This window comes from Leptodactylus fuscus, chromosome 7 (genome assembly GCF_031893055.1).
Source record: "Leptodactylus fuscus isolate aLepFus1 chromosome 7, aLepFus1.hap2, whole genome shotgun sequence".
NCBI lineage: Eukaryota > Metazoa > Chordata > Amphibia > Anura > Leptodactylidae > Leptodactylus > Leptodactylus fuscus.
The window spans coordinates 151,466,992-151,592,102 of NC_134271.1; the positions used below are offsets into that span (position 1 = coordinate 151,466,992).

General features: G+C 42.3%; 1 protein-coding gene across 1 annotated transcript; it reads right to left on the minus strand.

Annotated features, from left to right (window-relative positions):
• Positions 1-15,522: 15,522 nt before the first annotated feature.
• On the minus strand, positions 15,523-71,037 carry LOC142214639 (NACHT, LRR and PYD domains-containing protein 6-like). Its single transcript, XM_075283577.1, has 9 exons — positions 70,935-71,037; positions 70,619-70,782; positions 70,101-70,272; positions 57,178-57,243; positions 51,521-53,216; positions 36,052-36,222; positions 30,565-30,735; positions 20,106-20,276; positions 15,523-15,610 (listed from the first exon to the last, which is right to left on the minus strand). Exons 1-9 carry the CDS (start codon positions 71,035-71,037, stop codon positions 15,523-15,525), a joined length of 2,802 nt encoding a protein of 933 aa, XP_075139678.1.
• Between the last annotated feature and the right edge of the window lie 54,074 nt (positions 71,038-125,111).

The following is a 125,111-nucleotide window of genomic DNA, read 5'->3' on the forward strand; positions in this document are numbered from 1 at the left end:
TATTCACCATCTTGTTTATGGATAGTTTTGCATATGTCCTTACACTTACTATTTTACCTATATTTGCAATTATGTATACTTAATTGGTTACGTGTGCATTACTGTCTAGATACTCTGTTACCATTATTTTACTATATCTGTGGGTGCTTAATACATTTACTATTGGGGGTTCTCTAGTCACCTTCCAGTGGGAGGGTTTGCGGTATTTGTCCACCACTTAGCGGTGGACCCTCCTCTGTTTGTCTTCCTATGTCTTATATGTTATATGTCATTATATGTTACTTTTGTATATTATTTGCCTTAAATGATACATTTAATGCCCCATCCATCTGCCCCCAGTTGTCCTTCTTCCTCTGCCCCCAAATTTAATGTCCTCCTCTATCTGAACCCACAGTTTAATGTTCTCCTCATATGCCTCCTCAGTATATTGTCCCCCCATTCATCTGCCCCCACAGTTTAATGTCCCTCTTCATCTACCACAGTGTAACATAAAAAAAAATCACTGATACTCACCTCTCCTCGCTCCCCTGCTGCTCTGTCTCAGGTCTCTGTTCCAGGAGTCAGAGAATGCAGATAAGGTGAATCCTGGACATACCTCTTGCCAACCAGGACAGGACCCGGAATCTGGGCTAGTTGGGAGGTATGATTTTAATACTTTCTATAAATAAGTGACCCTTTATACATATATAGAATGATGAATTTCTTACCTATAAGTCATTCACAGGGTGTAGAAATACAAAATACATTGAGGCGGAGTCTAAGATCGGTCCACAGCAGTCTCCATTGTGGTCCGATCTCAGATGCAGCAGATCTGGCCGTGCACTGAACCCTGCTACATCTGAGATACAGCAGAGCTGACTGTGTGCTGAACCCTGCTGTATCTCAGATGTAGCAGAGCTGACTGTGTGCTGAACCCTGCTATATCTGAGATGCAGCAGAGCTGACTGTGCGCTGAACCCTGCTACGCTGGTCAATGCATTCCTATGAGAAAAAGTCAGCTCCAGCATAATGCAAGCTGATAGAGATAGAGCCCCAAAGAGCTGTTTGAGTAACATTCTGTTAGGATTGTGGAGTATCTGCAGCCATGATATGGGTGTCGCTGCCTGTTCCTCTGCACAGTCCAGGATTGCAAGGGTTAATCTGCCTTGCAACAGCCAGGTTTGACCGACATAGGTGTCGACCAATGGACGCTTGGATTGGGCAGCTGGGCTATTTGCTGGAGACCGCCCCTTGCCTATATAAGGGGGCTGGTCTGGACGCCCGGCGCTCTAAGATCAAATCTCAAACCAAATCTGATAACCTGAATTGATGTGTGTGTGGTGCTTGGGTCCCAGTCTGTAAAATATTTAGTGGCCCTAGTTAGTAAATTCCCCAGAGACAGCAATGCCATTGGTAGTTGGGCAGCATGCTGCCTTGTGTGTGTGAGTTGTGTGAAAGCTCATTAGGCCTTTGCTGTGTCAGTCAGTATTCACACTGACAAGTTGCTGGCTGTAGTTGCTTTGGGGGGTTGGGTGGAACTAGAAGCACACAGGGTAGGTTGGTCTCTGGCTAGTCCAGGAGTGCTGGCTAGCTAGTTAGTTTATTTGTGCGGCTGCTCTGATTGCATAGGGCTCTGTGAACGGTAACAGAGTACACCTGCTGATAAAATTTAGCTGGCAGTGACACTTAGGTGTTAGCAGTCAGTAGCCCAGAGGGCTCCATAGGGTTTAGTTTGTTTTTTTAATAAACCCTGCTGACCATAACACATTTTCACCTAAATAAAGGTAATCCCTAGCTAACCCTGCCAGTACATTTATCCATACCTCACAGTCACATAGTTCACAGTCTCATATGTCCCGGATCTGAAATCCACTATTCGCATAAATTGGAGGTCACCTGATTTAGCCAGCTAATTACTTTTTCCGTTTTTTTTTTCGATGCCTCCATTGTCGTAGTTCCTGTCCCACCTCCCCTGCACAGTTATTGGTGCAAAAAAAGGTGCCAGGGAAGGTGGGAGGGGATACAAATTTTTAGTGCGTTTTCTGCGTGGTATTCGATTGGAATCGAATATCTCGAGCAGCCTGATATTCGATCGAATATCAATTCGATCGAACGCTGTTCGCTCATCTCTAGTGTTTATCATACTGGAGGATATAAAGGATCTCTTTGTTTAAAGATGAGGCTTCTCTCTATATATACAGATGCTCGGCAGCCGCCCTACTGGTATGTATCCTGTAGTATCAGCTCTGTGTATATAGTAGTATATAGACTTATTCCATATACTATATAGTGAGTAGGACCTTGTGACACGTTACACATATTCAGCCTCCACCTTGTAGTATCAGATGGAGGACGTGTGTATATTGTATAGCCATGGGTATCATTACTGAGTTACACATGTAGTCATATACAGTGTGAACCAGGTCCAGACTGGGATTTTCCTTGATTATGACATCAATGAACTGTCTTCAGTATAGATCACTAATATTAGAACGATTGTGGTGGTGGTGGTGGGTGGGGGTTAATGGCTGACACCCGACCCCATCAGCTGTTAGAAGAGTATTCAGTGTTCAGATAACTTCTGAGGTCTCTTCACCTAGAACCGTTCCATATATTATACAGGGCAAGCAAATTATGTCTGGAGCCCACCCCCATATCAATATTTTTAGGCTACTTGCCTTCTTTACCACTGCTGTCCACCCATTTTCCGGTTAAATAATTCTCCATTTTTGGGCTACACACAGTATAACACCCCGTTTACACAGTTAAGGTCCGTTCCCACGATGTAATGTGGCGCTGATTCTGACACGTAAACTCGTGTCAGAGTCAGCGCTGCAAAACAGAATCCCATTGACTTCAATAGGATCCATGTAGCGTGCGTAACACATTTAAATCAATGCGTTAAAAAGCCTCCCATTGATTTCAATGTGTTACGCGCGCTAAACGGAACCCATTCAAGTCAATGGGATTTGTTTTGCAGTACTGACTCTGACACGAGTTTACATGTCAGAATCAGTGCCGCGTTACATTGTGGGAACGGACCCTTACACAGTATATTGCCCCTTTAACCCCTTAAGGACACAGCTCAAAAGTACCTTAAGGACCAGGCCTCATTTTCCAAACTTGACATGTATCACTTTATATGGCAATAACTTTGATATGCTGTAACTTACACAAGTGATTCTGAGATTGTTTTTTCATGACACAGTGTTTATTAGTAAACATTGATCAATATTTTTGTATTTATTTATAAAAAAAATAAATAATTGGAAATTTAATGGAACTTTGGAAAAAAAATTGCACTTTTCAAATTGTGACATTTTCTGCTTTTCAGGCAGATAGTCATATCACCCAAATACATGAATAAATAACATATACCATATCTCTGCTTTATATTTGTTTGAAGGCTCACAAGTGGGGGGCAGAGCCTAACCGTCAATGCTGATGGAGGTCTGAGCCTGCAGCTCTGTCAGACATGGAGCCAGAATCCTGCCTTACCGCTACCACAAGCTGCTTCAAATGGGCAAAATCGGCAGGGATAGGAGTGGGGATCCCCCTGGTACCCCCGTGGGAAGAAACAACGCACCACAGGTCCACAAATTCTTTTAAAAAAAAGATGCTACAATCCCCTGTAATGGTGTGCAAGATGGCGCCCGGAGATGCTGGACCTAGAGAAACAACAGAAGAATCGGATGCAGACAGTGCTACTAGCTATGACAGATCTGACACCATCTCCACTGCAATAACAAAATCCTTTCTGAGGAAGGCTATTGCTCCGGTACACTCAGAACTCAGAGACCTGCGCACAGACATTCAAGGTATGGGACGCCGAGTAGAGGTCTTAGAGACGGCCTGTGCCGCCATTACAGAACATTCCACGGCTTCAGTGCAGCATCTGACATTACACCACAGCCACTTGAACAGGGCATACGATTTATTAGAGGACCTAGAAAATAGGAATAGGAGAGGCAATCTGCGTATCAAGAACTTACCGGAATCGTACTCTCCAGCTTCACTTAGAGAAGCAGCAGCTTGTCTATCCTCCTCACTACTACGCCCTGACTGTCCAAATTGAAAGGATCCATAGGGCAATACGCCCCATACCTAAGCCAGATGAGCCACCAAGAGACATGATCTGTGGACTCTTGACCACTGTGGACACCTCTGCTATCTTTCTGGCGGCTAGGAATAAACGCCCGATCTTATTTGAACAACATGAGCTCCAGTTATTCCAAGACATTGGTCCGTCGACACTGACCAAGCAGCGAGTCCTCCGTCCACTTCTAGAAGCCTTAAAAGAGAAAGGCCTTCCATATGCCTGGCTGTTTCCATTTGGGCTTTCCATCTGAAGCAAGGCCACAGGATAGTTATACGCACCCTGGATGACCTCTCAAATGCCTGGTCGACACTGGACACTAGACATTTCACCTATAGCAATACCCTCTTGGCTTCCTCTACCAGTAGATGTATCGGCTTTACCAGAACTCCTTCAACTAGATGCTGGCGGGAAATCTGGCGGTTCTCGTTCCCCTAAATCACCGAAAGTAAAGAGAACACCCGGAAAAAAGCGCATCCAAGATCTCGGCTGACAAAATTTACTATGACTTTGTAAAACCCCTTGAGTTTGTTGCAACCTACTAGACTTTCATCACACGTGAGTTGCCCTTGGGCTCCTAAGACATGTTCACTTTTATTTCTGTATGTGGGTTGTTAATAACTGTCGTTTTCATCCCTGTGATGTCTGCTTCATCCACTAATTACCGTATATACTCGAGTATAAGCCGAGTTTTTCAGCACAGTTTTTGTGCTGAAAAAGTGCTCCTCGGCTTATATTCGGGTCATTACGGTAATTTTCTGCTAGCAGGCCAAGATAGCAGACTCCGCCCCCCCACCGCTCCATCACACGCCGGGTGACGTAGCCACATAAACTCAGGCCCGCACCCGGCGTGTGGCTGCTTCCTGGCCTGCTAGCAGAAGTACCGTAAGTACTTCTGCAGATTTTAATGTACAGCATCGCCGCGCTCCTGGCAGGAGCGTGGGGATGCTGTGGGCCCCGGCACCCGCCCCGGTGTCTGGATGCCGGGTCCGGATGCCGGGCTGTAAACGTAATGGCGCCGCTCTGCAGAGCGGTCGCCATAGAAACCAGCACCTCCGCTGTAATGCTTACAGCAGAGATGCTGAAGCTTATGCCTGTGATCTCTGATTGTAGGCATAAGTTATGGCATCTTCACTGTAAGCGTTACAGCGGAGGTGCCCTCCGGAGATGTCCTCCCCCCTCCGGCCGGCCCCGTACCTTTAAAGTTGCAGGCCGGCTCCTGCGCAGCGAGCTCGCAGGAGCCGACCTGTTCCGACGACAGCCGGGAGCCTAATGAAGGCTCCCAGGCCTGTCATCGCTATATTACTATTACGGCTGGTCTATGACCAGCCGTAATAGTAATGTAGAGATTCTCCCATAGACGGCAATACACTTGTATTGCCGTCTATGGAACTTGCAATCAAATGACTGCAGGTTCAAGTCCCCCAGGGGGGCTAAACAAAGTTTTAAAAAAATATAATAAAAAATAAAATAAATAAAAGTTAACAGCGGGTTCACACCAGCACCTGATCTCAGTTATGCAGGTTTCCGTTTTCTGTCAGCAGAAGACAGAAACCGACATTCAGTGTCTGTGGGCGAGCCGTCTTCTGCTGCCCATGGCGAAACCGTTTTGTTTTTTACTGGACACAAAGTCCTGCATGTCCGACTAAAAAAAACCCAAAAAACGGTTTCAATGCGGAGAGCAGAAGACGCTCACCGGCGGACACTTTTCAAACCCATGAATGTTTCTCGGGCAGGAAACGGAAACCTGCATAACTGAGATTGGGCGCTGGTGCGAACCTGCCCTCAAAGTAGACAATGACTGTGACACACATACACATTAGGTATCCCTGTGTCTGACAGTGCCCGGTCTACTGAATATAGGGGATCTGCAGTGCTTCTATTCCGTCGGGAAGGGGTTATTAGGAGCACTGCAGATCCCCTATATTCAGCCAGGCTGAATTCCAAGTGGGGGTAAAAAACCCAGTCCTCAAGCTCAGGGAAGGGGCAGACAGACAATCAAAACACCCCCTCCCCTTTCCCAGCACTTACTGCACCCAAGAACTCGGCCATTTTAATTTTTGAAATTTTCCAGTAGCTGCTGCATTTCCCCCTAGGCTTATACTCGAGTCAATAAGTTTTCCTAGTTTTTTGTGGTAAAATTAGGGGGGTCGGCTTATATTCGGGTCGGCTTATACTCGAGTATATACGGTACGTTTATGCCCTACTCGAGATGACAGACATGCTCATGACTTCTACAGACCATTAATATAGCTATGCGTTTGTTTCTATGAGGCATTGGCCTCCTTCACGTAATAAGTACCTCTGCATACCTTCATTGCGGTTACATGCTCCTACATATTAAGTGACGATTTTTACTCTCAGAAGTACTCATGTACTCTAATGTGATCATCCTGATACCTCTGGATCATCGCTGAAAGATGATCCCACACTCTCTTTTTACTTGGAGGCTCTTTTATGCCTGTTACGTCAATTCCTTTTAATTTTAGTGTATTCCTTGGGGTGGGCTCCCGCCTGACCCCTTGGGATCCTTAGTAGAGATGAGCGAACAGTGTTCTATCGAACACATGTTCGATCGGATATCAGGGTGTTCGCCATGTTCGAATCGAATCGAACACCGCATGGTAAAGTGCGCCAAAATTCGATTCCCCTCCCACCTTCCCTGGCGCCTTTTTTGCACCAATAACAGCACAGGGGAGGTGGGACAGGAACTACGAAACCGGGGGCATTGAAAAAAATTGGAAAAAGTCATTGGCTGCCGAAATCAGGTGACCTCCATTTTAGACGAATAGTGGATTTCAAATCCGGGTCATATGAGAATGTGAACTTTGTGACTATGAGACAGGGATAGCTGTACAGGCAGGGATAGCTAGGGATAACCTTTATTTAGGGGGGAATGTTATTAAAAATAACTTTTTGGGGCTCTATCGGGAGTGTAATTGTGATTTTTGTGAGATAAACTTTTTCCCATAGGGATGCATTGGCCAGCGCTGATTGGCCGAATTCCGTACTCTGGCCAATCAGTGCTGGCCAATGCATTCTATTAGCTTGATGAAGCAGAGTGTGCACAAGGGTTCAAGCGCACCCTCGGCTCTGATGTAGGAGAGCCGAGGGTGCGCTTGAACCCTTGTGCACCCTCGGCTCTGCTACATCAGAGCCGAGGGTGCGCTTGAACCCTTGTGCACACTCTGCTTCATCAAGCTAATAGAATGCATTGGCCAGCGCTGATTGGCCAGAGTACGGAATTCGGCCAATCAGCGCTGGCTCTGCTGGAGGAGGCGGAGTCTAAGATCGCTCCACACCAGTCTCCATTCAGGTCCGACCTGAATGGACATTCAGCTCTACTTCATCGGGCTAATAGAATGCATTGGCCAATCAGCGCTGGCCAATGCATTCTATTAGCGTGAACTGAGTTTGCACAGGGGTTCTAGTGCACCCTCGGCTCTGCTACATCAGATTGCTACATCTGATGTAGCAGTGCCGAGTGTGCATCAGATGTGTAGTTGAGCAAAACTGACTCAGCACTGCTAAGTCTCTGCATTCGCATAGGAATGCATTGGCCAGCCTTCGGCCAATCAGCGCTGGCTCTGCCGGAGGAGGCGGAGTCTAAGGTCAGACCTGAATGGAGACTGGTGTGGAGCGATCTTAGACTCCGCCTCCTCCAGCAGAGCCAGCGCTGATTGGTCGAGTTCCGTACTCTGGCCAATCAGCACTGGCCAATGCATTTCTATGGGGAAAAGTTAGCTTGCGAAAATCGCAAACTGACAGGGATTTCCATGAAATAAAGTGACTTTTATGCCCCCAGACATGCTTCCCCTGCTGTCCCAGTGTCATTCCAGGGTGTTGGTATCATTTCCTGGGGTGTGATAGTGGACTTGGTGACCCTCCAGACACGAATTTGGGTTTCCCCCTTAACAAGTATATGTTCCCAAAAGACTATAATGGGGTTCGAAACCCATTCGAACACTCGAACAGTGAGCGGCTGTTCGAATCGAATTTCGAACCTCGAACATTTTAGTGTTCGCTCATCTCTAATCCTGAGGGCAATGTCTGGTCAGGTCCCGTGGGTTTGGGTGGTTGCATGGCCCCAGACAAAATTTAATTGCCATCCTAGTCGCTGTACAGGAATCTAACTGTTATCATGCTGTTTATTGCCGCCGTCATCCATAGTTAACCAATTCTCTAATACCTCGCAAATGGCTGAGTTCTGATCCTCCTCAGAAATCCAAATGATTTGAGAAAGTAAAACAAATTGTACGTTTTGAGGGGCTATCCACCTGGAAAGTGAGAAATCGTGATAGATTCCTAAAAATTTGGTTTCCTTGGAGAAACTTGAATATTTAATTGATCTGACTTGAGCCCTTGGGAGGAAGGACCTGTGGAGACCTCCAGATGTGCCGCACTTAGTTTTTTCAACTTTTTCTTTCTTCCCCCCTCCCCCTCTTTCCTTTTCACTTTCTAGTTTCTCTCTTCCATCCTTTCTATCTTTGCTATCCCTTTACCTCATTTCTCCTTGTTACTGGCTCTCAATTTATATCCCCTTCTAGCCCTTTTCTCAACCTCCCTCCACCTCTTTTTTCCTGCCTACTTCCTCACTACCTCAGTCCTAAGTATGTTGGTGGAAATTACAGAGCCCCCATTTATGTTCCATTTGCTGGCTTATAGTTTTCTTATACGAAAGACTACGCTTTAATTTTCTACCATCCTCCTCTTGCTGCCAACAGGCCCAAATACTGCCTTACAATTAACACATTCACAAAGGGTTAAAGAAGAAAATGAATCTTATTATGCAATTTCTTGAAGGCACAGAAATCCCTCACATGTGGGTGTAAAGTGATCTTTGGCCAGGCGGCAGCGCATGAAAGGGAAGGAGTGACACTAGGGGTATGAAAAACAGAATTTTTTTGGAATAGTTTTCAGGTACCATGTCTCATTAACAGAGTGTTAGGGAACCCTGGAACAGGGACACAAGAGACAGTGAGCCCTAGGCTTATGCCCCCCGCTCTCCCTTCCTATTGCCAGGCCCTATCCTACGTAATAGGCGGCAACCACGAAGACAGTCCCTCCCTGAGTATGTGACACACCAAACGCAGACAAGACGAACAACAACAATGGGAAGTCAACTTAGCCAAGGGTCAGTAACAGTCGGGCAATACAGTACCAAATCGGAGTCCAAGAAGAGAAGTCAGTGAGGAAAGCCAAAGGTCAAGTATAATAGAGTAATCAAAAACAGCGAAAGTCAGAGCAGGTATGCGCACGGTAATAGCAAGCCCATAAAAAAAAAAAAAATTCCCTCCTATTCCATACTATGGCTTCTGTTCAAGACCTGGTATCTCGGATGGAGGGTTTAGCAGGTTTGGTGTCTGAATTGGCTAATCAGGTACACAACCTCTCCCAAAAACAAGCAAAGACTGCGGCTACACCTACTAATGTCATTTCCCTTCCCAGGGTTAAAATGTTACTCCCGGACCGGTTTTCTGGGGACAGAGGGAAGTTTGAGACATTTCGAGAGTCATGTTTGCTATACTTTCGTGTCAATCCTCATGCATCTCAGTCTCAGATGGTGGGGGTGGTCATCTCTCTCTTACAGGGGGATCCACAGACTTGGGCCCTGAAACTTCCCCCTGAAGCAGAGGAGTGGGCAGATTTGGGAAGATTTTTCAAATCTTTGGGGGCCATTTATGCAGAGCCTGACCAAATTGGACTTGCTGAATCACAACTACTTACCCTCCGGCAGGGTAAACGCTCCGCTGAACTTTATTGCTCTGAGTTTCGGAAACTTAGCATAACCACAGGTTGGTGTGATGCAGCGTTGGGGGCTCTCTTTAAACAAGGTCTCAATGACTCAGTTAAAGATGTTTGGGTAGGTCACCCGGATCCCCCCACCTTAGAACAGGCCATGACCTTAGCTGTTCGCATTGACCGGAGACTCCAGGACAGACGTAAAGAGAGGGTAGGGAAAGCGGGGGGCTTCAGCTTAGGGCTCACTGTCTCTTGTGCCCCTCCCAGGGTTTAACAGTTCTGGGAATTGCTGTCTTAGCAATTTCCTTACACAGAGCCCCTAGAGTACCAAAACAATGGAAACCTCCAAAAGTGACCCCATTTTAGAAACTACACCCCTGACGGAACCTATCAAGGGGTATAGTGAGAACTTTGAACCCACAGTCGTTTCACAGATTTTATTAATATTGGGATGTATAAATAAAAAAATTACTACCAGTAACATATCAATTTATCCCCAAAATTTTCACAAGGGGTTAAAGAAGAAAAAGCCCCCCACAGTTTGTTACACAATTTCTCCTGAACACACCAATACCCCATATGTGGCCATAATCTGCTGTATGGAAACATGGCGGGGCTCAGAATGGAAAGAGCGCTATTTGGGTTTTGGAGGGCAGATGTTGCTGGAATAGTTTTCAGGTGCCACGTCGCATTTACAGAGTCCTTAAAGTACCAATATAATGGAAACCCCCAAAATTGACACCATTTTAGAAACTACACCCCACACAGAACATATCAAGGGGTATAGTGAGCATTTTTACCTTAACGCTGTTTCACAGAATTTATTAACATTGGGAAAATAAAATAAAAAATTACTTTTTTCCAATAAACCATCAATTTGGCAGCAAATTTTTCATTTTCACAAGAACACAAAGGAGAACAAGCTTCCCAAATTTCATTACACAATTTCTCCTGAACTAGGAAATGGCGCATATGAGGCCATAAACTGACCACACTACTTATAACAGAAGACAGGCACTGACCCCTGGGGTACACCACTTATAAGTGAAGACCCAGCACTGATCCCAGATTTGTTTCGGGTTCCTGATTTGTTTTGCTTTGATTAATTGGGTACAAATCACACCTTAAATTGGCTTAATACATGGTGTAGAATACTGTCAGGGCTACTAGAGACACCTGGTGCTCCTGTGGGCCAATCACAGGAGAGCCGCTGCTGTTATTGAATTCAATAGCAGTAATAGTTCCTATGTGATGGCGGCATCACCGCTGATAATGGCGGCGGTCGTCCTGCTATCATCTATCCCTGTGCTGTGATGCTATAATGTCACAGTACAAGAAAACTAAAAAAAAATAAGTGTAGTGGGTAAAAATGAAAAAAATCATATCGGACCCGTGGGCGCTATTACCGGTGTTAGCCCCACTAGGTAAAGACATTTTGACCATTTGAATTTAGCACCAAAGCAATTGCCCTGATGCTAAATTGAAATGGGCCAATCACAAGAGAGGTGCTGCCACTGAATGATGCCATTGAATATCTACACTCACCGGCCACTTTATTAGGTACACCATGCTAGTAACGGGTTGGACCCCCTTTTGCCTTCAGAACTGCCTCAATTCTTCGTGGCATAGATACAACAAGGTGCTGGAAGCATTCCTCAGAGATTTTGCTCCATATTGACATGATGGCATCACACAGTTGCCGCAGATTTGTCGGCTGCACATCCATGATGCGAATCTCCCGTTCCACCACATCCCAAACATGCTCCTCTATTGGATTGAGATCTGGTGACTGTGGAGGCCATTGGAGTACAGTGAACTCATTGTCATGTTCAAGAAACCAGTCTGAGATGATTCCAGCTTTATGACATGGCATTGCATTATCCTGCTGAAAGTAGCCATCAGATGTTGGGTACATTGTGGTCATAAAGGGATGGACATGGTCAGCAACAATACTCAGGTAGGCTTTGGCGTTGCAACGATGCTCAATTGGTACCAAGGGGCCCAAAGAGCGCCAAGAAAATATTCCCCACACCGTGACACCACCACCACCAGCCTGAACCGTTACCGATACAAGGCAGGATGGATCCATGCTTTCATGTTGTTGATGCCAAATTCTGACCCTACCATCCGAATGTCGCAGCAGAAATCGAGACTCATCAGACCAGGCAACGTTTTTCCAATCTTCAATTGTCCAATTTCGATGAGCTTGTGCAAATTGTAGCCTCAGTTTCCTGTTCTTAGCTGAAAGGAGTGGCACCCGGTGTGGTCTTCTGCTGCTGTAGCCCATCTGTAGCCTCAAAGTTGGACGTACTGTGCGGCGTTCAGAGATGCTCTTCTGGCTACCTTGGTTGTAACGGGTGGCTATTTGAGTCACTGTTGCCTTTCTATCAGCTCGAACCAGTCTGGCCATTCTCCTCTGACTTCTGGCATCAACAACGCATTTCCGCCCACAGAACTGCCGCTCACTGGATGTTTTTTCTTTTTCGGACCATTCTCTGTAAACCCTAGAGATGGTTGTGCGTGAAAATCCCAGTAGATCAGCAGTTTCTGAAATACTCAGACCAGCCCTTCTGGCACCAACAACCATGCCACGTTCAAAGGCACTCAAATCACCTTTCTTCCCCATACTGATGCTCGGTTTGAACTGCAGGAGATTGTCTTGACCATGTCTACATGCCTAAATGCACTGAGTTGCCGCCATGTGATTGGCTGATTAGAAATTAAGTGTTAACGAGCAGTTGGACAGGTGTACCTAATAAAGTGGCCGGTGAGTGTATATTCGCTCATCTCTCTCATATTGTGTTGCCTAACCCTAAAACTCTATTACATAAAACCGTAGTCATGCTGTGTTTAAAAAAAAAAAAGACACCTATATATTTCTATATAATTCTATAAAATTTTAGAATTTTTCAAGCATTTTTTATTTTTTGAGAAAAAAACAAAACTGTGCAGATATAGTTGTGAAAAATAAAAAGCACTACAAGTAATGTTTTAAAAATTTCAAGTTTTTATTTTTATTTTTTTTCTAAATGCATGGTGCCGGTAAAGATAAAACTTTGCAATATACTTTTTATAAGATAAGTGCCGGTTTCTTCACTTTTTTGCCTCGTTTTGCAACAGAACAAATTTGTACAATAGAAATCTATGAAGAGAGCAGAGATAAGGAAGAAGACATCTGAACGCAGAGAGACATCTGCACTGTAGAGAGACACTTTTGTTTCACAACACAGCTGAGTTATCAGGAATTATTATCCAGCCTTCTCCTGATAGAAATGACTCTTAATACTGTAGAAGGCCTCATATCTGTTACTGTTAGAGATGAGCGAATAGTATTCGAAACTATAGTTTCGAATTCCTCGCTCCATAGGAATGAATGGAAGCGGCCAGCGCTTAAAGGGGTATTCCCACGTCGCATACTCACCAGTCTTCGATGCTGTAAATTCTTCATTCTTCCGGCTTTGTTGCGTCATTGGTGGGCGGGGTTACATATGCAAAGCCAGCAGCGAGAAGTCGTCGCTTCTATGCCGCTGGCCCTCCCGATGCAGCTAGGCATTGGACGTACAGCCTTCACAATGCAATTTAGACCCGGCATCCGCTGTAATAGAGAGGCGGATGCCAGGGAGTGTAGACGCTGGCACAGGTGCCTGCAACATCGTTACGCTCCTGCCCTGCATGAAGCCAGCAGCGGCAGGAGCGATGCTGCTATTCCGCTCCTCCTCCCCCCCCCCCCCCCCCTCCCGAATAGCAGAATCGCTCCTGCCGCTGCTGGCAGATACATCACTTGACTTTTGACCAGATAAGTCAAGGGATGTGTCAACAAAGAAATGAATAAAGTAAGATAGTGGACAAACAAAACAGTTTTGCTGAAGCAATGTATTTAGGAAAAGTCTAACATCCACATTATCAAGCAGTATAGATAGGATCCTTGTGATGGGACAACCCCTTTAACCCCTTGCTTTGCTTCCATTCATTCCTATGGGAGTGAGGTATTCAAAACTATGTTTCGAATACTATTCGAATCAACTCTAGTTTCTGTCCTCCCCCTCCCCTCTCCATAGACTGCACTGTAAACTGGCAGAGGTTATGTAATGAGCATATACCAAAATCAAGAATCAAGTAAGGCGTTGATAAAATTATTATGATGTTGGTGAAACCCATGTGACCGCTGAAGACCAATCATAGGTCAGAGCTTGCTAATGTAAGACGTACATCTCCCCCATCCTTGGGTTCCTTACCAGGATCATTTCTCCTGGGCCTCATAAGAAATATATTTGTGCTAGATATGCGGCAGCCATCATTCCTTCTTATTCAGATTGTAATGCCTGAGGAAGGGCTCTCACAGCCCAAAACGTTGCTCTTACAAAATCTACACCCTGTATATGATATATTGCTCTAACATGGAATAAAATAAAACTTACAAGCAAGCTCAACTACCTGGAGTCCATCCTTTAAAAAAACCTTATTTACATTGGTGGGTTCTGGTCAGCCGCCGGTGGAATAAGTGCACCCATCTGGAAGCTCAGGAGAGTGCTGCTCACATGAAAACTGTATGACCAATCATAGGTGTCATCCAAGAGGCTGAAAGATGTCTGCAAAGGAGCACTGGATACCGGGAGGGAGACGAGGAGAAGGGAAGATGAGTATAAACGCTTATTATTTTTCCATATCTCCTTTGGGCCTCCACATATTACACTTTGGGGTCTGAAGAGACTACAGAGTATGATAATGATTTGTGGATTTTTTTTATAACTTAGTAATGATTTCAGCTAATTTCAAACCAATTTGCTCATGTCTAATTATTATTATTTGTCTATTTAAGGAAAGGATAGTGAAATTATTAGATGTGTGGAAGTGCCACAGTTGGTAAAGGCTCAAGATGACGACTACATTGGTCATGATGGCTTTGGGGCCAAATCCTCTTCAAGGCCTTGAGGTGGCAGAATGATGAGGAGTCACACTGGGGTGATAGAGAAGCTTAAACTGAGTGGTGAGCAATATCTGTTAAAACGGTTATCCTACCTCCTATGCTTTTTTTGCACCTAAAATCAAGGATACTCTGAATCACCACCACATAGAAGACACATATTAAAGTGTACCCCAGAGGCTTCCTGACTGCACATGGTGCATGTCTGTACGGCTTCCCGCTGAGTTACTACAAAATCTTTCTACACTCCCTGCTTCCTCCGTTAACCCTGACTTTCAACGCTGTTCTCTCAGGTGACAGATTTCCGACACAATTGCTAGAAGCTCACGTTGTGCTTATTGCCAAAGATGGAAGGAAGGATTCCCAATTATGCAGCAGCTATCACCCTATTTCCCTTCTAAACCTGGATCTAAAGTTCTGGGTGAAATTACTTGCCCTTCGTCTCCAACCATTATTACCTTCCCTCAATAATGACGTGAAGCCGAAGAAGGAAGGGGAGGATCCAGCAGAAGATAGAGGCGTCGCGGGAGCCTGTTCTCAAGCAGCAGTGGGGACGCCCCCATCGCTGCGAGAGAACTAATTAGCATACCGGTAAAAACTGGTATTTCTAATGAATGGCGTGGCGGAGATCACTTCTAAAGGTAGGAGACGAATAGCCTTTCTAAAGGCTATTCCAACGTGTTACCTAGAAAAAAAAGAGTTTTAATGGTAGAATCCCTTTAAATTATACGTTCTCCTGTTATTTGCTATTTGCAGATAAAAAAACCTGATTCTTCTTTGTTCAGTAGTCTATCTTTAGATTTGGTTTGTTTTCTCCCAGACGTTTTAAGGCTTCCTTCTCCTCTTCAGACAATGGATTATCTCTCAAGCTGGAAAAGAAAGCAGAATATCCATTACTAGTATTAGTGAGTTTGTATTGTGAAGGTTTTGTCATGATCTCAGATTAGTGAATTGAGGAGGACTACAATCCTGTGTGGGGATAGAACTGGTGGGTGACACTGGGAGGATATATATGACGCCATGTCCTATCACATATCGCTTCTATAAACAGTTACAACAGTCATCACTTGCCTCTGTAACCACTCATGCACATTTTGATAAAAGTTAAACTTTTTCTGAGTCATTTCTGCATAGAACCCCGGCGAGCTGTATGACAGTGGGCGTAGATGGTCGTGGCCACTATTGTACCTCCTATTTCAAAAAAGTCTCCCATGCTTATCAGATGATTTTTTAAATATATTTTTAGGACAATGAGAGACAGAACATACAAATGGCACATGTTCTATCTTTGTCTATTTTTTTCCAGCCTGACAAACCCAATACAACGTTGAGGAAACAATACAATACAAGTCTATGGAGTCATTAACATTCATGTTTTGGGGCAATGTTCCATTTTCACTAGTGAAAAAAAGATGGGTTAAAAAAAGACTAAACTGATGGAAAACAGACATTAACAACTGACAATTTCATCTTTTTTTTAATGTCAGCTTTATCTATTTGCCTTAGCCTACATTCACACAACAGTCATCGCAGCTGTCACACAGATGGATTACATTCACTATATGTGAAATGGAGCTATTCACATGAACGATTTTTTGACAATCTGTTTTCGCAGACCTACAAAACACAGATCATGTCCTATTTTTACCTCTTTCATGGATCCCTCACTACACTCAACTGTACGAGGGATCCGTGAAAATAGCCATCCCTCTGGTGCAAAATGGCCATAAAAAAGCTTCTTGATGAGGCAGGAACTCCTTGTGCTAGTCAGGGCCTTCACAAGCACCAGTCTTACTAAATGCTCCCAACTCTCTGCACATGTGTTGCACTGGCACTCCAGAGTGCCAAAGGATCCTCAGGACGGCCCAGGCTCTAATATAAAGTGGTCCAGTAGCAGACACCCAAATTGCTCTATTTCATGGGGGGAAATTTCCTGAAATGTATTTTATTGAGATTTTAATTGGTAACCAACACAAAGCAGCAGAAAATTGTGAATTGGAAGGAAAATAATACAAGGCTTTCAAAATTGGAAATCAACTAAAAATCTGAAAAGTGTGATCGGCAATAGTCTTCAGCCCCCTGTACTCTGATAGCCTTCAATAAAATGCAGTGCACACAATCGCCTTCAGATGTCACTTAATGAGTTAATAGAGTCCGGCTGTGCGTAATGTAGTCTCAGTATAAATTCATCTGTTCGGTGAAGGCCTCAGAAGTTTATTAGAGAAAGCTAAAAGGAAAATGTTTGTTTTTGTACCGTGTTAGCCAGTGGTTATGAAATATAAAAAAAAAAACAAAAAAAACTTTGCAAGTCTTCAGTAGGTGATACCTTTTTTAATGGCTAACTCATAATGATGACAGAATATGAAGTTTCGAAGCTTCCTCTGAGCTTCTTCTTCAGATATATCTAAAAACACTTTCTAGAGGCTGCATATTTATAACTGGACACAGGGGTAGGATTACAGGAGGGAGGGGGGAAGAGGCTTATTACTATATACTTATAAAAACAAATAATCAATTGCCAGATCCCAGGTTCTTATCTTAATGGCTGTCTTAATGATTTGTATAAGAAGACATAAACCCACGTGAGATGTTCATCCCATTGTCCAGCGTCTGGAATAGGGTCATGGCCTTGTACTCATAAATCAGTCGCTGTTTCCTTGATTTAAAGTTTTAAGATCAAGATATTCATGTCATTGATGATGTTATGATATTCATGGCAGAAATGTTTTGGCACGGGAAGATCAGTTCTCTGTTGTTTGATTGTATGGCGATGGGAATTAATTCTCATTCTGAGTTTCTGTCCGGTCTCTCCAACATACAGATTTTCAGTGGAACATTTGGTGCAAATGATCAAATACACTACATTAGGTGTGTTACAGGTGAACACACCTGGGATTTTATATTCCCTGTTAGAGTTTGGTATCTCTATCCTGTCCGTGGTCAGTATGTGGGGGCAGGTCTTGCACCTCTTCTGTCCACATGGAAATGTTCCTGTGTTAGTTGGAGGTGACAGTGAGCTGCTAATAACCATATTCCTGAGGTTTGGTGGCTGTCTGTAGCACAGGAGAGGGGGGGGGCTGGAAATATGGATTTTAGACAGTGGTCTTTTTGCAGTAGTGGATGTAATTTGCATGTGATTCCGCTCAGCGTCTCCAGGTGGGGGTTGTATGTGACGACCAGGGGCACCCGATTGTTCTCCTGTTTGGTATTGTATTTTAATAACTCCGATCTTGGTATTCTGGTGGCCCTGGTGATTTGGTTATCAACTGATCTTGGATGGTAACCCTGCCTCAAGAATGTGTTTTTGAGGCCCCCAAGGTGTTCATCCCTATCTGCAGGGTTTGAACATATGCGATGGTATCTGATGGCTTGGCTGTACACAATGGAGTTCTTTATGTGTTTAGGATGAAAGCTATCCCATCTTAGGTAGGTAGGGCGGTCAATTGGTTTCCGATACAGCAATGTCTCAATTTTGTTGTCCTGTATCTTGATGACTGTGTCCAGGAAGTTTATTTCAGAGAAGGAGTGATTGAGCGTCAGGTTGATGGTGGGATGGAACTGGTTGAATTGTTCATGGAAGGTTTTCAGCTGTTCCTCAGACCCGGTCCAAATGATTAGGATATCGTCAATGAAGCGATAGTAGGCCAGAGGTCTGATGGTGCAGGTGGATAGAAAGTGACTCTCAAGCTTGGCCATGAAGAGATTAGCGTACTGTGGCGCCATTTTGCTCCCCATTGTGGTGCCAGTTTGCTGTAAATAGATGCAGTCACCAAAGGAGAAGTAATTGTGAGTGAGGATGAATTTTGTCAGTTTCACCACTGATTCAGCGTTCATACCTCGCTTTTCCATGAAAAACTGTCAGGCGTTTACACCGTCCTGGTGAGGGATGTTGGAGTATAAAGATTCTTCATCCATGGTGGCCAGGATGGTTCCATCTGGAAGGGGACCTATAGTGGATAGTTTATTTAATAGGTCTGTAGTATCCTGTAGGTAGCTGGTTGTATCCTTCACTAAGGGTTTAAGAGTACCCTCCACCCATCCAGAGATCTGTTCAGTGAGAGTCCCAACACATGAGATGATCGGTCTCCTTGGGTTTCCAGGTTTGTGCAGTTTTGGAAGCATATAAAAAGTCCCAGTCCTAGGGCTTGCTGGTATGAGGTTGCTTAGGCTTATTGCTCCATCAGATAGGCAGGAGATCACCTTTTTCAGTTTTTTGGAGTATTCCACTGTGGGGTCTGAATCCAACTTGGAGTAGTAGTGTGTGTCAGTCATTTGTCTGTGTGCTTCCTGTATGTAGTCTTATGTGTTCATCATGACTATAGCACCACCCTTGTCCGCTGGCTTAATGATGATGTCTTTGTTATTTCTCAGGGATTGTATGGCCCTCCTTTCCTGGGTGCTGATGTTAGACGGCAGTGCTTTGTTTGTATCCAGTATAGTTGACTTGACCATGTGTCTGAAACAGTCTATGTAATTGTCCAAATCAAAATTTCGTCCAGTTGGAGGTGTCCAATCAGATGTCTCCTTTTTTGCTAAGATTGGAACCTCTGAAGGGGTAGTTTGGGTCTCCTCTGTGTCATCTGTGTCATGAAAATATTCCCTCAGGCGCAGCCTCCTGAAAAAATCCTCTATGTCACTGCACAGTTCAATTTTATCCATGGTTTTAGAAGGACAAAATGAGAGTCCCCTGGAGAGTACCCCAAATTCTGCTTTGGTGGGTTCATAGGTGGAGAGATTGATAACACAGTTCTGTGTTTCCACATCCACGTGTGAGTGGTGCCCGTTGTTGTTAGATATATATTTTGCTTTGTGTGTATTCTTGTAGAATCCTGCAGCAAGTCTCAGTCTGTGGAGTTTCTTTCGCTTATTGAGGATTAGAGATTTCTGCAGTTTCTCATAGTATTGTAGTAATGTTATCACGTGGGTTTATGTCTTTCTATACAGATTACTGAACTAAGACAGCCATTAAGATAAGAACCTGGGATCTGGCAATTGATTATTTGTTTTTATAAGTATATTGTAATAAGCCTCTTCCCCCCTCCCTCCTGTAATCCTACCCCTGTGTCCAGTTATAAATATGCAGCCTCTAGAAAGTGTTTTTAGATATATCTGAAGAAGGAGCTCAGAGGAAGCTTTGAAACGTCATATTCTGTCATCATTATGAGTTAGCCATTAAAAAAGGTATCACCTACTGAAAACTTGCATTAGAGAAAGCTAGTGAACAAACAGCATCATGAAGACCAAGGAACTCACTAGACAAATCAGAGATAAAGTTGTGGAGTTTAAAGCAGCATTAGGTTATAAAAACATCCATTTGTAACTTATCCCCACATGTCTCCTCCTGTACACTTCTCTTATACTCACTCTAATTCCTCTATCCTGCAGTCTGGACTGGACAGAGCGGCCATCAAGTGACTGAAGTGGGGACCACCAACATCACTATCAAACAGGTCAAGTCTCCTGAGGAACTGGGTTTTTTTCAATAAAGATGCCAAATGGATGCAGGAAGTGTCTCCTAGACCACTATAAGCCAATCTGTAAGAATAACAAAACAAGATGTTGGTGTCACATCTACAGCAGTGATAGTATAAAATCTGTAGATTGCAAAGGTGATTACTCAGCAGTGCAGAAAACATCTTAATGGGGTTTTTTGGGAAAAAAACAAATTTTTCAGAAAAGGTCAATTATTGCTATTAATAGGTTAATAAGTGCAACCAAATACCTTAAGCAGTGTTTTGAGTATTTTCTGGGGGGTTTTCTTGAAGCTTCTGGCATCTTCTGCATCTGTTTACATGTGTAGTTTCATGTTCTGTTTTCCTACAACTACAATGATGCATTGCGCTATGTTCATAGCTGAATTACACTACCTCCCCCTCTCACTACCTTCCCCTCCCTGTTTCCCTAGATAGCCCACCCACTACTATCCCTTCCCAACTAACTAACTCAGCCCACCCCATTATATTTACTAGTCTTCCTGTCCAGATCTTCTGGGCATGGGAGATCACTTCCTTCTGTGGAGCCAGCTCCTCCTCTTCTTGACGTCTGCCTATGCCATAGAGCCAGAGTACAGCATGCACTGTGATCTCCCATGCCCAGAAGATCTGGAAAAGAAGAAAGGTCAGTAGGATGGGGTGGGGGAGGTTAGTATTGGTGATGTTCCATTTCTGTAAACAGTTAAACAGAATGTCACTGGAAAATCTGAAAATGTGTCATGTGACCCCCTCCCCCTGCAATCTAGGCAAATATAGATATTTTTTTGTAAAGTAAGTACATTAGAAAGTAGGTGACGGGAGAATGTTTAGCTTAGTGTAGAAATATCATTTTATCCTGGACAACCCCTTTAAATCTAAAACATAACTTTTAATAAATAATGCTTGTAAACTTTTATTTAGTTTATTATCAAAAAGTATGTACTTTACGATTAACTCATTGACTCTGGGCATCGGGCAGGCATCACATTTTGACACTTCATTCAGTTTACAGAAATCATTACAGAACCTTATGGAGCCATCTGGCTTAGGAATCAAAACAATGGGATTGGACCAGTCACTCTTGGACTCTTCAATTACCTCAAGTGCCAACATATCTTCGACCTCCTCAGAGATGGCTTGCCTGCGAGCTTCAGGTAACCTGTACGGTTTTAGATTAACCCATACCTACAGCTCAGTAACACTGTCATATTCAATTACATTAGTACTTCCAGGCAATGCAGAAAATACATAGTTATTTTTCTGTACCAACTCTTTTGACTCCGGTTTCTGTGCCTTACACAGGGTCTCTGCTATGTGCACCTCAGATGAAGCCCTACCAGGAGTAGTAACCTTTCTAGGGGCACCTACTGATGTCAACACTTCCCTGTCCTTCCAGAGTTTTAGTAAATTTATGTGGTATATTTGTTTGGGCTTTCTCTTGCCTGGTTGGTACACATTATAGTTCACTTCCCCCACTCTTTCAATAATTTCTTATGGCCCTTGCCATTTGTCCAGAAATTTACTTGCAATCGTGGGAAACCATACCAACACCCGATCACCTGGACTAAAGGTCCTAAGTTTAGCCATTCTGTTATAGACATGGCTCTGGGCCATTTGGGCCTGCTCCATATGTTCCTTAACAATGGGCATGGCGGGTGTGATTCTGTCCTGCATCAGGGTAATGGGCTCTATTACACTCCTGTAAGGCGTTCGCTCTTGCTCCCAGGTTTCCTTGGCTATGTCTAGGAGACCACGTGGGTGTCTACCATACACCAACTCAAATGGGGAAAAGCCTGTGGAGGACTGGGGCACCTCCTGGATTGTAAACATTAAATAGGCCAGTAGACAATCTCAATCTTTGCCGTCCTTGCTAACCACCCTCTTTAGCATGTCCTTAAGGGTTTTATTGAACCTCTCCACTAGGCCATCTGTCTGGGGGTGATATACAGAGGGTCGCAGATGTTTAATTTGCAGGAGCTTACACATTTCTTTCAATACCTTGGGCATAAAAGGAGTCCTTTGGTCAGTCAGGATCTCCTTGGGTATACCTGTGCAGGAGAAACATATAAAAGCTTCTTGGCAATTTAGCCAAAGTATGTCTCACGGGTATGGCCTCAGGGTATCGTGTAGCATAATCTAACACCACTAGTATATACTAATGCCCCCCTGGCAGACTTTACAACAGGACCTACCAAGTTCATGGCCACTCTTTCAAATGGTACCCCTATAATGGGTAGGGGTACCAGAGGCCTCCTGAAGTGTGACACAGGAGTGGTTAGTTTACACTCTTGGTAGGAGTTACAATACTCTTGGATATGCTTATCAATTCCTGGTCAATAGATGTGCTGTAGACTGTGCTCTTTGGGCTTTTCATACCCCAGGTGTCTTCCTAACACACGCTTATGTGCCAAATCTAACACTACTCTTTGATAGGGCCGGGGCACCACCAATTGCTCATCAATTTCTCCCCGTATTTGGTTCACCCTATACAGTAGGTCCTGGTTCATGGACATATAGGGGAACTCCTTATGAGCCCCTGGATACTGGGGTTCATCAGGGTCCTCCCGCTTCCCACTCTATAACATGTTGTTAACAATTACATCTGTTTTTGCTGCTTGAGCGTATTTGACTCTGCTGCGAACAAAACAAACTAAGTAACATCATAGGTAGTGCATAACAGGGCACAGGAAAGGGGGTGAGGGCAACAGAGACAACAAGTGACATCAGGGGGACACAAATAAAAGGGGGAAGGGAGATAACAAAGGCTCTATAGCAGCAGTGAAATAGGATCAAACAGTAAAAACAGAGGTAAGTGTTAACAACATGTTATAGAGTGGGAAGCGGGAGGAATATCCGCGCCCACAGAACAGCAATATAAATAACAAGGCTGAGATGTATTGCTTTCAATGTAATACGTGTGTATTACATTGAAAGCATAGGGAAAAAAGCCTCCCATTGATTTCAAAGGGGAGCATGTGTATGCCGGCTCCCATTCAAGTCAATGGGAGCTGCTTTTTACGCGCTCATTCTGCACGTGTTTACATTCAGAATGAGCGGAGCGTAACTCCGTGTGAAGGCTCCCTTAAACTCTGATTTGTAACAAATGTTTTAACTGAACCACCTTCAGTTTTCCCTCCATAATAGAGACAAGTGGTACAAGCACAGAAGCCATTCAAACATTAAAAGACATCACATTTTATGATACAGAAAATAACTAATATGGTGCAGATTTTCTTGTGCAAAGTAGACCAAGTTTAAAATGGTGTAAGCTTATCAATTAACGACAATTTACTGTGTGCGCCATAAATTCCCATCATGTGACATCTATTTGTCTCTTCAATAAGGTTAAAAAATTATTGGGCTATTGATGCGTGCGTCAAATATTTGTTCCTTAGATCCTGTGAGTTAATTTTTTTGTCTACATGTTTTGTGCCAAATATTTTTCTCATGGTGAAGCTAGATACTTTTAGGGTATCTTCACATGGTGGAATTTACATTCAGCGTGTGAACATTACGTGCGGCTAGCCGCGACAGTATGTCGGTGCAGTGCACCAGCATCCCGTCATGGCATTCTGCTCCGGATTAGGCCCAAATGAATAGGCCTAATCGGGAGGGAGCCTCGTGTCGCGGCTGATTCAGCCGTGGAATCCGCAGCAAGAAGGGTCATCTCGCTACTAGCTAGCGGAAAAAAGAAGCGAGTGGCTCCGTTTGAAGTAAATGGGAGCCGGTTTTGGCAGTGGATTTTGAGGCGGATTCCGCAATAAAATCCGCCTCAACTTAAATTTTTTGTTTTTTATAGTTTTTTAATTAAAGGGGTATTCCCACCTCACATACTCATCAGTCTTTACTGATGTAAAATCTTCTTTCTTGCTGGTTTCTTGCATCATTTGGTGGGCGAGGTTTCACATGCAACCTGCTGTTTAGCTCCACCCCCAAATTCGAGTGTAGCTCCGCCCACCCATATTGGACTATGAAGTACAGGCAGCAGCAACTCCATTCTGTGTTACATACAGACACTGCCTGTCTGTGCCATAATGAACACAACTGAATTAGCTAGCCTGATAACTGGGAGAACAGAAGAAATGAAAGCAGCTCCTCTATCTGAGTGTAGGACCTAGGTCACATGGTGCAGACACAGGAATAGCTAGATACACAGGCTCGCTCCCGTGCACTTAGCCCCTCCTCCCTCCCCCCTGAGAGCAGCAGATACATCACTTGACTCATGAGCAGCTAGGTCAGGGCTGTGGCCACAAAGAATTGAATAAAGTAAGATAGTGGACAAACAAAGCAGTTTTGCTGAAGCAATGTATTTAGGAAAAGTCTTACATCCACATTAACAAGCAGTATAGATAGGATCCTTGTGATAGGACAACCCCTTTAATATTATTATCCTTTCCTCCTCCCTAGGGAGCTTGAAACTGCAATTGCCCCATAGACTGCAATCCAACTGTATTGCATTTTATGATACTACTATTGAGGCTGGTCAGGAGGCAGCCTGCAACAAGAAAGATACGGGATGGGGACAATTGCATTGTTTTGGGAGGGTTCACACTCAACAATGCCGGTCATCAGAGGGTACGCTGATTGCAGGCAATAGCTCGATGTATCCGCCGTAATTGCAAGGCAGATGTCAGAAAGGTCGAGTAGTAGAAAAATATTCCAGTCCGCACTCCTGAGATTCACTTAAAAATTAGTCTTTAATTGTCCATATAAAAATGGGTAAATCCAATGTAAAAATTATATGTGACAGTGATAAACACAAAAGTGCATTTAAAAACCCAAGAACTGGCTGACGCGTTTCTGGGTATGCTGTACCCCTTAGTCATAGCCTAATACTACACTGGTATCCTAGGTTTTAAATACCCTTCACACTTGCAAGAAAACACCTGAACTGAATAACTTTGTTGTTGCCTGCTATCTCAATATCGTATAGTACAACGTACAAATCGGACTAATAATCTATCAACATCCAATAGTATTAAACATCTTAATCATTAAACTTTGAACAGTACATTATTATAACACATACCTTTACAATATTTCAAAAAACCGGAACTTTATAGACTCACAAGAGTGCCGTAGTTCTGTAACCCTCTACTAGGATGTAACCAAACCTTCTTTTTCTGAATGAGATAGTCACGTGACCTAAAACCACCAATGAACAGCACCCGCCGCTCATAGGCTGTCTGAATCACGTGACCAGCATTAACCAATGAAAAAGTCCTGCCTATATGCAAGTTAAATAAACGATCCTACCGTGTCTGACGAATCCTAAACAGGAAACCTACAGCATGTCAGTATGGTAGATTGTTGATATAGTATATAGTGGAAAGGTTTAATAAATGTACATAAGATCCGATCTTAAATTGAGCCCATATGGACTCCGACTATTAAATTTGAAAATATAAAACGCTTCTCTTTCCAAGAGGAGTTTTCTACAATTACCCCCCCTTGCTGGTTCTTTGATTTCCTCTAATGCAAAAAAACGCAGCGACTCAAGCTGACCCTTGTGTACAGACGCAAAGTGTTGTGCTGCTCCCGATATGTTTTCCGTGCCAACTTTAGTACAATCCCTTAGATGTTCTGATATGCGAATTTTTAGTTTGCGTGTAGTACATCCAATATAATCTTTATCGCATATAATACATCTAATGCAATAAACTACATTAAAACTTTGACAGTTAAGATGTGCTCTTAACTTAACAGTAAAATTAGATGCAAGGCTATGACTAAGGGGTACAGCATACCCAGAAACGCGTCAGCCAGTTCTTGGGTTTTTAAATGCACTTTTGTGTTTATCACTGTCACATATAATTTTTACATTGGATTTACCCATTTTTATATGGACAATTAAAGACTAATTTTTAAGTGAATCTCAGGAGTGCGGACTGGAATATTTTTCTACTACTCGACCTTTTGTCTTTCCTTGGAGTCCGGGATTATTCAGCCGTGCACCCTGAAGATTGGTGAGCCTATGTTTTAAACTTTTTCTTTTTGCTTCACACGTTTACTGTTTGGACTCTTGTTTAACATTGGCTCACTAGTTTTTGAACATATCTCTTAATTTATTCAATGGATGTATTAGAAGGTACACGAAGCAGAAAAGTGGCAGCTATTTTTGGTCACAATGTTACACCTGAAACTGAAACTAATGTTTCCATCAAGGAACTATTGCGAAATAAAGAAAAATTACTTGTCCAAGAATTAAAGGTATTCTGGGATTTTACAACCTTATCCCAATACCTACAAAAGGACATGGTTCCACGGGGTTTAAGACTCAGAAAAATTCCGACATTTGTTTTTAATGATAGTTTTTTATCTTCATGGAATAAAATTCTCACAAATTGCTCACTACAGCTAATGGAATTGATTGTAAAACATGAGCAGGATAAAATTAGTAAAATCCAAGATGAAATCAAGGGTATACAAACCCAGTTGGATAAATTTGCTATACCTGCGAGTTTAAAAGAGTTGGAGACCAACATGAAAAAGCATTTGGAAAAATTAGAAGACAACATTACTTCTACTAAAAAACGAAAATTTGAAAGGGATCTTGAGGATTATCGCACAGATAATGTGTATCAGAAACCGCAACTATCCTCATCTCCATTCATCAAACCTATTTTGAAGAAAAGAAAATACGAGGGTGCACGGTTCAAGAATAACAGTAGAAATGTGTCTTTTAATTCATCTAGTGATTGGGACTCATCAACCTTTTTTGAGAGGGATTCCAATACTTCCATAGAAACAATGGACAATTCTATTAATCACCAAAAAAGACGATACACTGGAAATTCGTCAAAAAACGGGGACGAAGAGGAGGAAAGAAACATGCTAAGAAAAACAGATCGGAACAGCAGATACAACACGCGCTCGAGATTCCAACGTTAGCTGCAGTCCATGAAGATAGTTTTGAATCTAGCTCTGTAAAGGACATTTCATCTGTGGTTAATTTGTCAGACAAAACACTTACTAAGGGACAAATAGCGGTATTAAGTAAGGGGTTAAATTTTGCACCTACTAAACATTTCAATACATTTCGCACATTATTGGACACCAACAGGTTCATTCGAACATTAACGGTTAAGAAACATTTTTATTATGAGAGAAACATCTCCTGTAACATTAGTAGTAAAGAAATAAATGCAGTCTTGCCCTCCACTTTTTCATTACCTTTGAATAACACAGTTAGGGAACACACGATTACACAAAATCTAATCGATGCGGATTATTATCGTGAGAATGCCATTAAGACCATTGATTCTTTCCCTGTAACCAGAACAAATGCTGATTTCTACCCCATTAATTCCAGGGGTTGTAATTATATATTATACCAACAGAAAGTTGAAGAAGAGTTAATTAGATTAGAAAAAGAATGCAATTTTAAAAAAATCAAGCACAATCTAAACAATAAAGAATTCAAGGCATTACAAGAACTTAAGAGAGATAAAAACTTAGTCATCAAAAAGGCGGACAAAGGGGGCAAAATCGCAGTGCTTAATAGAACGGACTATGTGAACGGCTGTTTAAAAATTATTCAGGATGAAAAAATATACAAACTCCTTACCTTCAATCCCACCAATAAATTTAATGAAGAACTCAAGACCTTAATCCAGGAAGGGGAATCGCTAGGTATCTTTGATAAAAGAGAGAGTGAATATCTTTATATTAGCAAACCCCAAATTCCGATCCTATATGGCCTTCCTAAACTCCACAAAAACCTAAATCCACCACCTTTGCGCCCTATTATCTCCAGTCGCAATTCTATCTTTGAAAGGATTTCTAGTTGGCTTGATTCCATTCTCCAGCCTTTAGTTAAAAGAACAGGAGGCTATATAAAGGACAGCAAGGAAATTCTTAAATGTTTTTCTAATTTTCCCTGGAGACATGATTTTAGTTGGTTATCATGCGATATTTGCGCATTGTACCCCAGTATACCACATCAGGAAGCGTTGGAGGCTCTTGGCTTCCACTTATATAAATACAGCACCTTCACCGCACCCGTGTGTGAATATATCATTTCGGTAGCTTCTTTTTTGTTAAGTCACAATTATTTTTTATTTGAATATAAGTTTTATTTGCAAATTTGTGGGGCACCTATGGGTGCCCCATTTTCACCTTCTTTATCTAATTTAGTGCTAGCTCATTGGGAAGAGGTATCTATTTTTAATTTGTCTAATCCGTTTTCTTCATTTCTGTTCTGGTATGGGCGCTACATTGACGATATCCTTATCGTCTGGATGGGTGATGTAGCGCCCATACCAGAATTTATTTCTTACTTAAATAATAATTATTTGGGTTTAGAATTTACGTTTATTCATGATTTACACAGCATTTGCTTTTTAGATGTCAAACTCACGGGTGTGGTGAAGGATAATGCAGTGAGTACAACACTTTATAGAAAGCCCTCTTCGGGAAATACCATTCTAAGAGGTAATAGCTGCCATCCTAATCATACTCTCAATAGTATTCCAGTTGGTGAATTAATCAGATGCAAACGAGCATGCAGTGGAGAAGTAACATATAAAGAACTAAGCTTGGAAACGATCAATAGACTAAAAGACAGAAGTTATTCAGACAGAATACTTAATGAAGCAGTAAAAAAAGTTGATCTAAAGGAAAGAATTTATTTATTAGATGACAACAAAAAAGATATACAGGACAAATTAGAGGACAAAAGAATTGTATTTTCCACTCCATATAGCTTGGAATACAATAAAATTGTTAACATAATAAAAAAGAATTTACCCATATTACAAACTGATCCAATTACTAACAAAATATTGGATGGAGGAATACGCTGTGTAGCTAAAAGATGTAGAACTCTAGGTGATGATCTGTCCCCTAGCTACTTACCTGCCGAAGTAGAGGTTAGTTCACATCGCATAGGATTTAGGGGCTGCGGTTTTCCAAAATGTATTGTCTGCAAATACGCTATATTTTCCAACGAATTCAATAGCCTTGCATCTAATTTTACTGTTAAGTTAAGAGCACACCTTAACTGTCAAAGTTTTAATGTAGTTTATTGCATTAGATGTATTATATGCGATAAAGATTATATTGGATGTACTACACGCAAACTAAAAATTCGCATATCAGAACATCTAAGGGATTGTACTAAAGTTGGCACGGAAAACATATCGGGAGCAGCACAACACTTTGCGTCTGTACACAAGGGTCAGCTTGAGTCGCTGCGTTTTTTTGCATTAGAGGAAATCAAAGAACCAGCAAGGGGGGGTAATTGTAGAAAACTCCTCTTGGAAAGAGAAGCGTTTTATATTTTCAAATTTAATAGTCGGAGTCCATATGGGCTCAATTTAAGATCGGATCTTATGTACATTTATTAAACCTTTCCACTATATACTATATCAACAATCTACCATACTGACATGCTGTAGGTTTCCTGTTTAGGATTCGTCAGACACGGTAGGATCGTTTATTTAACTTGCATATAGGCAGGACTTTTTCATTGGTTAATGCTGGTCACGTGATTCAGACAGCCTATGAGCGGCGGGTGCTGTTCATTGGTGGTTTTAGGTCACGTGACTATCTCATTCAGAAAAAGAAGGTTTGGTTACATCCTAGTAGAGGGTTACAGAACTACGGCACTCTTGTGAGTCTATAAAGTTCCGGTTTTTTGAAATATTGTAAAGGTATGTGTTATAATAATGTACTGTTCAAAGTTTAATGATTAAGATGTTTAATACTATTGGATGTTGATAGATTATTAGTCCGATTTGTACGTTGTACTATACGATATTGAGATAGCAGGCAACAACAAAGTTATTCAGTTCAGGTGTTTTCTTGCAAGTGTGAAGGGTATTTAAAACCTAGGATACCAGTGTAGTATTAGGCTATGACTAAGGGGTACAGCATACCCAGAAACGCGTCAGCCAGTTCTTGGGTTTTTAAATGCACTTTTGTGTTTATCACTGTCACATATAATTTTTACATTGGATTTACCCATTTTTATATGGACAATTAAAGACTAATTTTTAAGTGAATCTCAGGAGTGCGGACTGGAATATTTTTCTACTACTCGACCTTTTGTCTTTCCTTGGAGTCCGGGATTATTCAGCCGTGCACCCTGAAGATTGGTGAGCCTATGTTTTAAACTTTTTCTTTTTGCTTCAGATGTCAGAAAGGGGTTAAACCCAGCTCAGGCTTATATTTGGAGTAGAGCTTATGTTTCAAGCCTACTCCAAAAAACTTGAAAAACCAAGCTAGGGCTTATTTTTGAGAAACAAAGTATTTAAAGACAGTGCAAAGTTCAACAGCAATAACATACAATAAAATTAATTTATAAGTTGTTTCCAGCATGTTTCATCCCTTTAAGCATCTCTTATACTCACCGTAATTCCTCTACCCTGCAGTCTGGACTGGACAGAGCGTCCATCAAGTCACTGAAGTGAGGACCGGCCAGACCTTTACTAGATAGGATAACTATCTTCAGAGATGGATTATTCCGTATTATTGTTGGGAAACATTTGTAGATATCGTCTGGTAGATCATTCTCAGCAAAACTGTAACAATTACAAGATGAAATGTAAGTGAGACATCCTCAATTAGTATAAAATTCCTAGATTGTAAATGCAGAGAGAAGATATCCCAAGCGGTTAGAAAACTCCATATCACTAGAAGCCACCTCTTGTATGTGATGGATGTCAGGAATGCCTCCAGCCAGGGCTGCATCAGCCATAAGGCGAGATGAGCATCTTACCTCAGGTGCCAGGATCCAGCATCTTACAGGGGCAGGACTGTGAGCTCAGAGAACTTTCTCTTTTATTAACACCTACACTATGTACTAAAACGCCACCCACCCCTGGCTCTCCTGTCACATGATCTAGCAGTCAGGACAACAGGGAGGGGAAAGTTGTTTACACCACACTGCCTGACTCCAGAGGTTGAGGGGAAGTGCTGTGAACTTAAAGGGAGTCTATCATTGGCGAAATACATTTTAAACTAAGGACACGTCGGAATAGCCTTTACAAAGTACTAAGTGCCACTTATTTTAAAAGTAAAATTGACACCATCAGAGACAGTCTCACCCTACACCCCCAACAATCCCTCTACCCAACTGCTTGGTGCTCTTTGTCTTTAACCTGTTTCTCCACCATCACTGATGAAAAGCTCTCCACCCTAATCTCTAAATCCTACGCACTTGACCTGATCCAGTCACATCTCATCCCCAAACTCACTGAACTCATTACTTCGGCCCTAACCCATCACTTCAAACTATCCCTAACCAATGGATCCTTCCCTTCCACCTACAAACATGCGTCAAACGTCACACCTATACATAAGAAACCCTCCCTCGATCCGTCCTCTCCAGCCAACTATCATCCCATCTCATTGCTCCTGTACGCCTCAAAACTGCTTGAACAACACGTCCACTCAGAACTCTCCTATCTCTCCTCCAACCTGCTCTTTAACCCCTTCCCGCCGATGGCATCTTTTGATTTTCGTTTTGGACTCCCCTCCTTCTAAACCCCATAACTTTTTTATTTCTCCCAGAGCCATATGAGGTCTTAATTTTTGCGGGACAAATTTTTCTTCATGATGCCACCATTAATTATTCTATATAATGTACTGGGAAGCAGGAAAAAAATTCTGAATGGGGTGGATTTGAAGAAAAAATGCATTTCTGCGACTTTCTTACGGGCTTTGGTTTTACGGCATTCACTGTGCAGCCACAATGACATGTCCCCTGTATTCTGTGTTTCGGTACGGTTCCAGGGATACCAAATTTATATGGTTTTATTTACATTTTGACCCCTTAAAAAAAATCCAAAACTGTGTTAAAAATTTTTTTTTCTAAAAGTCTCCATATTCCGACAGCCGTAACTTATTTATACGTCCGTGTACGGGGATGCATAGGGCGTCTTTTTTTGCGTGGCCAGGTGTACTTTTTAGTTCTACCATTTTTGGGAAATGTTATTGCTTTGATCACTTTTTATTCAAATTTTTATCAGAATCAAAACAGTGAAAAAACGGCGGTTTGGCACTTTTGACTATTTTTCCCGCTACGGCGTTTACCGAACAGGAAAAATATTTTTATAGACTTGTAGAGCGGGCGATTTCTGAAGCGGGGATACCTAACATGTATGTGTTTCACAGTTTTTAACTACTTTTATATGTGTTCTAGGGAAAGGGGGTGTTTTGAATTTTTAATACTTTTTATATTTTTTTTTACTTTTTTAAATATTTCTTTTTGCATTTATTAGACCCCCTAGGGGTGTTGAACCCCAGGGGGTCTGATCACTAATGCAATGCATTACAATGCTAATGCATTGCAAAAAATCATCCTTTCTTTTGCAGGCTGCATAGACCAGCCTGCAAAAGAGAGGATTTGCAGACAAGCCTGGGAGCCTTGTAAAGGCTCCCGGCTGCCATACCAACGTGACGTCGGCCCTGGAGCATGCTCCAGGAGCCAGCAATAACCAGCAAAATGGCGGCGCACATGCGCCTCCGGCGCCTTTGACCGTGGCGCCGGAGGGGTTAATGCCTCCGATCGGTCCGGGGACCAATACGAGGCATTAGAGCTGGTTGTCTACTGCTTAAAGCAGTAGACACCCGGCGGCTATGGCGGCCGCCCGGCTCCCGGGCAGTTGCCATAGTTACAGACCCGACATGCGCCGTGCTATTACGGTGCATGTCGGGAAGGGGTTAATAGATTTTAGTCAGGCTTCAGACCCTGTCACTATATTGAAACTGCCCTTACCAAAGTCACTAATGATAGGGAAATCAATATGAAATCCACATGCATTAGTGTCTTCCGTTTACCTTATCCCTTTTAAGCTAGAAATATATATAGTTTCATATGAGGATACAGTTTTTCTGATTCTGCTATGATTAATTTAAACCATGAACCCGCTTAGCAAAACAGAGTAATAAAGTGTCTGGAATAAAATTGATAAGCAGTTGATTAAATATGATTAAGAATAGAATATTGATGAGTAATAAGAAAATTAATATTGAATAAACTTTGATATGCCACGCAGTAAGGCGACTAGCATACACTACGTAATGCACTGAATTAACCTCATCATCATATGTCAGGTGAAAGGAGCGTTTAGAATATTCATAATATTCATGATTAGGGAGCAATAATCTTGTAATACATATATATGGAAACTGCTGACGCCTAAGGGTTAATGATGAATCAAGTATACACCCAAATACGCCCACTTTACATTTGTGTACACCTACTAAAAATTGCTATAAGAAGAGATGGTTTGTTCAATAAAGGGTATGCTTTAGCTCAGATTCATCTTGTTTCTGAGTCATTGCATCGCTGAAGCTCTGGGGTGTGATGTAATTTGGAATCCATCCAATATACCGATTGGCCTGACTTCGGGCCAACTTCACACTAATGACCTTCTAACCGCCAAAGCCATTACTCTGTCCTCCTCCTCCTCCTCGACCTCTCTTCTGCCTTTGACACAGTTGACCACTCCCTCCTACTAGAAACTCTCTCATCTTTTGGCATCTCAGACCTGGCCCTCTCCTGGATCTCCTCATACCTCACCGACCGACCGCACATTCAACATCTCCCACTGTCAGGATTTGAACCTGTGACCTGCCCGGTGTCTCCTTGCTTCCTGAGCCATTCAGCTTGTTGAATATTTGTCTGTTGGACTTCTGTGTGGAGCCTACTCCTGAGGCTCATCAGCTGTTTCTAATGATTGGAACCCGGCCTGTATTAAACCTGATTAGGTTGCCTATATATATAGGTGACTGACACTTCCTGTTGTGTTGGTATTGTGTTCTGTTTATCCGAATACAGCCTGGACACCTAGGAGACCTCTTTGCTAGAGATCTTCTTTAGTTCCTCGGGACCTCACCTGCTGGCTGCAAGCTCACCGTAACTTTACTACAGCTCCTGAATTACTACAGACTTCTACCTGGTATTTGCTCATCTGCTCTTGGACTACTACCTCAGCCCCCCTGTGGGCTACCCATGTGCTGTCTCCAGCCTCCTCTACATTACCCGACGACTGGACTCCTGATCCTGTGCCACATAGTACCGTGACACCCACTTACGTACCACCTCCTCACCACGCCTTCTCTCTGTAGGTGTCCCCAAGGCTCCATCTTAGGACCCCTCCTGTTCTCCATCTACACCCTCAGCCTGGGCCAACTCATAGAATCTCATGGTTTTCATTACCTTTGATATGCTGATGACATTCAAATGTACCTCTATGGACCAGACATTAACTCTATTTTGTCCAGAGTTCCAAAGTGTCTAGCAGCCATAGCCTTCTCTCTCTCCTCGCGCTTTCTCAAATTCAACATGGAGAAAACAGAGTTCATCATCTTCACCCCACCTTGTATGGCCCTTCTACCTGACCTATCTATCAAAGTTAATGAAACAACTCTCACCCCTGTCCCACAGGTCTGTTGCTTTGCAATAACCCTGGACTTTGATAAATCCTTCAATTCACACGTCCAAACCCTCAACACTTCCTGCCGCCTCCAACTCAAGAACATCCATGGAATCCGCTCCTTCCTTAACCCTGAAACTACAAAGATGCTCATCCATACCCTCATAATCTCCCACTTAGATTACTGTAACACTACTGTCACACCGGAAAACAGATAAAAAGGAGAGAAGTTGACTCAATCTTTGCATTGTGTGTCTGTGTGTGCCACACTAAGCATGGAGAACAGAAAGTGGAGAAGAGAACTGTCTGAGGACTTGGTTTTCCTTTATCTACAATGCACAACATAATCCAGAAGTTTACAACCCATGGCCCTGTAGCTAATCTCCCTGGATGTAGACGGAGAAAAAATGATGAAAGGTTGCATGGTGGATAAGAAACTCCAATCAAGTACCAAATTAATTCCAGCTGTTCTTCAGGCTCAGAGGACATCAGTGTCAGCGACAACTATCCATCCACATTTGTATGAAATGAAACACTACGGCAGGAGACCCAGTACGGCCCCAGTGTTGACACAGACTAGACTAGAAACTAGAGTAAAGTTTGCCAAAATTTACCTAAGTAAGCCCAAATCCTTCTGTCTTGTGGACTGATAAGATAAGACTAAGTTACAGCTTTTTGGTAAAGCCGATCATTCTACTGTTTACCGAAAGCAGAATGAATACTACAAGGAAAAGAACACAGAACCAATAGTCACATATGGTGGGGGGCCAAAGATGTTTTGGGGTTCTTTGATGTCTCTGGCACTGGTGCTTTGACAGTTTTTAATTGGGTTGCAATGTAGGGTCCCATGTTAGAAAACCGGATTTGTGTCTTAGGTCATGAGTCTTCCAGCAGGACAATGACCACAAACATATTTCAAACAGCCCCTAGAAATGGATGAAAACAAAGTGCTGGAGAGTTGTGAAGCAGCCAGCAATGAGTCCGGATCTAAATCCCAATGAACACCTGTGGAGAGATCTTACAGTTGCTGATGGGAGAAGGAAAGCTCCAAATATGAGAGACCTGGAGCAGTTTGTAACAGAAAAGGCTTCAAAATTCCAGGTGAGAGGTGTAAGAAGCTTAAGAATGGTTATAGGAAGCCATTGATTTAAGTTATTTTTTCCAAAGGGTGTGCAACCAAATATTAAGTTGAGGGGCCAATAATTGTGTCCGGCCCATTTTTGGAGTTCTGTGTGAAATTAAATTATTTTTGGCTTTTTTTCTCTCTGTTCTTTTCTCTTGTTCAAATGCACACACAGAAAATAAACCTGCGTATAATAAAACATGTTTAATTGCAATAATGTTCTGCGAGCAATACTAGAAATATTTGCCAACACTTACAGGCATAACTGTAAAATAAAACTTTTTATAACTTGTCCCCACATGTATCATCCTGTACACATCTCTTATACTTACTCTAGTATCTCTAGTTTGCCGGCTGGACTGCACAGAGCGGCCATCAGGTCACTGAGGTGACGATGGGACAGATGGTTATATGAAAGTGTAAGTGACTTCAGGGACTGGTTATTCCTTATTACATGGGCCAGTTGCTCGCAGGCAGTGTCTGGTAATTTACAATCAGCCAAACTATAAACAAAATAAAAATGATAAAATATTGGTTATTTACACACTAAGTTTTATAACTCTCATAGTAACATAATGGTTGAGGTTGGATGAAGTCACAGTCACATCAAATCCAAACTAATAACCCTACAGTGTAGATCCAGAGGAAGGCAAAAACCCCATGAGGCTGCTGAAAATTGTCCCATGTCCGGTGAAAAAAAATTGCTTCCCTAAAATTTGTCTTCACCAAAAATCTATAGTACTTAATGGGGTTGTCCAGGCAAAAATGGACAGCACATTTCAATTTTAACTGAGCTGGGGGCAGTGAAAAAAAAATTCATACTCACCTGTCCCCAATTCTCCGGGGTCCTCTCACCATGTCCCGGATCTTCTGCTCAACAGGTCTTTTCCAGAGTTCCGCTGAAGACGCTGATTGGCTTTAGAGATCATGTGACTTCTGAGGCCAATTTGCGAAGGGCATGTGATGTCATTACCTGTGACATCACAGGTCTCCTCCGGAGCTCTGCTGAGGCGGCTAATTGGCTTCATGACCGCTGAGGCCAATCAGTGGCTTCAGCGGAAATCTGGAAGAGACCAGTTGAGCAGAAAATCAGAATGTGCTGAGAGGACCCCAGAGCATTGGGGACAGGAAAGTATGAATTTTTAAATAGTTAAAATATAAATCTGCAGCAGGTCCCGAGCCCTATTTATTTACCGATCCTGGCTCCTGCTCACTGTCACCAGCGTTTCTTCTTCTACGGAAGCTGTGAGCAGGAGGTGGGATCAGTAAATGAGGCTGCGGGCCCGCGAACCCCACAAACATTAACATTATACTTAGGGGGTCTTTTTAGACCCTGAGTATAATGATGGAGCGCTAGGAGAAGTGAGGGAACATAAAAAAAATGCTGTTACTTACCACTCCTGGCTCCGGCAAGCTTCTGGGCCTACTTGGTGATGTCACAGATGCCACATGGGTCACGACACAACCCCCGGCTCACGTGACATCTGGACCATCATTGAAGATGGCCCACATCAGCAGGAAATACGTCGGACCAGTGAGAGGTAAGTAACCGTGTTTTTTATGTTTGTATCCTCCCCTGGATCGCCAATTATTATACTCTAAAGTCTGAAAAGACCCCAGAGTATAATTATTGTTCATGGGTAGTCCACAATGTGGCCACTATGGGGCATCATACTATGTGCAGGGGCCACTATGAGCATAATGCTGTGTGCAAGGGCCACTATGGGGCATAATACTGTGTGTAGGGGCCACTATGGGGCATAGTACTGTGTGCAGGAGCCACTATGGAGCATCATACTGTGTGCAGGGGCCACTATGGGGCATAACACTGTGTGTAGGGGCCACTATGGGGCATAGTACTGTGTGCAGGAGCCACTATGGAGCATCATACTGTGTGCAGGGGCCACTATGGGGCATAGTATTGTGTGCAGGGGCCACTATGGGGTATAATACTGTGTGCAGGGGCCACTATGGGGTATAATACTGTGTGCAGGGGCCACTATGGGGCATAGTATTGTGTGCAGGGGCCACTATGGGGCATAGTATTGTGTGCAGGGGCCACTATGGGGTATAATACTGTGTGCAGGGGCCACTATGGGGTATAATACTGTGTGCAGGGGCCACTATGGGGCATCATACTATGTGCAGGGGCCACTATGGGGCATAGTACTGTGTGCAGGGGCCACTATGGGGCATAATACCATGTACAGGGGCCACTATGGGGCATCATACTATGTGCAGGGGCCACTATGGGGCATTGTACTGTGTTCAGGGATAGGCATAGTACAGGGATAGTACTCCTGTACATAGTCTGAATTATCACCTATAGTATAATGTACATGCTCCTGTATATAGTCTGTTACCTATAATATTATGAACCATCATAAACTCCTATATATAGTCCTATTGTTATGACCTGGTCTTTACAGTCTCAGCCTGTTAGGTTCATATGTGGAGTATCTGGACAACCTACTGGTGAGAAAAGAACAGTGGTACTTATCTCTCCTGGCCTAAAGCACAATCCCTCCGGGTCCTATTCAATTATGTTACAGATGTGGGTTACACTGGCCTGATCCATGTGACGTCTGTGACATCACTAAAGAGGCTTGCAGGCAGCAGGGAGTTCAGCACTGGAGCCCAGCATAGGTAAATAACACTGGTTTTAAAGGGGCTCTATCAGCAAAATTATGCTGTAAGAGCCCCACGTATGCCTGAATAGCCTTTAAAAAGGCTATTCAGACACCGCTAACCTTAACCTTATTTTAACACCCCCCCCCCCCCCCGGTTTTATAATAATACCCTAAAAACGATTATTCAAATGATACTTACCTGTGCACACTGGGCGGTCCTGCACTGTCCGACGTCATCTTGCTGTCACGTCTTCCTCTCCTTTCTTCTTCCAGCGACGTCCTCCTGTCCTGGCTCTTCCCCGCCTTGATCTTCTGTTCTTCCAGCGGGTTGTGTTCAAATCCCGCGCGTGTGCAGTATCGCTCGCTCCGGAGTGCTGCTGCACACGTGCCGGCGCTATTTTTGTTGTTGTTCTAAGTGCGCAGTATGCTTGCGAACTTCTTCATTCTGGAAGAAAAGAAGATGAAGGTGTGGAAGAGCCAGGCCCGGAGGGCGTCGCTGAAAGAAGAAGATAGAAGAGGAAAGCACGCCAGAAGATGACTTCGGACCGTGCATCACCGCCCAGCATGCACTATGAGTATAATTTACATACTGTATATATTTTTATGGTTTTATTTTAAAATGTGGGGAGGTATAAAATAAGATTAGCGGTGCCTGAATAGCCTTTTAAAGGCTATTCATGCTTATGTGGGGCTCATACAGCATAATTTTGCTGATAGAGCCCCTTTAATGTTCGCTCACCTCACCTGAACATCTGATCATTATACTCTGAGGTCTGAAGAGATTCCAGAGTATAATAGCAGTATTTGGTAGAATTCGCTCAACAAACACTCAACAAACACTCTTGCCGGGGGTTTGCGTCCTTACTTATTGATCCCCACTTGTGCTCATGGCCTCCTTCACTTTACTTTCTTTCCTAGCAACATGATAGGAGATGCAAGGAGCCCCCTGGAGCAGAAGAGAAGTGGTGATGGCCGTGAGCAGGGATTGGTAAATAAATAGGGCTGACCCTTACGGTTGTGGGTCCTGTGGCAGCTGCTTCATCTGCGAAGGGTTAATAGTTTATGTTCATCAATTAGCAAAATGAATTGAATGAAGAAAAGAGAAATCTAAATCCCATCAATATTTAGTGTGAGCTTTCACACAGAAAGGTTGGACAAGCCCAAACCCACAAAAGATCTGCGCTTAGTTCACCAAGATGGCGGGTAACCTCCCTGCGGAGTTCTGCCAAAAAACTGTCTACTAGTACCAAGAAGAACTGATGGAAGACAAAGGGTAAAGGTCACACCAAATATTGATTGGGTTTCCATTTAACCTCATCACCATGACAGCACCAAAACTCTAGAGATTGACTCTCGACCCTAATAGGAACAGGAACACAGAGATTAAAAGCACCCTCCCCCCTCACCTCCTCAGCGTAGGATCAAGTGCAAAGAGTTCCTTCTCCAATGAAGGTGATGTTTGAAGTTAAGGCAGCAGAGGATCTACTTACCTGGTAAACTTCTTGTATGAAATCTACCAGAGGACTCCAGTTTTCCAGTTTTTAGTTATTATATGTAATACTCTTGTACTTTAGGGATAAAAACAGCCTCCCATGATGCAAAAAAATTATAAAATGCGCTACAAAGCTTGCGGATAATTATAAATAAAAAAAAAAGCGCTCTGCAGTTTGTAAAATTGTACACCAGGAAAAATTCTCTCTTTCGGAAGATATAAGATCTCTGATTAAACAGAAAATTCTAGCTTCAATGGCGACTTTTACTCTTCCTCGAATAGGATCGCAGTCGGAGATAAGTATCATCTCTGTTAAGATGATGTTTTTGAAGAAGGCGAAATTCCCTCTGTGTCTAAAGCAGATGACAGAGAAAAAATACTATTTTTCGGATAAGATACTGATACTTTAGGGGAAGCTGTAAGGAGAACCATAAATATTGAAGACAAGGATGAGCCCCTATTATGTTTGCAGGGCTCATTCCTCAAAAACATAGTCTTCCCTGGTCACAAAAATATTTTTAAAGGGATCCTATCATTTAAACTTATTTTTTTCTGCCTATCATGTAGGAATAGCCTTAAGAAAGGCTATTCTTCTCCTACCTTTAGATGTCTTCTCCACACCACCGTTCCGTAGAAATATCGGTTTTCGCTGGTACACAGATGAGTTCTCTCGCAATACTTGGGGGCGGGCCCCAGCACTCAAACAGCACTGGGGGCGTCCCCAATGCTATGAAAGAACTCTTTAGTGCCGCCTCCATCTTCTTCAGGAACGGGTCTTCTTTGCGTCTTCTTCTGGGGGTTGGCTTCAAACTTCTAGGCCTAGGGCAAAGCCGACTGTGAATGCCCACTGGCCACAAGAAAATGGCCGCTTGCACAGTATTGTACGTGGTCACTTTCTTGTGGCCAGCAGGCATGCACCGTCGAGGCCTTGAAGTTTGAAGCCACCTCCAGAAGAAGACGCAAAGATACCAGTTCCTGAAGAAGATGGAGGCAGCGCTGGAGAGTTCTCTCGCAGCATTGGGGGCGCCCCCAATGCTGTTTGAGTGCTGGGGCCCGCCCCTAGTGTTGCAAGAGAACTCATTTGCATATCAACAAAAAACGGATTATATACCGAACGGCGGCCCGGAGAAGACATCTAAAGGTAGGAGACGAATAGCCTTTCTTAAGGCTATTCCTACATGATAGGCAGAAAAAAATGAGTTTAAATGATAGGATCCCTTTAAGATGATCAAGGAAGAGTGGAACATTGGAAGCTTGGCATTCCAAAAGAGTTTAGGGAAAGATTCCAATTTGCATCTGAAGATACAGATTCATGGGAAGATATCCTTAGAATAGACATTCAGGTTTCTAAAGGTAGGGGAAAAAAACAGCACTCCCATTTGAGAATGCTTCTCAGCTCCATGATCCAATGGATCGTAAAGTGGATGGAATTCTAAGGAAAACTTGGGAAGCCACTACAGCACTGCTAAAACCAAACATTGATGCTACTAGCGTGGCTAGATCTTTATATGCCTGACTCCAGCATTTGGAGGGTCATTTAGAGGGAAAAACTTCTATAGATCAGATATTCGCCTCTATTCATCTGCTTAAAATGGCCACTACCTTCATAGCTGATGCTTCAGCGGAATCTGTTCACTTTGCAGTGAGATCAGCAATTCCAATTTTGCATGACATGCCCTCTGGCTCAAGTATTGGACCCAGGTGATACTAAATCTAAAAAGTGAAGTTATGTGATCTTCCCTTTGAGGGAAAACTTGTGTTTGGGTCAAAATTGGATAAACTGCTTGAAAAGGTAGCAGATAGGAAAAAGGACTTTTCTGAAGAAAGTCCTTAGTCTATGTGAAATTTTCGCCCTTAAGTTTTCCCAATAAGACATATAAAGGAAAGGGCAAAGCTGGGCGATGGAGTTACCCTAAAGAGGGAAGAGGTAGAGACTTCTGCCTCAACCCTAATCAACCCCCAAAACAACAGTGACTCTTTGAGGGAAGGCTTTCTCCATTTGTCTACAGCTAGGAAAAAAATTATTCAGAATCCTTGGATTCTCAACACACTGAGAGAAGGTTACCTAATAGTTTTCCTCTCCCCCTCCTTGGAGATTCATTCTAACAACCCCTCTTCCCCTTTCTACAAAAAGACGATGGAAGATGGAGTAGGAAATCTATTATCTCTGGGACAGTAGTACCAATTCCAGTGACGGAGTTGGGCTTAGGGCACTACTCATGTCTCCTTCTGGTATGGAAGTCCAACGGTACATATCGTATCATTATAAATCTAAAGTACCTCAGCAAATTCATAAAAGTGCAAATGCTTCAAGAAGGAGACTATAAAAACCACCATTCCATTAATCTAGAAAGATGCGGTGATTATCACTATAGATCTAAAAGACGCCTTTTTCCATATCTCAGTATTCTCTGCTCACCACAAATTACTCAGGTTCGCTTTGCCATTCCAGGGAGAAATAAGACACTTCATTTGTGGCGCTTCCATTTAGAATTTCAACACCCCCGAGTTTATTTACAAAAATAATGGTGGAAGTGGCCGCTTTTCTCAGATTAAAAAATGTTTGTATGATCCCTTACTTAGAGGATATCCTCATTACAGCCTCCTTGTCTCCAATGTTAATTCTTGGGGCTCAGTACGGCATGCATTTCAGCTGTTTCCTGCAGCCAGTTTCATTCTTGCACCTTACAAGGTCAGGTCCTAAAGTCATGGGACAGATCTCCCTTTCAGTGGACAAGAATTGTTCTTTCCCCACCTACTAAAAAGGTCTTTCAATTAGTAGGATCAAGATAAAAACCTTAGCATGGGAGTCTCTTGGGTTCCAGAACCAATAGTGAGGTTGGACCAATCCACTCTACTGCAGGGTCATTGGTCCCTCCACATAATAGTGCTATCTTCCAATTACAAACAATTGAAAGCAGTATGGGAGACACTCCAAAGGTCCCAGAACCTTCTTGCCAATCAGCATGTGAAAATTTACTCAGACAACTCGACAGTGGTAGTCTTTTTTCATCATGAGGGAGGGATAAAGCACTGGTTGCTACAGTCCCAATCTCAAAAAATAATTTGCTGGGTGGAAGCCAATGTTCAGTTTATTACAACGGTACATCTGAAAGGCAAGGGAAATATAGTGGCAGACTTTCTCAGCAGAAATTACTTAGAGCTGGGAGAATGGTCGCTAAATTAGGAAGTGTTTGCTCTCCTCACCGAAAGATGGGGGTATCCAGACAGATTTAATTGCATCAAGAAAAAACATGACAAGCTGATGAGCTTCAGCACGGCCTGCTGACATCTCCCCACGCCAGTGTTACAGCATTTGCCGCTAGTAGCTGGGGTGGAGGTTGCAGCGTAGTAGGGTTTCAGTCTACTACTGCCATGAATTTTGGCCTGGGAGAGGAGATAGGCCACCCCAGTTTGCACCCGGGGACCAGACTCCACCACATTCACCCTGCCTGTCATTAACGATAAGCACTGCAGCATCCCTGACCACAGGCGCTTGTCCATGTGTCGGTGGTCAAGTGGACCTTGCAGCAAAGCGCAGAGCTCTGGGCCCGACTGATGTTATGGGACACATACAGATGCAAGGCAGGGACAGCACACCAAGAGAAGTAGTAACAGCTAGGCCCAGCATAGGGAGGTGCCCCAGCTGCCATCTGCTGACAGAAGGCCTGGGTATCCAGAAGCATAAACACCAACATCTCCAGGGCCAGCAGTTTATCGATGAGGCTGTTAAAGGCTTGGGCATGGGGGTGGGTTGTGTTGTACTCTGCCTGCAATGAAAAGCCTGGAAGATGTGGAGTGGCTGGGAAGAGGCGCATGATGGTGCAGGCCAAAAGGGCGCATGAGGGTGAACTCCCCAATGTGTCAGAGACAGATGTGTAGGTGTCCTTGCATCATATACTTGCACCATACTTGGCTTTGGAATTTAATTTTGTTCCAAAAAGTGGTTAAGACAGCGATCCCTCAGCTAATCCCGTTACACTGTCTATTGACAACTCCAGCACTGAAGTTACCATCTGTGGAAGTGGACCACCACTTCTAAGATCCCAAAGGAAGTAGGCAAGAGATGTGCAGTGCAGAAAAAAAGATGAGAAAATAAGTGTAGGCTGTAGATCACAGAGGGATCGGAGAGGACAGAGTTGGGGTCGGCCAGGTATTCCCACAACATGCGCCTATACTTGTCCTTCCTGGTGACACTAGGCCCCTGAGTGGCAGTAATTTGTCCAGGGGGGCCATTAACGTGTCCCAGACCTAGGAATAAGTCTTTCAACTGGGTAGAGTTTTGCATGCCTTTGCTTCTACCCACTGTTTTTGCTGCTTAGCTTCCCTCAACATCTACACTGCTTTCGCCCCTAAACATCACCCCAGTTTATTCATCTGCTTCTACCCTGTTTTTTTGTTGAATTAGCTTCCCTCCACATCTACACTTCTTTAGCCCCTAAACACCACCCCAGTTTATGCCTTTGCTTCTATCCAGGTTTTTTGTTGATTTAGCTTCCCTCCACATCTACACTGCTTTAGCCCCTAGACATCACCCCTGTCCATGTGGGGTCGGTGGCCTCGTCATCCACCAACTCCTCTTCCAATTGCGCACTGTCCCCTTACTGCAAACCGCACATGACCACAGCTTTCCCTGATGGCAACTGTGTCTCATCATCCTCAAACGTCGGTGGCGGGTCCACAACCACAAAATTGGAAGGAAATGGTGGATGCTGCAGTATTTCTAACACCTGTTCCTGGTGCTCAGGCCTGGTCTGTGTTGTACCCTGCACTCTGCTGAACGCAGCTGCCATATCCGAAGTTGTGCTGAGCGCATGCTAATGTTTCGTGTCCACTGCAATGGATGGGATAGGATTTCACATAAGTCTGCCACCCATGGCCACTCATGATTGAGCAACTGAGGGAGCTGACTTTGACGAATCCTAGGGTTTTGCAGTTGATACTCCATCAAAGGTCTGTGCTGCTCACACACTCTGCGCAAGAGATGATATGTTTAGTTCCAGCAGTGTGGAGACGTCGCACAACAGCCGTTGTTCAGGCATATACCGGCGTTGTAGGAGTGCATAGAGGCTAGCGGCGGCAACTATAGACTTTCAAAACTATCCGCACAAGCGCCGTACTTTCACCAGTATCTCAGGAACATTGGGGTACTTTTTTAAAAAGATTAGCAGCAATGAGTTAAAAACGTGGCCCAGGCATGGAACATGTTGCGGGCTGCCAAGCTACAGAGCCAATCCCAGGTTACGGCCATTATCACACATGACAACATGCCTGGGCCCAGGTGCAGTGGCAAAAACCACATTGCCGTCTCATCGAGGATGGCATGACTCACTTTGTAGGCAGTGTGCTGTCTGTCCCCCAAGCTGATGAGCTTCAGCACGGCCTGCTGACGTCTCCCCACACCAGTGTTGCAGCGTTTCCAGCTCGTAGCTGGGGTCCACGTAACGGCGGAGGAGGAGGGTGGTGTTTCAGCCCTCCTCCCAGGAATGTTGTGTGGGGAGACAAGTCAGTCCACCACATTTTGCGACCCAGTCCCCGCCTCAAGTACATTCAACCACTGTGCCAAGATTGAAAGGCAGCGTCCCTGTCCGCATGCACTTGTCCATGCGTAGCTGGACAGGTGGAACTTTGTGCAAAGCGTTGAACTTAGGGACTGACTCATGTTTGGTGAAAAGTGCTGGTGTGGACGGCACATTGAGGTGGCGCAGTAGACACTCTGCCCAAAAAGGGCAGAGTGTCCACAAGCCGGGACCCCAACATCTCCCGGGCCAGAATTTTTGAGATGAGGCCGTTAAAGCCTTGGGCATGTGGGTGGGTTGCGCTGTACTTTAGCCTGAAATGAAAGGCCTGGGAGATGGGGAGTTGCTGGGAAGAGGCGCATGATGACGCAGGCAAAAGGAGAAGTGGCAGGAAAAGGATGAGGGTGAACTCCCCAAAGTGTCAGAGATAGATTTGGAGGTGACCAGGATGGTGGTCTGGACTGCAGCGCCAGCACTGTCAACGGTGGGACAGGCAGTGGCCGCAAGGCCAAACGACGATTATCCTGCTCTTGCTCTCACCCACTGAGCCCAGGGCTTGCCTTCCAAATGATAGCACACGCAAGAGGTGGTGAGGTTTCTCTCTGCAGATCTCCAACTCATGTTAGACTTGCAAAGTGAGCAAACTGCACTAAATTTGTCATGTAACTGACATGTATATGATGGGTGTATCCATTGTCTGTTCATTTGGGTGAAAGTCAGCCTGTCAGCTGACAGACAGCTGTACTTATCGGTGATGATGCCACTGGCTGCGCTGTAGATCCTTTCAGATAGCACGCTGGCAGCAGGGAAGGACCTCCAAAACGAACAGCGCAAGTTCCAGCCACAAATCACACTTGGAGACACAATGAGTGTAGGGCGCAGGGGGATGGGAGAGGACAGAGCTGGGGTCGGCCAGGTAGTCCCGCAACATTCACCTATACTTGTCCCTCCTGGTGACACTAAGCCCCTCAGTGGCGGTAGTTTGCCCAGGGGGTGCCATTAACGTGTCCCATACCTAGGGAAAATTCTTGAAACAGGAGAGTTTTGCATCTTTGCCCTTGCTGCCTATGGACATCCCTTTGCCTCTAGCCACCTTTTTCCCTGCTCCCCATGCCAGTGTTTTAGCATTTGCCGCTAGTAGCTGGGGTGGAGGTTGCAGTGTAGTAGGGTTTCAGTCTACTGCCATGAATTTTGGCCTGGGAAAGGAGATAGGGTATCCCAGTTTGCACCCCGGGACCAGACTCCACCACATTCACCCTGCCTGTCCTTAAAGATAAGCAGCATCCCTGACCACAGGCGCTTGTCCATGTGTCGGTGGTCAAGTGGACCTTGCAGCAAAGTGCGGAACTAAGGGCCCACCTGATGTTGAGTGACACGTGCTGGTGCAAGGCGGGGACGCCACACCGGGAGAAGTTGTGACGGCTAGGGATGGCATAGCGAGGTGCCGCAGTTGCCATCAGGTCCAGGAAGGCCGGAGTTTCAACAAGCCGGAACGCGAACATCTCCTGGGCCAGCAGTTTAGTGATGTTGGCGTTCAAGGCTTGCGCGGGTGGTTGGTTAGCGGTGTATTTCTGCCGGCGCTCCAATGTCTGAGAGATGGTGGGTTGTTGTAAAGAAGCGCCTGATGGTGCCTTTGATGGTGCAGGAGAAGGAGATAAGACAGGAACAGGGGAGGATGAAGGAGAAGTCAACAAAGTGGTGGAGGCAGATGAAGTGATGTCCTGGCTCGTCCTCTGGAGTGCATCGCCAGCACTGTGAGCAGAGGCAGTGGCATGAACGGCGGGCGACATTTGTCCTGCCGTTGCTGCCTGCCACTGATTCCAGTGCTTGGATTCCAAATGACGGTGCATTGAAGTGGTGGACAGGTTGCTCTTCTCAGAGCCCCTACTCGATTTCGAGAGGCAAATTGTGCAGACAACACTATATCTGTCCTCGGCGCATTCCTTGAAAAAACTCCACACCTTCGAGAAACGTGCCCTCGAGGCGGGAGTTTTTCGGGGCTGGGTACAAACTGGAACATCTTGGGGGATTCCGGGTGTGGCCTGGCTTCGCCTAAGCTGCTGACCTCTGCCTCTGCCTCTAGCTACCCTTTTTGGTGCTGAACCTGCCTCAACATCCACACTTCTTTCCCCGCTTGACATCCCCCCTGTCCAGGTGGGGTCAGTGTCCTCGTCATCCACCACCTCCTCTTCCAACTCCTGTCTCACCTCCTCCTGCACAATGCGCATGTCAACTGGCTGCCCTGACAGCAACTGCGTCTCATCGTCGTCATTGAGGGTGGGTTGCTGGTCATCCACCACCAAATCAACCGGAGATGGAGGAGACTCTAGTGTTTGAGCATCTGGACACAGATACTCGTCTGTTAGGTCCGTGGAATCGCGAAATGGAGGGGCAGGTTGCGGTACAGTCAAAGGAAGGGAGAACAGCTCTGGGGAGCAGGGGCAGTTGGGGTTATTGTTCTGGGAAGATTGGGAATTTTGGGTGGAAGGAGGACAAGACTGTTGGGTAAAAGGAGGAGAGGAGGTAGAGGCTGACTGGCTGGTGGACAATGTGCTTTAAGCGTTATCCGACAGCCATTGCAAGACCTGTTCCTGGTTCTCGGGCCTACTAAGGTTTGTACCATTCAGCCTAGTTAATGTGGAACTTTTGTGCAAAGCGCAGAACTTAGGGCCCGCCTAAGGGCCAAAAACACTGCTGGTGCAAGGCTCTACTCATGCCAAGGGCCTCAATCTCTGCTGGTAGCTCAGCTTAAGGTCCTGTAACTTTGTTTGGAAGGGCTCATGTTAAGGGCTAGAAAAGTGAATTTTGGAAGGTCATACCACATCACACACACACACACACACACACACACACACACACACACACACACACACACAATGACAGATGTGGGTGAGGACTAAAGGATTTCCCATTGCCTATTCCATCTGTGGTTGTCATGGTTTAAAGGGGTGGTTGTTACTGTTTGTTGAGCTTAAATTGGGGTTTGTGTCCATCCATTTGGGGAGTAAAGAAGGTTTCCAGGTATTTTCCCACTTTGATAGAGGTTTTTTGGAATGTGTAAAGTGTGTAGTTGTTAGGCTGTGATGTTGGGGTAATAGAGGGTCTTTGGTGTGTTAGATGCCCCCAGACATGCTCCCCCTGCTGTCCCAGTGTCATTCCAGAGGTGTTGGAATCATTTCCTGTGGTGTGATAGTGGACTTGGTGACCCTCCTGAGACGGATTTGGGTTTCCCCCTTAACGAGTATATGTTCCCCATAGACTATAATGGGGTTCGAAATCCGTTCGACCACTCGAACAGTGAGCGGTTGTTCGAATTGGATTTCGAACCTCGAACATTTTAGTGTTCGCTCATCTCTACTTATGACTGAAGTATTTTAAACACAAATACTAAATACTTTCATCCCGAAGTATTTTAAATAGAAATACTAAATACTACTTCAAAAGTATTTTAAAAATACTAAAATACTTGAAAAATTTTAACAAAAAATTTAATAAAACAAAAAATGGAACACTTGAACATAAAAAAATATGTGGGGAAAAATATGCAAAAGAAGCTAATTTACTGTATTTCATGACATACCGGTAAACATACAGTAATATATTCCCGATCGGATATTTTTTTTAAAAAACAAGTAAATAACATGTTAAAACCGTAGAAATTGTTCATTTTTATCATTAATAAATCAACAAGTTAACGCAGCGTGGGCGAGATTCTCGTCAATTCTTGTGAATCTCGGGACACGTGAGAAAATTTTTTGAACGTGTTTTACTTGTTTTAAAAAAGGATATTACTTTTGTTTTTTATCCTTACTAATTTGTGTGTTTGGATGTTTGTGAGTTTGGATGTTTGTTCCTCAATCACGCTAAAACAGCTGGACGTTTTTTTCTGAAATTTCACCCACCGCTACATATTGGCCAGGAAGGATACATAGGCTACTTTTAAAAGTGGATCACTCACCACAAATCGCCACCGCACCCGTCCAAAGTTGTCCCCAGGTCTGCTCTCGGCCCTGCCATGACGTCAGCGCAGTAACTTACACGACACTCCAATTGGTCCATGACAGTGTGTGGGCGGTATAGAGAGCCAGCACCGCGGCCCCATAGGCTTGCGGTGCGATGTGGGCGTGACCTGCGTCCGCGCACAGTCTGCATAAGATGGCGGCGGCATGTGGCGACCGCCGCTGACAAGCCGGCCGGCTTCACATTTACTCATGCCGGCGCAGCAAGCAGCAGCGTTGGCACACTCTGGAGCTGAGGGCACCTGCTCGTATGTGACGAGTGGCGCAGAAGAAGGCGGCCGCACGCAAATCTCTGTCCGGTGTATGAAGCAGCAGAGCCGGCAGCCCTAAGCCGGGCAGCCGCACATATCCAGCTACTGTGCGGACGGAAGCACACACAACACTCCGCACACATGTCGGCTAATGTGTTGGCCGCACACCTCCGCAGCCTTGGCATGGTAAGAGTAGACGGAGCTGGGGGGGGCGGAGATGGGGGTCGGAGACGGAGCTGGGGTTGGTGGGGGGCAGAGATGGAGCTGGGGGGGAGGGTGTCGGAGAAGGAGCTGGGGGGTCGGAGAAGAAGCTGGGGGGGTTGGTGAAGGAGCTGGGGGAGGGGGGTTGGTGAAGGAGCTGGGGGGGTTGGAGAAAAAGCTGGGGGGGTTGGAGAAGGAGCTGGGGCGGTTGGAGATGGAGCTGGGGACGGGGGGTTGGAGAGGGAGCTGGCCAAGTCCACAGGAGTGGGGTAAGAGGGGGGCTGCCAGCAGCCGGGGGTCCCACTAGAGTGGGAGGGGCCCGGTCGGGCGCAAGGAAAGGGGCGTGGGGGACCACGGCCTGTGCTGCAGGTGGTTCGCGCAAAGGTCAGGGGGACGCGGACGAAGTCACGGGTATAGCTTATTTTTAGAATTATATTAAATTATTACGGTAATTTGAAATCAGCTTTTTATTTTCATTTTTAATAGTGTGGTAAAAAATAAATTGTCCAAAAAAAAAAAAAAGGAAAAGGCTTTTATCACTTTCAGCTCACGCACCCCTAAACCGTACCTCCGGTTTTAAAAATTTGCTTTGGGGTTGGGGATTGTAAAATAAAAACCAAACCATGATGTAATTAATTAACTTACCCTTAAGTGCTTAAGGACGTTGATTTGACCCGTGATGACAGCCCTTGCAGTAAGCATACACTTTTTGTCCTGCCCCTGCCGCTTCGGATTTAGTCTTGTTAATTTTGAAAAAAGTTCCGTCCAAAATTGCAGGGAGATGCGGGTCTTCGAGATCTGAATCATTGTCGGTTGCGTCCCCTTCATTGGTATTACAATTTTCCTCCATTTTTGAAGTAATTTTACGGAATGGATTACGCGATCGGGATGATTAAAAACTAGAAATAAATCACGCTTCACTACCTGGCGGACTTGCGTCGCTGGAACGCGCTGGAATTTTCCCTCTTCTAGTCGCACCTCACACGAGATACGAGAAACGAGAGTGATGATGTGACTCACGCTGTTGTTGTTTTTTTGTTTTTTTTTAAGTGTGGTGAGGCAGGTTATTTAAATTTCAAATTTAATTTGTTTTGAATGTAGACAGAAATTAAAATATGTAAAATACTTCCTAAAAGTATTTTAATTACAAAATACAAATACCTGACAAGTATTTGAAATACTATTTTAATTACTTGTATTTTAAATACTCCCGAACACTGGGTACCTTATATGGGTGATCCTATTTATAAAACCACTGAGGGGGGGAGGGTGCTTTTAATCTCTGTGTTCCTATTCCTATAAGGGTCAAGGGTCAATCTCTCCGGTTTTGGTGCTGCCATGGTGGATCATGAAACCGAATTATTAGTAAGGCGTAATTCTACCTCTCTTTTCTTCATTCACTTCATTTTGTTAATTGACTAAAATAAACTATTAACCCTTCTTTATCTAAAAGCACTTCCCTTTCTTATTTTGCAGCATTAAGTCCACTCTGCCTAAAACTTTTGCACATTACTGTAATCCCACAACATATGGACACAACCTTAGAGTCACAGCAAAATGTAAACTGTTTTTTTTACATGAAAATATATATTCCAAATTCAGTGTCTCTGCCCCCTTTATGCTATGATGTCCTCATATAGATTTGCATAGGAGACATAACAGATATATAAAATAAAAAAACTATTTTACCGAAGACGCTTCAATTTAGGAAAAGCTGGTGCGAGTTTTTTAAATTCTTCAATGTCTAAGGAACACCAAAGCAGATCAAGTTCATCTATATGTGTGCAGGTTTCCATGATGAATGCCAACACTGTGCAGTCTAGGGCCGACATTTGATTTCCAGTAAAGCCAAAATTTGGGAGAGATTGGAAAGATTCTTGAACTAGAGCCTTGTTCCGAGTTTCAAAAAGATAGTAAAATATCTGGAGAAAATTTTGCTTTCCGTCTTCAGTTTCCATTAGACTCTGTTCAACAATGAGGTTCTTCATCCAAGTGATAACATCTCTGGAGGCCTGAGCTACTTGTTTGTCCAGGTATCCAGTTAGTATTGACCTGGTGGTGCCGTCTGATAGACCACACAGGAAGCGGAGAAACATCTCACCACGTCCATCAGGATAGGATTTGGCTTCTTCTAGTGATTTCTGTAACTTCTCTGGAGAATAATCAGTATAATGGACCAAGGCCGAGAAGAATTCCTGAACAGTGAGATGTAAGAAGGAATAGGTCACAGGTTCCTCCGATTCCATCAGAAAACTTGATAAGAGCTTTGACTTATTGTCCACATAGAAAGAATCCAGATCTCGATCCTCAAAAATAATCTGCTGATTCATGACGCCATGTTCTGCCATCCATCCGATGGACTGCAGGATCTTCTGAGCGTCACTTTTCTCCAGGCTGTGATTGGACATAATGTTGGCGACAAATATGGCAAAGAGTTGTGTCACTGTTCTGGGTAATAATGTCACCTGCTGGTCACTACTTGTTGTCTGGAAGCTCCTGGATAATACAGTACAGATGATCCAGCAGTAGGACGGGAGGTAACAGAACGTGTACAAGGTGGCATTCTCCTTCACATAAGTAAAAGCCTTTTCTGACAGTTCAGGGTTGGAGAAGAAATTCTCAAAGTAAATCTGTCGTTCTTCTGGAAAAAACCCAGTGATTTCTACTATTCTCTGAAAAACACTACAATCAATTGACGCCAGTCTGGTTGGGCGACTGGTCATTAGGACAGAACAACCAGTAAGAAGAGACTTTCTCACCAAACTAACCACAATCTGACCACAATGTCCGAGCTGTTTAGGATGAGAGCACAAGTCACGTGATGTGAAATCCATTGTATGATTGCTTTCATCTAATCCATCAAATATAAAGAGAAGTTTCTCTGGATCTTGTAAGATGTTCTCCAGCTGCTCCTCCAGATATGGGTACTGATGAAGGATCATGGTCTCCAGACTAACCTTATCCAGTCTGTTCAGTTTTCGGAATTTAAAGAAAAAGACAAAAGAGAATCTTTGATAGAGATCGCCCTTCACCCAGTCATAGACAAACTTCTGCATCAGTGTGGTCTTCCCTATGCCGGGCACTCCGCTCACCATTACCATATGTGGTACAAGTCCGGATCGGTGGCACCAACGGAACATCTTGTTTGGGGAAAGGTGTTGTAATTTATTTTGCTTTTCCTTTAAATATTCCTCATGTCTTGCCCCGGTCTCTATGAGCTCATTCTTAGAACGTTCCCTAAAGTGATCAGTGGAGACAATGATGAGGTTCACATAACGTGTAGGGAAGGAGAAACTTTCCTCTTGCAGGTTACATCCCGGAGGTTTGTTCTCTATAAGATGGTTCGTATTCTGATACAAATTCGCTTTGTGACTGTTCAGGGCATCTATGAAAATAATAAAATAAATATGAAAATATGAAGCTGAAATAATACACTTTCTGACATTTACATAGTAACATAGTTAATAACCTTATAGAAAGTGTATAGACAATATATATATATATATATATATATATATATATATATATATATATATTATTCTGTTTTCTGTATTTGATAATGGGGATGGTCATCTTGCCTGAGTTTCTCGTCTATGTCACTGAGGTCTATGAAAGTTTTCTAGACATGCTCTCTGCAGGGAGGAGAGTAGATCTTCTATTGTCACCCTGTCTGTGATGTAAATGAGGTGACTGCTGCGTTGAAAACCCCTACAGAATTGCCAGGTGTCAGACATGGGCAAATTGGTTTGTAACATACCGGATCTGACCTGAATATTCCAAACTGTGAACTTTTAATAAAACTGAACAAATGGTGATTTGCTTCAAACAAACAAAAATGGCACGCTACGAAAAAAAATGGCCGCTAACAGAAAATACAGAGCAAACATGTCTGTATGACTCAGACGCTGTCTGTAACATTATAGCAACATCTGCTAGCCTCTCAGTCCCCGCCTCTCATTTTCTTACGGTGTGTGATATAATATGTTGTATAAAAAGCTTGTCCAGGGGGCAGAGCCTGACCATCGATGGTGATGGTGCGCTGAATGCATTGACAAGCGGTGAGAAATGAAAGCTCATTATAGTCTATGGCAGGGGTGGGCAATTAATTTTCCCATGGGGCCGCATAAGAAATTGAAACTATTCTAGAGGGCTGCTGCAAATTCAGCTCCACCCACTTCTATGTTGACTCCACCCATTCTCAATCATCTTTCCATGTGCCCCCACAAAGTATAATCCTCCTACAGTCACCCGTACATTATATGTCCCAACATTGTAATGTTCCCTTCCAACTGTCCCGCAGTATTAAGTCCCTCTCCTGGTGCCTCAGTTTAAACTGGGGGAAACTAGAGGGGATATGAAACTGGAGCAGCTGGAGGGGAAAAATAAATTAATGGCAGATAAAGTGGGACATTAAACGGGGAGGGGGGGGCAACTAGAGGGTCACATTAAACTCGGGCAGCTGGAAGAAGACATTAAACCGTAGGGGTAGCTAGAGGGTGACATTAAACTGGGGACAACTAGAGGCAGACAGGTCCCCCTCCAGATACCTCCACTGTTTAATGTCCCCTCCAGTTGTCCCCAGTTTAGGTGCCCCCTTCATCTACTCCCAGTTTCATGTCCCCCTCTCCATTTCTCCCCAGTTTCATATCCCTCTTCATCTGCCCCATTTCATGTCCCACTTCCATCTCTCCCCCAGTTTCATGTTCCCCCCTCCATCTCTCCCCCAGTTTCATGGCCCCCCTAAATCTGCCCCCAGTTTCATCTTCCCCCTCCATCTCTGCCCCTAGGTTACTGAGACACAGACAGACATAGACACACACGCACACTCTCCACCATGCATCTCACATCCCCTTCCCTCCCCTCTCAGTACCTTAAGACACACACCACACATCTCCATCTTCTTGCACTGTCCAGCCGAGAGTAAGACACGCCCCCTAGACACGCCCCCCTAGTCAAGCTATGCGGGCCGGACTGAATCAGTCAGAGGGACGTACATTGCCCAGGTCTGGTCTATGGGGTCTGTGTAGTCTATGGGGCCCATCATAGTCTATGGGATCCGTGTGTTTTCCGTATGAGTTATGTGGAGAGGAAACAAGTTTATGAACTACTTTTCTCTTTGCATGTTCCGTGTGGACACCGCACGGAAAACACACGGACCCTATTCTAGCCTATATGGTCCGTGTTCTTTCATAGTCTCAACGCTTGTCAATGCGTTCGTTATTCTGTTCGGGGGAACTGAATACTGAACAGAGATGTGAACCAGGCCTAAGAAGGTAAGGGCAGAAGGTGAGAGGGGAAGGCCGTAGACACAAGATTGCAGGGGCTCTGGGCTAAGCCATAGTAGGTGTCAGGTGTTCAAAGGAGGGCAAAGTGACAGAAAGAAATGGCTGGATAACCAGGAAAAAAAAAGCTTGGAATCGCAGAAAATGTATAAAAATCTAAAGTCCTCAATTGCTGATCGAGCTGAAAAGATGACTTCCCAGAAGACTTAGGTCTCTTGAAAGCAAATGACATGGAAAAAGAAAAATTGTGTTTGTTTTTTAAATGGTTATTATGCAAAAGTAGCAAAACAGAAAAAATAAATCTTTACAAACCTGTAAAACATTAGTATCAGGGATTGTGGCCTGATACATAGAACAGATGTGACTTTAGAGAGTCCCGTCCCAGGCCCCCATATAATATAATGATTAGAGATGAGCGAACAGTAAAATGTCCGAGGTTCGATATTCGTTTCCAGTAGCCCCTCAATATTCCACTACTCGAATTGAATATCGAACCCTATTATAGTCTATGGGGGGAATATGTTCGTTTCAGGGGTAGGCAACGTTCGATCAAATTATACTTACCAAGTCCACGAGTGAGGGTCGGGCTGGATCCTCCGAGAAGTCTTCTCCTTTCAGCGTCCCCCCAGCATCTTCTGGCTCTTCATTCACTCTGTCAGGCATCGGGCCTGGGCAGAGCCGACTGCGCATGCCCGCACTACAAGCAGGCATGCGCAGTTGGCTCTGCCAAGCCCGATGCCTGGCAGAGTGAATTCAGAGCCGGAAGACACCGTGGGGATGCTGCACGGAGAAGACTTCTAAAGGTAGGAGAAGAACCAGCGTTGATTGGCCGACTGTATAGCATTCGGCCAATCAATGCTGGTTCTGCATCAAACTTTTCCATTCGAATAGCGAGTGGTGCTCGATCGAGTACGAGTATTTCGAATACCGTAGTATTCGATCGAATACCTACTCAATCGAATACTACTCGCTCATCTCTAATAATGATTAATCTACATTCATGGAACAGATCCTCTCTAGAAGAACTCTTTCAGAAGCCCCTGATTCCGTAAATACCGTATACTGCTGCAAGAAACCGCACAGTCCTCAGGTGCTAAGTCAGGACTGGATACGCCATCATCACCTGCATTTTCCCAGGCTCAGGGGCCAGCTTTACTCTCCTCACTATAACTCTAGTGGTATACAGGAAACCAATTGGCATTGCAAAACTTTCTGCCTGCCACCCCAACACCAGCTACTCCACAAAGACTCAGAAGTGGGATTCCTGACCCCCTCCTCTCCGGAGGATTTTCAGATTGTCTAGATGCCTAGATCCAAAGAGGTCATGGGAAGAATATGCAAATCTGTCTTCCATGATGTAATTGGGAAGTCAGTTGCTGCCTCAGTGTTGCAAACCAATAGAGGGCGCTCACTGGAATGTGCAAGCCTGTCTTCCCTGATGTAATTAGGAAGACAGGATTTCAGTGAAACAACCCAATAAAGGCTGCTCCCTTTAACATCATGCTCGACCTTCCAAGAGGCCTTTGGTTTGCAATGACGCTGGGATTATTACCAGGTATAGTCTCTCAATTGAGGACGGCCGTTTCGATGTACTTGCATCTCGTCAGCTTGATGTAGAGAGGACTATAACCTGGTAGAGGTGAAAGGCTTAGACAGGGTTAAGGGGATATTGTCACTCCTTAGGGAGAGACCACCATATAGGTGTGTGGAGACTTATTAAGCCTTTAGCACTCCACCTCGCAAGGAACCATGGGAAGAATATGCAAATCTGTCTTCCAACACTGAGGCTGATTTGCATATTCTTCCCATAGTCCCTTGCGAAGTGGAGTGCTAAAGGCTTAATAAGTCTCCACACACCTATATGGTGGTCTCTCCCCAAGGAGTGACAATATCCCCTAGATCCAAAGAGCTCATTTACATGTTAACACAGTCAGTGATATCTCAGCGATAGACGCCCCGATTCTAAAAGGTAAAACACCATTTGATTCCGGTGACCTTTACATTTAGCTGTTGTTGATCCTGTAAGTATAGGACCCCTGAGCACTTACATTCCCACACACTTACCACTGAGTTCTGTGGTTAGTTTGTGGCCATCTTTATCCAGATTTATTTCCTGCACCAGTTCGTCACCTAATAAGGGAAAAAATTTTCAGTGATAACCAAAACAAAGAATCAGATAACTGTGAAGTGGAAGGAGAATGATACAAGGTTATCACAACTGTAATCCAATAAAAATCTGAAAAGTGTGATGTGCAAAAGTCTTCAGCCCCCCTATATCAATACTTTGTAGCGCCACTGTTCACTGCAATTCCAACTGTAAGTTTTGTGGGCTCGGTCTCAGCTTTGGATGGAGCATCTGTGAACAGAAATTTTCATGTCTTGCCACAGATTCTCAATGGAATTTCAGTCTGGACTGTGACTGGGCCATGCTAACCCCAGAATATTCTGTGATCTAAACCAGTCACTGGGGCTTGGGTTGGAGGTTTCGGGTCATTGTCTTGCTGGAATCTCTTTCCCATTCTCAAGTGTTTTGCAGCCTCCAGTCTCAGGTTTTCTTCCAGGATTGCCCTGTATTTAGCTCCATCCATCTTCCCATCGTATCTGACCATCTTCTCTGTCCCTGCTGAGAAAAGCCTCCCCCAGCATGATGCTGCCCCCTATGTGTCACAGTGGGGGACAGGGTGTTCGGGGGATGAGCAGGGTTACTTTTCCACCACACTCAGCGCTTTGCATTTACGCCAAAAAGTTCAACTGGTTTCCTCTGACCAGAGCACCTTCTTCCACATGTTTGCTGTGTCCCCTCTGTGGCTTGTGGCAAACTGCAAATGGAACTTCTTATATCTTTCTTTCAACCAGGGTTTTCTTCTTGCCCCCTACATAGAGGTCAGATTTGTGGAGTACACCACTTCTGGATGTCCTGTGGACAGATTCTCCTGTACCTGAGCTGTGGATTTCTGTAGCTCCTCCAGAGTGACCATGGGCCTCTTGGCTGCTTATCTGACCAGTGATCTCCTTGCTCGATCTGTTAGTTTAGGTGGATGTGTCTTGGTAGGTTTGTAGTTGTAGAATACTTTTTCCATTTTTGGATGATGGATCGAGCAGGGCTCCTCGAGATGCTAAAAGCTTGGGAAATGTTTTTATAACCTAATGCTTCTTTACACTTCTCCACAACTTTATCTCTGAGCTGTCTGCTGAGTTTCTTGGTCTCCATGATGCTGTTTGTTCACTAGTGTCCTCTGACAAACCACTGAGGTCTTCACAGAACAGGAGTATTTATACTGAGACTATATTACACACAGCCTGACTCTATTAACTCATTAAAGGGGTTGTTCAGGATAAATTGAAAATTAATCCCTAAACGAATCCCCCTCCCCATGTCTAACTTCTAATTGATTTTTTTTTAACCCCTTAGCGACCTTTGACGTACTATTACCTCATGGGCGCTAGGTACTTAGCGCACCATGAGGTAATAGTGCGTCATGGCTATTCCGCCCGCTCACTACCTGAGCGGGCGGAATTGGAAACGAGTGAGAGCTGTTACTGACAGATCTCACCCTTTTCCATAACCTTCAGTAGGTGCTTTCACCGATCGAAGGTTTTAACCCCTTGATTGCCGTGATCAAACATGATCACGGCAAACAAGCGGTTTCGCGATCTCCCCCCTCGGCACCCCTACGGCGAGATCGGGGGGTGTCGGTATCTCTATTATGTAGCCTGGGGTCTGGTTAGTGACCCCAGGCAGCCCTGAGCCCCACTTACCTCTTTCATCCTGCCGGGGTCTTCTGGAAGCGAGTCTGTGCCGTCCGCACAGCTCACTTCCTGTTTGCAGAGTGAGACATGTGGAGCCTGTGTCTCACTCTATAATAGAGGATTAGTGATGAAATCATCACTAATCCAAGGGACACATGAAAAAGTTAAAAAAAAGTGTTAAAAAAAAAGTGTTTGAAAACAATTAACCCCATAGAGACACAGCCCAAAAGTGACTTAAGGACCAGGCCTCTTTTTTCAAAACTGACATGTGTCACTTTAAATGTCAATAACTTTGAGACGCTTTAACTTACACAAGTGATTCTGAGATTGTTTTTTCGTAAAACATTGTACTTCATGTCAGTAGTAAATTTTCGACAATATGTTTTGTATTTAATTATGAAAAAATAGGAAATTTGGTGAAAATTTTGAAAAAAATGCAGTTTTCAAACTTTGAAATTGCAAGCCTTTCAAATAGAAAGTCATACTACCCAAATTTTTTCATAAATATAATTAGCCATGTCTCATATTTATGTGGCAATCAAATTTTAAGCACCCTTTCATTTTTTTCAGAAATTATAAGGCTTACAAGTCAAGCAGTAATTTTCCAAATTTTCAAGAAAATTTCCAAAACACATTTTTCAAGGGACTAGTTCAGTTCTGAAGGGAAATTGAAAGGCCTCTCTAATAAAACCCCCCAAAAGTCACCCCATTCTAAAAACTGCACTCCTGAAAGAATCTAAAACAGCAGCTAGAAAGTTTCTTAACCCTTTCAGCATTTCACAACAATTAAAACAAAATGGAGGTCAAATTTACATTTTTCAATTTCTGTCACTAATATATTCATTTAGCCCTAGAATTTACACATTTACTAAGGGTTAAAGGAGAAACTGCACCCCAAATTTTGTTACACAATTTCTCCCGAACACGACAATACCCCATATGTGCTGGTACCCTAATGTACGGGCACACGGTCGCTCTCAGAACGGATGGAGCGCTAATTGGATTTTGTAGGCCAGATTTTGCTAGAATACTTTTCAGGCGCCATGTCCCGTTTGCAGAGCCCCCAAGGTGCCAAAACAGGGGAAACCCCCAAAATGTCACCCCATTTTGGAAACTAGACCCCTCAAGGAATTTATCAAGGGGTATAGTGAGCCCTTTGACCCTACAGGAGTGTAACAGAATTGGCCCAACAAAAGGAAAAGTAACATTTTTTGCTATAAAATGCTGCTTTAACCCCAAATTTTGCATTTCCACAAGGGGTTAAAAGAGAAAATGCACCCCACAAATTGTCAAGCATTTTCTCCCAACTACAGAAATGCCCCACATGTGGACGTAAAGTGATGTATGGTCACACAGTGGGAGAGAACAATAGTTGGAGGGTAGATTTGGCTGCAATTGGTTTTAGTTACCATGTCACATTTGTAGAGGCCTTGAAGTGCCAAAACAGTGAAAGCCCCCAAAAATGTGACCCCATTTTGGAAACTAGACCCCTTGACTTCAGTGACGTCAGTGTTAAATTGCACCCAAGTATAGCAAACATTTGGATGCAGCTTGTATGGCAATAATTTATTATCCAGAAATTACTGCATAACCGGATGAAAGTAATTGTGTGCAGAGTACGTGATGGTATAAGGAGGCGATATTCCATGGAAAATAAATTCTAAAATTAATATTCCATGGAAGTGTGGTACAATCTAAAGCACTCCTTCATGCACAGGCCAGGTTTATCAGGGCAGGTGTCACACTGATAAATGGTGTCTCTCCTTATTCCTCTTTTGTAACACACTCTGCATCTTTTCTGAGTTTTCCCTTTTTTAGCAGTTTGGGGGACTTCACCGGGAAAATGTTGCCCTGGTACAATACGGGAACCTTGAGTTTCAGAAGTACTGGGGCCTGGCACTTCTAGGTCCCCAAATATCAGGGTCTTGATAATTGTCTCCTGAAACTCAAGGAAAGTTCCTGTGTGGCCTGCACATCGTGATAGCACGTAAGAGTTATACAATGCCATCTGAACCATGTGCACGACCAGCTTTTTGTACCACACTCTTGTTTTTCGCATGGCACTGTAGGGCTTTGGGACTTGATCAGATAGATCAACCCCTCCCATGTACTTATTGTATGCCAGGATGCAGTCTGGCTTGGAGACAGTGGTACTGGTGCCACGCAGAGGGACAGAGGTGCTGCCGCTGCCATTAGCTGTGGTCAGTACAAGGACATCCCTCTTGTCCCTATACTTGACCAGCAGCATATTCTCATTGCAGACGGCACTACTCTCACCCTTTCTGAGGCGCTGCTCAATATGTGCCCTAGGGAGGCCTCTGAGATTTCTGCGCACAGTCCCACAAGCTGCAGTTCCTCTAGAACTCAGGGACCTAAAGAGTGGGATGCTGGTGTAAAAGTTATCCACATAGAGGTGATAACCCTTGTCCAGCAGTGGGTGCATCAAATCCCACACAATTTTCCCACTAACTCCTAGGATTGGGGGGCAGTCTGGGGGCTCAATCCTTGTGTCCCTTCCTTCATACACCCTAAATTTATAAGTGTATCCTGAACTGCTCTCACATAGCTTATACATTTTAATGCCATACCGTGCCCGCTTACTGGGCAAGTATTGGTGGAATTTTAGCCTCCCTTTGAAACTGATCAGAGACTCATCAATTGCAATGTTCTGATCAGGGATGTAGGACTCTGCAAATTTGGTACTAAAGTGTTCAATAACTGGCCTAACTTTGTATAAGCGGTCAAAATTTGGGGCATCTTGGGGCGGGCACTGGGAATTATCATTATAATGAAGGAACTTTAGGATACTTTTAGAGATGAGCGAACACTAAAATGTTCGAGGTTCGAAATTCGATTCGAACAGCCGCTCAATGTTCGAGTGTTCGAATGGGTTTCGAACCCCATTATAGTCTATGGGGAACATAAACTCGTTAAGGGGGAAACCCAAATCCGTGTCTGGAGGGTCACCAAGTCCACTATGACACCCCAGGAAATGATACCAACACCCTGGAATGACACTGGGACAGCAGGGGAAGCATGTCTGGGGGCATAAAAGTCACTTTATTTCATGGAAATCCCTGTCAGTTTGCGATTTTCGCAAGCTAACTTTTCCCCATAGAAATGCATTGGCCAGTGCTGATTGGCCAGAGTACGGAACTCGACCAATCAGCGCTGGCTCTGCTGGAGGAGGCGGAGTCTAAGATCGCTCCACACCAGTCTCCATTCAGGTCCGACCTTAGACTCCGCCTCCTCCGGCAGAGCCAGCGCTGATTGGCCGAAGGCTGGCCAATGCATTCCTATGCGAATGCAGAGACTTAGCAGTGCTGAGTCAGTTTTGCTCAACTACACATCTGATGCACACTCGGCACTGCTACATCAGATGTAGCAATCTGATGTAGCAGAGCCGAGGGTGCACTAGAACCCCTGTGCAAACTCAGTTCACGCTAATAGAATGCATAGGCCAGCGCTGATTGGCCAATGCATTCTATTAGCCCGATGAAGTAGAGCTGAATGTGTGTGCTAAGCACACACATTCAGCACTGCTTCATCACGCCAATACAATGCATTAGCCAGTGCTGATTGGCCAGAGTACGGAATTCGGCCAATCAGCGCTGGCCAATGCATTCTATTAGCCCGATGAAGTAGAGCTGAATGTGTGTGCTAAGCACACACATTCAGCACTGCTTCATCACGCCAATACAATGCAATAGCCAGTGCTGATTGGCCGAATTCCGTACTCTGGCCAATCAGCGCTGGCTCTGCTGGAGGAGGCGGAGTCTAAGGTCGGACCTGAATGGAGACTGGTGTGGAGCGATCTTAGACTCCGCCTCCTCCAGCAGAGCCAGCGCTGATTGGCCGAATTCCGTACTCTGGCCAATCAGCACTGGCTAATGCATTGTATTGGCGTGATGAAGCAGTGCTGAATGTGTGTGCTTAGCACACACATTCAGCTCTACTTCATCGGGCTAATAGAATGCATTGGCCAATCAGCGCTGGCCAATGCATTCTATTAGCGTGAACTGAGTTTGCACAGGGGTTCTAGTGCACCCTCGGCTCTGCTACATCAGATTGCTACATCTGATGTAGCAGAGCCAAGTGTGCATCAGATGTGTAGTTGAGCAAAACTGACTCAGCACTGCTAAGTCTCTGCATTCGCATAGGAATGCATTGGCCAGCCTTCGGCCAATCAGCGCTGGCTCTGCCGGAGGAGGCGGAGTCTAAGGTCGGACCTGAATGGAGACTGGTGTGGAGCGATCTTAGACTCCTCCTCCTCCAGCAGAGCCAGCGCTGATTGGTCGAGTTCCATACTCTGGCCAATCAGCGCTGGCCAATGCATCCCTATGGGAAAAAGTTTATCTCACAAAAATCACAATTACACACCCGATAGAGCCCCAAAAAGTTATTTTTAATAACATTCCCCCCTAAATAAAGGTTATCCCTAGCTATCCCTGCCTGTACAGCTATCCCTGTCTCATAGTCACAAAGTTCACATTCTCATATGACCCGGATTTGAAATCCACTATTTGTCTAAAATGGAAATCACCTGATTTCGGCAGCCAATGACTTTTTCCAATTTTTTTCAATGCCCCCAGTGTCGTAGTTCCTGTCCCACCTCCCCTGCGCTGTTATTGGTGCAAAAAAGGCGCCAGGGAAGGTGGGAGGGGAATCGAATTTTGGCGCACTTTACCACGCGGTGTTCGATTCGATTCGAACATGGCGAACACCCTGATATCCGATCGAACATATGTTCGATAGAACACTGTTCGCTCATCTCTAGATACTTTCAAACCGCTTCCTGGACATAGCCATTCGATAGATTGGAGTGTTGTGCAAGACGTCTGTACTCCAATACTGACGAATTTTAGGTTTTTTCACTATGCCCATATGCAGAATAAGACCCCAGAAAATCTTCATTTCTGCTGCATTTACTGGGGTCCAGTTCTGTGGCCTGGCATAGGAAGAGGTGGCATTTTGTTCCAAAAATTGTACGGCGTACAAATTCGTTTGGGCCACCATAAGATCTACAAACTCATCAGAGAAAAAGATTTTGAAAAAGTCATTTTCTCTGAAGCCCTCAGTCTCAATTTGTATTCCTGACCGGGCAACAAAGTCAGGAAGCTGAGGCTCATAATTTTCTGAGGGTGGGATCCACATGGGCTCTACAGGTGGGGCAACTAACTCAGCAATTGTTCTGGGGCGCCTCCTTTGGGGTTGCTCATCACTGGATGAGGAGGAGGAGGAGGAAGAAGAGGAAAAATAAAGGAATGAGGCATTTTCCTCTTCTCCCTCGCTGGCGGTATCAGTGTCAGAGGCCAGTATGGCGTACGCCTCTTCTACTGAAAACCTTCTTTGGGATGATTGGGACTGTTGGGACATTTTTGTGTGTGTGTGGTGTTTTACTTGAGTATATAAAACTTTATTTCTTGAAACTTTATTGAAAATTCAAAGTGTGGGGTGTGTGTTGTGCTTTAACACGTGTATTTGATGTAAAAAAAAAAAAAACCTGCAAAAAAAGTACAGATGTGATCAGTAACGTTTATTTGTTACTGATCACTGCGCTGAGTAGCACAAAGGAAAAAAAAAAGATTCTTTTCTTCTAACTAAAATTGAACTAATAAAAGATAAAATAGACGGAGCAGTCTATATATATTTTATTACTAAATCTAACTACAAAAAAAGTGCGCAAAAAAGTACAGATGTGATCAGTAACGTTTATTTGTTACTGATCACTGCGCTTTAGAAAAAAACTGAGTTTAGAAAAAAATTCTTCTCCTAGCTAAAATTGAACTGCAATAATACAGATAGAAGTGTGTATATATATATATATATATATATATATATATATATATATACACACACACACACTATATCTTTATTGCAGAAACTAACTAAAAAAAAACAAAAAAAACCCAAGAAGGGCTTTCCAAAAAAAGTTCTGCTGGTAAAGTGTTAATTTTACCAGCAGTTAGGAAGAAGGGGGAGGGAGGCTCTGTTCTGCACCCACTGGCTAGGTGCAGATTGCAGAACTTTTTAGGAGCTGATGCAGCCAGACGTGAGATCAGAGGTTGGTGGAGAGGGGGGATGGGAAGGGGATGGGAATGGGGATGGGAGGGTGGAGTGGCTGGGGGGAGATTTTTAGGAATGACAGGAGAGGGTGGCTGGCAGCAGCAGCGACGGAGCTCTGATCAGATCAAATATGTCACTGAAGACACGCAGCAGCAGCAGTAACGCACAGAAGGCTCACAGGGCAGCACGGAGGTCTACTCTGCTCGCAAGTCCCAGGGGAACTGACATGGGAAGCAAAGTGACCCCCGGTTAACACTGTCCTGCAAGCCTGCAATTGGTTGATCGGCCGTGACACGTGCCGATCAACCAATTGCAACATCTGGAGGGTTGGCGCCACTGTACGCCCCCCAAACACTCGAAAGGGATTGGTGGTATGTATACCTCCAATCCCTGTCACTTTTACTGACATCTGCCGGCGCAGATCCAATGATCTGTGCCGGAAAGCTGCCGGAAAGCTGAAATTTACCGATCTGAATAGATCGGTCATTTTCTGCGATCTAAGTGGCAGGGAGGGGGTTAAACCTCCCGATTCACGTGGAGAAGGCAGACAGCAGACAGCAGACAGCTGTCATGGACAGCAGCAACCTTCTTACAGTTAGCGTCTCTTGAGACACGGAGACTATTTATAACCATGACGTACTATTACCTCATGGGTCGCTAAGTACCAAGCTCCCATGAAGTAATAGTACGTCAAAGGTCGCTAAGGGGTTAATCCTATTAATATTATAAATGTGAAATGTTTGTGGGTTTGTGACTTTGGATGTTCGGATGTTTGGCGGTCAATCACGCAAAAACCACTCCACCGATTTGGCTGAAATTTTCCACAAACATAGTTACTACACAGGATTGCGCAATAGGCTACTTTTGAAAACAATAACCCACATATGTTTTCCACACGAACCCCACAAAAAACAAACTGACATCACCTTCTCTGCAATCTCACACACTTTGGACCATAGCAAGCCCCTAAACTTCACATTACCCCCTACAGCTTAGCCCCTAACCCCACACACTCACATTCACATATAATTTCACCCTCACCTTCACCATCCTGCAGGAGCATACCTCTGTCACTCTCTGGACCAGCCATGTTTGCTGACCCCCACCGCTGGGAGGATCCGCGCCACCGCCCACCACACTACTCCACTAGCTTCACAGGAGCATGCGCACTTTGCACACATACACAACGTGTTACTAGCACGCCACCATTTTGCGCCTCCACCTTAGGCCGCAGCACACAAAATCCTGCCTCCAGCCTTCAACAGTACCCGCCGCTATCACCTCCCTGCTGTTTCCTCTGCACGATCCATCCACCAGCCCGACACTGGTAAGTTCACGTACCACTCTAACACGGCCAGGACCTCTGCCCTCTCTACTCCGCTGTGCCAACACCTTACGCTCCATGATAACCTTACCCCTCTCCCTCAGTACCCTATCCTTCCACTTCTCCTCCGCAAACACACCTCCCAGTCACTTGCACCTCACTTCACCCCCCCTTGCTACGGCCCATGCCACTGATGTTCCTATGGTAACCCGCCGCCATAGCCGACGCTTCCTCACACACCACCGCTCACACTGCCTCTGCTCTTGGCCGTCATACCCTCTTGTACTACGGCACATGCCGGCACTTTCCGTCTGCCAGATGGCCGGTAGCCGTACGCCCACCATAGCCCTTCCCTTACACAATCGCGCATACACTGCGCTACCCCCTTCACATCTCCGGTTCCTGCCAACTTTGCGTCCTCCGCCACCTTCTCTTACCTGTCCCACGGCTCCCGTCTGTCCCTCGCTGCGCGAAGGCATCCTCCTTCTCATCTCCACTGCCTACACTGGGCTAAGCTGCCGCTGCGAAGGTTCCTATAGCAGTCGCTAGCTCTCCCACGCCTCTCACACAGCTCAGTGTGTCCAGGCTGCTGCAGGCTATGCTACGTAGCCTGCAATAGCACTGGCACGATTATGCAATACATAGCAATACATTACGATTGCAATGCATTGCATTGTTCAGGACACCCCTGCTGGTGTACAACGGTATTGTTGTCAAGCTGCTGGATGCAGCCTGCAAACCTCATTAGCATTAAAATGACACAGGTCAGCTCCTCGCTTCAGCCGCATGTGTCAGCGAGAGAGAGACGCAGCGGCGAAGCGAGCAGCTTCAGCCGCATGTGTCAGGGAGAGAGGCGGGCAGCGGCGAAGCGAGGAGCTGACCTGTGTCAGCTCCTTGCTTCAGCCGCATGTGTCAGCGAGAGAGGCGGGCAGAGAGCGGCGAGGGAGCGGAGGAGAAGGTAAGTTTAATGTGGAGGTGGAACGTGAATCTGGGGGCAGATGAAGGAGAGGACGGAATGACACTGTGGGCAGAGATGGAGAGGACATGAATCTGGGGGCAGAGATGGGGGACATGAATCTGGGGGCAGAGATGGAGGGACAGGAATCTGGGGGCAGAGATGTGGGACATGAATCTGGGGGCAGAGATGTGGGACATGAATCTGGGAGCAGAGATGTGGGACATGAATCTGGGGGCAGAGATGGAGGGGACATGAATCTGGGGGCAGAGATGGAGGGGACATGAATCTGGGGGCAGAGATGGAGGGACATGAATCTGGGGGCAGAGATGGAGTGGACATGAAACTGGGGGCAGAGATGGGGGACATAAATCTGGGGGTAGAGATGGAGAGGACATGAATCTGAGGGCAGAGATGGGGGACATGAATCTGGGGGCAGAGATGGGGGACATGAATCTGGGGGAAGAGATGGAGAGGACATGAATCTGGGGGCAGAGATGGAGGGACATGAATCTGGGGGCAGAGATGGAGGGACATGAATCTGGGGGCAGAGATGGGGGGACATGAATCTGGGGGCAGAGATGTGGGGACATGAATCTGGGGGCAGAGATGGAGGGACATGAATCTGGGGGCAGAGATGGAAGAGGGACATGAAACGGGGCAGATGAAGGGTGTATATGAAACTGGGGGAGAGATAGAGGGGGGACATATAATTTACGGGTGACTGTAGGAGGATTATACTGTGTGCGGGCACATGAAAAATTAACGAGTGGGCGGGGTCAACACAAAAGTGGGCGGGGCTAAATTTGCAGCGCGCCGCACATTTTGTCCCTCTTTCGGTTCTTCAAAAGTTGGGAGGTATGGAATATATAAGCTGTGTGAGCGAATATCAGGGGACATCCCCCCATTTACAGATTATGAGGGAACAGACACCAGAAATGACCCCCCAAGTGATCCCCAGAGTGACTCCCCCAATCATAGGAGCTAATGGGACATAGTAGGGAATTTGGTGTTTGCAATGTTCTCCGCACAGCTTATATATTCCCTCTTCGCCATCCGCTGTGCAGTCACGTCTGGGATACTAATACTCACTACACCCCCTGATAAATTCTTTGAGAGGTGCAGTTTTCAAACTGGGGTCACTCCTTTGGGGAATCCACTTTTCTGGTTCCTTACAGGCTCTATAAACATGACATGGCGTCCAGATACCAAACATCTGAATCTGTACTCCAAAAGCCGCATCGCGCTCCTTCCCTTCTGCGCCCTGCTGTGTGCCCAAAATGCAGTGTATGACACATGTATGACACTGGTGTACCCGGGATAACGTATGTAATGTCATATGTGGTATATACTGATATTAGGGCACATGTATGACACTGGTGTACCCCGGATAATGGACGTAATGTCATATGTGTTATATACTGATATTAGGGCACAGCCGGACACAGAAGGGAAGAAGGGTTATTTGGTTTTTGGAGCACAGACTTAGACGGTTTGGTTTTTGGATGCCATGACACTTGCAGAGACCCTAAAATTGCCCCTACAAAATGGGGTCACTTCTTGGGGAATTCCAGTTTACTCTCAACTCCAGTGCTCTGCAAAAACAACATGGCGCCCAGAAAGTCCCTCTAAATCTGTACCCCAAAAGCTAAAAAGCGCAGTGCTTCTTCCCTTCTGAGCCCTGCTATGTGCCCAAGCAGCAGTTTATACCCACATATATCATTTTTTGCCCCTCGGGTTGGCCCCTTAATAGTTTTAGTAGTGCAGGTCTCTGACAACACAAAGTGGGTGCAACGTATTGGGCATCGAAATGTCACATTTCTTTAAAAATTTAAATTTTCTATTTTCGGGGGAGCATTTTTAGTCTCAAAATCATAATACCCATTGATACATTCCTTGATGGGGTTTGAGGGGTTTCCACTGTATTGGTACTCTAGGGGCTCTGCAAATGTGACATGGCCCCTGAGAAATATTCCAGCAAAATCTGCCCTTCAAAAGCCAAATGGCGCTCTTTCCATTCTGAGCCCCGCCATGTTCCCATACAGCAGATTATGGCCACATATGGGGTATTTCCGTGTTCAGGAGAAAATGTGTAACAAACTGTGGGGGGCTTTTTCTCCTTTAACCCCTTGTGAAAATGAAAACTTTGGGGATAAAGTGACATTTTAGTCATTTTTCATTTATACATTCCAATGTTCGTAAAATCTGTGAAACAGCTGTAGGGTCAAAATGCTCACTATACCCCTTGATGAATTCTGTGAGGGGTGTAGTTTATAAAATGGGGTCACTTTTGGGGGGTTTCCATTGTTTTGGTACACTAAAGGCACTGCAAATGAGACATGGCACATTAAAGCTATTCCAGCAAAATCTGCTGTTCAAAAGCCCAGTGTCGCTCCTTCCCTTCCATGCGCTACCGTCTGCCCAAAAATCAGTTTACACCCACATGTGCCTATATTCACCATTTTCACCTAACCCATACCCTCTTATACCCCTCATAAAAATGTATTATTACTAATAGTACCAACTTATTCTACAGAACAAGAAGAAGTCATTGTCCCATGGAGGCTCACAAGTTCTCTATCAATATGTCTCCATGTAGATGTTGTCCCTGGTTGGATTCAAACCCAGAACTCCAGTACTGCGAAGCCACAGTGCTGGCCGCAGACCCCTGTATCTAACACAATGCTACAATGTGGTGAAGGCATGTATGACAGTTTCGTGCGGACAGTTTGCGGCAAGCACACGGACCCCTTTATAGTCTATGAGGTCCATGTGCTTAACTGCACAGCGCTTGCATTAGCATTGGTATTCCGTTCGGGGGGTTCCTCATGCGGACTTCTTCCGGACTGAAGCTGAACGCTAATGTGAACTGGCCCTTATACACAATCTTACCTCTCTCACGGAGCTCCTCCAGTACAGCGCGCAGGCCAAGGGAACTATGATTCTTCTGTAAGCTGTATTGACTGACCCACAATGCTATCACAGCTTCTCTTCTTTTTTTGAAAATATCCTGTAGTAAAGTCTGGGCAAATCTTTTTCTATCATTTTCCATACTCAGATATCCCTAGAACACAATAAATGTCACATGTAAGGGTCAGAATACAAATAGCGCACCCCACAATTATTTCATGCCAGACGTCCCTATATTGTGTTGGTCCAGAGAAAGATTTAATGATTCCTTAATGTATGTGTGTGGGGAAGGAGCCAGTCTGGACCTTTTGGGATGTTCTCCATTACATACAAGCTGCTGTCGTCTTCTACTACAATAGAAATCCTTCTATGTTTTACTTTGATATGAAACACAATTCAATTTCAGCCTCTTGGAAACAATAGGAAAGTTACATGGCGTCCGCTGTTCCTATAACACATGGGACACTTGTATCTAACATTGGCCAGTCATGTCTTCTCACCTCAAGATCTGGAATATTCTGGGATTTCAGCTTACTCAGAAGTGTTTGAGGATTCAAGTTCTCCACAATGTAGAGCAGATCATCCTGGAAATATTCATACGTCATCCTCAGGACATGATCTTTATACTGACAAAGCTTCTGGTGAAACTCCTGAGGCTTATCATCTAGGAAATGACAGAGACACAAGAATGAAGTCTTCTAGAACCTGCAGAAGACTGGCGGCATTTTATTAAGAAATCTACAGCTCACTGAAATTTTCCAAAAAATCAGGATGCTTAGTTGTGTCCTCTCCACCTCCCGTATGATACTTCATTACTGAGGTGAGATGTAACCCACTTATATTGAGGCCTTGGAAAGCTTGATGCCGGGTGCTCTGCTATATCTGTCTTTGGGTCCAGCCGGATTTCCAGAATGGCCATTGCTATAGTATCTATTACCATTGCTACACCCGCGGACTGACTTCCATTAGTCATTTCATACACTTTGGTGACAGGCGTGTGCTGTCTTTAGCCAAGTACCAGGACATGTGATTTCCCACCTTTTAACTTGGTAGCCCAGGTAATTTTAAGGTCCGGTTAACAGTATGGGCCTTTACTCAGTCTTGGTAGGGTAGATTAATTTTAATAGTGAGAGAGAGAATATCAAAAATAAATTCCAAAAAACCCCACATTGTATAAACTTTATAAATGTATTTGCATTTTGCATAGAGAAATAAGTATGTGACCCCTCTGGCAAACAAGACTTAATACTTGGTGGTAAAACCCTTGTTGTCAGGCACAGCAATCAGACGTCTTTTGTAGTTGATGATGAGGTTTGCGCACATGTCGGACATGTCAGGAGGAATTTTGGTCCACTCCTCTTTGCAGATCATCTCTAAATCATTAAGATTTTGAGGCCGTTGGCTGGCAACTCGGAGCTTCAGCTCCTCCATAAGTTTTCTATGGGATTAAGGTCTGGAGACTGGTTGGGCCTCTCCATGACCTTAATGGGCTTCTTTTTGAGCCACTCCTTTGTTGCCTTGGCTGTACATTTTGAGTCATTGTCCTTCTGGACCCAGCCATGACCCATTTTTAATGTCCTGGCGGAGGGAAGGAGATTATCACTCAGGATTTTACGGTACATGGCATCATCCATTCTCCCATTGATGTGGTGAAGTAGTCCTGTGCCCTTAACAGAGAAACACCCCCAAAATATAATGTTTCCCCCTCCATGCTTGGCAGTGGGGACGGTGTTCTTTGGGTCATAGGCAGCATTTCTCTTCCTCCAAAAGCGACGAGTTGAGTTAATGCCAAAAAGCTCAATTTTTGTCTCATCTGACCGCAGCTCCTTCTCCCAATCACTCTCAGAATCATCCAGATGTTCACTGGTAAACTTCAGATGAGTCTGCACATGGGCCTTCATGAGCAGGGGGACCTTGCAGGCACTGCAGGATTTTAACCCATTACAGTGTAATGTATTACCATTGGGTTTTTTGTGACTTTGGTCCCAGCTGCCCTGAGATCATTAGGTCCCCCTCCCGTGTAGTTTTAGGCTGATCTCTCACTTTGCACATGATCAAGGATACCCTACGAGGTGAGATTTTTTGCATGAAGCCCCAGATCAATGTCGATTGACAGTCATTTTGTATTTCTTCCATTTTCTTCCTATTGCACCAACAGTTGCCTTCTTCTCACCCAGCATAGTCTTACTTCTGGTTTGTAGCCCATTACAGCCTTGTGCAGGTCTATGATCTTGTCCCTGACATCCTTTGTCTTGCCATGCTGTAGAGGTTAGAGTCTGACTGATTCATGGAGTCTGTGGACAGGAGTCTTTTATACAGGTGACAATATAAGACAGGAGCGTCTAACAGGTCTATAGGAGCCTGAACTCCTAATGGCTGGTAGGGGGGCAAATACTTATTTCTATCTGCAAAATGCAAATACATTTATACAATTTATGCAATGTAATTTTCTGGATTTTATTTTTGACATTCTATCTCTCACTGTTAAACAGACCCTTAAAATTATAGACTGTTCATGTCTTTGTCAGGGGCAAAATTACAAAATCAGCAAGGGGGTCACATACTTATTTCCTTCATTGTATCTATCCAATTTCTAACCCTCTAAGGCAAACAAAGCCGAAGTTATGCAAAAGTCAATGTTACATGTATGTCTATGAAAATATGGATGGTAAGTACAGGATACAAACTGCGAGTTTAAGGGCTAGTTCACACGGGGGCAAGGAGGCGGATTTTGACAGCGGATTTCGCCTCAAAATCCGTCTTCATACAATGGTGGTCAATGGAGACCGCCAGGCTTCTTTTTTCCGCTAGCAGCATGTTGCCGCTAGCGGAAAAAAGAAGCGAGCTGCCCTTTCTTCAGGCAGATTCCACGGCTCGCTGAGCGCGCGCCTGGACGCGGCGTCCTCCGGAGTTGGCCCATTCATTTGAGCCGACTCCGGAGGGGGAATCCGCCAACGCTACGGTCGTGGCAGGTGGGTTTTGACCCGAGAGTGATGCGGCTCCCCATGTCACTCTCGGTGCCAAAATCCGCCCCACTGCCCCCCGTGTGAAAGAGCCCTAGCCATACACGTCTCAGACACTCGCTTTTACACATTTAACATTTAATCTGCTCCTCTTATTAGGGGAAGGTGCTTGTCTGTGGTTTTTTTTAGACTCATATGGCACCAATATTGCAAAAAGTAATGATTTTGAAGAAAATTTGCTAATTTTGATGACTTATAAGTTCTTCAGTGTTATTGTTATTTTACATTGCTATTTGGGAGAAAAAAATTGTGGCCACTTGCAAAGAATTGGCTTTAAAAAAAAACTCAAAACAACTCCAAACACAACCAAAAGTGGTTTTTATGATTTCCAGATTATCCTGCTGTGTCACACTGTTTATTGGGTGAGCAAAAAACAAACAAAAACAAAGAAACTTAACCCCTTCCCGCCGATGGCATTTTTTGATTTTCGTTTTTCGTTTTTGACTCCTCTCCTTCTAAACCCCAATTATTCTATATAATGTACTGGGAAGCAGGAAAAAAAATTCAGAATGGGGTGGATTTGAAGAAAAAATGCATTTCTGCGACTTTCTTACGGGCTTTGGTTTTACGGCGTTCACTGTGCAGCCAAAATGACATGTCCCCTGTATTCTGTGTTTCGGTACGGTTCCAGAGATACCAAATTTATATGGTTTTATTTACATTTTGACCCCTAAAAAAAATTCCAAAACTGTGTTAAAAATTGTTTTTTCTAAAAGTCGCCATATTCCGACGGCCGTAACTTTTTTATACCTAAGTGTACGGGGATATATAGGGCGTCTTTTTTTGCGGGGTCGGGTGTACTTTTTAGTTCTACCATTTTCGGGAAATGTTATTGCTTTGATCACTTTTTATTCATATTTTTATCAGAATCAAAACAGTGAAAAAACGGCGGTTTGGCACTTTCGATGATTTTTCCCGCTACGGCGTTTACCGAACAGGAAAAATATTTTCATAGATTTGTAGAGCGGGCGATTTCGGACGTGGGGATACCTAACATGTATATGTTTCACAGTTTTTAACTACTTTTATATGTGTACTAGGGAAAGGGGGGTGATTTGAACTTTTAATTCTTTTTATATTTTTTTTATATTTTTTTTTACTTTTTTTTAATTTTTTTTTTGCATTTATTAGACCCCCTAGGGGTGTTGAACCCCAGGGGGTCTGATCACTAATGCAATGCAATACAATGCTAATGCATTGCAATGCATTGCAATTGCATTGCAAAAAAGCATCCTTTCTTTTGCAGGCTGCATAGACCAGCCTGCAAAAGAGAGGATTTGCAGACAAGCCTGGGAGCCTGTACAAGGCTCCCGGCTGTCATGGCAATGGGACGTCAGCCCTGGAGCATGCTCCAGGAGCCGGCGATCCCGGGCAAAATGGCGGCGCCCATGCGCCGCCGGGAAAATGGCGCCTCCGGCGCCTTTGACCGCGGCGCCAGAGGGGTTAATGCCTCCGATTGGTCTGGGGACCGATCGGAGCCATTAGAGCTGGTTGTCTACTGCTTAAAGCAGTAGACACCCGGCGGCTATGGCGGCCGCCCGGTTCCCGGGCGGTCGCCATAGTTACAGACCCAACATGCGCCGTACTATTACGGCGCATGTCGGGAAGGGGTTAAATAACAGAATTTTTTCTGATTAACTCCGGCAGAATCAGTTTTTTGTTGTTGGAACAGTAATTGATATGTATTTAATGAAAACATTTTTTACTTTTGCTCCAAAAGAAAGATTTTTCACTAACAGGACTGACTATATCCGTGAAAATTATGTCAATTGCTCTGGACAGTCACAGATCAAAATGCTCTACTGGAAAAAAATAGACTTAAAATTAGATTATTGGCAATGAAAGAGTTAACTGTTATTGGTTTGTCTGTGTTACTGCTGCAGTTTGGCTCACACAGCACATATTATTCTCCCTTACTTCTATCTCTGATGTCCATCACTGTCTGCCTGGAATTGATTCATTCTGACTAAACCGTGTTCTAATTCTCCTACTCCTAAGATTCTCTAGCTGTATAGCAAGCTCTGCAGTATTCAATACTTTGTATCCATACACTACTTCCACCATTACTGTAACCACTTGTGTTCCACCTCATACAACCTAATATACTGTATATAACGTCACCACTCTCAGAGATGTCAGGTGGTGCCAGAACATTACTGTAACTCAAAAGACGTGTGTCTCTGTATTTTTACTATTCAATACATGCTTTAGTTCTACCAGATACAAATTTTGATTTATTCGGTTTCATTAAAAACTGAACATTTTGGAATATTTGGGTCAAACCAGGTTTGTGACACATCAGTTCACCCATCTCTAGTCAATATATTGTAATACATTAGTGAAACACTTCAAGCTTTGGAGCCACAAACCAAAGCATCTTGGCCTTAAAATAAGCTGAGTATTTTTGTCATGCCCCAGGACTTGGTTCATTCACTGACATCTATCTGTGATATTATGTTTTGCCTTCTTTAGTTTGTCCCTCCTGTATCTCTGTACTCTTGACAGTGTGTAATATCTCCTCCCAGCTCTCTCTTGTGTTAGTTGCATCTTGATACCAGTAACCTGTCTGCACAGCTCCTGAAAATTCATCATTTTTCACCTGCTGTAATGAGGTTTTAACAAGATTTACCTGGAATAAAGCATCTGGAACAGGGGTGCTCACACTTTTTCAGCATGTGAGCTACTTTATAAACTGACCAAGGGATAAGATCTACTACCCACTTCTTGTGGGTGGGGCCTGTGGGCAGAGCCAGGGACGGGGCCTGTGGGTGGGGCGGAGCATGATGCAGGAGACAGCTCTCCGGTGTCTGCTTGTTCACAGCGCAGGCTCAGAATCCTCTCTGGACACTGGCAGGCCGGGGCCTTGCTCTCCTTCTTAGTCAGGGCTGCGGCGGCCCTGCCTGCAAGTGTCTGGAGATGACAATCAGCCTGCGCTGTGAACAAGCAGCACCCCGGCTCCCTTCATCTCTAAGAGCGGGGAGCGTGTCATCCCCCGGAGCTGCTGCTGCCCGGCCTGCAAGTGTCCAGAGATGATTCTCAGCCTGCGCTGTGAACTAGCAGACACCGCGCATTCCTGGCTGCATCCCGCGATCGACCGGTAGATCGCGATCGACGTATTGGGCACCCCTGATCTGGAATCTTATCTACGCCTCCTCAGTTGAGTTGAACACTGTCTGACAACATATCTGATGTGAGTACTGGTTAAATACTAACAATAACACTTGCAGTCAAGCTATTGAGTCAGAATAATTTTCTATATCCATTGGGTACAGGTTGTAATATACAGCAGGCACTCACCTCTAACAATGGTGATCAGCGCCTGCACCAATCACAGCTGTTAACCCTTTAGATATTTTTTTTTTTATGCCACAAAAGTGGAATGACACAGTTGATAAATCTCCCTATTATGTTACGATCCATTTAGACACAAACTTAGATATTAGTTCATTATGTTGGAGGATACGCCTTTTGCATCCTTATGTTTCTATTGAAACTATATATGATATGTATTAGTGAGGCCCGGTACACATCTGCGGTCAGTAATCTGTTTGGGGAGTCCACCTGGGGACCCCCCTGAACGGACTAGTGAACGCATTGACAAGTGGTGTGCAGTGAAAGAACACGGAACCCATAGACTATTATGAGGTCCGTGTGCTTTCCACGAGGTCTCCGCAAGAGTCATGTGGACATGAAAGTAGATCGTGAAGTACTTTTCTGTCCACTTGTTCTGTGTAGACACTGTGCGGAAAGCACATGGACCCATTATAGTCTATGGGGTCCATGTTCTTTCATAAGTTCTCCGCTTGCCTATGCGTTCGTTAGTCCATTCGGGGGTCCCCATGTGGACTCCCCGAAGGGAACACCAAATGCAGATGTGAACCAGGCTTTCTCCAAGTGTTCTCCATGCATGTGTAGTGCACTTTTTTGCTTTGTAGAGATAGTTTTGTTACAAATATATTATTGCTTGTACCCCTTTCCTAACTTACCCCTGAATTGTGATGGGCCTCCCCTACCATATCCTTTTATGTGAAAATAAAAATAGGGGGGAGTCTCAGATGTCCTCAAAGGTCTATTATGACCTTATGGGGATACAATGTAAAAAATAAATAAAAAAATGAATAAAAGTATAAAATAATACGCCAATAAAACACTGGTATTAAAGGTTATTACCCCTCCCCCAACGACACCATACAAAATAAAAATTGCTGTAATGGAGAGGAAAAACTATTTTGTAAGTTAGAAACCACTAAGTACCCCCTAACAGGAAAATGTCCCCTTATCTCTGTTGGGCGGATATCGTCACTCCATAGTGTTAGGATCACATCCTCCATCTTGTATTTTGTCAGCCATCTTGTAACCTTTTTCTTATATAAGCTTCATAAGGATGTCTGTTTAGAGTCTAAGAGACCCCTTTAGGGGATAAGGCGTGTGGAATGTTGATGGTTGGGTTATAACTCCTTATCTGTTTGTGGTAAGAATCTCATAACAGGTTCTATAACCAGTTGATCCTTAGCCACAGACCGGACTGGTCAGATAGCATGTGATCATTATCTCTCGTGCTGTGATATATACATCTAGAATTAGTGTAAGATGTTGGTTTACACATAAATATTGTAGATTCTTCTTTATGTCATGAGAAAGGTCATCCCAGGTTGGAGTGTTATAATGAGATGCAGATTACATTAGGCCTTATCCAATAGTCATGTGCCACACCTTATGTTATAATCTATCATGTCAAAGTCCAACCTGCTTTTGTCTGTATAAATGCTACTCTCTGTAATAATAAATCAGAATCCATTTTGATACACCACCATCTGTGTCTGTGTGATTCTCCAGGTCAAAGATGGCTGTAGCCAATCTTGGCCTGTTATTTAATTTGAAACTACAACAACATAAGCTCTGGGGCTATTATGACCCCAACAATAGGGAGAGACCACCATTTAGGTGTGTGGAGTCTTATTAAGCCATGAGCGCGCCACTGTGCAAAGGAACATGGGAAGAATATGCAAATCTGACTTCCATGATGTAATTAGGATGTAAGTGCCTCAAGTGTGCACACCAATAGAGGGCGCTCACTGAGAATGTGCAAGTCTATCTTCCATGAATTAGGAAGAGAGAGTCTCAGTCAAGCACACCTATAGAGGGCGCTCCCTTTAACATCATGCCGACCTTCTCAGAGGCCTTTGTTTGCAATGATGTTGGGATTATACCAGGTACAGTCTTCTCAGCCAAGGACAGCTGTTTCGATGTTCTTGCATATCATCAGCTTGGCGCAGAGAAGACTGACCTGGCAGAGGTGAGAGGCTTAGACAGGGTTGAGGGGATATCGTCACTCCATGGGGAGAGATCCTGCTTACTCATAGTAGTCTTGATAATGACGGCAGGGGTACTACAGCTGAATCCCTTTGAAGTCTATGGGACATTGCTTCAGTCCCCATAACTGCCATTAAAAAGACTACACCATAGAGATGGGGTTGGGGTTCCCTGTCAAAGTTTACATCAGGAACTACAGAACTTTAGTTACGTCTGGACTTTAGGTGGCATCATACTCAGGGCCGGCATTGGGGGGGGGGGACTGGGCAATTAGCCAGGGTCCCCGCAGCTTAAGGGGCTCCCTGTGCTGCCTAATATTTCACTGTCTGCCTCTGTTCATACAATTAGATCGCTGACTGTGTGGGCAGGAGTGTAGGCGGCTGCTGGACTGTGCAGTCATTTGTAGCTGCGCAGCGGCAGTGCAAGAGGGACTCCTGGGAGGGCTCAATATGAGCTCAGCTACTGTGTCTGATGTTAGGAGCCAGAGCCTGATGTAAAAGCCCCTCCTCCACTCCAGCTCAGCAGGGGCGCAGGGTGCAGACAATTACCTAATTACATCAGTGCAGTCTGCTGATAACAGGGGCGAGGGTCCTAACTCCTGCTGGGCTGGGTAAACTTTAGAATGCAGTGGATAGGGTCCTGAGGTCAGGAGGAGTCAGTAGTACTGAGAGAGAAGCAGGTGCTCTGTAGCACGCACCAGCGGGGTGCACATTGCACGACTACCATTTCAGTCAGCATTCTCCTGATCTGTGGGGGTCTGAGTGGTTATACTGATCCATGTATAAGATGTAATGAAAACCACTATAAGGCCCCATTCACATCTGTGTTCAGTATTCCGTTTGGGCAGTCCACTTGGGGACCCCTGAATGGAAACCTATACGCATTAAAAAGCGGTTACCTGGGAAACCTATGTACCCCATAGACCATAAACGGGACCGTGTGGTTTCCGCTCAGTTTCCGCATAAGAGATAAACGTCCTGCAAGCAGGACAGTGATGAAGTCAGAGATATCGCACAACACCACCATTATTCACCCGACACCACAATGTAAAGACATCGGCTCCCACTGCACACAGCTGAGAAGCCTCTTCAGCCAGCTTTGCCATATTCTGATGCAACTGACATAGAAAATCAATTGCACGGGGATAAGGCCCATTTGTGTAGGTGTATTCAGCTGTCAGGATATTGAGATCTGTGGATTGTACAGATCTTGTAGGATCATTTACCAAATACAAGAATAAGGGTGCATTCACACTGAATATACACTCAGCTCATTCTGAACGTAAAACACATTCAGAATGAACGCGTACAAAGCAGATCCCATTCATTTCTATGGGAGACAGCATACATGCGCTCCCCATTGAAATGAATGGGCTGCTTTTTTCCCTATTGCTTTCAATGTGATACACTCGTATGCCGACACCCATAGAAATGAATGGGATCTGCTTTGTACGCGCTCATTCTGAACGTGTTTTACGTTCAGAATGAGCTGAGCGTATACTCAGTGTGAATGCACCCTAAGATTGTTATGACAAGGAAGAAAGAGAAGATGCCTTACTACCTCTGGAAGTTTCATTCCCCATCGCTGAGACTTTGTCGTTATTAAGATCTCCTGCAAGATGGTAGTGGTAGAAACAAATGCACATGAATTATGTACAAACATCTCCAATGTACATAATTCATGTGCATTTGTTTCTACCACCGGAAGTAGGTGGGTGGTAACTATTGAGTGTATAATGCTATAAGATCGGGCAAAAATGCCCATAATCATTAGATTGACCTAAACGGACACTTGAAGAAGGAGCTGACATAGCTACGAAACGCGTTGTGTGATTGGTTTTATGTTAAAGGACTGAATAAACTTCATCTGAGGGTAAGCGCGGATCCATCTGCTTATTTGTTCATCTATTGCATACATAGATGTTCGGTCTTGTACTTTCCTATTGTGGTGTCATGATAACACCTCCACTTCAATCAAAGAGCATACCCTGTCATTTAACCCCTAACATGCTGTGGCTAATGCTGACTACAGCATCTAAGAGGTTTAACAGAAAAAAAACATGTAAAAAGAGGCACATTTTTCCCTTGTTGTATCACCACATCTGTAGCACACCCTGAAGTACAATTAGTACATTATTAATAAATGTCATACACCTTAAAATTAAGGAGCCAGAAAGGACGAAGTAGGTTTTATGCCGACCCAAAAATAGAGATGAGTGAATCAGTCCAGATCAAATCGGTATCGACCCAAATTAAACAAGACTATCCCCTTTAATAAAACCAAAATTTTTGTGGTTTGGTTTTGTGACTAAATAAAATGGCCGCCGCCAAAGTGCAGTGCAATGTATTATATTGTCTGTCATATTTCGACAGGCATTCTATTAAAGGGAGTCTGTCACCAGCTCTGACCAATCTAGAGCCGTTTCGAATAGAACGCTCCCATAGAAATAAATGGACGTAGCCGGCATGCGGGGGGTTAAGTGGCCGGCCGCCGGCAAAGTCTGCGTGCTGGCCGCTTCCATTCATTTCTATGGGAGCGTGCTATTGGGAACAGCTGTTCCGAATAGTGTTCGCTCATCTCTACTGACCATATTAAACCCCATCAGAGCCCTCAGATAGAGCAGAGAAGTCTGGCAAATGTCCCAAAACAGGGGTTCTTAAGCCAAATTTCTGAACACCAGCCATCAGACCATTCAACTGCAAACAACTCACTTTCATGGGAGAATTAGCATAGTTATACATATGGCGTATACTCTCTAAAGGACATAGACTCTAAAGAATATTCTGTGGCCTAAACACTGGGGCCGTCTCCCTATAAGGCAGCCCTCATTAGCTAATTTGATTAATCTATCTAAACCAATGTTTCTGGGACTCACTAGTAACTAGATCATAGGTGAACATTCTTGTTCTCATGGCAAGGCCACATGTAAAAATGTCAGCAATAAAGGAGTTAGCAGTATACATATATTCCATGAGATTACAATATAATAGCAATTGATTATTAAAGACTACAATGGTAATTTTTCTTTATCAATTCTCATTTGCATATTCAAAAATAAATTCATTTATTGGGAATGGAATCATGAAAAATAAAGGAAATAAAGTTATAAATTCAGACCTGGTGGCAGACGCCCTTTAAGCCTTTGTCACCTAGGAAAATACTAATTCAAATCTGATGTAATTCACATAGAAAGTCAATTGTCTCGGGATAAGGCCCATTTGTGACTAAAGCCTGGTTCACATCTGTGTTGGTATTCTGTCTGGGGGAGTCCGCATGGGGACCCCCCGAACCAGTGGCGGGTCCAGGCTTTGCGGGGCCCTGGGCAATTGACTGTGGCGGGGCCCTACTTACAAACACCCGACATGTAGGTTTTTTCTGTCCGCTTGAAAAGTCGGACATCTTTAGGACAGGCACGGAGTGTAAAACAATGCGCCTGATGTCCATTTAATGGGGCTCTATCACCAAAATTATGCTAATAGAGCCCCACATATGCGTGAATAGCCTTTAAAAAGGTCATTCAGGCTCCGTAAATGTTATATTAAACCCCCAGTCCCGTTTTTAAATAAAAGCATAAAAACATATATGCAAATCTTACTGAACATGCACCGAGGGCGGTGATGCACGATGCCGCGTCATCTTCGGGCACGCCTCTTCAGTCTTCTTGGAGCGATGCCCTTTGGTCCCGTCTCTTCTGCCGGCTTCCTATTGGTCTTCTTCCGGCTTGAGGTCTTCAAATCTCGCGCCTGTGTAGTAGCGCTTCCCTCCGGATCGCTACTGCGCAGGCTCACTCGCCATTTTACTTAATGGCAGTTTGCGAGCGTGCAGTACGCTCGTGTAGTTCTACGGGGACTGGCAAGTGAGCCTGCGCAGTAATTCTCCGGAGGGAAGCGCTACTACGCAGGCGTGGGATTTGAAGACAAGAAGACGGAAGAAGACACGGAATCAGAGGGCGTAACTACAAGAAGACAGAAGAGGCAGGCGTGCCCGAAGATGACGTAGCATCGTGCATCCCCGCCCATGGTGCACGTTCAGGTACGATTAGCATATACACTCACCGGCCACTTTATTAGGTACACCATGCTAGTAATGGGTTGGACCCCCTTCAATTCTTCGTGGCATAGATTCAACAAGGTGCTGGAAGCATTCCTCAGAGATTTTGGTCCATATTGACATGATGGCATCACACAGTTGCCGCAGATTTGTCGGCTGCACATCCATGATGCCAATCTCCCGTTCCACCACATCCCAAACATGCTCCTCTATTGGATTGAGATCTGGTGACTGTGGAGGCCATTGGAGTACAGTGAACTCATTGTCATGTTCAAGAAACCAGTCTGAGATGATTCCAGCTTTATGACATGGCATTGCATTATCCTGCTGAAAGTAGCCATCAGATGTTGGGTACATTGTGGTCATAAAGGGATGGACATGGTCAGCAACAATACTCAGGTAGGCTTTGGCGTTGCAATGATGCTAAATTGGTACCAAGGGGCCCAAAGAGTGCCAAGAAAATATTCCCCACACCATGACACCACCACCACCAGCCTGAACCGTTGATACAAGGCAGGATGGATCCATGCTTTCATGTTGTTGACGCCAAATTCTGACCCTACCATCCGAATGTCGCAGCAGAAATCGAGACTCATCAGACCAGGCAACATTTTTCCAATCTTCAATTGTCCAATTTCGATGAGCTTGTGCAAATTGTAGCCTCAGTTTCCTGTTCTTAGCTGAAAGGAGTAGCACCCGGTGTGGTCTTCTGCTGCTGTAGCCCATCTGTAGCCTCAAAGTTGGACGTACTGTGCGGCGTTCAGAGATGCTCTTCTGGCTACCTTGGTTGTAACGGGTGGCTATTTGAGTCACTGTTGCCTTTCTATCAGCTCGAACCAGTCTGGCCATTCTCCTCTGACCTCTGGCATCAACAACGCATTTCCGCCCACAGAACTGCCGCTCACTGGATGTTTTTTCTTTTTCGGACCATTCTCTGTAAACCCTAGAGATGGTTGTGCGTGAAAATCCCAGTAGATCAGCAGTTTCTGAAATACTCAGACCAGCCCTTCTGGCACCAACAACCATGCCACGTTCAAAGGCACTCAAATCACCTTTCTTCCCCATACTGATGCTCGGTTTGAACTGCAGGAGATTGTCTTGACCATGTCTACATGCCTAAATGCACTGAGTTGCCGCCATGTGATTGGCTGATTAGAAATTAAGTGTTAACGAGCAGTTGGACAGGTGTACCTAATAAAGTGGCCGGTGAGTGTATATTTTAATGCTTTTATTTATAAATGGAACCGGGGTTTAATATTACATTTACGGTGCCTGAATGGTCTTTTTAAAGGCTATTCACGCATATGTGGGGCTCTATTAGCAGAATTTTGCTGCTAGAGCCCCTTTAAATGAATGCAGAATGTCACGGACACAGCTAGTGTCCGCTGCTAATGTCCGTGCAAGATTTTGAACGACACTAGCAGTGGACACTGACGGTAGTGTGAACGCCCCCTAAGCTACTCCATGTGCCTCATATTAATAGCAATTAACCCCATCATGTCCCTCACATTAACCCCCTGTGTGCCTCACATAAGAGTTACTGATATGTGAGAGACATGGAGGTAATAATGAAGTATCTCCATGATTAGTACCCCCATATATCTCACACATCAGTAACCCTTATGGTGAAGTACACAGGGGGTTAATGTGAAGGACATGATGGGGTTAGTTGTTATTAATATGAGGCACATGGAGTTACTAAAACGAAATGAATAACTCCAAATGCCTGACATTAATAGGCAGAGTAACCCCCCTCCCCCCTCCAGCCTGTACCTGCGTGTTCTGTCTTTACTTTCACTTTGCTGAACTTCTCCCTCTCATGTGCAGGATGCAGGACGGCAGGGATCTTCTGTAGAGCGATAAGCTCCGCCTCCTTGGCGCTCCTCACCCTCTCATTGGTTGACAGAGGGCAGCCAGAGAAGGGGGGTGAGGAGGAAGCGTCCTCTATCCATAGCTGCAGCTCCCTGCGCTGGCTGCTCTCTATTAGCCGATGCTGGAAGTACACAGTGCGCTTCCGACATATACTTCCTAATAGGGAAAATATATGTGTGAAGCACACTGTGTGCAGGGAGCTGCAGCTACTGATAGAGCACCGACAGGGGGCCCCTGCAAGTGCTGGGGCCCTCGGCAATTGCCCTGCCGACCGACCCGAGTTTTGTTAGGTCCGGGCCCTGCCGCGGGGCCCCGTTGTGCACGGGGCCCCGGGCGGTTGCCCAGCTCGCCCGGCCCTGGATCCGCCCCTGCCCCGAACGGACTACCAATCGCATTTGTAAGCACTGTACAGATAAAGCACACAGACCCCATTATAGGCTATGGGGTCTGTGCGCTTTCACCGCACAGCACTTGCAAATGCGTTCAGTGGTCCGTTTGGGGGTTCCATTTGGGATTGAATACTAACGTAAATGTGAACCAAGGGTAGGGCACAAGGTGTATTCATCTGTCACTAATGGAGTCAGTCTACTCTTATCTGGATATTGAGGTCTGTGAATTGTATACATCTTGTAGGATCATTTACCAAATACAAGAATAAGATTGTTATGAAAAGGAGAAAGAGAAGATGATTTACCATCTTTTGAAGTTGTATTATCCATCGCTGAGACTTTGTCGTTCTAAAAATGTCCTGCAAGATAAAAATAATTTATTATATATATTAGCATAAAAATCCAGAATTTTCTTTATCACCCAGTAGCATGCACACCACCATATATCTCTCTATAATATAAAAATTAATTCTTGTCTGTCTGTCTGTTCTCTATGCGCGACCAAACGACTGAACCAATCTTCACCAAATTTGGCACACAGATACTTCAGGTGTCCGGGAAGGTTTGAGATGAGGCCCCAATTCGGACATACCGTTCCGGAGATACAGCTTTCCCAACACCCTGACCCCCCCATTAACCAATACAAACCTGCAAGTCTCCACATGTACAATCCAACACTGATATCCAAACTGAGATACACGCATTAGAGGATTAGATACACAGGTCAGCACCCAGTATCACATGCCAGAGAATTAGATACGCGCGTCTGCACACAGTTCCACATGCCAGATGATTAGATACGTGCATCTGCACCAGTGGCGTAACTAGGAATGGTGGGGCCCCGTGGCGAACTTTTCACATGACCCCCCCCAAACCGAGACCGAAGACCTCGACTGGCCCCCTCCTCCGCACTCTAATATGTCCCTTAGTGGCCCCTGCACACAGTATTATCCCCAATAGTGGCCCCTGCACAGTATTATGTCCCTTAGTGGCCCCTGCACACAGTATTATCCCCAATAATGGCCCCTGCACACAGTATTATCCCCATAGTGGCCCCTGCACACAGTATTATCCCCCATAGTGGCCCCTGCACACAGTATTATCCCCCATAGTGGCCCCTGCACACAGTATTATCCCCCATAGTGGCCCCTGCACACAGTATTATGTTTCCATACTGGCCCCTGCACACAGTATTATGTTTCCATACTGGCCCCTGCACACAGTATTATCCCCATAGTGGCCCCTGCACACAGTATTATCCCCAATAGTGGCCCCTGCGCACAGTATTATCCCTCATAGTGGCCCCTGCACACAGTATTATCCCCCATAGTGGCCCCTGCACACAGTATTATCCCCCATAGTGACCCCTGCACACAGTATTATCCCCCATAGTGTCTCCTGCACACAGTATTATCCCCCATAGTGGCCCCTGTACACAGTATTATCCCCAATAGTGGCCCCTGCACACAGTAGTATCCCCCATAGTGTCCCCTGCACACAGTATTATCCCCCATAGTGGCCCCTACACACAGTATTATCCCCATAGTGTCCCCTGCACACAGTATTATCCCCCATAGTGGCCCCTACACACAGTATTATCCCCCATAGTGTCCCCTGCACACAGTATTATCCCCCATAGTGTCCCCTGCACACAGTATTATGTCCCATAGTGTCCCCTGCACACAGTATTATCCCTCATAGTGGCCCCTACACACAGTATTATCCCCCATAGTGTCCCCTGCACACAGTATTATCCCCCATAGTGTCCCCTGCACACAGTATTATCCCCCATAGTGGCCCCTACACACAGTATTATCCCCAATAGTGTCCCCTGCACACAGTATTATCCCCCACAGTGTCCCCATATGTCCCACTGTGGACACCCATAAACAATTATTAAACCCTGGGGTCTTTTCAGACCCCAGAGTATAATAATCTGAGACCCGGGGGAATAAAAACATTAAAAAAACAGAAACAGTTGCTTACCTGTCCCCCGGCTCCGAGGCTGTTGGCCGCTCTTGTCCTGCTTTAATGACGTCGGACGTCACATGACCCGGGAAGCAGGCCCGGGTCATGTGACGTCAGACACGAATGACGGAGGCCTGGCAGGATCGTGGAGAGGTAAGTAACAGTATTTTTTAGGTTCCCTTACCTCTGTGATCAGGTTCCCTTACTTCCGCTGATCATTATACTCGGGGGTCTGCAAAGAGCCCCGAGCATAATGATAGTGTTTATGGGGCCCGTGGTGTCACTTGCCGATCCTGCCCCAGCCAGGATCGGCAAGTGAATAGGGCCCGTAACGGCCTATTAAAAAAAAAAAAACTGCAGCGGTAGCGGCTGTCACCGGGCCCCCTAATGGCCCGGGCCCTGTGGCAGCCGCCTCCGCTGCCTCTATGGTAGTTACGCCACTGGTCTGCACACAGTTCCACACGCCAGAGGATTAGATACATATGTTTGCACAAAGTACCACACGCTGGAGGATTAGATATGCACGTCTGCACACAGTTCCACAAACCAAAGGATTAGATACGTACGTATGCACACAGTACCACACGCCGGAGGATTAGATACACAGATCAGCACACAGTATCGAACGCTAGATGATCAGATACACGCATCTGCACAAAGTACCCCATGGCTAAAGATTAGATATGCGCGTCCGCACACAGTTCTACATGCCAGAGGAATAGATACACGCGTCTGCACAAAGTACCACACACTGGAGGATTAGATACACAGGTCAGCACACAGTATCACATGCCAGAGATTAGATACGTGTGTCTGCACAAAGTGCCACATGCTGGAGGATTAGGTACGCACTTCTGCACACAGTACCACACGCCACAGAATTAGATACGCGCATCTACACACAGTTCCAAATGCCAAAGGATTTGATAGGCGCGTCTGCACAAAGTACCACACGCTGGAGGATTAGATACACACGTTTGCACAAAGTACCACATGTCAGTGGATTAGATACGCACATCTGCACGATACTGTAAGGATTGGAGTCAGGGTCAGGCAGTGCAAAGTGACACAGCTGGGAAAGCAACACTGTGCAACTAATGACAAAAGGGGTCGCAGGCCCTGCAGCTATGACTATGCTGTAATATCTGAGATGAGGCAGACCAATGCACTTCCTAATTGAAGTGCGCCTACCACAACTCCTTACACTTGTATCCAGCGGCTAGGATGAGGGGAGAGGAGGCCCTGAAAGTCCTAGGGACTGGAGGGAGCCTCTAACCAGCCCAGTTTGGGGAAATTCATGGTGGAGGGAGCCTCTAACCAGCCCAGTTTGCGGAAATTCATGGTGGAGAGAGCCTCTAACCAGCACAGTTTGGGGAAATTCATGGTGGAGGTAGCCTCCAACCAGCAGAGTTTTGGGATATTCATGGTGGAGGGAGCCTCTAACCAGCCCAGTTTGGGGAAATTCATGGTGGAGGGAGCCTCTAACCAGCACAGTTTGGGGAAATTCATGGTGGAGGGAGCCTCTAACCAGCACAGTTTGGGGAAATTCATGGTGGAGGGAGCCTCTAACCAGCCCAGTTTGCGGAAATTCATGGTGGAGGGAGCCTCTAACCAGCACAGTTTGGGGAAATTCATGGTGGAGGGAGCCTCTAACCAGCCCAGTTTGGGGGAAATTCATGGTGGAGGTAGCCTCTAACCAGCCCAGTTTGGGGAAATTCATGGTGGAGGGAGCCTCTAACCAGCCCAGTTTGCGGAAATTCATGGTGGAGAGAGCCTCTAACCAGCACAGTTTGGGCAAATTCATGGTGGAGGGAGCCTCTAACCAGCCGAGTTTGCGGAAATTCATGGTGGAGAGAGCCTCTAACCAGCACAGTTTGGGGAAATTCATGGTGGAAAATTCATGGTGGAGGGAGCCTCTAACCAGCACAGTTTGGGGAAATTCATGGTGGAAAATTCATGGTGGAGGGAGCCTCTAACCAGCCCAGTTTGGGGAAATTCATGGTGGAGGGAGCCTCTAACAAGCATAGTTTGGGGAAATTCATAGTGGAGGGGGCCTCTAACCAGCCCAGTTTGGGGAAATTCATGGTGGAGGGAGCCTCTAACCAGCACAGTTTGGGGAAATTCATGGTGGAAAATTCATGGTGGAGGGAGCCTCTAACCAGCACAGTTTGGGGAAATTCATGGTGGAAAATTCATGGTGGAGGGAGGCTCTAACCAGCCCAGTTTGGGGAAATTCATGGTGGAGGGAGCCTCTAACCAGCATAGTTTGGGGAAATTCATGGTGGAGGGAGCCTCTAACCAGCACAGTTTGGGGAAATTCATGGTGGAGGGAGCCTCTAACCAGCACAGTTTGGGGAAATTCATGGTGGAGGGAGCCTCTAACCAGCCCAGTTTGCGGAAATTCATGGTGGAGGGAGCCTCTAACCAGCACAGTTTGGGGAAATTCATGGTGGAGGGAGCCTCTAACCAGCCCAGTTTGGGGGAAATTCATGGTGGAGGTAGCCTCTAACCAGCCCAGTTTGGGGAAATTCATGGTGGAGGGAGCCTCTAACCAGCCCAGTTTGCGGAAATTCATGGTGGAGAGAGCCTCTAACCAGCACAGTTTGGGCAAATTCATGGTGGAGGGAGCCTCTAACCAGCCGAGTTTGCGGAAATTCATGGTGGAGAGAGCCTCTAACCAGCACAGTTTGGGGAAATTCATGGTGGAAAATTCATGGTGGAGGGAGCCTCTAACCAGCCCAGTTTGGGGAAATTCATGGTGGAGGGAGCCTCTAACAAGCATAGTTTGGGGAAATTCATAGTGGAGGGGGCCTCTAACCAGCCCAGTTTGGGGAAATTCATGGTGGAGGGAGCCTCTAACCAGCACAGTTTGGGGAAATTCATGGTGGAAAATTCATGGTGGAGGGAGCCTCTAACCAGCACAGTTTGGGGAAATTCATAGTGGAGGTAGCCTCCAACCAGCAGAGTTTTTGGAAAATTCATGGTGGAGGGAGGCTCTAACCAGCCCAGTTTGGGGAAATTCATGGTTGAGGGAGCCTCTAACCAGCACAGTTTGGGGAAATTCATGGTGGAGGGGGCCTCTAACCAGCCCAGTTTGGGGAAATTCATGGTGGAGGGAGCCTCTAACCAGCACCGTTTGGGGAAATTCATGGTGGAGGGGGCCTCTAACCAGCCCAGTTTGGGGAAATTCATGATGGAGGGAGCCTCTAACCAGCACAGTTTTGGGAAATTCATGGTGGAAAATTCATGGTGGAGGGAGCCTCTAACCAGCCCAGTTTGGGGAAATTCATGGTGGAGGGAGCCTCTAACCAGCACAGTTTGGGGAAATTCATGGTGGAGGGAGCCTCTAACCAGCCCAGTTTGGGGAAATTCATGGTGGAGGGAGCCTCTAACCAGCACAGTTTGGGGAAATTCATGGTGGAGGGAGCCTCTAACCAGCACCGTTTGGGGAAATTCATGGTGGAGGGAGCCTCTAACCAGCACAGTTTGGGGAAATTCATGGTGGAGGGAGCCTCTAACCAGCCCAGTTTGGGGAAATTCATGGTGGAGGGAGCCTCTAACCAGCACAGTTTGGGGAAATTCATGGTGGAGGGAGCCTCTAACCAGCACTGTTTGGGGAAATTCATGGTGGAGGGAGCCTCTAACCAGCACCGTTTGGGGAAATTCATGGTGGAGGTAGCCTCCAACCAGCAGAGTTTTGGGATATTCATGGTGGAGGGAGCCTCTAACCAGCCGAGTTTGGGGAAATTCATGGTGGAGGGAGCCTCTAACCAGCACAGTTTGGGGAAATTCATGGTGGAAAATTCATGGTGGAGGGAGCCTCTAACCAGCACAGTTTGGGGAAATTCATAGTGGAGGTAGCCTCCAACCAGCAGAGTTTTTGGAAAATTCATGGTGGAGGGAGGCTCTAACCAGCCCAGTTTGGGGAAATTCATGGTGGAGGGAGCCTCTAACCAGCACAGTTTGGGGAAATTCATGGTGGAGGGAGCCTCTAACCAGCCCAGTTTGGGGAAATTCATGGTGGAGGGAGCCTCTAACCAGCACAGTTTGGGGAAATTCATGGTGGAGGGAGCCTCTAACCAGCACCGTTTGGGGAAATTCATGGTGGAGGGAGCCTCTAACCAGCACAGTTTGGGGAAATTCATGGTGGAGGGAGCCTCTAACCAGCCCAGTTTGGGGAAATTCATGGTGGAGGGAGCCTCTAACCAGCACAGTTTGGGGAAATTCATGGTGGAAAATTCATGGTGGAGGGAGCCTCTAACCAGCACAGTTTGGGGAAATTCATGGTGGAAAATTCATGGTGGAGGGAGGCTCTAACCAGCCCAGTTTGGGGAAATTCATGGTGGAGGGAGCCTCTAACCAGCACAGTTTGGGGAAATTCATGGTGGAGGGAGCCTCTAACCAGCCCAGTTTGGGGAAATTCATGGTGGAGGGAGCCTCTAACCAGCACAGTTTGGGGAAATTCATGGTGGAGGGAGCCTCTAACCAGCACCGTTTGGGGAAATTGATGGTGGAGGGAGCCTCTAACCAGCACCGTTTGGGGAAATTCATGGTGGAGGGGGCCTCTAACCAGCCCAGTTTGGGGAAATTCATGGTGGAGGGAGCCTCTAACCAGCACCGTTTGGGGAAATTCATGGTGGAGGGAGCCTCTAACCAGCACAGTTTTGGGAAATTCATGGTGGAAAATTCATGTTGGAGGGAGCCTCTAACCAGCCCAGTTTGGGGAAATTCATGGTGGAGGGAGCCTCTAACCAGCCCAGTTTGGGGAAATTCATGGTGGAGGGGGCCTCTAACCAGCCCAGTTTGCGGAAATTCATGGTGGAGAGAGCCTCTAACCAGCACAGTTTGGGGAAATTCATGGTGGAGGTAGCCTCCAACCAGCAGAGTTTTGGGATATTCATGGTGGAGGGAGCCTCTAACCAGCCCAGTTTGGGGAAATTCATGGTGGAGGGAGCCTCTAACCAGCACAGTTTGGGGAAATTCATGGTGGAGGGAGCCTCTAACCAGCCCAGTTTGGGGAAATTCATGGTGGAGGGAGCCTCTAACCAGCCCAGTTTGCGGAAATTCATGGTGGAGGGAGCCTCTAACCAGCACAGTTTGGGGAAATTCATGGTGGAGGGAGCCTCTAACCAGCCCAGTTTGGGGGAAATTCATGGTGGAGGTAGCCTCTAACCAGCCCAGTTTGGGGAAATTCATGGTGGAGGGAGCCTCTAACCAGCCCAGTTTGCGGAAATTCATGGTGGAGAGAGCCTCTAACCAGCACAGTTTGGGCAAATTCATGGTGGAGGGAGCCTCTAACCAGCCGAGTTTGCGGAAATTCATGGTGGAGAGAGCCTCTAACCAGCACAGTTTGGGGAAATTCATGGTGGAAAATTCATGGTGGAGGGAGCCTCTAACCAGCCCAGTTTGGGGAAATTCATGGTGGAGGGAGCCTCTAACAAGCATAGTTTGGGGAAATTCATAGTGGAGGGGGCCTCTAACCAGCCCAGTTTGGGGAAATTCATGGTGGAGGGAGCCTCTAACCAGCACAGTTTGGGGAAATTCATGGTGGAAAATTCATGGTGGAGGGAGCCTCTAACCAGCACAGTTTGGGGAAATTCATAGTGGAGGTAGCCTCCAACCAGCAGAGTTTTTGGAAAATTCATGGTGGAGGGAGGCTCTAACCAGCCCAGTTTGGGGAAATTCATGGTTGAGGGAGCCTCTAACCAGCACAGTTTGGGGAAATTCATGGTGGAGGGAGCCTCTAACCAGCCCAGTTTGGGGAAATTCATGGTGGAGGGAGCCTCTAACCAGCACAGTTTGGGGAAATTCATGGTGGAGGGAGCCTCTAACCAGCACCGTTTGGGGAAATTGATGGTGGAGGGAGCCTCTAACCAGCACCGTTTGGGGAAATTCATGGTGGAGGGGGCCTCTAACCAGCCCAGTTTGGGGAAATTCATGATGGAGGGAGCCTCTAACCAGCACAGTTTTGGGAAATTCATGGTGGAAAATTCATGGTGGAGGGAGCCTCTAACCAGCCCAGTTTGGGGAAATTCATGGTGGAGGGAGCATCTAACCAGCACAGTTTGGGGAAATTCATGGTGGAGGGAGCCTCTAACCAGCCCAGTTTGGGGAAATTCATGGTGGAGGGAGCCTCTAACCAGCACAGTTTGGGGAAATTCATGGTGGAGGGAGCCTCTAACCAGCACCGTTTGGGGAAATTCATGGTGGAGGGAGCCTCTAACCAGCACAGTTTGGGGAAATTCATGGTGGAGGGAGCCTCTAACCAGCCCAGTTTGGGGAAATTCATGGTGGAGGGAGCCTCTAACCAGCACAGTTTGGGGAAATTCATGGTGGAGGGAGCCTCTAACCAGCACTGTTTGGGGAAATTCATGGTGGAGGGAGCCTCTAACCAGCACCGTTTGGGGAAATTCATGGTGGAGGTAGCCTCCAACCAGCAGAGTTTTGGGATATTCATGGTGGAGGGAGCCTCTAACCAGCCGAGTTTGGGGAAATTCATGGTGGAGGGAGCCTCTAACCAGCACAGTTTGGGGAAATTCATGGTGGAAAATTCATGGTGGAGGGAGCCTCTAACCAGCACAGTTTGGGGAAATTCATAGTGGAGGTAGCCTCCAACCAGCAGAGTTTTTGGAAAATTCATGGTGGAGGGAGGCTCTAACCAGCCCAGTTTGGGGAAATTCATGGTGGAGGGAGCCTCTAACCAGCACAGTTTGGGGAAATTCATGGTGGAGGGAGCCTCTAACCAGCCCAGTTTGGGGAAATTCATGGTGGAGGGAGCCTCTAACCAGCCCAGTTTGCGGAAATTCATGGTGTAGAGAGCCTCTAACTAGCACAGTTTGGGGAAATTCATGGTGAAGGGAGCCTCTAACCAGCATAGTTTGGGGAAATTCATGGTGGAGGGAGCCTCTAACCAGCCCAGTTTGGGGAAATTCAGGGTGGAGGGAGCCTCTAACCAGCAGAGTTTTGGGAAATTCATGGTGGAGGGAGCCTCTAACCAGCCCAGTTTGGGGAAATTCGTGGTGAAGGGAGCCTCTAACCAGCATAGTTTGGGGAAATTCATGGTGGAGGGAGCCTCTAACCAGCCCAGTTTGGGGAAATTCAGGGTGGAGGGAGCCTCTAACCAGCAGAGTTTTGGGAAATTCATGGTGGAGGGAGCCTCTAACCAGCCCAGTTTGGGGAAATTCATGGTGGAGGGAGCCTCTAACCAGCACAGTTTGGGGAAATTCATGGTGGAGGGGGCCTCTAACCAGCCCAGTTTGCGGAAATTCATGGTGGAGGGAGCCTCTAACGAGCAGTTTGGGGAAATTCATGGTGGAAAATTCATGGTGGAGGGCGCCTCTAACCAGCACAGTTTGGGGAAAATCATAGTGGAGGTAGCCTCCAACCAGCAGAGTTTTTGCAAAATTCATGGTGGAGGGAGCCTCTAACCAGCCCAGTTTGGCGAAATTCATGGTGGAGGGAGCCTCTAGCCAGCCCAGTTTGGGGAAATTCATGGTGGAGGGAGCCTCTAACCAGCACCGTTTGGGGAAATTCATGGTGGAGGGAGCCTCTAACCAGCACCGTTTGGGGAAATTCATGGTGGAGGGAGCCTCTAACCAGCACAGTTTGGGGAAATTCATGGTGGAGGTAGCCTCCAACCAGCAGAGTTTTGGGATATTCATGGTGGAGGGAGCCTCTAACCAGCACAGTTTGGGGAAATTCATGGTGGAGGGAGCCTCTAACCAGCCCAGTTTGCGGAAATTCATGGTGGAGGGAGCCTATAACCAGCACAGTTTGGGGAAAATCATGGTGGAGGGAGCCTCTAACTAGCCCAGTTTGGGGGAAATTCATGGTGGAGGGAGCGTCTAACCAGCCCAGTTTGGGGAAATTCATGGTGGATGGAGCCTCTAACCAGCACAGTTTGCGGAAATTCATGGTGGAGAGAGCCTCTAACCAGCACAGTTTGGAGAAATTCATGGTGGAGGGAGCCTCTAACCAGCATAGTTTGGGGAAATTCATGGTGGAGGGGGCCTCTAACCAGCCCAGTTTGGGGAAATTCATGGTGGAGGGAGCCTCTAACCAGCACAGTTTGGGGAAATTCATGGTGGAAAATTCATGGTGGAGGGAGCCTCTAACCAGCACAGTTTGGGGAAATTCATAGTGGAGGTAGCCTCTAACCAGCAGAGTTTTTGGAAAATTCATGGTGGAGGGAGCCTCTAACCAGGCTCTATTATATAAGGATATATAATATTGCCAGTGTACAGTATATACCGTGTATGGTGTAAGGATATATAATATTACCAGTGTACAGTATATACAGTGTATGGTGTAAGGATATATAATATTACCAGTGTACAGTATATACCGTGTATGGTGTAAGGATATTTAATATTACCAGTGTACAGTATATACAGTGTATGGCGTAAGGATATATAATATTGCCAGTGTACAGTATATACCGTGTATGGTGTAAGGATATATATTACCAGTGTACAGTATATACAGTGTATGGTGTAAGGATATATAATAATACCAGTGTACAGTATATACAGTGTATGGTGTAAGGATATATAATAATACCAGTGTACAGTATATACAGTGTATGGTGTAAAGATATATAATATTACCAGTGTACAGTATATACAGTGTATGGTGTAAGGATATATAATATTACCAGTGTACAGTATATACAGTGTATGGTGTAAGGATATATAATATTACCAGTGTACAGTATATACAGTGTATGGCGTAAGGATATATAATATTGCCAGTGTACAGTATATACCCTGTATGGTGTAAGGATATATAATATTACCAGTGTACAGTATATACCCTTTATGGTGTAAGGATATATAATGTTACCAGTGTACAGTATATACAGTGTATGGTGTAAGGATATATAATATTACCAGTGTACAGTATATACAGTGTATGGATATATAATATTACTAGTGTACAGTATATACAGTGTATGGCGTAAGGACATATAATATTACTAGTGTACAGTATATATAGTGTATGGCGTAAGGACATATAATATTAACAGTGTACAGTATATACAGTGTATGGTGTAAGGATATATAATATTACCAGTGTACAGTATATACCGTGTATGGTGTAAGGATATATAATATTACCAGTTTACAGTATATACCGTGTATGATGTAAGGATATATATTACCAGTGTACAGTATATACAGTGTATGGTGTAAGGATATATAATATTACCAGTGTACAGTATATACCGTGTATGGTGTAAGGATATATATTACCAGTGTACAGTATATACCGTGTATGGTGTAAGGATATATAATATTACCAGTGTACAGTATATACAGTGTATGGTGTAAGGATATATAATATTACCAGTGTACAGTATATACCGTGTATGGTGTAAGGATATTTAATATTACCAGTGTACAGTATATACAGTGTATGGCGTAAGGATATATAATATTGCCAGTGTACAGTATATACCGTGTATGGTGTAAGGATATATATTACCAGTGTACAGTATATACAGTGTATGGTGTAAGGATATATAATAATACCAGTGTACAGTATATACAGTGTATGGTGTAAGGATATATAATAATACCAGTGTACAGTATATACAGTGTATGGTGTAAAGATATATAATATTACCAGTGTACAGTATATACAGTGTATGGTGTAAGGATATATAATATTACCAGTGTACAGTATATACAGTGTATGGTGTAAGGATATATAATATTACCAGTGTACAGTATATACCGTGTATGGCGTAAGGATATATAATATTGCCAGTGTACAGTATATACCCTGTATGGTGTAAGGATATATAATATTACCAGTGTACAGTATATACAGTGTATGGTGTAAGGATATATAATATTACCAGTGTACAGTATATACAGTGTATGGATATATAATATTACTAGTGTACAGTATATACAGTGTATGGCGTAAGGACATATAATATTACCAGTGTACAGTATATACCGTGTATGGTGTAAGGATATAAAATATTACCAGTGTACAGTATATACAGTGTATGGCGTAAGGACATATAATATTAACAGTGTACAGTATATACCGTGTATGATGTAAGGATATATATTACCAGTGTACAGTATATACAGTGTATGGTGTAAGGATATATAATAATACCAGTGTACAGTATATACAGTGTATGGTGTAAAGATATATAATATTACCAGTGTACAGTATATACAGTGTATGGTGTAAGGATATATAATATTACCAGTGTACAGTATATACAGTGTATGGTGTAAGGATATATAATATTACCAGTGTACAGTATATACAGTGTATGGTGTAAGGATATATAATATTACCAGTGTACAGTATATACCGTGTATGGCGTAAGGATATATAATATTGCCAGTGTACAGTATATACCCTGTATGGTGTAAGGATATATAATATTACCAGTGTACAGTATATACAGTGTATGGTGTAAGGATATATAATATTACCAGTGTACAGTATATACAGTGTATGGATATATAATATTACTAGTGTACAGTATATACAGTGTATGGCGTAAGGACATATAATATTACCAGTGTACAGTATATACCGTGTATGGTGTAAGGATATAAAATATTACCAGTGTACAGTATATACAGTGTATGGCGTAAGGACATATAATATTAACAGTGTACAGTATATACAGTGTATGGTGTAAGGATATATAATATTACCAGTGTACAGTATATACCGTGTATGGTGTAAGGATATATATTACCAGTGTACAGTATATACCGTGTATGGTGTAAGGATATATAATATTACCAGTGTACAGTATATACAGTGTATGGGGTAAGGATATATAATATTACCAGTGTACAGTATATACCGTGTATGGTGTAAGGATATATAATATTACCAGTGTACAGTATATACAGTGTATGGTGTAAGGATATATAATATTACCAGTGTACAGTATATACAGTGTATGGTGTAAGGATATATAATATTACCAGTGTACAGTATATGCCGTGTATGGTGTAAGGATATATAATATACCAGTGTACAGTATATACAGTGTATGGTGTAAGGATATATAATATTACCAGTGTACAGTATATACAGTGTATGGCGTAAGGATATATAATATTGCCAGTGTACAGTATATACCGTGTATGGTGTAAGGATATATATTATTACCAGTGTACAGTATATACAGTGTATGGTGTAAGGATATATATTATTACCAGTGTACAGTATATACCGTGTATGGTGTAAGGATATATATTATTACCAGTGTACAGTATATACAGTGTATGGTGTAAGGATATATATTATTACCAGTGTACAGTATATACCCTGTATGGTGTAAGGATATATAATATTACCAGTGTACAGTATATACCGTGTATGGTGTAAGGATATATATTATTACCAGTGTACAGTATATACCCTGTATGGTGTAAGGATATATAATATTACCAGTGTACAGTATATACCGTGTATGGTGTAAGGATATATATTATTACCAGTGTACAGTATATACAGTGTATGGTGTAAGGATATATATTATTACCAGTGTACAGTATATACCCTGTATGGTGTAAGGATATATAATATTACCAGTGTACAGTATATACAGTGTATGGCGTAAAGATATATAATATTACTAGTGTACAGTATATACAGTGTATGGCGTAAGGATATATAATATTTCCAGTGTACAGTATATACAGTGTATGGTGTAAGGATATATAATATTACTAGTGTACAGTATATACAGTGCATGAAAGCCAGAGCGGGACGCTAGAAAAGAGGTCCGTAAAGTGTTGACCAAGATGATATCAGAGGACAATGTAGAGGCCTACCTGACTGGGTTTGAAAGAGTTCCACCTGTGAGAGGCTTCCAACGCAGCTCTGGGCCGAGGTGTTGGCTCCTTTCTTAGTTGCTGAGCCCCAGCAAGCTTATTTCGATCTGAGTGAACAGGATGCATGTGATTACCAGCGCGTGAAGGCAGAGATCTTGGCCCAACTGGGTGTGGACCAGAATGTCCGGGCTCAAAGACTCCACGATTGAGAATACCAGGAGGCCCAAGGTCACAAATGCACCACCTTGTACAACTTGTCCGTAAGTGGCTCCAGCCAGAGACATTGACTCCAACGCAGATTGTGGAGTGGGTTGTCGCAGAACAGTACCTGAGGTCTTTATTGGGTAAGATCCAGAGGTGGGTGGGGCATGGTGACCCAAGAAATGCCAATACATTTGGTGGGGTTGGTGGAACGATACTGGGCTTCACAGTCCCGTGCGAAGGGGCGCTCCCAAAACCCACAAGGTCCTAAGGCCCAGAGGGCCAATTTATCTTGGGCTCCCCAGGATAAGGTAGTGACCCAGCGGAGAAGGACTGTCATCTGCTGGGAGTTCTAGGAACCAGGCCATATTGCGGCTAATTGTCCCCGTGCCTCAGAACTCATGGACTGTATCCTGGTTCAAAGGGTGTCCCTCTATGCTGCACCTGTTTACACTGCTGCCACCCTAGACAATGTTGACAAGCGCCACCTGTGCAAGGTGGACGTGGTTGGGTGCCCTGTGATGGCACTACTGGATTCTGGCAGTCTGGTGACCCTTGTTAATGGGACTTGTGTTGACCACGGGACTGTCACCGTACGCACAGTCGGGGTCCTGTGCATACATGGAGATATAAGAGACTACCCAACCATGATTGTTTCCATCCAGACCCTCTGTGGAGAGAACCAACATGAGGTAAGGGTTGTTAAGAACTTGCCCCATGACCTCATTCTGGGACGGGACTTTCCCCTATTTTGGACTCTGTGGCGGGGAAAGCAAGGATCAGAGGATACAGCCCTAAGAATACCACAGGTGTTGTCTGGTCAGGTCCTTGAGCCTGAACCTAATGACCAGGACTCTAGGGTTCCTGCCGTAGGGATGACCATGTTAAAAGAGGATTGTGGCTCTATGTCTCCTCTAGAGGTAATGGCAGGTGAAGCCGAGGAAGCTGGTGCCGAACTTCAGATGTCAGATTTGAAAGTGTCTCATGATAACTTTGGTACTGCACAACACCAGGATCCCACTCTGCAAAGGGATTGGGAAAATGTTGTTATTGTTAATGATGTATCTCAGCGCCCAGGTGCTAATGAGGTGTTCCCCCGCATGGTTGTCAACCAGGATTTGTTATACTGAGTTGACAGGCTGCCAGGTGAGACCTTAGAGCAGTTACTGGTACCCCAGCCTTATTGCCGGACGGTGCTGGAGTTGGCACATAAACATGTTTCATTGGCCAAGGGAATATCATGAATTTAAAGTGTTTTGTGAAACCCGTCCAGAGTGTCAGTTGCATGCCCCCATTGCACATTTTCGAAGCCCCCTGGTACCTCTACCCATTATCAAGGTGCCCTTTGAAAGGATTGCCATGGACTTGGTAGGTCCTTTAGTTAAGTCCGCTCGAAGGCATCAGCATATTTTGGTAGTCATGGACTAGCCTACCCGATATCCTGACACCATCCCTCTACGGCACACGTCAGCACAGTTGATAGCCAAAGAGTTGTTCGCCATGTTTTGCCGAGTGGGTCTACCCAAGGAGATCCTCACAGATCAGGGTACAACGTTCATGTCTAAAGTCACCAGGGAATTATGTAAGAAAACACAAAAGAGAGCACCGCACGGCACCTTGTGCATTACCCTTTAAAGTGATTTTACAAATAATACTCGAAATATAGTCACCTTTAAGTGCTGTGAATTAGTCACAGCACTCAAGTGTCACTTGATAGACCAGGATAACTAGTAGCCAGTAGATCTTGACCGTGTGCACACGTGTAAATATCGCCAAACAAAAGAGGACCAATCTAACCAACTTCTACAGAAGTGAAAAGTGGACAAATAGATCCGCGCTTACCAACCTTGGTCTTGTCACATTCTTTTATTAAAGACGCACAAACAACGCATTTCGAAACCATAAGCTGGTTTCTTCATCAGGTGTACAAAGGGACAGCATAATACAAACACTGAATACATTGAGTATAAATAGACATACGGGGGACACACTCCCAGAGTGACCTCATCACCCTTCAAAATTAGCAAATACATTACCAAAACATATACAGAAAATAATCAACAGTTAAAGATTAAAATGCCACATCCACAGTATCGTATACATAATAAAATAACCACATACCCTTGTACAATGTATTAGAAACTTCTTCGGCGTCCAAAAGTATTCCATTGTGCATGTACTCAAAAAAAAACGCCCGGAAGTGTAGCTGTAAGCCATAGAACATCACTAGGAGGCATATGCGCTCCACATACCGGAACTGCTCGTGGATCGCACATGCGTTCCACCTACTGGAAGTGGTTCAGCAACAATATGACGCATGGTCTACAGTCTCCATACGGATAGGCAGAACGCCACACAATGGATTCCAAATCTGGCTTTTCAGCTCGCATAGTGGTGAATAAAATCACAGCGCACAGGCAAATACTTTAAAACAACTTTAGACAGACTTGCACTATGTGACCAGCCCGGGGTCATGTGCATGCGCACCAACAAGTGCCCATCCGCCCGACTTAGTGAGCGTGCGAACTGAGAAAGACTGTCAGAGCAACCGAGACCCGTCAGCACGCATGCGCACAGTGCCCCCCCCGGCTCACGACTGTTATGAATTTATGTTCACATACTATATTACACTGCTCCTGCAGCAGCTTATCTCAGGTCCCAGGTCTGTTATATCTCTGTGTAAACACACACTAACCCTCAGTGTACACACATTTGCATATTATCTGAACTGCTGAAAGACAAACTGAAATGGGTAAACACCTTTACTCCAAATTGGCAGTTTGCCAATTTTAAACATGCCGAGAAAAAGAAAATCTAATTTATTACAAACAAGGAGAGCTATGAAGGAGCCAAAAGTCACAGAGCTCTCCTCAAGTGGAGCTGCGGAAGATCATCTATGTCAACAACACATGCATTATATGGCATTGCAGCAAGCTGCTGAGATGCTGGAACAATTACAGGCACGGTGTGAAGAACAACTTCAGTGCCAGGCCAACTCAAGAGCTACCAAAACACCAGAGCAGGCGGATTATCAACGCCAACAATATGGTCATTATATGGCGTCCCAGCGAGCTGCTGAGATGCTGCAACAATTACAGGCACAGCGCGAGGAGCGAGTTCAGTGGTAGGCCAGCTTAAGAGTTGCCGTAGCATGTGGATCATCAATGACAACAACAACAAGCTCATTATATGGCTTCCCAGCAAGCTGCTGAGATGCCACAGCAATCACGGGCACAGCACGAGGAACAAATTCAGCAACATGCCAGCGTGACAGCTGTCGAAACGCCGGACCATGCGGATCATCAATGCCAACAACACACTCATTATATGGTGTCGCAGCGAGCTGTTAACATGCTGAAACAATTACAGGCAAGGTGGGAGGAACAAGTTCAGCAGCAGGACAGCTTAAGAGCTGCCAAAACGCCAGAGCAGGCAAACCATCAATGGCAGCAATTTGCTGAATAAAGGCGGGTCATCGACACCAACGACCCGCAGACGAAGTCACGAGCAGAGGCTAGTACTAATATAATGTACTGGGGTAATACTGATATAACATGAGATGTGACACATTACAGTATTACCTCTGTATATAATACTAATATACTGTACTGGGGTAATACTGATATACCATGAGATGTGACACATTACAGTATTACCTCTGTATATAATACTAATATACTGTACTGGGGTAATACTGATATAACATGAGATGTGACACATTACACTATTACCTCTGTATATAATACTAATATACTGTACTGGGGTAATACTGATATACCATGAGATGTGACACATTACAGTATTACCTCTGTATATAATACTAATATACTGTACTGGGGTAATACTGATATACCATGAGATGTGACACATGACAGTATTACCTCTGTATATAATACTAATATAATGTACTGGGGTAATACTGATATAACATGGGATGTGACACATTACACTATTACCTCTGTATATAATACTAATATACTGTACTGGGGTAATACTGATATACCATGAGATGTGACACAGTACAGTATTACCTCTGTATATAATACTAATATACTGTACTGGGGTAATACTGATATAACATGGGATGTGACACATTACAGTATTACCTCTGTATATAATACTAATATACTGTACTGGGGTAATACTGATATACCATGAGATGTGACACAGTACAGTATTACCTCTGTATATAATACTAATATACTGTACTGGGGTAATACTGATATAACATGAGATGTGACACATTACAGTATTACCTCTGTATATAATACAAATATACTGTACTGGGGTAATACTGATATACCATGAGATGTGACACATTACAGTATTACCTCTGTATATAATACTAATATACTGTACTGGGGTAATACTGATATAACATGAGATGTGACACAGTACAGTATTACCTCTGTATATAATACTAATATACTGTACTGGGGTAATACTGATATAACATGAGATGTGACACATTACAGTATTACCTCTGTATATAATACTAATATACTGTACTGGGGTAATACTGATATAACATGAGATGTGACACATGACAGTATTACCTCTGTATATAATACTAATATACTGTACTGGGTAATACTGATATAACATGGGATGTGACACATTACAGTATTACCTCTGTATATAATACTAATATACTGTACTGGGGTAATACTGATATACCATGAGATGTGACACATGACAGTATTACCTCTGTATATAATACTAATATACTGTACTGGGTAATACTGATATAACATGAGATGTGACACATGACAGTATTACCTCTGTATATAATACTAATATACTGTACTGGGTAATACTGATATAACATGAGATGTGACACATTACAGTATTACCTCTGTATATAATACTAATATACTGTACTGGGTAATACTGATATACCATGAGATGTGACATTACAGTATTACCTCTGTATATAATACTAATATACTGTACTGGGGTAATACTGATATAACATGAGATGTGACACATTACACTATTACCTCTGTATATAATACTAATATACTGTACTGGGGTAATACTGATATACCATGAGATGTGACATTACAGTATTACCTCTGTATATAATACTAATATACTGTACTGGGGTAATACTGATATAACATGAGATGTGACACATTACACTATTACCTCTGTATATAATACTAATATACTGTACTGGGGTAATACTGATATACCATGAGATGTGACACATTACACTATTACCTCTGTATATAATACTAATATACTGTACTGGGGTAATACTGATATAACATGAGATGTGACACATTACACTATTACCTCTGTATATAATACTAATATACTGTACTGGGTAATACTGATATACCATGAGATGTGACACATTACACTATTACCTCTGTATATAATACTAATATACTGTACTGAGGTAATACTGATATACCATGAGATGTGACACATTACAGTATTACCTCTGTATATAATACTAATATACTGTACTGGGGTAATACTGATATACCATGAGATGTGACACATTACAGTATTACCTCTGTATACAATACTAATATACTGTACTGGGTAATACTGATATAACATAAGATGTGACACATTACAGTATTACCTCTGTATATAATACTAATATACTGTACTGGGGTAATACTGATATAACATGAGATGTGACATTACACTATTACCTCTGTATATAATACTAATATACTGTACTGGGTAATACTGATATACCATGAGATGTGACACATGACAGTATTACCTCTGTATATAATACTAATATACTGTACTGGGGTAATACTGATATAACATGAGATGTGACACATTACAGTATTACCTCTGTATATAATACTAATATACTGTACTGGGGTAATACTGATATAACATGAGATGTGACATTACACTATTACCTCTGTATATAATACTAATATACTGTACTGGGGTAATACTGATATACCATGAGATGTGACACATTACAGTATTGCCTCTGTATATAATACTAATATACTGTACTGGGGTAATACTGATATAACATGAGATGTGACACATTACACTATTACCTCTGTATATAATACTAATATACTGTACTGAGGTAATACTGATATACCATGAGATGTGACACATTACAGTATTACCTCTGTATATAATACTAATATACTGTACTGGGGTAATACTGATATACCATGGGATGTGACACATTACACTATTACCTCTGTATATAATACTAATATACTGTACTGGGGTAATACTGATATAACATGAGATGTGACATTACACTATTACCTCTGTATATAATACTAATATACTGTACTGGGTAATACTGATATACCATGAGATGTGACACATTACAGTATTACCTCTGTATATAATACTAATATACTGTACTGGGGTAATACTGATATAACATGAGATGTGACACATTACAGTATTGCCTCTGTATATAATACTAATATACTGTACTGGGGTAATACTGATATAACATGAGATGTGACACATTACACTATTACCTCTGTATATAATACTAATATACTGTACTGAGGTAATACTGATATACCATGAGATGTGACACATTACAGTATTACCTCTGTATATAATACTAATATATTGTACTGGGTAATACTGATATACCATGAGATGTGACACATTACACTATTACCTCTGTATATAATACTAATATAATGTACTGGGGTAATACTGATATACCATGAGATGTGACACATTACAGTATTACCTCTGTATATAATACTAATATACTGTACTGGGGTAATACTGATATACCATGAGATGTGACTCATTACACTATTACCTCTGTATATAATACTAATATACTGTACTGGGTAATACTGATATACCATGAGATGTGACACATTACAGTATTACCTCTGTATATAATACTAATATACTGTACTGGGGTAATACTGATATACCATGAGATGTGACACATTACAGTATTACCTCTGTATATAATACTAATATACTGTACTGGGGTAATACTGATATACCATGAGATGTGACACATTACAGTATTACCTCTGTATATAATACTAATATACTGTACTGGGTAAAACTGATATAACATGAGATGTGACATTACACTATTACCTCTGTATATAATACTAATATACTGTACTGGGGTAATACTGATATAACATGAGATGTGACACATTACACTATTACCTCTGTATATAATACTAATATACTGTACTGGGTAATACTGATATAACATGAGATGTGACACAGTACAGTATTACCTCTGTATATAATACTAATATACTGTACTGGGGTAATACTGATATGACATGAGATGTGACACATGACAGTATTACCTCTGTATATAATACTAATATAATGTACTGGGGTAATACTGATATAACATGGGATGTGACACATTACACTATTACCTCTGTATATAATACTAATATACTGTACTGGGGTAATACTGATATACCATGAGATGTGACACAGTACAGTATTACCTCTGTATATAATACTAATATACTGTACTGGGGTAATACTGATATACCATGAGATGTGACACAGTACAGTATTACCTCTGTATATAATACTAATATACTGTACTGGGGTAATACTGATATACCATGAGATGTGACACATTACAGTATTACCTCTGTATATAATACTAATATACTGTACTGAGGTAATACTGATATAACATGAGATGTGACACATTACAGTATTACCTCTATATATAATACTAATATACTGTACTGGGGTAATACTGATATAACATGAGATGTGACACATTACAGTATTACCTCTGTATATAATACTAATATACTGTACTGAGGTAATACTGATATAACATGAGATGTGACACATTACAGTATTACCTCTATATATAATACTAATATACTGTACTGGGGTAATACTGATATAACATGAGATGTGACACATTACAGTATTACCTCTGTATATAATACTAATATACTGTACTGAGGTAATACTGATATAACATGAGATGTGACACATTACACTATTTCCTCTGCATATAATACTAATATACTGTACTGGGGTAATACTGATATAACATGAGATGTGACACATTACACTATTACCTCTGTATATAATACTAATATACTGTACTGGGGTAATACTGATATAACATGAGATGTGACACATTACACTATTACCTCTGTATATAATACTAATATACTGTACTGGGGTAATACTGATATACCATGAGATGTGACACATTACACTATTACCTCTGTATATAATACTAATATACTGTACTGAGGTAATACTGATATAACATGAGATGTGACACATTACAGTATTACCTCTGTATATAATACTAATATACTGTACTGGGGTAATACTGATATACCATGAGATGTGACACATTACACTATTACCTCTGTATATAATACTAATATACTGTACTGGGGTAATACTGATATACCATGAGATGTGACATTACAGTATTACCTCTGTATATAATACTAATATACTGTACTGGGGTAATACTGATATACCATGAGATGTGACACATTACACTATTACCTCTGTATATAATACTAATATACTGTACTGGGGTAATACTGATATAACATGAGATGTGACACATTACACTATTACCTCTGTATATAATACTAATATACTGTACTGGGGTAATACTGATAACATGAGATGTGACACATTACACTATTACCTCTGTATATAATACTAATATACTGTACTGAGGTAATACTGATATAACATGAGATGTGACACATTACAGTATTACCTCTGTATATAATACTAATATACTGTACTGGGTAATACTGATATAACATGAGATGTGACACATTACAGTATTACCTCTGTATATAATACTAATATACTGTACTGGGGTAATACTGATATAACATGAGATGTGACATTACAGTATTACCTCTGTATATAATACTAATATACTGTACTGGGTAATACTGATATAACATGAGATGTGACACATTACACTATTACCTCTGTATATAATACTAATATACTGTACTGGGGTAATACTGATATACCATGAGATGTGACACATTACAGTATTACCTCTGTATATAATACTAATATACTGTACTGGGGTAATACTGATATACCATGAGATGTGACACATTACACTATTACCTCTGTATATAATACTAATATACTGTACTGAGGTAATACTGATATACCATGAGATGTGACACATTACAGTATTACCTCTGTATATAATACTAATATACTGTACTGGGGTAATACTGATATAACATGAGATGTGACATTACAGTATTACCTCTGTATATAATACTAATATACTGTACTGGGTAATACTGATATAACATGAGATGTGACACATTACAGTATTACCTCTGTATATAATACTAATATACGGTACTGGGGTAATACTGATATACCATGAGATGTGACACATTACAGTATTACCTCTGTATATAATACTAATATACTGTACTGGAGTAATACTGATATAACATGAGATGTGACACATTACACTATTACCTCTGTATATAATACTAATATACTGTACTGGGGTAATACTGATATACCATGATATGTGACACATTACACTATTACCTCTGTATATAATACTAATATACTGTACTGGAGTAATACTGATATAACATGAGATGTGACACAGTACAGTATTACCTCTGTATATAATACTAATATACTGTACTGGGTAATACTGATATACCATGAGATGTGACATTACACTATTACCTCTGTATATAATACTAATATACTGTACTGGGTAATACTGATATACCATGAGATGTGACATTACACTATTACCTCTGTATATAATACTAATATACTGTACTGGAGAAATACTGATATAACATGAGATGTGACACATTACATTATTACCTCTGTATATAATACTAATATACTGTACTGGGGTAATACTGATATACCATGAGATGTGACACATTACAGTATTACCTCTGTATATAATACTAATATATTGTACTGGGTAATACTGATATAACATGAGATGTGACATTACAGTATTACCTCTGTATATAATACTAATATACTGTACTGGGGTAATACTGATATACCATGAGATGTGACACATTACAGTATTACCTCTGTATATAATACTAATATACTGTACTGGGTAATACTGATATAACATGAGATGTGACACATTACAGTATTACCTCTGTATATAATACTAATATATTGTACTGGGTAATACTGATATAACATGAGATGTGACATTACAGTATTACCTCTGTATATAATACTAATATAATGTACTGGGGTAATACTGATATACCATGGGATGTGACACATTACACTATTACCTCTGTATATAATACTAATATACTGTACTGGGGTAATACTGATATAACATGAGATGTGACATTACAGTATTACCTCTGTATATAATACTAATATACTGTACTGGGGTAATACTGATATACCATGAGATGTGACACATTACAGTATTACCTCTGTATATAATACTAATATACTGTACTGGGTAATACTGATATAACATGGGATGTGACACATTACAGTATTACCTCTGTATATAATACTAATATACTGTACTGGGGTAATACTGATATAACATGAGATGTGACATTACAGTATTACCTCTGTATATAATACTAATATACTGTACTGGGGTAATACTGATATACCATGAGATGTGACACATTACAGTATTACCTCTGTATATAATACTAATATACTGTACTGGGGTAATACTGATATACCATGAGATGTGACACATTACAGTATTACCTCTGTATATAATACTAATATACTGTACTGGGTAATACTGATATAACATGAGATGTGACATTACACTATTACCTCTGTATATAATACTAATATACTGTACTGGGGTAATACTGATATAACATGAGATGTGACACATTACACTATTACCTCTGTATATAATACTAATATACTGTACTGGGGTAATACTGATATAACATGAGATGTGACACATTACACTATTACCTCTGTATATAATACTAATATACTGTACTGGGTAATACTGATATAACATGAGATGTGACACAGTACAGTATTACCTCTGTATATAATACTAATATACTGTACTGGGGTAATACTGATATGACATGAGATGTGACACATGACAGTATTACCTCTGTATATAATACTAATATAATGTACTGGGGTAATACTGATATAACATGGGATGTGACACATTACACTATTACCTCTGTATATAATACTAATATACTGTACTGGGGTAATACTAATATACCATGAGATGTGACACATTACAGTATTACCTCTGTATATAATACTAATATACTGTACTGGGGTAATACTGATATAACATGAGATGTGACACATTACAGTATTACCTCTGTATATAATACTAATATACTGTACTGGGGTAATACTGATATAACATGAGATGTGACACATTACAGTATTACCTCTGTATATAATACTAATATACTGTACTGAGGTAATACTGATATAACATGAGATGTGACACATTACACTATTACCTCTGCATATAATACTAATATACTGTACTGGGGTAATACTGATATAACATGAGATGTGACACATTACACTATTACTTCTGTATATAATACTAATATACTGTACTGGGGTAATACTGATATACCATGAGATGTGACATTACAGTATTACCTCTGTATATAATACTAATATACTGTACTGGGGTAATACTGATATAACATGAGATGTGACACATTACACTATTACCTCTGTATATAATACTAATATACTGTACTGGGGTAATACTGATATAACATGAGATGTGACACATTACACTATTACCTCTGTATATAATACTAATATACTGTACTGGGGTAATACTGATATAACATGAGATGTGACACATTACACTATTACCTCTGTATATAATACTAATATACTGTACTGAGGTAATACTGATATAACATGAGATGTGACACATTACAGTATTACCTCTGTATATAATACTAATATACTGTACTGGGGTAATACTGATATACCATGGGATGTGACACATTACAGTATTACCTCTGTATATAATACTAATATACTGTACTGGGGTAATACTGATATACCATGGGATGTGACACATTACAGTATTACCTCTGTATATAATACTAATATACTGTACTGGGGTAATACTGATATAACATGAGATGTGACACATTACAGTATTACCTCTGTATATAATACTAATATACTGTACTGGGGTAATACTGATATAACATGAGATGTGACACATTACACTATTACCTCTGTATATAATACTAATATACTGTACTGGGTAATACTGATATACCATGAGATGTGACACATTACAGTATTACCTCTGTATATAATACTAATATACTGTACTGGGGTAATACTGATATAACATGAGATGTGACACATTACAGTATTACCTCTGTATATAATACTAATATACTGTACTGGGGTAATACTGATATACCATGAGATGTGACACATTACACTATTACCTCTGTATATAATACTAATATACTGTACTGGGGTAATACTGATATACCATGAGATGTGACACATTACACTATTACCTCTGTATATAATACTAATATACTGTACTGAGGTAATACTGATATAACATGAGATGTGACACATTACAGTATTACCTCTGTATATAATACTAATATACTGTACTGGGGTAATACTGATATACCATGAGATGTGACACATTACACTATTACCTCTGTATATAATACTAATATACTGTACTGGGGTAATACTGATATACCATGAGATGTGACATTACAGTATTACCTCTGTATATAATACTAATATACTGTACTGGGGTAATACTGATATACCATGAGATGTGACACATTACACTATTACCTCTGTATATAATACTAATATACTGTACTGGGGTAATACTGATATAACATGAGATGTGACACATTACACTATTACCTCTGTATATAATACTAATATACTGTACTGGGGTAATACTGATAACATGAGATGTGACACATTACACTATTACCTCTGTATATAATACTAATATACTGTACTGAGGTAATACTGATATAACATGAGATGTGACACATTACAGTATTACCTCTGTATATAATACTAATATACTGTACTGGGTAATACTGATATAACATGAGATGTGACACATTACAGTATTACCTCTGTATATAATACTAATATACTGTACTGGGGTAATACTGATATAACATGAGATGTGACATTACAGTATTACCTCTGTATATAATACTAATATACTGTACTGGGTAATACTGATATAACATGAGATGTGACACATTACACTATTACCTCTGTATATAATACTAATATACTGTACTGGGGTAATACTGATATACCATGAGATGTGACACATTACAGTATTACCTCTGTATATAATACTAATATACTGTACTGGGGTAATACTGATATACCATGAGATGTGACACATTACAGTATTACCTCTGTATATAATACTAATATACTGTACTGGGGTAATACTGATATACCATGAGATGTGACACATTACACTATTACCTCTGTATATAATACTAATATACTGTACTGAGGTAATACTGATATACCATGAGATGTGACACATTACAGTATTACCTCTGTATATAATACTAATATACTGTACTGGGGTAATACTGATATAACATGAGATGTGACATTACAGTATTACCTCTGTATATAATACTAATATACTGTACTGGGTAATACTGATATAACATGAGATGTGACACATTACAGTATTACCTCTGTATATAATACTAATATACGGTACTGGGGTAATACTGATATACCATGAGATGTGACACATTACAGTATTACCTCTGTATATAATACTAATATACTGTACTGGAGTAATACTGATATAACATGAGATGTGACACATTACACTATTACCTCTGTATATAATACTAATATACTGTACTGGGGTAATACTGATATACCATGATATGTGACACATTACACTATTACCTCTGTATATAATACTAATATACTGTACTGGAGTAATACTGATATAACATGAGATGTGACACAGTACAGTATTACCTCTGTATATAATACTAATATACTGTACTGGGTAATACTGATATACCATGAGATGTGACACATTACAGTATTACCTCTGTATATAATACTAATATACTGTACTGGGTAATACTGATATACCATGAGATGTGACATTACACTATTACCTCTGTATATAATACTAATATACTGTACTGGGTAATACTGATATACCATGAGATGTGACATTACACTATTACCTCTGTATATAATACTAATATACTGTACTGGAGAAATACTGATATAACATGAGATGTGACACATTACATTATTACCTCTGTATATAATACTAATATACTGTACTGGGGTAATACTGATATACCATGAGATGTGACACATTACAGTATTACCTCTGTATATAATACTAATATATTGTACTGGGTAATACTGATATAACATGATATGTGACATTACAGTATTACCTCTGTATATAATACTAATATACTGTACTGGGGTAATACTGATATACCATGGGATGTGACACATTACACTATTACCTCTGTATATAATACTAATATACTGTACTGGGTAATACTGATATAACATGAGATGTGACACATTACAGTATTACCTCTGTATATAATACTAATATACTGTACTGGGGTAATACTGATATAACATGAGATGTGACATTACAGTATTACCTCTGTATATAATACTAATATACTGTACTGGGGTAATACTGATATACCATGAGATGTGACACATTACAGTATTACCTCTGTATATAATACTAATATACTGTACTGGGTAATACTGATATAACATGGGATGTGACACATTACAGTATTACCTCTGTATATAATACTAATATACTGTACTGGGGTAATACTGATATAACATGAGATGTGACACATTACAGTATTACCTCTGTATATAATACTAATATACTGTACTGGGGTAATACTGATATACCATGAGATGTGACACATTACAGTATTACCTCTGTATATAATACTAATATACTGTACTGGGTAATACTGATATAACATGAGATGTGACATTACACTATTACCTCTGTATATAATACTAATATACTGTACTGGGGTAATACTGATATAACATGAGATGTGACACATTACACTATTACCTCTGTATATAATACTAATATACTGTACTGGGGTAATACTGATATAACATGAGATGTGACACATTACACTATTACCTCTGTATATAATACTAATATACTGTACTGGGTAATACTGATATAACATGAGATGTGACACAGTACAGTATTACCTCTGTATATAATACTAATATACTGTACTGGGGTAATACTGATATGACATGAGATGTGACACATGACAGTATTACCTCTGTATATAATACTAATATAATGTACTGGGGTAATACTGATATAACATGGGATGTGACACATTACACTATTACCTCTGTATATAATACTAATATACTGTACTGGGGTAATACTGATATACCATGAGATGTGACACATTACAGTATTACCTCTGTATATAATACTAATATACTGTACTGGGGTAATACTGATATAACATGAGATGTGACACATTACAGTATTACCTCTGTATATAATACTAATATACTGTACTGGGGTAATACTGATATAACATGAGATGTGACACATTACAGTATTACCTCTGTATATAATACTAATATACTGTACTGAGGTAATACTGATATAACATGAGATGTGACACATTACACTATTACCTCTGCATATAATACTAATATACTGTACTGGGGTAATACTGATATAACATGAGATGTGACACATTACACTATTACTTCTGTATATAATACTAATATACTGTACTGTGTGAGATGTGACATTACAGTATTACCTCTGTATATATATAATACTAATATACTGTACTGGGTAATACTGATATAGACATGAGATGTGACACATTACAGCTATTACCTCTGTATATAATACTAATATACTGTACTGGGTAATACTGATATAACATGAGATGTGACACATTACAGCTATTACCTCTGTATATAATACTAATATACTGTACTGGGTAATACTGATATAACATGAGATGTGACACATTACACTATTACCTCTGTATATAATACTAATATACTGTACTGGGTAATACTGATATAACATGAGATGTGACACATTACAGTATTACCTCTGTATATAATACTAATATACTGTACTGGGGTAATACTGATATAACCATGAGATGTGACACATTACAGTATTACCTCTGTATATAATACTAATATACTGTACTGGGGTAATACTGATATAACATGAGATGTGACACATTACAGTATTACCTCTGTATATAATACTAATATACTGTACTGGGGTAATACTGATATAACATGAGATGTGACACATTACAGTATTACCTCTGTATATAATACTAATATACTGTACTGGGGTAATACTGATATAACATGAGATGTGACACATTACAGCTATTACCTCTGTATATAATACTAATATACTGTACTGGGTAATACTGATATACCATGGGATGTGACACATTACAGCTATTACCTCTGTATATAATACTAATATACTGTACTGGGGTAATACTGATATAACATGAGATGTGACACATTACAGTATTACCTCTGTATAAATACTAATATACTGTACTGGGGTAATACTGATATAACATGAGATGTGACACATTACACTATTACCTCTGTATATAATACTAATATACTGTACTGGGTAATACTGATATACCATGAGATGTGACACATTACAGTATTACCTCTGTATATAATACTAATATACTGTACTGGGGTAATACTGATATAACATGAGATGTGACACATTACACTATTACCTCTGTATATAATACTAATATACTGTACTGGGGTAATACTGATATACCATGAGATGTGACACATTACAGCTATTACCTCTGTATATAATACTAATATACTGTACTGGGGTAATACTGATATAACCATGAGATGTGACACATTACAGTATTACCTCTGTATATAATACTAATATACTGTACTGGGGTAATACTGATATAACATGAGATGTGACACATTACACTATTACCTCTGTATATATTACTAATATACTGTACTGGGGTAATACTGATATAACATGAGATGTGACACATTACAGTATTACCTCTGTATATAATACTAATATACTGTACTGGGGTAATACTGATATAACATGAGATGTGACACATTACACTATTACCTCTGTATATAATACTAATATACTGTACTGGGTAATACTGATATAACATGAGATGTGACACATTACACTATTACCTCTGTATATAATACTAATATACTGTACTGGGGTAATACTGATATAACATGAGATGTGACACATTACAGTATTACCTCTGTATATAATACTAATATACTGTACTGGGTAATACTGATATACATGAGATGTGACATTACAGTATTACCTCTGTATATAATACTAATATACTGTACTGGGGTAATACTGATATAACATGAGATGTGACACATTACACTATTACCTCTGTATATAATACTAATATACTGTACTGGGGTAATACTGATATAACATGAGATGTGACACATTACAGCTATTACCTCTGTATATAATATACTGTACTGGGGTAATACTGATATACCATGGGATGTGACACATTACACTATTACCTCTGTATATAATACTAATATACTGTACTGGGGTAATACTGATATAACATGAGATGTGACACATTACAGTATTACCTCTGTATATAATACTAATATACTGTACTGGGGTAATACTGATATAACATGAGATGTGACACATTACAGTATTACCTCTGTATATAATACTAATATACTGTACTGGGGTAATACTGATATACCATGAGATGTGACACATTACAGTATTACCTCTGTATATAATACTAATATACTGTACTGGGGTAATACTGATATAACATGAGATGTGACATTACAGTATTACCTCTGTATATAATACTAATATACTGTACTGGGGTAATACTGATATACCATGAGATGTGACACATTACACTATTACCTCTGTATATAATACTAATATACTGTACTGAGGTAATACTGATATAACATGAGATGTGACACTTTACAGTATTACCTCTGTATATAATACTAATATACTGTACTGGGGTAATACTGATATAACATGAGATGTGACACATTACACTATTACCTCTGTATATAATACTAATATACTGTACTGAGGTAATACTGATATAACATGAGATGTGACACATTACAGTATTACCTCTGTATATAATACTAATATACTGTACTGGGGTAATACTGATATACCATGAGATGTGACACATTACAGTATTACCTCTGTATATAATACTAATATACTGTACTGGGGTAATACTGATATAACATGAGATGTGACACATTACACTATTACCCTCTGTATATAATACTAATATACTGTACTGGGGTAATACTGATATACCATGAGATGTGACACATTACACTATTACCTCTGTATATAATACTAATATACTGTACTGGGGTAATACTGATATAACATGAGATGTGACACATTACAGTATTACCTCTGTATATAATACTAATATACTGTACTGGGGTAATACTGATATACCATGAGATGTGACACATTACAGCTATTACCTCTGTATATAATACTAATATACTGTACTGGGGTAATACTGATATACCATGAGATGTGACACAGTACAGTATTACCTCTGTATATAATACTAATATACTGTACTGGGGTAATACTGATATAACATGAGATGTGACACATTACACTATTACCTCTGTATATAATACTAATATACTGTACTGGGGTAATACTGATATACCATGAGATGTGACACATTACAGTATTACCTCTGTATATAATACTAATATACTGTACTGGGGTAATACTGATATACCATGAGATGTGACACATTACAGTATTACCTCTGTATATAATACTAATATACTGTACTGGGGTAATACTGATATACCATGAGATGTGACACATTACAGCTATTACCTCTGTATATAATACTAATATACTGTACTGGGTAATACTGATATACCATGAGATGTGACACATTACAGTATTACCTCTGTATATAATACTAATATACTGTACTGGGGTAATACTGATATACCATGAGATGTGACACATTACAGTATTACCTCTGTATATAATACTAATATACTGTACTGGGGTAATACTGATATACCATGAGATGTGACACATTACAGTATTACCTCTGTATATAATACTAATATACTGTACTGGGTAATACTGATATAACATGAGATGTGACCATTACACTATTACCTCTGTATATAATACTAATATACTGTACTGGGTAATACTGATATAACATGAGATGTGACACATTACAGTATTACCTCTGTATATAATACTAATATACTGTACTGGGGTAATACTGATATACCATGAGATGTGACACATTACAGCTATTACCCTCTGTATATAATACTAATATACTGTACTGGGGTAATACTGATATAACATGAGATGTGACACATTACAGCTATTACCTCTGTATATAATACTAATATACTGTACTGGGGTAATACTGATATAACATGAGATGTGACACAGTACAGTATTACCTCTGTATATAATACTAATATACTGTACTGGGGTAATACTGATATAACATGAGATGTGACACATTACAGTATTACCTCTGTATATAATACTAATATACTGTACTGGGGTAATACTGATATAACATGGATGTGACACATTACACTATTACCTCTGTATATAATACTAATATACTGTACTGGGGTAATACTGATATACCATGAGATGTGACACAGTACACTATTACCTCTGTATATAATACTAATAACTGTACTGGGTAATACTGATATACCATGAGATGTGACACATTACAGTATTACCTCTGTATATAATACTAATATACTGTACTGGGGTAATACTGATATAACATGAGATGTGACACATTACAGCTATTACCTCTGTATATAATACTAATATACTGTACTGGGTAATACTGATATAACATGAGATGTGACACATTACACTATTACCTCTGTATATAATACTAATATACTGTACTGAGGTAATACTGATATAACCATGAGATGTGACACATTACAGTATTACCTCTGTATATAATACTAATATACTGTACTGGGGTAATACTGATATAACATGAGATGTGACACATTACACTATTACCTCTGTATATAATACTAATATACTGTACTGGGGTAATACTGATATAACATGAGATGTGACACATTACAGTATTACCTCTGTATATAATACTAATATACTGTACTGGGTAATACTGATATAACATGAGATGTGACACATTACAGTATTACCTCTGTATATAATACTAATATACTGTACTGGGGTAATACTGATATAACATGAGATGTGACACATTACAGCTATTACCTCTGTATATAATACTAATATACTGTACTGGGGTAATACTGATATAACATGAGATGTGACACATTACAGTATTACCTCTGTATATAATACTAATATACTGTACTGGGGTAATACTGATATAACATGAGATGTGACACATTACAGTATTACCTCTGTATATATACTAATATACTGTACTGGGGTAATACTGATATACCATGAGATGTGACACATTACAGTATTACCTCTGTATATAATACTAATATACTGTACTGGGGTAATACTGATATACCATGAGATGTGACACATTACAGTATTACCTCTGTATATAATACTAATATACTGTACTGGGGTAATACTGATATACCATGATATGTGACACATTACACTATTACCTCTGTATATAATACTAATATACTGTACTGAGGTAATACTGATATAACATGAGATGTGACACATTACAGTATTACCTCTGTATATAATACTAATATACTGTACTGGGGTAATACTGATATAACATGAGATGTGACATTACAGTATTACCTCTGTATATAATACTAATATACTGTACTGGGTAATACTGATATAACATGAGATGTGACACATTACAGTATTACCTCTGTATATAATACTAATATACTGTACTGGGGTAATACTGATATACCATGAGATGTGACACATTACAGTATTACCTCTGTATATAATACTAATATACTGTACTGGAGTAATACTGATATAACATGAGATGTGACACATTACACTATTACCTCTGTATATAATACTAATATACTGTACTGGGGTAATACTGATATACCATGAGATGTGACACATTACACTATTACCTCTGTATATAATACTAATATACTGTACTGGAGTAATACTGATATAACATGAGATGTGACACAGTACAGTATTACCTCTGTATATAATACTAATATACTGTACTGAGGTAATACTGATATACCATGAGATGTGACATTACACTATTACCTCTGTATATAATACTAATATACTGTACTGGGTAATACTGATATCCATGAGATGTGACATTACAGTATTACCTCTGTATATAATACTAATATACTGTACTGGGAGTAATACTGATATAACATGAGATGTGACACATTACATTATTACCTCTGTATATAATACTAATATACTGTACTGGGGTAATACTGATATACCATGAGATGTGACACATTACAGTATTACCTCTGTATATAATACTAATATACTGTACTGGGTAATACTGATATAACATGAGATGTGACATTACAGTATTACCTCTGTATATAATACTAATATACTGTACTGGGGTAATACTGATATACCATGGGATGTGACACATTACACTATTACCTCTGTATATAATACTAATATACTGTACTGGGGTAATACTGATATAACATGAGATGTGACACATTACAGTATTACCTCTGTATATAATACTAATATACTGTACTGGGGTAATACTGATATACCATGAGATGTGACCATTACAGTATTACCTCTGTATATAATACTAATATACTGTACTGGGTAATACTGATATAACATGAGATGTGACACATTACACTATTACCTCTGTATATAATACTAATATACTGTACTGGGGTAATACTGATATACCATGAGATGTGACACATTACAGTATTACCTCTGTATATAATACTAATATACTGTACTGGGTAATACTGATATAACATGAGATGTGACATTACACTATTACCTCTGTATATAATACTAATATACTGTACTGGGGTAATACTGATATAACATGAGATGTGACACATTACACTATTACCTCTGTATATAATACTAATATACTGTACTGGGTAATACTGATATAACATGAGATGTGACACAGTACAGTATTACCTCTGTATATAATACTAATATACTGTACTGGTGTAATACTGATATGACATGAGATGTGACACATGACAGTATTACCTCTGTATATAATACTAATATACTGTACTGGGGTAATACTGATATAACATGAGGATGTGACACATTACACTATTACCTCTGTATATAATACTAATATACTGTACTGGGGTAATACTGATATACCAATGAGATGTGACACATTACAGTATTACCTCTGTATATAATACTAATATACTGTACTGGGGTAATACTGATATAACATGAGATGTGACACATTACAGTATTACCTCTGTATATAATACTAATATACTGTACTGGGGTAATACTGATATAACATGAGATGTGACACATTACAGTATTACCTCTGTATATAATACTAATATACTGTACTGAGGTAATACTGATATAACATGAGATGTGACACATTACACTATTACCCTCTGCATATAATACTAATATACTGTACTGGGGTAATACTGATATAACATGAGATGTGACACATGACAGTATTACCTCTGTATATAATACTGAATATACTGTACTGGGTAATACTGATATAACATGAGATGTGACACATTACACTATTACCTCTGCATATAATACTAATATACTGTACTGGGGTAATACTGATATAACATGAGATGTGACACATTACACTATTACCTCTGTATATAATACTAATATACTGTACTGAGGTAATACTGATATAACATGAGATGTGACACATTACAGTATTACCTCTGTATATAATACTAATATACTGTACTGGGGTAATACTGATATAACATGAGATGTGACACATTACAGTATTACCTCTGTATATAATACTAATATACTGTACTGGGGTAATACTGATATAACATGAGATCTGACATTACAGTATTACCTCTGTATATAATACTAATATACTGTACTGGGTAATACTGATATAACATGAGATGTGACACATTACACTATTACCTCTGTATATAATACTAATATACTGTACTGGGGTAATACTGATATACCATGAGATGTGACACATTACAGTATTACCTCTGTATATAATACTAATATACTGTACTGGGGTAATACTGATATAACATGAGATGTGACACATTACACTATTACCTCTGTATATAATACTAATATACTGTACTGGGTAATACTGATATACCATGAGATGTGACACATTACACTATTACCTCTGTATATAATACTAATATACTGTACTGGGGTAATACTGATATAACATGAGATGTGACACATTACAGTATTACCTCTGTATATAATACTAATATACTGTACTGGGGTAATACTGACTATACCATGAGATGTGACACATTACACTATTACCTCTGTATATAATACTAATATACTGTACTGAGGTAATACTGATATACATGAGATGTGACACATTACAGTATTACCTCTGTATATAATACTAATATACTGTACTGGGGTAATACTGATATAACGTGAGATGTGACACATTACAGTATTACCTCTGTATATAATACTAATATACTGTACTGGGGTAATACTGATATACCGTGAGATGTGACACATTACACTATTACCTCTGTATATAATACTAATATACTGTACTGGGGTAATACTGATATAACATGAGATGTGACACATTACAGTATTACCTCTGTATATAATACTAATATACTGTACTGGGGTAATACTGATATACCATGAGATGTGACACATTACAGTATTACCTCTGTATATAATACTAATATACTGTACTGGGGTAATACTGATATGACATGAGATGTGACACATTACACTATTACCTCTGTATATAATACTAATATACTGTACTGGGGTAATACTGATATAACATGAGATGTGACACATTACACTATTACCTCTGTATATAATACTAATATACTGTACTGGGGTAATACTGATATACCATGAGATGTGACACATTACACTATTACCTCTGTATATAATACTAATATACTGTACTGGGGTAATACTGATATACCATGAGATGTGACACATTACACTATTACCTCTGTATATAATACTAATATACTGTACTGGTGTAATACTGATATACCATGAGATGTGACACATGACAGTATTACCTCTGTATATAATACTAATATACTGTACTGGGTAATACTGATATAACATGAGATGTGACACATTACAGTATTACCTCTGTATATAATACTAATATACTGTACTGGGGTAATACTGATATAACATGAGATGTGACACATTACACTATTACCTCTGTATATAATACTAATATACTGTACTGGGGTAATACTGATATAACATGAGATGTGACATTACAGTATTACCTCTGTATATAATACTAATATACTGTACTGGGTAATACTGATATAACATGAGATGTGACACATTACAGTATTACCTCTGTATATAATACTAATATACTGTACTGGGGTAATACTGATATACCATGAGATGTGACACATTACAGTATTACCTCTGTATATAATACTAATATACTGTACTGGAGTAATACTGATATAACATGAGATGTGACACATTACACTATTACCTCTGTATATAATACTAATATACTGTACTGGGGTAATACTGATATACCATGAGATGTGACACATTACAGTATTACCTCTGTATATAATACTAATATACTGTACTGGGTAATACTGATATACCATGAGATGTGACACATTACAGTATTACCTCTGTATATAATACTAATATACTGTACTGGGGTAATACTGATATGACATGAGATGTGACACATTACACTATTACCTCTGTATATAATACTAATATACTGTACTGGGGTAATACTGATATAACATGGAGATGTGACACATTACACTATTACCTCTGTATATAATACTAATATACTGTACTGGGGTAATACTGATATACCATGAGATGTGACACATTACACTATTACCTCTGTATATAATACTAATATACTGTACTGGGGTAATACTGATATAACATGAGATGTGACACATTACACTATTACCTCTGTATATAATACTAATATACTGTACTGGTGTAATACTGATATACATGAGATGTGACACATTACAGTATTACCTCTGTATATAATACTAATATACTGTACTGGGTAATACTGATATAACATGAGATGTGACACATTACAGTATTACCTCTGTATATAATACTAATATACTGTACTGGGGTAATACTGATATAACATGAGATGTGACACATTACAGCTATTACCTCTGTATATAATACTAATATACTGTACTGGGTAATACTGATATAACATGAGATGTGACATTACAGTATTACCTCTGTATATAATACTAATATACTGTACTGGGTAATACTGATATAACATGAGATGTGACACATTACAGTATTACCTCTGTATATAATACTAATATACTGTACTGGGTAATACTGATATACCATGAGATGTGACACATTACAGTATTACCTCTGTATATAATACTAATATACTGTACTGGAGTAATACTGATATAACATGAGATGTGACACATTACACTATTACCTCTGTATATAATACTAATATACTGTACTGGGGTAATACTGATATACCATGAGATGTGACACATTACAGTATTACCTCTGTATATAATACTAATATACTGTACTGGGGTAATACTGATATACCATGAGATGTGACACATTACAGTATTACCTCTGTATATAATACTAATATACTGTACTGGGGTAATACTGATATACCATGAGATGTGACACATTACAGTATTACCTCTGTATATAATACTAATATACTGTACTGGGGTAATACTGATATACCATGAGATGTGACACATTACACTATTACCTCTGTATATAATACTAATATACTGTACTGAGGTAATACTGATATACCATGAGATGTGACACATTACAGTATTACCTCTGTATATAATACTAATATACTGTACTGGGGTAATACTGATATAACATGAGATGTGACATTACAGTATTACCTCTGTATATAATACTAATATACTGTACTGGGTAATACTGATATAACATGAGATGTGACACATTACAGTATTACCTCTGTATATAATACTAATATACTGTACTGGGTAATACTGATATAA

Coding starts and splice junctions, on each gene's coding strand:
- LOC142214639 (XM_075283577.1), bottom strand. CDS start 71,037: ATGGCCATTCTGGAAATCCGGCTGGACCCAAAGACAGATATAGCAGAG. Junction 36,223..51,520: donor CCTAAATTGAAGCGTCTTCG/GTAAAATAGTTT, acceptor TTTTGTTTATAG/TTTGGCTGATTGTAAATTAC. Junction 15,611..20,105: donor TGCAGGATAGAGGAATTAGA/GTGAGTATAAGA, acceptor TTTCTTTTCCAG/CTTGAGAGATAATCCATTGT.